The following is a 144,179-nucleotide window of genomic DNA, read 5'->3' as shown; positions in this document are numbered from 1 at the left end:
GCTCATTTTAAAAGTTTCATTTTAAAAGAAAACAAAACTGAGCAATGTTTTGTTTTTCTTGGTTGATTGTAATTATGTTACTGGTTATATCACAGACCAAGGTATCGAACTAGAAGAATAAAAGGAGAATTCTTTTTAATGTCTATCTTTTTCCACATGTTCTTGTTGTATGAAACAAGGCGAAAATGCCGTCTTATTTTTAAAGTTTGCTTTTAATTTGTTGATGCAGGGAAACTATTTGTCCAGGTTTTTTCCTTCAAGTTTGCCGTTTCTCGTACCTGGTCAATCTGGCAATATGAGTGCGAGGCAGAAAAGTGCAATGACTAGTCTCCTTCTCGAGCAGGCTAGTCTCTTTCTCCAGCCGCCCCTAATGGTATATTAATAGTACGGTGACAAACACTTGTAGCAGGCTTCTTCCTGTCTAGACCGCGTTACTTGGGTGACTCACCCTGCCATACATAAAGTACATAATGATATCACTGCTTGGCCAATGTACATGTACATAACCCACAACTTGATATATCAATTTCAATGTGGAGGGTTCAAGATGCTGATAAGCAACACCTTGAACCCCGTTTTCAGACCTTGGTTAAGATGGTTTCGTTGGTCCTAAGCCAATATTAAGCGTTTTTAAACCTAAAACGGTTGTGAGATTTTAAGATTAACCTGGGTTACTTGAAACGTGGTTTAACAAATGTCAAAAGATAGCGACATCTGAAACCAGGTTATACCAACTCCGGTCTTCGTATAAACGATGAGAAGGTATATAACCCGGGTTAAAATAAACCTGGTAAAAAATTGGTTGTTCAACTCGGTTTAATCCTTCAATTTCACGCATCAGAGGGTAACCCAAGATCATGACAGCATTAAGAGGTGGTTTCATTGTGTAATGACGAATACATACTTAACATCAAATTGGTTTAAAGGTGTGTAGCCGAGCATGTTTTCTGGATACGATTTTCGACGCGTGGAACCTGTAACTTGATGAATTAAATATCCATCGATTCGAGCGCTGTGGAATCTTGTATTGTCTTGCAAATCGTTGGAACTCTATAAACTAGAGAATTTCAATTTGTTAGGAATTATCTGATCCACCGTCGTGCAGGCCCCGAGTCTATAACCACGCAACTGCACGTTCGGTCATGTGCTCTATTGTGAAATGAAAATGAAATGCAAATACTCGACTACGCCAGTCTTTCTGCTATAAACCTGTCTGTGCATAGCGTAATTGCAGGAAGATATCCCCCTATCATTTTACACTCAAGCTTGTCACCAATTCCACCATACAGGTTCACATTTGGAGTCCAACAATGTCATTGTAAGTTCCTTAACAGCCCCCAAATTCCCCGAGGGCATTCTGCCTTAAATACCGCTGCCCCCTATCACACACACATTTCTTTGTATAGAGTTTTGTCCTTCTATGTATTAAAAACAAAATAAACCAAAAGAGAAAAAACCGACAATTTTTTGGCCATATCCATTTCCCATCTGACAATAGCCCCCATCGCCGCATCATCCTCGGCAAAACATGTTATTGTCCGTCTTGTCGCTATTTTTGAGGCCTTAGTACTCCCACTCATACGACCTTTACCATCCTCGTTTTCAATACATTTTCTCTCCATTCTATTCTCTCTCTATTTTAGTCTCTAGCTACTTTTTTTCTATCCTCACTCGATCCTCGGTGTGTCTTTTCACCGAGCCCCGACAGTGTTTTCCACCGGTGTTTACCGTGGCTTCGGCCCAGGAGACGCTTTAGGGACCTGGCATTGACATTTTGGGAGATTTGGTCGGGGATAATAAGCCAGTATCCCGGACAGATCTCAAGATCTTGCTTGGATTGTAATTGATATCGAAATTGGTGGGAGATTTGTGTTGGGATGACCTTAATTGCGGCTGAAGAACATCGAATGGGAGATATTATTTCCCACCTATAGCGCACTGTGACATTTCGAAAGAAAACATTGAATGGATAAAATACATTTTTGGTGTTTGCGCCCGTTTGTAATTTCTGAAGAGCAATTGGTACTGCTTCCGTGCTGGATGTTAAATCGATTTTAATGGTCCCGAAATATCAAGATTAAAAAAAACCCTCATTCTTTAACAAGCCTGCGTTTGAGTTAAAGGTGTTTCAAAGGTATATTGTGTACCATTTGTAAACATTCACACACGAAACTGCCAATATATTGTGAAATATATAGCCAAGTAATATCAAGCATTCTGTGAATTCGGTGTGTATACTGTCATTTTCAATAAAATGGGAATTACCATAATTTCGCAACGACAGTTCGCGAACGTCGCACTGAACCAACCATCGATGGAAAATGGCTTTTTTTTCGTTATTAACGGGCGCGACCCTGTCATTGGCTTCGTGTGTGCGCTCGGTAACGCTAGGTAACATCCCACGACATAGCCGGCGGCACGAATGGCATGCCCTGTGACCAACGAGCTGCACTTTTGACGGTTGAAAACAAAGAGTGTTTATTCGTGTTTTTGCCCCAGTACCAAACGAAACACATTGAACAGGTCAGTGGAACGATGTCCGTTATAAATTAATAGCCCTTAAATCGGATCATTTTATAAAATTACGAAAAAGCATCAATGTTACCTATAGTATACTAGTACATTGTAAAAGAAACATTTCAAATAGTCAAGGGACCGTTTTTTTTTCATTTTTAGATCTGGGTGCTTCTATAGCTGCGTTACGTATCCGATCCGGCCGCGCCGGGGCTTCATCGGATGTACGTATATCATACACGTTTGTACAGCAATTTCGCATTATCGTACAGACTATACTAACGTACATGTACGTGCATCGCACAAGTTGGAACGCAGCTCTGCGGCGGGCTTGCGTGGTGAGTACGGATACGTACATCATCAGCAGCCGTATGTTATACAGTGGCTCAGCATGGTATACGGACGGAGAACCTCTGCATTGACTGCTTATATATTTGTCTGTTAAATACCTTAACGCGTTTGGCTCCAACCTACCGGTACATCAAACTGCACAATTCATTGGAATTAAGCAGTCTCTCCGAGTCAAACATAATAGCATACTTTAATCAGCGAAGCTTTCAAGTTTACACAGCTTCAGTGCTATATGTGCTTAGCGTGCACTTATTTCAACCATTAATTTTGCGATATTTTTGTTTTGCTGAATGTTTTACAATTATTTTTTTTGTAACTTCATAGAAGTTGTGACAAATAGTGATTACACATAACCTACATAAACTGAAAACTCATCCATTATAAGCTAGATTTCTTTGAAATTGAATATCCGAAAATTCGAATTCAAGCGTTCTGTTTACAATTGAACATGCCTTCCTAATCTTGCATAATAAGTAAACCACTTGAACAAAGATCTGGTACACAGTTTCAAAAAAGCAAAAAAGTCTTTCCCTCTTTTCCTTGTCTGTATCGGTATTTTTTAACAGACAAGATTGAGTGGGTAACTCTCTTAAAGATGACAGAAGATTCGGTGAAATGCGTCAGATGATTTGAAAATTCCCACATCCCGAGAATTCTCGTGTCCGGGTAGGAAATTGGAGACTTTTTTTGGAGCTCGTCTGAGTGATGGTTTTGACGCGTTCGCGCTACGTTTAACGATTTGGGAAATGCAGGGGAAATTAAAAGGACCAAGTGACGCAAATGGTGACATCACTATACCGTAACTTGTCAGTTACTGGAAAAAAAAGCCGTTCACCCTTTGAACAATTTGTGAATGATGTTGAAATACAGGGTGAGTAAAAAGAAAGGGAAACCCAAATGGCAGGACCAATTTTTTAATGGAGTTCTGCATGTAGCACTTTCAAAGTATAGGATATGAAAGCCCAATTCATAAGCTTTCTTTTAGTACAAGAATCATTCAAATCATTCATGTACTTTTCAAGTCACGGAATTTTAAACACAAACATCGTTTTAAAGTTCTGTCCACGGATCACAAAAAAGGTAAGTGTTCTTCCAGCAAAAAGAATATAATTCACATGTGTGTGGATTGTTTTCGTTTTGCTGAAAGAACACTTGCCTTTTTAACGACAGATCGTTAAAACGGTGTTTTGTTTAAAATTCCGTAACTTGAAAAGTACATGAGTGTTTTGAATGAGTCTTTATACTAAAAGAAAGCTTATTAATTGGGCTTTGTAACCTAGATTTTGATAGTGCTACATGCAGAACTTCATTACGTAATTGGTCATGCCATTTGGTTTCCTTTTTGACTCGCCCTGTATTATTACTGCCGGAAGCACTGTTGGTTTTTCTAATTTTCGTTGAAAGCCCTCAGAATCAGACTTTGGATTGTTTTGATCTTGAAATAAGTTGCTCCGTGAAGTAATCATTAAATAGCCTCTTTATATCCTCGGCTCCAGAGAAAAGAGAAAAAAATCAATATGTGGTAGATCTTACCAAATGCGCCTTCCTTAATACACCCAATGACGTCATTACATGACGTCAGACCACCACGCACACGTTGCGGTTTATATAAAGATGACGGTTTTAGTCCATTTATCCAAGTCCATGCACGGAACGTGGGCTTATTTACGGCGCTAGGCTGGTCGCTGGAGACGGGAAGCTATTCCACTTATTTACAGATGCAGATTGTGTGTTTTGGGGGAAAACAAGACTGTAATTAAAAGCCTAAATTCTGAAATGTCAAGTTTTCGGCCACGACGACGGTTTCTGCGATATCTTTTTTTTTGCCAGTCTTACACGTACATCATGTACTTCATGTGTACCGGTATGGTTTTAATTTGCTTCCAACGATTTGAGTTTACACATTTTGTGTTGGTGGGGTAGAATTGTTTATGCCCCGATGTAATTATAGTTCAAGAAAGTGATATTACCAAGATGAACCTTTATACTGTGATAGGGAGACGTTTTTGGCACTAATTATCTCGTCTCGTGCGATCGTAGTGCCGTGTGCGCAATCGAATACGAGCTCGTACGATTTCACGTGTTCGCTCGCCCGAAATTTACCGTGCACTTTTTAATGTGGTGGCGTAGGCCTATAGATAAAAGACATCGCAAATCTTGGGCCCACGTTCAACGCATGGAGAATCCGGCAGCAGGATATGCTTTGTACACATTCTCTGACGGAGCCGTGTATTATACAGGGAGAGTTGTGACATCTGAGTCCTCAGTCTGGACACAAGATGGTTTCCCAGTGCAGTGATGCGTTATTTTAGGCCTATACATGGGTTCTTCTTTCTGTATGAGTTGAGCGCGAGGGCATCAAATTTGGTGTCCAGAATGTCGGCGTCAGTTGTTGCACTTATTTTTTTCACGGTCAGGGTCTGTGATTCAAGAACACGCCCTCTTGTGATGTTTTGCTGTCTTGTGGAGGTGCAGACAGCATTTGTGGCGAGATGATTATGCAAATATTATTTCAGATAGCAAAAGAAGCAACAGCTATTCTACATGGCTAGACTAATGTGTAATTTATGAGGTCCTATAATATAGGCGATCGTGTAGTGTAGGGCCCCTGTTTTGTTTTGAACAAATTAGAGTCAAAAATGTTTTTTTATTGTTCAAAAATCACCTTTACAATCAAAAGCAGACTTTCTCAATTCTAATGACACCCGTTTTGCAATTTTGAACAGTTTCTTGGGGTAGTAATCACGATTTTCCTGCGCGGTTTGTGCCTTGCGATTCAGCGCGCCGTGCGTGCTCACGGTACATCGCCATCTTTATTTTCGGATTGCGTGTTGTCGCCGCGCTGTCATCGTCATTTTACCCCAAATTTTCCCTTAAAAAATCGAAACCCTGCCTTCTATCTATGACATACCTGTTTATTGAGTGTCGCCAACTAGATTGGTCGGTTTAATAATTTTAAAGTGGATGTTGTTCCCTTATAGGAACCGGTCCCTACACTACACGATCGCCGTATTATACATTTCCCCTCCGACTCATCAACTCAAGTATAGTTCATCTCAAAATTCTACCCTTTCCCTAAAAAAGGCCTACATGTACACAAAACAATGACGTCTCTTTAATGTTAGAGTGCGCGAGGTATCCAAAGTCAATGTACATGTACGCACGTGATCTTTTGGCCCTGTATGAACACATTACATTGCATGCTATAACCTTTATGCACGATGACGCATCCCACCGCAAGTCGATAGCAAAGTCATGGCCATGCGGCGAGCAGTTCGCTCTATAAGCACTCAACGCAAATCTGCGATGTGATGCCTTATGATGCTTCAACATTAGTGTGGAGAGGTATGTTTGAACCTGATCTCGACCCACATTGCTGCTGCCAAAAAATAAACAGAAAGAAAGGAAATTTAGTAAATTTAGAGGCTAAGCGAAATCAGCCGAGGACCAGTTACAAGCAGTGCATATCGAATGACACTGTGGATGTTAACCAGGTTTGATAAGTAAAATGGGACGAAAATCACTCCTGCTTGACTAAAACGTGTTGCTGCTATGGGCCTTATGGTCGAGTCGGCCATATTGAATTGAAAGTGAGGTAAAATCTTAATTTTTGGAACTTGCGAAGAGAAATGAAAGCAAGTTAATTACTAATTAATTCCAGTCTGCTTCAAACGAATAATTTCAAATTTGTAATTAAACATTCCCTATAATGTTTAAAGCCAGATAAAAAAGACAGTAAAATGAGGCTGCATTTTGCCTGCATAAATAGTCTGGCCCCATCCCATTCAACAGTTAACAATTAACGAAATACATTCAGGGAACTCGACAAAAATGGCCAACTCGTGCTTAAGGCCCCATGTAGTTCTGAGGGAAAAAAACAAATGACGATTTGAAGACATAATTATAGGATCACGCATTTATCCCAAAGGTAAACCTACCGACTTATTATCAAAAAGCTTACTTGGACTAAAAATCGTATCATAAACACCCCGTAAAATTATTCCGTCTGGCTCATGGGCGTCGCGAGGGGGGGGGGGGCAAGCCAAGGGGGGCGCTTGCCCCCCCCCCCCCCCCGGCAAGGCAAAAAAAAAAAAAAAAGAGAAGAAAAAGAAAAGAAAAAGAGGCGCGAAGTCATATTGGTGTAAATTTAACGGGTTGGGGCGGGGGGGGGGGGGGCAAAATGTCCATACCCCTTTTTGGAAAAAATATGTTTTGCCCCCCTCTAGAAAAAAATCCTGGCGACGCCCATGTTCTGGCTTGCTGTCATCATTAGAAAGAATCAAGAAAATGATTTCCAACGATCAGTAAACAATAAATTGACTGATTTGTGGAAATATAGAGTGCTATGAACGAAATCGTTTTTCGTGATCAAAAGGTTGTGAATGTTTTTTTCACTGTTTTCTCGAAAAGTGTAATATCCACTGAGCTGAAACCTCAATAGGTTATAGGCTGTGAACTTTCTACTTGGTAATTTGAATAGTGTTTATACTGGAAATTGTTGGGGATTAGCTGGAAGTCGACCAGCTAATCCCCCACACGAATTAAACGCATCAATACTAGGTTTACATAATTCAGAAATTAAGATGCATACATTCCAACCCCGTTTTCCTTTAATCCAAACGAATGCTAGTGCCCGTTAGTATATAAGGTCACCCAATTTAAAATACTCCAAAACTGACGCATTTTGTTCATAAATATATGAATCGTCTCCAATCATGACTCATTCCAACGAGTACTATTCACGACAAGTCCGTAAACCCCCGATTCTAATGAATAGTATGAATTTTTAGCATTTTTAAATAATCTTCTTCCTGTGAGACATCCCCAGACTTAACTCTTATCCCGTTTGGAGAATTAGAAAAACCAAATTTTACATCTTGGGAAAACGGAAAATACGCGGTTGCAAAAAAACCCTGTGCATTTATTGAGGCTAAAGTACGTCTTTGCGGAAACGACTTTAAAAGGACAGTGATATTTTCCAGCGTCAAATAACGTCTACATTTAAGCGGGAGATAATTATCTGAAGATAATTCTTTCAGTTTTTGAAATTATACACAAAGTACAGCACAATGCTTACCTCGTCTAACTCTAATAAAATTTAACGCAGTTTTTCCTTAGCGTATACACTATTATAAAGGTCAATTACTTTGAGTATAAAATATTACAGCGATATACGTTTTAAAAAAATGTCAATTTGAACACAAGGAATTCATTGGGAAAAACGCGCGCGGGAGTCAGTTTTCACCCGTACAAAGTTTGCCCTTTGTTCAGGGATTATTTTTTTAGTTCAGTCAAGATAATTTGCAATTCACGAAAAGCCATTCCATGTGAACTCTAAACCTGTCTGCCGAAAAAAAAGTGCAGCTGCTGGTGCCGCGTATAGCGAGTGTGAATTTATTTTTAAAACGCGATAGTTGCGACTTTGTTGAGAACACGCGTGTGACGGCAAACTTTTCAGGATAAACATAATAAGTACCATTTTAAAGGCGGCCACGAAATTCGTTTTCCCAAATGGACAAGCCACAACCGCACCTGTCCTCTCCCGACATAAACCTTAAAAGGCACTGGCTTTTGACTGCAGTGTCAGAGAGAAAGAGAAGAGTTCAAGCCTGCTAACGAGAATAATGTTGGCTTTGTTGCGGATTGGGAAGAATAATACCCTAGAGGGTGCAGCCCCCAGCGGGCACAGTAGGCCTGAAGCTGCCGGCAGCTGACCCTTCCGCTCCCCCAGTCCTTTCAGAAGGAGTGCTTGGAGAAAAGCTGATTAAAATAGGATTTATTGGGAGAGAGAGAGAGAAAAGCTTCCTGAAAGGTCAACAATCTGACAGAGTTTGCAGGCGTTGGGAGCTAGTGGTGATGATCCTTCTGTAATGCGGACCGTCTTTTGTCCCGATGCATGTTCCCATTCGCGATATACAGGCTGCTGTCAGCTGGCATGCGGTGAATAGAAGTGGGCGAGGGGAGTTATTAAGCGAGCGGTGCGGAGCTAACTGGGTCGTTGGATTTAGCCGGCCCCTGCACGCAGGCTAGGCCCGGCCACGCGGTCCCAGGCCCGCCTCATCTCACTAGGCTAGCTAGCCAGATGGTTGGACCGCTTTTTTTAAACTCCCAGTTCTCGCGGTTGGATTCAAACTTGTCGTAATTATAATTATACGACGCAGTTTTCAAGCGAGAACTGCAGGCTCTGGTCATTGTGCACAAAGTTTTCAAAAGTCTAAATTCATAACTCAATAATGTTGTTGGAGGCGGATAGTTGAGCTGCCCACGCAAAAAAGTAACATCAATACGTGATGGCTCTTATGACAAAGCCTGACTGCTAATGCGAACATAGAATCCACCACATTCATTGACTTCGAATCAGTCTTTATATTGTAAATAATAATTTATAGAACACCAAATAGACCCCAAATGGAAACCGACTATAGGTTCTGACCTCCTGAATTAGTACAGTAATAACCCCCTTTTTACCCAGGATGAAACAATCGCCTGCTAGTGTGTCTCTCAGTTTTTTGTAACTTTCAGCTCCACATAAATCTTCCAGTTTCTGGAATCTCACCTCAAAAAAATGTCTCCCCAAGCATCTGGGATTCCCAAACTGTGCACAACTCTGGGAGCTGTGACGAACAAAGAACCCGCAACCTTCCTTTTTTTTTCCTTCTTATTTTCCTCTCTGCGAAACCCCGTGTAATCACCATTATGGTCGCATGCAGACGGACCAACCATACGGCTATACTTTATGTCCAGGCCACCTATCCAGACCACGCCTCACCTCTACACAGGCCTAATTGACTCTTCGGCGGGATAACATCCAACAAATTTGCATTTTGTGCGAAGGGATAATGCACGGATGTTGAAAAAAAAGTGACCAGTGTATATTATAACGCTGGAGCACACACTTAAAAGTAATTGGTTGGCACGTGCATGGCAGCGAAGCAGAGTGATAATGATCGAGACAGAAAAACAAAAAATTGACGTTCTCTTCCAACAAAGACAGGATCGACATGGAGAAAATGGTGCCCATTGCTTTGTTCGCAGAAGATGCGTGGTAACAAAGAGCAAAGACTATTAAAGATAAAGGAATGGGGCGTGGCTGAATCAATTTGGCGAAGGAGGGGAAAATGAGAGGTGGAATATTTTTTCAGCATGTGGTTTGTGTACTGGTCTTGTCAAAACGTCCATTCCTTCCAAACGATATGCATGGGCAACTCAGTAAATTCCAGTTTAGAGGATCGAATTCCTGAAAACTCTTGTGTTGAAAACCTCCCAAAATAGCAATCACTTTAACTGATCGATTTGTGGAAGAATTGCAGAGAACATTGATATAAAGGCACTTGTAACTAAGATGTACTAACCTATAGTGCACGTTAATGTCAACACTTCTCCCTCTGGTTTTTGTCAAGCATGCAAGGAGCTATAGTCTTAATTCTTTATCGGCCGAGCTTACGTGAGATGAGTTGTGTTTATTTTGTCACAAATTTTCATTAACGGCGCATTAGCCAGCGCATAGACACTTTCATTACAACACTTAAAGGTAATCCTCTGTCCCCCTGTAGCCTAACACTCATGAATCTATTTCCCATCTTCCAAACAAACAAGTCCCTTCTTGGAATTCTGCTTCCGCCGGATATAAAAAGAATCCGTCCCTGTCCGTGCCCAATAATAACGGCCCGTTGGCCTAGAAATACACCTCCGTTGAACCGTAAACCGGGCCTGCTAAATGATATTTATACCCAACAACTGGAAAGCCCATAGACCGTGATATTAATAACCCAGCAATGGCTTAGAGATATACACTCACTACAGACGCACATCTTTGGTCCTCTGACATCATCAGCGGGAGACACTGCCTCCTCATAACTCCCCGCGCTGCTTGCTCGCCTCGTATCCACACACGGCGAATACCACGCGGCTAAAAATAACCCGGCCATTGATTGGCCGTCGTGGCTCGCGCCGAGGACCGCGTCTATACGGGAACGCCGTACTGACGTCAGACCGGCCGGCAATCGTGTTACGATGCACGTCGTCCCTCGCACCGATTACGCACTTACTTGTTTTTCAAGGCAGAGCGGAATTGAAAACAACCTTGTTTTCTTCCTGCGTGCATTTCGCCGCGGGTTCTCGCCGCATCCGCTCAAGATCATAATTCGGGAAATGCCAATGATGTCAATGACTTGTCCCTGCAGAAAACGAAGCCCCATAAATACCTCCTAAAGATTTGTGTTGACACTTCGCACAGCGGGGGGAGGGGGTTGGTTTATTTTTTATCGATTTCTCTTTTTTTTTTAAACTTCCAAACCGAGTTCGGAGATGCTAGTCATAAGAGACTGAAAAACATCTTTAAAATGAATGTGTGGTCATTTTGAGCCTCAACAATTACAAATAAACACTATATGGACAAGCATCGATTCCCAGTAATTGTACATTACAAGTCTCTTGACAATCTAGATCTTAAGATGTAAAATGAACATAACAGTAGTGTTGTGGCGGTGATTGTGGTGAGAATAGTAGAAGTGATGATGGGTATGATAATGGTGACATGGTTGGTGATTGTGGTGAAATAATAACTACAGGTGGACGAGATGGTGAAAAAGATGGCAAGTATTATAATGAAAGTTATATAAGCAAACTTAAACTCACTTCATGTACACACCCGATCAATTATTTTCCAAAATTGATTTTGGAATAAATTCCACACCTCGTTTGAACAAACAATACCCATTAATACATGTACATGAATGTATACGGCTAAGCGTATAGATCAAACTGCATAGAATTATTTTTGACGGATGTTAACAGAATCCCTCAATATTGTGATAGATAGTCATCGATATCGATCTCTTGATGAAAACCTTGAAATAATTAAACAAAGGAGGTGAATATTTTAACGAGTTATCCACAGAACGGAAGTAATATCGCTGCAGTATACTGGTACGTACCAACTTCTAGGGCAAGGTTTCACCATATGGCATTCGCATGGATTGGGTTGACTTCGCCTACAGAGGTGCAGTTTTTAATAGGTATAATTATTATCTAACTTCTAAGATGGTTGTAAGATATTGTAAAAAATGGTTTCAATCATAATATAGAGCTGGTTTATTCATAAGAGCGCCGGTACGCTGTTCGGAGGTCGCATGTTCATAGGCCTACCGTTCCTGTCAATTTCTTTGTTCAACCTTATAATTAGAATAAGAAAGATTGGAAAAGCTCTCGGATACAGGCAGACGGAAAAGGATTTTGTTCAGATGGGCTGCAGATGAATTCGTGTATACCAGGCGAAGTGAGCGAATGTGTTCAAGTTCCGGAGACAGTGTTTTGGAAGTTTGACAATGCAAACAATGTCCGTTCCTTGCTCTATGGTCCATCCCAGTGCCTCCGGGCATGTACCCTAAGCGGAAGTTCCCACCTTTGTTCCCAGCATCGTCCTGTTAATCCCCCCCCCCCCCCCCAAACAATCCCCGCACTTGCACCCCGTGGCACGTGGCAAGCGCGGGCCACGAATTAGCATAGTAATCACGGTGAGAAGGATTTCAGCCGGTGTTTGCCCAGCACGTGCTGCGGTCTGCTCGGCATGCACACGGGCCGCCGACGGCCCGCGCTGACCCCCATCCTCACGGTATACACACAACAATCACACACGGCTTGAAAACACCGCATACTGACGTCAGCATAACAAGATAATTGTCAAATTATGCTTCCGCTCCCGACGACCAATCACTGACAGTGTCTCTTCCTTCCTTCGTTGCATATTCATAATTTCAAAGCAGGTCTGTATTAATCCGCTACCTCATAACTTCCCCTAAAACATCGCATTAAAAAAACTACTTAGCCCTGCTTTCTTTCACACGATTTGTCGAGCTTTTGCCGTCCGTTCTCCGAGAATCAGGGGCCTTTGTGTTCTGTTAATCTCTTTTCCGGTCTCGTGTGTTGTTGAAACAAACCTTTAAAATCGTTATCCTCGACGATAACGCACAAGTACATGTATATTGTGTCACAGTCCAGATGGTGTAGTCACTCGCGAATTATTAATAAAGTAGTCCCGTCAATGGGCCAGCGACAGTGGATAAAAACAGGCACAATTCCCATGCAGGTGACATTCAATGGCCAGACGTCAGTACGCTCACTGACAACGTAAAAAAACCGCAACACACACTTGGAATATCACACAAACACGCGCCCTGCCTTCACGACTTACATCGCAGCTGTTCCATCCATAGTGCTTTCGTGTCGGTGTGGATCTCTGCATTCGAACTGTAAACAAGTGAGTACTGTTTTTTAAAATAAAATTAATGTTTCAATATTTTTTGTTTCTTTTTTTTTGCATTCGGGTTTACAATGTTTTCGTTTCATACTTTGCTTTGTTTTTATACTTTTCTGAATGGGCCTATAAATTGTTGTTGCAATTCTTGAATATAGCCTATGTTGTTTCCAGTAATGCGGCCAATGGGCATCCTCGCTAATGTATGGTGCATTTAGATATTTTACAAAAAAGGTGACAAATATTTGGGGTAACCCCAGCCCCCTTTCAATTTACTCTGGAGTGCTATGTTTGAAACGATTTTTTTTTAAAATCAATGTCAATATCATATCACAATAAATATACGGTAAAACTTGGATAAAAATAGAAATCGATTATTATCTGCATTATAATAATACTCTCCTCTCAGTATTGAATTGGATTCTGTTTTATTAAAATATAAAAATATATATCAATGATTGCAATGAATTTGAATTATACTTCGGGATTTTCGCATCAAAGTGTTGAAGGTACTAATTGTGTGTGTGTGGGTTTGAGGGAAGGCCAATATTTTGTTGAATAGTCGACCGCACGCAGGGATTCCGGCTAGCTCGCGGCTAGCTACAGTGGATTTGCGTTACGATGGTCGGATAAAAAAAATACTCCCACGCTTTGTGCGTTCATGCGCTGTGCCATATGGAGCGCATACTGTGTGTATAGCATTTTGGAATAATATTTTGCCGTGACATAGTTTGAATATTGTCTGTAATAATGAGCGATGGATTTCAGTAACACGACAACAAAGGAACAGCTGTTTTACATTGGTGTATTTATGGTTTGTGTATTATATGGAGAAAAAAAATCAACAGGCTGATTTGATTTTATCCACGGTGGCTTAAAATTGAAGGTGCTGTTTCGCTGATAATGTCTAAGGAAATTATATTAACCTACAGGAAAAACATTATTTATTTGCTATCGGTTTTCCCTTGGCCCGCGGGGTGTTAATTTTATTGTAGTAACCTAAAGCGTTAATGTATTATGACTGAGTGATCATGCCGAATTCAAATGAAATCATTTGATATCCTTTTTTGATATCCTTTTTGGATGATTAAGATCTGTTGTTTTTCATTAGGTATCCATTACAGAATTGACGAACACTCGTGAACATTCTCTGAGATCAAAATGTTGAAAACAAAACATCATAGAAAATTTGCAAGCAACTTCGTTTAGAATATAACAGCTTTTTAAAAATAGAATCACCTTGAACGAGTCACGATCAGAGACCTCTGTCACATCATGGCTACCGTAAGCCTCGGGTAATTTTTTTTTTTAACTCTAGTGAAATTTCCAAATGTGTTGGCACCGCATGCGACCTTTAATATGAGCAAACCTGGCGCTGGAAAATCCTCGGAGACAAGCGCCGATGAATAAGGCTTCCTTGAGGGGCTGTTTTTGGACGGCCGAGTCATTTCTTAGCCTCCCACTCAAGTCTCTTTTCATTTGTGGCGTCGTGCCTTGCTCATTACCGCCGGGTAGGGAGCGTTGTAAAGGGCACGTGTCAGAGGCTAATCCAGGGAAGAGTCATTTTGTGAATGGGCTCCGGGGGAGGCGGGCCGAGGGGGGCCGGGGGGGGGGGGGTAGGTAGGGAAGCAGTGAATCACATGCATAGGTCCGTGTCCCTGGTTGTCGCGATGTGTCATGGGTCCAGGGTAGTCCTTGCACCGCGTGCGAATGAGAATCATATGAAGTAACTAGGTCAGGTTTAATGGCTTACTCACAAACTTTAAAGATATGGTAAAATAACTTTTAAAGGGTTTTAAAATGGTTAGGAAAGTAAACGAATTGGTTTGGAGTTGTGAAACTGTAATAATGAAAGGGAAAAGCTGCACTCGGTCACTGTATGAAAAGTGATACCGGTATTGATATTGTCATACATTGGTCATGATTATGTTATTGCATTGTCCCCTTGTAAACGTCTTGATAATCCTGTCATCCATGAAGGGAGCCCTTTATCAATACAGTCGTGTTGCTGGATGACAGCAGATTTTCTGAATGATGGAAATAGCTATATTTGCCAAGATTGTCAGTTATTTATTGGGAATTTTTTTTTCGTCCTTCTCACTGCAGGTTTACGCTGAAGTCTGTCATCACTGATTATACCCCACCACCCCAACCAACATGAAGGCAGAAATCCAATGCGCTATCACCTTCATCTTGGAGCAACTTTGCTCCAAGATCCCCCGCCAACAGCAGGACCTCTTCGCCGAAGAGCTGGACAAATCCCTGGTCAACAAATTCAACGGCCACTGGTACCCGGAGTCGCCTTGTAAAGGCTCGGGATATCGGTGTCTTCGCATCGGGACCAGGGAGATGGATGCGGCAGTGGCTACGGCTATCCAGCGCAGTGGGCTAGAGACCGGAGATTTGACCGAGGCACTTCCGCATGAGCTGAGCATCTGGGTGGACCCCGGAGAGGTGTCCTTCCGTATGGGAGAGAAGGGAACTGTCTCTGTCATCTACCAGGAGAAGCGCCCGAAGGCAGCCGGGCCCAGCCACGTCCAGAGCGAGCCGGATCTGACCGGCTCGGGCCAGTTCAATTTCAACCCCGAGGCTGAGGATTTCCTGCCCATGACAATGGACTCACTGAGTTCCTCCATGAGAGGGATCTCACTATCGCCAGTGTCTGCTCTGGGGTTCCAGCCGATGGTGCCACTGGGACTCCCCACTCCACACCATCATCAGCACCTCCCCCACCCTCAGGCTCTCCACCCGATGCCCCCTGTCGTCCCCACCCCCACCCCAGTCACAGGCAAGCCTCGGCTACAAGCAGCCCCTCTCTCCAGACCCTCATCTCTTACCTTCACTGCGGCATCCTTCGCCCAGACCAAGTTCGGCTCCACCAAGCTCAAGTCGGCGGGCAAGAAGGTCAATTTCCAGCAGCTCTCCCCGACCGAGTTCGCCAACTACATGAAGCAGCGTTCGGCAATGAAGGGATTCCGCAGCCAACGGTCCCCCGTGGGAGGCCGGGATTTCCCGCTCTTCCAAAGCAAAGATGACGGGTTTGGTTACTGGGGCGAGACCACCACAGCTCCCCAGTCTTACACCGCTGGTCCGGGGTTCGACTCCCAACCCAACCCCACTACACAAGCCCATGAGTCTTGGATGCTGTACGACAGCTTGAATGCCTCACTACCGTCCACAGACCAATATGGCCACCAGTCTCTGATCGCAGCTAACTGAAAACTCCCAGAGAGACGTCTGGGTCACAACCAGCTAGTTGATGATGACAAAAAACAATGAACTTCCATATAAAGATAATCATGAAATACTCACTAATTATTGTCTTTAATTTGGTCGCTGTAACCATAGCAACTCGAACTGAAGCAACAGTTCATGTACAAAAGGTTCAGTTGTTAGCCAAATCTTGTCATTTTTCTCGCGCCGAGGGAAAGTCACTTTTACATTTTTCAGAATGCAACTCAGCCAAAGCGGCTGTGCTATCTCACTGAGCCCTTTTGACTCAATTGGCTTTTTATATTAATATTGATATCAAATATATAGATGTACAAAAATCGAGTAAATAATTTTCACAATGATAATATTTTTACATTCTTTCTCAATCTAAGTATCATATTTTTTTAAGTTGAATATGTATAAGCATTCAGAATTGTTCATGTTATTGACATGACTTATAAGCAGTAGACTGGTAAATTAACGAGTGACTTATACCGAGAATCTGTGTTAAGTGCTATTTTTGTCTTGATCCTAGATCACATGCGGTATGAGGAGGGCAAATAGGGGCAAATATTTTGTGCCACTACACACAGCATGGCAGGAATGTATGAGGAAGATTGAAAGTCCAAACGTTTCCTATCTGATGGAGAAAACACATTCCACTATTGACTCTGTCAGTCCCTAAACTTGCATCAGTTTCTTACAAAGAGCCTTGCAGTATTCCTGTTTATATCGAGAGACTTCACTTGGTGATAATGAAAGGACCGTGACAGGTTTGATATGAAAAATGGTTTTGCATTATAGTACAGGCATACGAGTCTTGTTACCAATACTTTTTTTTAATGACGTCCATACGGCTGTTTTACCCCCAAAAACTTTTAAAAATCGTGTTGATTTCAACGACTTCATAGAACAGCCGTTGGAATGTGCGCCAGATTGGACTTGAATGAACGTAAAGAATGTTATGAACGACCATTTCATTCAACAATCCAACAGAGAGAGAATGCACTCATGCGATATGCGAAATTCTATTTTGGATAGCGGTGGCATGGTATATGAATTGACACACTTGTTTATGACATTCAAGAGTCAACAGTGTGGAATGTCCCCGATTCGCATTTGGCTCATAATGTCAGGGAAAATATTTTGTAGCGAAGGAACGGGTTCTGTAACGGTTGCTTTGCATTGCTTCCACATGGGAGATAAAATGATTGATATTTCAAAAAAAGATATGAGAAACCCTTCACTGAAAATCTGATAACGAAAAAAAATTTGACACCCTTATTGCACCACGATTTCTTCGCTGCAAGATGAATTTATAATGAAGAGGATACCTTTGTGAATGTAACGTTTGGAGTCTAATTTACAGAATGATATGAACGAATGTTGCCACAATTGACATTATTTAAAAAAAAAAAGTGATAGTGGGACATCAGATTTGGATGGTTTTCGTGCACCGAATGGCTTGGTAAAAAAAGCACATCGTACCGTATTAGCACTCGATATTGTAACTGTTATACATATTATAATATTGTGTATGAATACAAAGTAAACACTCCACTTATTTTGTTTACCATGTTTCTTATCGATATTGTTAATGGAACCGGCGATATATATATTCACAGAGGTTCTATATTGCGTAACCATAGTAACAATATTTTGATATTTTGGACGCATGACAAAAAAAAAATACCAAAGCGTTGTTTTAATGTTTATATCATATTTTGTCTGGTATTTTGGGGATTTTTGTCATTTGTCATTTTTCTATGTTTAATGGCCGCGACATTGGAATCGTTTGTCATGACTACTGAGAAAAGATGAAGTTAAAAAAAAATAACATAAATTGCAGATTTATCTCATCAAACAAAACAGTAGCTACTTTGTTTATATACTAACACAACATGAGATGTCACAAATCTACTGTATTTGATACCAAATTTCTATATTTTAGTACTTTCATTTGAAAAACTTAGATTTTGAGGTTTTAAATGCAATTTCTTACTATTTTGGTAATATTCTATGAAAAACATGTATTACTCGATCACGAGGTTTGTATTGTGCAATAAGAGACGATATGACGTGGTGCATGTGATCTGTACATGGCTTGATCAACTTATTTATAATTGACAGAAGTTAAAATAAATTTTGTTTTTAAAAATGAAGATTGCTTTTCCGTCTTAAAATTACTGTTACTTTCGTGGTGTTATATAGACATGCCTTCACATAACATAACATTATGCCTTTGCTATACGATCGTAGTTTTATCACTATTTTTCTTTACATCGGCCATTACATGTTACGCGAGCACTACGTTGTTTTGTATTTAAACAGTTTCTGAGTTATGAAACCCTCCAGATCCACTCCACCGGACATATAATAGTCAACCGAATTCCCTCTTTTTTAATTTAAGATTCATTTTTGGCAGTTATTCTTAAAAAAAAGGGGAAAAAATTCGTTTACTGGAATTCCACTGAATTAAGTTCAAAAGGAAAACTGAAGTTGTCAACAAATTCTTTACATTAAATTAATTGCCAACACCATAACATTATAGCGCACAGTAAAAACATATGTAATGAGATGGGAAGCAGCACCATACATACTACAGACAACATGACATATTGAACACAGTGCGCTTTCCTCGGATAACGTAATTGGAATTATTTCAAATCGTAGTTCCAGTCATGCAAGATGTGTAGACGAGGAACAAATGCACTAACATTCCACTGCAGTCGAGTCAACGACCTCCAACTGGCATAAACCGAAGTGTGGCACTTTTTTTTCTTTCCATATATGCAAACAGACGCATGCCTTACCGTAAGGTCCTTACGTACGTAGACTTCAAACGAAATGCCCAGCCACGCAAAATTTAATCAAAGATTACAACTTGAAGATGCCGTGCGTCCGACTCGCGTGACATAAGTGTTTCCATGGGAACGGACCCATCTAACAGATAATTCTGAAGGTTATCTTTACACCTGAGTTACCATGAAACGGCCTGTAATCACATGTCGTCAATTGTGAGCGATGCTGAGACGTAGACCCAGGTTTTGTTTGCTAACAGAGGGCTGGCGACAACTGAACATTTCAAATTGTGCTTTTCAGCCTCCCAATTAAGAATTTCAAACCGATTCGGAATCTGAACGCCACCAACATATGCAATTCATTGACTGTACAGTGACAAACATCTCTTAATTGGTGCAATTTGCCATAGCCTAATGTTTTCACAGCTAAACTGTCATTATGCTGCTGTCCATGCGACCTTGTTTTTCATTTTAAAATGAAAAACCAACTTCCATTAGTGCGGGAACAAATTACAACACCATAACGTACTTAACCGCCATGACAAAATTGCACTAATAATGAGTGATTACAGAAGTCAGTACCTCGCCGTTAACTGCTTCGTGTCAAGTGAGGGCGGTGTGAATGCAATGAACGAAGTTTTGAAACATTACCAAAAAATCATGAAATGGTTGGATTGCCAAAATGTGGGTATTTCTTTGAATTCCGCCCCCCCCCCCCAGAAAACCTTTAACCATTACCTTAAGCGATATTGTGTTTTTTCTTCAAACCAAAGCATTTAATTAATTGATCACCTGATTCATTTCATTACTGGCCGAATAGACGAAAACATCCGAGTTTCATACGTCGATGTAAATAATATTATGCACTTGTTCTACACTTGATGTCTTACACTGTGCATTATGGATATGTACAACTTCAATCCAGCTGCTACATATACAAAGAAAGGACGGTGAACTATCTTATTCCTCTGACGAGTTTGTATGCACTGCAAGCGCTTAGAGACAGAGCAGGGCTAGCTCCGTGCAGACCATTAATTTTTAATATAAGCTGCAATTTGGCAATTGCACTCGTCTGAACTGTATGATTATTAATTAGACACTCTCAGATTTTGTGGTGTTTGTTAAATTTTTAAAGCGATTTTTTTTGGCATTATTTACAATCCTAATACAGTTCCGAGAAAACTGAGGGCGCTGTTGCTGTTAATGTAACTTGAGGCACTAACTCATTGATAGGTCATTGATAATGTTGTGAACTCCTCCCCCCCCCCCAAAAAAAAACCCCCCACACACACAAAAACACACAAAAACACCCAACTTTGACGCTTTTACTTGTGAAAATTTAAATTTACATGACCAACACATACAATAAAAGGGACTAAATATTTCGTATATCACAAGTTGAAGTAGATAAGTCGGAAGATAATCATGAACTCATCAATGAATCTTCCAGTTTTCTTCAGCAACTTTATATTTTGGACATAGCGCAACAACTCCGAGAAAGACCTAAAGAAATACAGGCAATTTCCCCTTTTACTCTTTCGGACTTTCAGTCGTCGTCTGACCATTTGAAACCAGCATCGATCAATTTTTCAGAAGCAATTAGTTTTGAAATTCCTACAGGATGAAGACTCACCTTTAATAATTGATTCAGAACCACCGGCCCCAATTCCTTGGTCCCTGTCGTCATCACCGTCGGCTTGCCCGTCTGCAAGAATCCAGTGACCAGCTCAAATGATAAAATCCACCAGCAATATTTCTCTTCAGAGTTGGGCCTGATTTGGAATGGATGCGCGCACGGTCGACATAATTTTGATTCGTTGAACCTTTTAGTTACATTGTCGACACTTGTAGCTAGAAAGTTTCGTTCTTCAAGTTTTCGAAGTCGGAATTCCGAATTTTTATTTCAGAAAATCCCCTCCAAATGCAAGGTGCACGGTTCGAATCTTTCCGAAGGATATGAAAACCCGAGTGTCAGCCTCGCACGGCATGGCCGAGTCTCGGTCTTAAAAATGCGGCGTGTATTTCTCACTAACGAGGCAGCAAGATAACTCGCAGGCCAGTTGAATACAAGACTGATAGTCAAGAATTTTGCCAGGGAATGAGCAAGTTACAGGACCAACGATCAGAGGATTAGGGCCAAGAATTCTCATGAAAAGAAAATCCATTCAGACTTTCTACGGAATTAACTATTGCGCATTCGCACATGACATTACTCCACCACAAGGATGTTTCAATGCAGAATTTGTAAAGTATAGATATGTGTCTTGATAGGGCCAAGAATTTCATTCATTTCATTTCATTTCATTTCATTCGCGCCTAAAACTCCCCAAACAATGGGATTTATAATACCAGACTCTGTCTGGAATGTTCTCTTTTTAGAGATGTCTCCTGCTATGCAACACTGCAAGGGGTTAGCAGAATTGAATATCAGGACTATCGAAACTAAAACGGTTTGCAATACACAAACCGTAAATCCAGGGTAGCGGGAATTAGAGTGGGCGGAGCTCAAATATCAACATTGCAACACGTCTGGGAGGGGACATACACATTTCGCGAACGGCTTCAAGAGTTTGAAAATGGATTGTTCAATCCACCCCGTAGCCATGCCTTTCAGGTTTGTACGAAGTATAGACGGACATTTTTGATATGTCATGAAAGAGAAGTGTGTTGGAAAATTAAATTTGCCCGTTTCGCTCTTGGGGAACGAGAAGGGTAATGGAAATTTCTCTTTTTTTTTATGAAGAAATGTTGGCTAACTTCAACTAGCAACCCTCCTCAACTGAGCCAAAATGTCAACACGTGGGTAGCTGCTTCTTTATTAAGACACTCAAGCGCCGACGGCATTAATTATCGCTTCTTTAAAAGAAGGCAAATCTTTAAAAAAAAAAACACACATCGAGAGTGTTCCTTAAAAAAAAAATGGGGCTATCAATAATCAGAAGAAACAGCTGTTAAACGTAGGATATCTCTAGCTGGTTGGTCGCACACATTTCCTCTTTATCAAGCAAAAACAAAAAAAACCAAAAAAAACATGGGGGCGGATCGCGGGAAGAAGTGAGGGGGCGTCTGTGACATCAAACAACCCAAGACGAGTCAACAACATCTCGGTGCATCTTGTAGATGAGTTCGTGCATTTCCCCATTGTGCCAGTAATCAACTCGGTCAGTACGCATACACGGCATAATACGGTTGGGCCCCCGTACCGTCTGTCGACCGGACAAGAACACCTACGAGTTTCGAAGAATCGGCCCGGGCGCTCTTGATATTCGCTCCTCTCCATAGTCAACAACTTCTCTACTTACAGATTTAAGGCGTCTAGCTTGGTCAATTTAATTTATGGTAAAAAGGGAGATATATATCAATCATTAAATACGAAAAGTGGGACTCAAAGTTCCGATTCAGAACTGGAGATTTATTAGTATATCTTCAAGAAGGGCGATTTCTTTAACTTAGTTTTTTTCTGGCTCGACAAAGTCCCACCTAAATTTAATTTAAGATTGTTTTTATTAAAAAAAGCTTTATTTTGATTATGATCTGGATCTACTTAGCAAAAAAAGACAAATTTTCAATTTCTTCAAACCACTTATGTATGTACTTTCAACACAATATTTGTTATTAGATATCAATGCAAATTACATTGAGGACAAACAAGGAACCTTTCAAGACCTTACGCAAAAACAGCCATCTCATAGAGGCCATTGTTTTTTTGTTATACCAGTCTATTTGTAGACCCTATGTGAATTCAGTATTAAAAAATCAAAATATCAAAAAAGATATTTTTAAAAAATAAATCCAAAAGTTAAGCGTACATTTTAATTACTGCAGACTACCAACGGAAGAAACAAGATGCATTTGAAAGGATGAGCTTGCAAAAAATAGGAACAAGATCGTCATTGTTACCAAGCACTCGTATAGTAACCATGGTGATTTTCCATTTATAAGCAGCTGGATAAGGTTAAAACGCACGTTTGCCTTGCTTGTAATTATCCTGACACAAGTTCTCAATTAAGGGGTTATTCTGAGAGGGGATCTACGCAAGAAAAAAATCCGGGCGCTGCTTATCTGTTGAATGTGTCTTTTCCAGGGTGATTTCGAAAAGTTTTGTTTAGCTCAATTTTGCTAAGTTTTGCCCACCCAACACTCATCTGTCAGTAACGTACTGTCCTTGCTCTGCAGCAAATTCGTTTGTTTTTGGTTCTGCTTAATTTCTAACTTGCACGTTTTTTCACCAACCCCCATACTTTTGCTATTTTTGTGCATTTGAAACTATCTGAAAGACAGCCTTTATCTGAAGTATAGGGCCGATAAATTTGGATCAATGTCCAGTTCAAATGTGAGCAACTTTTGTATTGATAGAAAAGTATTAGTTTTTATATAAAAAAACCCCGGGTGTAACTGGAATATAACACGTACATCTTTAAGGCAGGCGGGGGCGGCCATCCAGGATTACCATTCAACCAGTGATTCCTCTAGACAAATAGAAAATAAGGCAGTCACCGTGATGAACAACCGGGTTTGTCCGACGGACCACAATATGTCGGTTGGCTGCAGCCTGTACGTCAGAGTTGTAATGAGTAACTGATTTTTGTGACTCAAGTCGAGTCATTAGGTCAAGAAGGTCGAGTCGAGTCAAATATTTAGCTCGAGTCAATTCGAGTCACTTATTTGAATTTTTGAACACTATATAACAAATGAAGACGGGAGGAAATCCTTTGTATTTATCACTAACAGTTAACAACAAGAAGATCTGAGTCGGCTTCGGGTCTAGAATTTTTTTCGCTGATCGCTGACATCAAACCAAATTGCATTATACAAAACTGTTTCTGATTAATATTTAAAAGTGGGCATGGATCTATTTAATTTTAAAAAGGAGGGCACACATTTAGCCGGCGATCGAATCTAAGAGCTTTATAAGAAATCACCCAATGATGAAATCCAATGATGAAACAACGAATTGGCAAATGTGTTTAAAATCCAGTTCCTGGATAGTATTTTGTGCGTTCCAGAATCATGAGGGACTGGGGTCCGCTCATAAGTCCGACGACTCATAGGTCCGAGTACCGTCCGACGCCTTATAAGTCCGACAAAATCGCATCCCCTAACCAAATAAAGGTCCATAAGTCCGACGGCTCATAGGTCTGACGCCTCATAAGTCCGATGCCTCATAGGTCCGACGCCTCATAGCTCCGACGCCTCGTAAGTCCGACAAATGAAACGACTCGTTTTTGCGACGTCGGACTTATGAGGCGTCAGACTTATGAGGCGTCGGACCTATGAGGCGGAATAAATAATTGTTATGCCTCATAAGTCCGACGCCTCATAAGTCCGAAATTTTGGACTTATGAGGCGTCGGACTTATGAGGCGTCGGACTTATGATACGACCCCGAGGGACTGACGAGGGACTCGAGTTGAGTCAGGTCATTTGCTCGCAGTGACTCGAGTCCAGTCGAGTAATTTACCCTTAGGGACTCGAGTCGAGTCGAGTAGAGTCGCCAAAACTCGATTCGGACTCGAGTCGAGTCATTGACTCGAGTCATTACAACTCTGCTTAACGTAAACAGGATCGACTCCGACGATAGTTCGACACTGCATTCTCGAAAATTCCCGGTAACGACAGAACCGAGCGTATACTTTCTGGGAGATGAGGTTTATGTTTTCCTTCCTCCCTGCTTTTATTGACCAAATGAACCAGAGTAATAATCATACACAGTAGATAGTAACTGGCACTCGGGGGAGGAGGGGTGATCATTATTCTGGAAGGGGCATACAATTTGTTTTTAAAATTTGAACGCTCGTTTGTTCCTTCCCCGAATTTTGAGAAGGATGTGGGTGGGGGGGGGGGGGGGGGATGTGCTCCAAAGGCCCCCCCCCCAAAAAAAAACTTTGAGAGGGAAAATTGTGCATAGGCCTCTGTGCACTTTTTAAAGAACATTGGTATTTATTATTGTTGGAGTAGTGTCCCGTCAAGTCACAATTTAATTGGTTTATTTTTAAGGCTGTTATTCATGAAATCAGTTTAAAAACAGGATAAGCAAAATATGACCTTATTTTTAAAACGCAATTAACAAGTAACAAGGCTGGGTACTGCGTCACAAAAGTTCTGAACGTCAATCGTACGTCATTTAAACAAATGAGATGGTGAGATGTCTTTAAAATGATTACATTTCTTGTACTGGAGGCATCATCACGCAAATGCTGATGCTATTTTCAAGGATTTAATGAGGGATCCTACCATATACAGGTGGTTTCCTTAGAAGCTTTCTGGAAAAGAAGTCACAAAAGAAGATCCTGTTGGCGTAGTGATGACGTTGCTGGCATCATGTGTTTGCTGCAGTCGTTAGATTTCCTCATTAGCGTGGACTCAATGCAAAGGAAATAGGGCGAGCCTGGAAATATATCTACACCGTGGGCATATTGTAAGAAAACTATGCCAGTTGGATTACAAAAAAAAAAATTGAGTACTGTGATTTTTGTTTTTACTGACTTTCTAAAAGAACCTGCTTCCAGTCATACAGGGACTAAAGCAAACCTGCTCGTCTCAACATTTATACATAAATAACCACCAAAAAGCTCTGGCTTCTTGTACCTTGTACATCAAAAACCCGAACGGTCCACCAGGAACTACCTGGAAGTTGACAAGAGTCGATGCCTAGCGGGGGCCTGTTAAGTCTTTGTTGGTCTTGGATGGAGCTTTTGAAGGCTGCAGAGGAAATTATGTTGACGGATTGCTGTGGTTGGGCATTCCAAAGTCAAATGGCTTTAGGAAAAAAAAGACTGCATAAAGGGGGTAGATGTATGATGGTGGACTTCAAACTGCTTGTTCTCCTGGATTTGATAGTTTTCTGTCTGAGGTATGAGTTGGCGTCAATGTCGATGTCCTGGTTAAGAATCTTGTGGAGTGTGGCTAGCCGTTGCGTCTTTCGCCTAGTCTCAATAGGATTCCAATTCAGGTTGATGAGCATCTTGGTCACACTGGATTTGGCTCTAAAGTCACCACACACGAACCTGGCTGGTCTTCATTGGACTTTTTGTAATACCTCCCTCTTTTTTTGGTTCCTTGGTTCCAAGCGGCTGAGGCATACTCCAAATGTGGTTGGACAATGGTTTGGTACAGGTTTTCTTGGACAGTCTTTGAGCACTGGTAAAAAGTTCTTCGCACAAAATTTAGCACCTCGGTAGCTTTGGTTGCTGCGTGATGAGACTATTTGTCCTATTTCAAGTTGTTTTGAATAATAACACCAAGGTACTTTCTCAGATTTTTCCTGCTTTGGAATTGGAAATGAAATTTAATGAGTACCACAGAATTATCTGAAATGCAGGAATATTCACATGTTTCATCAAAATATACAACAGGACAATTCAGTTTTTGCTTGAAATTGAATACTGAAAATGTGGCTTACACTATCGCATGAGTGTCCGTCTTTCACATTTGAAACACAAAATTCCTTCAATGAATCCTTAAAATTTACAATTTTTGGTTAAAAACCTTTTCAGCAACTATCAATCTTTTATTATTTGATTTCATTTTTAACCAACAGTCCCATTATAGTTTTTAAAAGGCAAATTATCATCGAGTCTTTATAATCTTTACTCGGGCTGAGTGCTTTGTAAATTCACCATCGAATGGACTGGTTGGATAATTCTTTTAATAAATCTACTTATTTACAAAAACTATAAAATATCAAAATGCATGTTGCTTGAACTCACAAAAACCCAACAACATCGACATTCGGTTAAGGGCCAGTCTCAATTTATATCCGGACGAGTTCTGGACAAGTTGCGGACGTTGTATCGGGTATAAGTTGCAGGATTCTGAACAACTTCCCAGCAATCTTCCCACAATGGAGTTGTCAGTATTTAGGAGTCAAGCAGTTGCTAATGAAACTTTCCGTGGAACATGTCCGGGACAAATGCTGAGCTTCTTCCATACAGTGAATGATTCTACCCGCAACTTGTCTGGAACTCGTACTGGATATGAATTGCAATGGGCCCTAAAGTTTCAGTGTGAGCTGACAAGCCGAAATTATCTTAGGGTTATGTTAAGATTTTTGTATCAATAAAAAAAATCTATGCATCTGGAATTAACACCCAACAGTTTTACTTAGCCAAATATTAACTGGCTAAGAAGAATTTAGAATTCGAGTGCATAATATAACCTTCATCTGAATGAATTCATTCATTACCCAATCTAATGGGAGAAATATCTGAATATGGCTTTACTTCAGTTTAAAAACATCTATTATCAACATTGTCAATATAACCGTTGACTTCAAATGGAATATTTTTTACTTGTCCATTTGTTTTTCAAAAGTTCCGTTCCCTGTGCTCAAAATCAACGTATTTTTTATTTCAACCAAAAATTTCCCTCTTTCCTTAATTGGTCGTCTGCAACCCTCTAAAAAATGTTGTTTTGTTTTGAGTGCAAACAGATCCACTTTGGGAGCAGGCTGGCGCCCGGCCTGTACATTATCGATACTGGTTGTGTGGTGGGAACCAGCCTGCCCCACGCGAATGCAATTATTGTCTGGCAGCCAGTAATTCAAAATTGTAAAGTTATAATTCAATAACTTAACATGGGACGCTTCTTTTCCGTAGATGTCTCATTTAAAATTGATTAACTTTTGTATTGCTAGAAAAATAGCAATTTAGAAAAGGAATCTATCTTTTCAGGATGAATCTCAAAAATAGCATGGAGAATGCAGCTTTAATGTTGTAGTACTCCTTCAACTGACATGGTACCCAACGATGTATCATTTTTAATCTAATAACTGACGAAGGCAAGTTTGATGGTTGAGTGGTCAGACATCTGTACTAATACGCAGGAGTCCACCCGAATAAGCTTGAAATTATTTTTCTCATACGCAATCAGAGAAGTGCTGAGCATACAGTTCTGGGCTTACAGTATTTACAATGATACGACGTCATTGAAGAACAAAAGCCTCTATTTTATTTCCAAAAGCACTGCACATGTTTTCGTTCAACCGGCCAAAAGGTCTTTAGACCAATCTGATCTGCCTAGTATTTCACTGAACACAGCGCTGCAATTTTAAGACTTGCACAAATTCACAGTCATTTGAAGAACTGTTCTATTTTGTTTTTGTGTTGTACTTTTTTTTCTGCCTAATAAAAGTCTTCACTGGCCTTTGGTTTCAGGACACCGGTCGCTTTCTGGTTCTTGATCTGATCTTGGTTGTTGTAGAGAGTCGCAACCTGATCAGGAAAAGAAAACAAAAGAAGAAGAAAGTGTAAACAAACTTCTTCTGTGAATTATATTTGAGATTTTGTTATCGTAGAACAAGTTGTTGCAAAATTACAACAAGATGATGAGAAGTGTCAAAATAATGTATTGAGACATTGTTATTTTACAGGGCTTTCAATTTCAAACAGCAAAAACCACAATGTGGAAACCATATTTCGCATTTTAAGACGCTCCTATCAAAAGCATTAGTTTATTTTCATAATCATGAGTAAAAAGTATTCCAATCTTACTAATGCAAACACCCCAACCTCGGAGAATTTTATTCTCTTTTCTAATACTTGTAAACCCTCATTTTGTCCTCTGCCGAATTCTGTCTCATTTTGCCAGCATGCCTCACATTTAACAAATCCATCATACGAAGATTTACTCCTCATTTGCCTTTGTTCTGACCCTTGACCTACTAACCTGTGAACTGTTGGTAGCTTCTTCCGCTTTCTTGTCGTCTCGGACCCGCAGGAAGCGAGGAAATCGCAGGGAGATGCCCTTCTCAGGATCAACCTAGGAGAATGGAAAAAATGGGGATGACAGGCAAACGCGATATATTAACCGGTACACCACCATGTGATGTGTACTTTTCTGGGATGAAAAAAAGTTTTACATATTGCTTAAATATGGATCTTCCCTTTTCAGTGACAATTTAATTTATGAAAACAGACTTTAATAGGCACAATTGTGCTTGTTTGAAATTTGTGATGTCACAGAGTTGAAAACAGAGAATTTGCCTGCTAAAGTTTAGGGCTGTGGATTTCTTGACAAATCATCGGAAAAAAATCCCCTTCTAAGGCAAAATTATGTTCTAAAACTTTTACAATGTATTTTCGACAATTATAAGGAAAACAAATATGCAAACTGAAAAGTTGTGCTTTGGCATCCTCGCTAGCCAGGGAAGTCACTTTGCATACGTCATAAGATGATACCCTGGCAAACCGAGTCCAAATCTTTCCTATTTGACCTCGCTAGATTAATTATTCATGAACACTTCCAAATATGGACTGACATAATTTCTGACCAATCAGATAGCTCTTCACAAAAGCTAACCCAGAATTGACCTCCTAGCACATAAATGGCTGTCATGACAAGCGCTCTCCTATTGGCTAGCAAAATTGAACCTGCGATTCCAGACTTGAATATTCAGTGCATAGGAATATGTCAAGAAGTCTACCCAGAGATTCTGATTGGCTGACGGTGAGTGTGAAAATGGTATGAGATTCAGATTCAGTTTGCCAGCACATTTTATGATGTAAGCCTTTCCTGGTGAGAGAGGATGTTCTTTAGCTGAATAAACATTCATTTCAAGATCTACAGTAAAGCATCTGGTTTTGACTGAAGTAAATAAAGTCTGTCATGAGCCAATATGGCCCATTAGGCCGGCATTTTGCTCTGGTTTCAGTGGCATGAAACGACTTAGAACATTTCTATTCCCTCTGGATGGGATGCTAGTCCATCGCAGGTTACTCCCCAGCTAATGCCGGTACCCATTTATACTCCTGGGTGGAGAGAGTCAAGTGGAGGTGGAGTGGCTTTCCGGAGGACACAACATATGGCCGGCAACTGGATTCGAACCCCTGACCCTCTGATCGTGAGTCACGAATCCTAACCACCTGGCCACACAACCCCATTTGACAGAACATGTCACATATTGCTTACGACTTTGCTTGTGTTTTTTTCTTATGTTTGATTTTATCAAGAAGTTGACTTACAATGCCGATGGCTGCGCGATGGGTCGGCGAGATGGACAGGTCGGCCGCTTTGACCTCCCACACCTGAACGGCGTCAAACCAGTGATCGGGGATGTGGCTCGTGTCGTGACGGTAATATGGGCGGGGCTTGTCAATCACGTGGGCCTTGAAGAACTTGCTGTGGGTGTCCAGCTCTTCGTCTTTCAGACCAGTGCCAATCTGGAGGGAAAAAGGCATGAGACGGTAATTAATGTTAACAAGAGGTGGCTTCAGGACAGTGTAGCATTTCTGGAAGCTGAACAATCCTGTATGCTGTAAGGTTTCAGAACTGGGGGTAAAAAAATTAAGGGTTCCATGTTTACAGGCAGAAAAGACGGATTTACAAAGAGAACAAAATTTTAATAAAGCCAAAAAAGTTAACCCGAACCCTCCAGGGCATGTTTGCTAGAAACCTGCCAAACGTAGCAACATATGACTATTAACGTGACAAGCCTGCCAAATGTAGCAAGATCCATCAGGGGAAAAGTTTTAAGGCCACACTGCCTCAGAGTCGGTGGTCACGGAATGCAGCAGGATACAACTGTAGCATTGTTCAATGGGACTTAGCTCTCATTGTTTCAGAGCTGGCCATTCATGCACTGGTGTTGGTGGCTGAATGCATCAAAGTGCACCAGTTCTTTTCCACCTGATGCACTGTGTTGCGTATGGCAGGGTTAGGGTTAATGTAAAGCATGAATAAAATCATTAAAATTAAACAGCTGTCCATTTACCTCAATATCGGGTTCTGCTCTTCCCCAACATATTTGTTATTAACATCAAATCATAAATACCTAAGACAGTTTAGGCATTCCTATTGGTCGAGAGCCCGTCACGTGGCCGGTCTTAAACGGATGATAAAGACATGGCTAGCTGGTCTTAAACACTTTTCCAGTGTCACAATAAAATGTGGACTCCTACAAATCCAGTGCCTCTTATCGTTTCATTGGTTGAACATTCACACTACCAGGGAGTCAGAATTTTATAGTTCTAAATTCAAAACGCAATGCGCCAGGTGCGTTCTGCGCGACATCGCACAGAACATGATACGCGCGCGTCAATCTCCATAAAAGGGTTGTTTACATCTTACTTGCCAGCTGAACACTCCATTATTTTGCAAGAGGGATGTTTCAAAAAGCATAAAGTGAATTTGTTGAACAAAATCGGGATGTTTTGAACGAATTATATGATTTTTTTGTACCGAAAAGGTATTTATGAATGGGAATAAATATGTGCTCCGTCGGTATTTATCACTCTGTTTAAGACCACTTAGAGTCTGGGTGCTGATAATTACCCTCGCCTCCGGCTTAGGTAATTATCAGCACCCAGACTCTAAGTGGTCTTAAACAGAGTGATAAAAACCTCCGGAGCACACATATATTCCCTTATTTAACAACACCTGAATAAATCCCCGTCATCTGATTGGTGGATCATCGATCACATGTCATTGAATTATTTGTCCCAACACACGGCGCATGCGGCGCGCAGCGCACAAGGCAATAGAAGTTCTATTGCACGGTGAATAGAACTTCCGTTGCACGGTGTCACTGCTGCCGGTGATGGTGGCGCTGTTTTAAATCGAGATAAATTGAATATGATGGTTCTCAACCTGTTGAACAGTTTGCATAAATTAAATATGATAGCTCTGAACTTGTCAAACTTTTAAACAGTTTTTAACCTGAATAAATTGGCTTTTAAAAGTCAACCAATCAGATGACAAGTATTTATTCAGGTGTTATATAAAACAAATAATTCCACTCGGCTTGGCCTCGTGGAATGGAACATTTCATCTGTCACCTCATGAAATTATTATTACCATTGCACTCACAAACATTCATTATTTGTATACTAAATGTCGACAAAAAAATTTAAAACTACAAACTGAGAAAGTGGAGGCCAGCTGAACAGAGATTTCTGGGACTAAAATATTGACTGTTGCATGTCTAGATTTACAGCCAAGTTGAAATTCTCTAGTACAGCCATTAGTAAAACAGTTTTTTTTTACACATTTGGTACCAGAAAGGTCTTCAATATACCTCAGTAGAGTGAGGATTTTCAAGATCTGACCATGGTTCCTGAAAAAAAGTAACTGAATAGTCACAAATCAAGTTCCAAATCTAGCCTGAGAATGTTTATTCAAAATCTCTGGTTTTATGTGCTGAACCTTTAACCTAGAGTTGATGCTTCAGCTTCTGTCCTAAACAGAAAAACTCAAACTTCTTAAAATTATCCATGACCCTATCCGTATTTCAAAACGAAACAAAACAAAACAGTGTTAAACCAACTGGTTCTTCTCACAACCACACAACACACAAACAGATATCATTCATATGATGTTACCATAAACCTCCCATTCATCAAGAAAGAAAACTCATTTTTTTATTTGTCCCTTTTTTCCCAGTGCCCCATCTCACCTTACAGATTGTCTGGAACTCTTCGTTTTCATCGTCATAGCAAGCCAATAAGAAGCCTCCGTATGTCCCCGCCCTCTTGCCACGCCCATGGTAACCACCAATCACCACCAGGTCTAGGGTGTCGCCAACACCTTCCAAGTAGTCCTTCTTCAACTGCAAGCAAAAACCAGATCCAACGAAATGAGCCTTTTTTCACTCTTTTTTTTTCTTCAAATGCAGTCGAAAGATCATACTTTGCTCTCATTTCAACATATCGTTCATTTGGACACCTAAACATATGCAGACATTACTTGTGAGCACTTCAATGAGAATGTCTGCACGGCTTAAAAATGGAAAATTGATAAAATCTTTAAAACTGCAAGTAGTGCAACCTCAAACGTGGTATCAAATGAAAGCGGACAAGACCTTCCATTTCAGTGATGTGGCAGAGAGATGGGGTTTGGTTGTGTATTTTTTGGTAAAAAAAAGAAGGTTTTTTGCTAAAATTACAGACTTTAGGTCTTCAATTTGGCACCTTGTTTTTACATGCAAAATGCAAGTATTATTGTGTGTTAGTTTTTTAGGCAGAGAGAAAGGTGCATCTTTTATACAAAACAGAGTTTTTTGGGTTTGATGTTTAGGCGAGGCGTCATAAATAAATTAACCGTTCGCACGCGTGCGCACACGTTCCTTCCCGTTCTGAACGGCCCCCGTTCCTTCCCGTGCCGAACGGCTTTTAGAACGCGTTCCGTAGATCGTGCTTGGGCAAGCTTCACTGAGGGGGTATTGTTATGTTAATCATCCGTTCCTTTGTGTGCGAGAACGGGAGCAGCACAACAAAGATGCGAAGAACAACTATGTGTATATACTTGTACAGAAAAAAAATCTGTTTTGGTTTGGAATTTAAGTCAGATTTGGAATTTGAAAACCCGATATCGGAGCAAGCATTAAATAAAAAAAACATTTCAGAGTTTAGACAGCACGAGCAGGTATGAGGAGTTTGATAAGATTTATGCCTTTTTATCCTTAAATATCGTTGTCTGCCGCTGGGCGGGGCGAAAAAATATGTATGGTCTAGGTTATATTAAAAATGCGGAGATTGGAAGGGTTAAAAAAATATTTGGTGGGCGGCTACATGCTCAGAATAAAAGCAATAACATCGTTGTCGGCCGCAGGGCGGGACGAAAAAAAATGATAGTTCGATCCGGCCAGTTCCTGTGACGTACCATGCATGCACCTTCTGTCATTATCATTATACGGCGGTACGGCCGGTGGGAACCATGCCATTTTGTACTGACCATGCTACACTACTGCATGGCCATGCGCGATTGCGAGTACAATGTACATTCCCGTGTATATGCATGGCGGCCTGTCAGCACGCCGGCGAACACAATCATGTACATGTACATGTATATGTAGGCCTATACACAGTGCAGTTAAATAATTGTGAGGGTCTATTACTTATTAGTATTAGATTTCAGTTTTGTTTGATATTATTTTAATTTTGTTTGACGTACAAAGGCCACGCAGCGAAACATTTCAAGAAAATGATACATGACACAGCCGTTTTGCACGACTTGGGACTTCCCCCGAGCACGCAATTCCCATGTTTTATAAACAGTCAGCCCCCGGGCTAGCATTGCATACTACATAGCATGTAAATGCAAGAGGCATGAGACGGGTTACACGACGTACAGCAGGGGGCCCGTTCGCACGCGGGAGGACGGTGCAGCGCATGAACCTCGCACCTTGCACGACGATGATCAGTTGGTGGCAGGAATTACTGAGACTTCAACAAGAGACAACCATGCCTGACCTTTTAAGATATTCCTGGGCAATTTAAAAGCCAGAAACCTGGGCGTAATTCGTTAAATTTTACCACGGAATCTACTGAAAAACGCGTTTGCAGTTCAGAAATGAAAACAGACGAAGAAGGTAAAGTCGTTTTAAAATAAAAATTGAGAAAACCAGACATACTACACTAGATCGTATCCAACCCAAAAAATAATTGAGACGTTTAACACTTATTTTATGTAAAACGAAGTGCGAGTATTCTTCTTTTTTTTGGGTACAAGCACGGAAATGTAAATTAGCAGGTACGGTACTGCATATAATGTTCACAAAAACAAGTTTAAACATTGTAATAAAATGGCTGACTGATGTTATAATCTGGCCTTGTACACACGATCAGCGAATTATAAATCGAATATTCAAGGTTTTACATACTGATAGTAAAGTTTGCAAAGGACTGCTTTCCCCGTTCAAGGTGCCCGTATTTTTATACGTCCCCCCTGTACTGTACGGGCTAGCCTGTAGCGACGAGAAAGTTTGTCGGATACTTTTTATAGTGCCGATGAGCTCTTCGTGTGTGCACAGACCGTGACTGGCCTTTTGTTGTATAAGAACGCGTTCGGAACGGGATGCCGTGAGCACGAGTGCGAACGGGAGGTAGATGTAACAAAAGGCCCCGTTCCTAGCGTGCGCACGCGTTCGAACGGTTAATTTATTTATGACGCCTCGCCTTAGTTGATAATGTTTAACTTTTACCAAAGATGGGTGGACAAACTGTAATGTGAGTTTACACAATATTTCCCTCTACAGATTCTGTGACTGAATGTTTTTTAATAATTGAAATGGTAGAGTATGACTTACACCCAAATGATGTAAGGGCATGAAAAAGATTTGTTCATCAGTATGAGGAAACATTCAAATGCAGGATATATATAAGTTTCTGCCATGTTCTTTTCTTGTAACTTGAGTTAATACGGAAAAAAAAACACGCATTGCCAAACCAACAGGACTTCATTTTGTTGGCCTTTCTTTTGTGCAGTTTAGTCACTTAATTTCAAGGGATCTTGTGTGAGAAAAATCCACCCTCAATGCTTTGACTTTATAGACTAACAGCACAGAATTAACGGAAGACCCTCTCCACATGTAACATGACTTACCATGGAATTGTCCTTGTATGAAATATATTATTGTTCTTGCTGATTTTCATTGTGCAATATTTGTGTGAAAGGTCAGGGAATCTCTGGTGACTCGTGACTAACAGTGACGTGTTTGGTCACATTTATTAAAAAAACCAAACTAATAGTACAGAAATGTAGTTGTCATTGCAAAAAAGTAAATTATCTACGGATGTCTGTTAACATAAAGCAAGTTGTTTCTCTCACTCACTTTCAGCCAATTGTGTGAGCGGCGGGCGATTTCATAGGTGGCGTCCTGGTCCAATGTCTTCACCATTAAACCTTCACAATTCCCTACAAAGAAAAAGAAACATTGTAACAAGAGCTCTAAAGCATACACTGCCTTGATTGGATAGAATTGAAACATTGAAATAATCAAGGTGAAGTGTTGGCACGCTGTCTCCAGTGAGCCCCATTTTGAGCCGCGTATCAGCTCAGCGTTCGCAGAGGAAACTTTACTACCAGGAATTGAATTAGTTTTGCATACATTGTTGTGATTTCTTTTGGAAATTTCCTTTCGAAATTACTCATTTACACGTAATGCAATTCTCATGGTATTTTTGGTCTGAACAATCCCCAAATCCTCCTAAACTAAAATAAAGTGAACATTAAAGTGGTCATGCTATAGCATCCTCAATCCCGCAAAAAAAATAACTCCAAATTTTCAGTGGATTTTAAAGGATCTTGAAGAAAACAAGGGAACTTTTAATTTGCAGTATAAAACTGAACCAGATGGTTTATAAGGTCAAAGGTCATGACACAAATGAAGGTGACATTCTAGATCATACCTTTAATGGACTCATCCAGGAATGCAGCAATGTCTTCCGTATCCGTGGAAACCATGGACTTGGCGAACATGAACTCTCCCTCCACGGCGTTGAAGTGAGAATGGAGCAACCCCCGCCTCTCACGAAGGGTCTTGGTCACTAAGGGCTAGGATCAAAGACAAGGGATGAATGCTTCCACAAAGGTCCTATTCTTCAATCTTCAGGCTTGCAATTAAGCAAAACTTTGCCAAGACTACCACCAGAAAGATATAACCGTACCTCATGTACAGGGTGAGTAAAAAAAAAGCAGAACCCAAACCTCCAAAAATATATTTCATATTTAAAAAAAAATATGTAGCACCAAAAATAATGACTGGAAAGCCAATTCATAAACTACTTTTAGATGAAAAAAATATAATGACTGGAAAGCCAATTTCATAAACTACTTTTAGATGGAAAAAATACTTAAATTGCTCAATCCGTTCAAAATATATCTCCATTTAAACACAACGACCCTAAAACGTCTTTCATCCAAAAATACGATTTCAAGAATCGTCGTCACAATTGTCCTCAAAAAAGTGGATTTTGTAAATCATATTGTTTGCCTATTAAGCAGGGTTGTTATTAAAGATACTGTGTACTACAGTTGTTGACAGTTGTTGAAACAAGTATTCTGTGTCATTTTCTTTGTTGTTCCAAACAGTCAGAACACACAATAAATTGGGTTGTTTTTTTTATGAAATAGGTTTTATGGTCATTGCGTTTGAATGGTGATATTCTTTAAACGGATTGAGCAATTTCAGTATTTTTTCATCTAAAAAGTAGCTTCTGAAATTTCTAGTCATTTTTATTTTTGGTGCTACATATTTTTTTTAAGTATGAAATATATATTTTGGGTTTTTTTTTTACTCACCCTGTATATTCATGAGCGCGGGCTGGATTCTAATTGGTCAATTTTTGAGTGGAATGGTCTTTGGATCAACAATTTCTATTTTTCCTAAAAAGCTCACAAGTTCAAGAAAAACAAGTCACTACATGAAAATATTACGACATGATATAACAGATGAAAAACTTCAGGCTTTTAATATTTCCAAAAATATCAAACACTAAAGCCAGTTCATCTCTCAAAAGAATAAGCCAGCAAGTTTTCCTTGATATGCATGTACATGTATCTCAAAAACCACTTCAAATCAAATATAGATCCGTGTCTGTAGACATAATGACTCCGGATTAAACATTTAATCCACGATTACCAACTTCTCATGCTTTTACAGTGAATCAAAGAGGCTTTTATGCAGACTGCAGAAAGATGAACATATACTTAAAATTAATGTAGTATAAAAAAAACAGACGCTTGCAATGATTTTTGTTGATAACTTTAAATAAAAGTCATAGAGGTAAAATAAATGCGTGTATGTTCGCTTACTGAAACTCATCAAAGCAATTAATGACAGATTTTATGATCTCGTCATAAAATGTAATAAAATGTGTCTTTATTATGCATGTAAACATTTGCTGGCTCTACTGTTCTGTAATTGCAATGAGTGAAGCAGAAATGTTAATACTCACAATAATGAAACAAAAACTGAGAAGACCTTGAAATTATTGACTTAAATATTAAGGGAATGCCAAAAATTGTATTAACAGTGGTAGAGAAACAGGTCAACTATTCCAAAATAAATGACTAGTTAGGAAAAAGTTGGGGGAAAGCCTGATATAGTTATGTTATATTCAGAGATGCCACAGGGTCTGCTTGAAAAACGGAACTGGGTCTCCTTGAAAAAAAAACCGGAACGGCTGCTTGAAAAAAACGGACTTTTTTGTGTGTGAAAAAGCCACTCCGTGTCCGACACAAAGTCCCCGTTGTCATCTTTATCTTGTAGCCAAGCCAAGTTCTGTTTATTTTTTAATTTTGCTTCTATGGCCTTTAAAGCTGTCGGTTCATTCAATCACTTTGACTTTTTCCATATTCCTAATATTTATTCTGCCTACCCGAATTTCCAACGTAATATTCGACACGAAACATGCACGACTCCGCAACACTGCTGTCGGTGTACATGATCCTTGCATGCACTACGCGATGCGCTCAACGAAAACATGGTTGGTACCCGCATTTTTTGTATTCACATATATCACTGCGATCGGAAACCACCGATAGCTGAAATGATAGACTTGATTTCCAGGCTGAATGCTACGTGTGCTTAGCACACAACACGCCCGCACGCGGTGAAGCACGCGCGAGGCGCCGTTGTATACTGCATGCAATTAAGTACGTTGGCCGCTTGTATCGCATGCAGGCTCGGCAACAACATACACAAAGACTGTTTTTAAGATTACTTCAACGAACAACGTTGTGCCATGCGTGCACCTAAATGTACTAAATCGAGGAAAAAATCAACGCATTTCCACAGTTTTTCTTCTCTTTTTTTGGTTAATTTGACGGCCGGAAAAACCGGAATTTTGTGAGATTTTTTAAAAAAAACGGAACTCCGGTTAAAACCGGAAAAGTGGCATCTCTGTATATGTGATGGCTTTGAGGGGATACACGAATATATTGCACGAACTGTAAAAATTAGAGCAAGTGCAATATATTTTTGCATCCTTTGAAAAAAGCCATCCAATATTATTATTTACATGAGGCTGACTTGATCCGAAATAATCTTGTAATAATCACCGACTGCTTTCCATTATTAACGTTAACTTAGAACTTCGACAAAATGCCCGCTAGCGTAACCATTTCCAGCATCTCAAAATCCGTCGGCAGATTCTTCTCGGCCAGAAACGCTCGCAGAGTATTAACTGTCATCTTGGTTGCTTACAAGGTATTTAGAGTGTTTAGTTCTCAAATTTCGTCAAATTATTACCGAATCGAATCTCGCTCCGCTCGCAGCTGTAATCTTTCAGTGCGTATACCCTGCGTGCTAGTGTGTCCATACTGCGCGCTATGCTCTGTTGACTAGTTGACAACTATGAGTTTCTACACTTTTGATTGAGCAGGAACTTGGGAAATGCATGTCGATACCATAAAATGCCTGGATGACCATTAAATCTGGGTTCTTTTCCCCAAAGTGTACAATATGTGATGCGATCAAGCTAAATGAGTCGTTTGTTGACCCCGGTCAACATTTTTTTTATTACAGATTTGAAAAGAGCACTACCTTTAGTTCAAAAATTATGGAAGTTGGAACGCCAAGAGATGTGATGAAGTGATGTGAAGAAGTGGCCCTATTTTGGCCTGTATCTCCAAAAGAAAATTCCCAACAAACGACTCATGTAGCTTGATCGCATCACATATGTTGAATTATTGCAACTACTTGGAAGCCTGATATTAATAGTAATCACCCATCCATTTAATCATTAGCTTGCCTGCCTGTTCATCAGCTTATTTGCAAGCCAGCAAACAAGCCAACCAACCAAACCAAATTAGATGACAAAGCTAATATTTTTTAGTCAATCCTCTTACCTCGTCATTTAGAAAGAGAAGGTCAAAGACAAAGAGACAGACTTGGACTTTAATCTCAGCCTCCGCTGCATCTTTGCGTTTTCTCGTACTCAAGACTTGGAATGGGAGTATCTGTTGATTTTCCCGGTCCCATGCTACTGCCTCAGCATCAAGCACGCAGGTCTTCACCTGGGTATTTAAATTCAGGGCAAACTAAGTTAAAACACATCTCATCTCACAATTCTTAACTTAAAAACCAAACTTTTATGTCTTTCTATTGCATAAAAGTATGTTAGACTACTATTGCTGGACCTGATGGGCCAGCCTATTGTACAAATGACTAATCACTGACTGACTTGCTGTTCTGTTTTGCTTGCGCATATAAAATCAAGTGGTGTGCATTTATGTGTAGTACCAGAACCAGTACACTACTGAGGTAAACACTGGTACCCAGGTACCCATAAAAGAAACCCAACCCCAAAATTCAAATCCCAGAAGTTGTCTGAAGGGCTTTATAGCTTTACGGTGTGAACTGCAACTTTTGCGAGCGCCATATGTCACACATTAAAATGCACAACTTTTGTTTTGGTTTTCCATGTAGCCTGGTTTTCATTTTGAAAATTCCCCACAAATGGCGTTGAAAACCTTTCTTTTTCGTTGTCTGAGAAGTTACTTAGTAATTTGTAAAGTTGGTTACGGGTACCCAATCCCATGATTTGGAACCAGTTCCTGACATCAGCAGTCGGGTACTCGGGTACTCGGTTCCGATGCACACCCGTAATAAAATCTTCTTGGGATATATTTTGTTGACCCACTGTCCCTCCTAATGCCTCAAACTGCCTTACCTGTAACTCCCCTCACAGAATTTTGAGGAAGAATTCCTGTTTTGTTTCTGTTTAAAACATGTTTTTTTCCTGTTTTTTAAAAGAAAACAGGAATAAAATATGTTTTTTTCCTGTTTCTTGTTTCAAAGACATTTTCAAATTGCCGTTTTGTTGCTTGTAATCCTGTTTTCATCCTGGTTTCCTGAGGACTAACTGTTTTAGTCCTGTTTTCGGTGGACTTAGAAAAATTTGATGAGCAGCAGGACTGCCTCAAGCTGCCCCAGCACTCTATGGTTTTATTGAATTATGGACGAGTAAATAAAAGGTAATACTATTTCATACAAGTGCTAAAGGGTTAGAAAATCACAATGAAAAAAACAAAAAACAAAACCAGTTTCTGGACTAGATGATAATTTCTTTTAATAACTTGTTTGGAAGACAGGAGGTCTTCAGCTTAATACAACGTCGAACTTGTGAAATTAGGTCTCTTATTGCAGATTGATTGATTTTAGAATGTTTATTTGAGTATTATAATGTATAATTACCTTTTCAGGTTTGTAGGCGTTGGGCAAGCGCTTGATAATATCCGGGTATTTGGAAGTATTGTTCTCCTGGTTCCTGCTGTAGATGTGAATCTCTCCATTTCCAAGGAGATGGATCTAAAATAAAAAAATAATAAACAACATTAATCTGACGGGGATGATTAAACACAGCAATGCAAGAATGCATAACACCGAGATCTATATAACTTATTATAGTGCTAACTGGCCTTAATGAAACTTGGTGGGTGCATCGCTGTTTGTGCATTTTCTGTCCAGCTATTTTCATATCTGCATTTGTATTCCACAAAGATTATTTACTATTTTTTATTTATTTATTATTTTAACTGGGAAGCCCGTTCAGTGGAATCCACTGCTCTGCCATAGGGCCCAGTTAAGAAAAGACAGTGTGAAAAAAGTTACAGTTTTAGATGTGGGAGGAAAACCCCAGAGTATATAATATTCTGAGGAAAACCCACGGAATCAGACAGGGACTGAAAACCCACTCCACATATTGGCCCGGGCAGGAATCGAACCTGGGTCACAACGGTGGAAGGCGAGGAAAGTACCCCTATGCCAACCTGACTCCCATTGCATTATCGAAGCATTATCGAAAAACAGCCGATATGCCACAAACACTCAACCAGTAAATGAGCATGTCACTTTGCTCTTCACAAAGAACAGGTGTGCGAACACGTTATGCGCTACAGGTTTTGTAGTAGCAGGAAACGCTCGTATGTAGTCACATTCAATGCACTGTGGGATTGCATTTTAGAGCAATATCATTCAAAATTCCTTTCTATCTAATACGTTTAATGAGCACACACATGAAATCACATTTTCGTGCTCAGATGGCTTTTAAGTATTTTGCCCAAGGGAATCAGGAGTTAACACTGAAGTCAAAACTGGGAACATATTTAAATGCTAAATTCTTCATCATGGTAGTTAAGGCATGTAGGATCATTTGCACATATCCCAAATGTAACCTATTAATGTTACTTATTATCAAAAGCTCACTTGGATTAAAGATTGTACTGGTATTACCCTGTGAGATTATTCCCTCTGGTTTGATGTCATTGAGAGGAAATCAAGAAATGTAGGCGAGTTCCAATGATCAGTCAAGTGGCTAAATTTTTGGAAAGAGTGCTGAGACGAAATTGTGTTTCGTGGTCAAGAGATTATGCATGGTTTTCACTGTTTTCTAGAAAAAGTGTAATTAATATCTACTGAGCTGGAACTTCAACAGGTTAGGTTTTGAACAATTTTCTTTAGATTACTAGTGATATTATTATTGGAAACAAAAAAAAAATGCCAAAAAAGCAAATTATCCCATATATGCCTGTAAGTCCAGCACAAGTCATTCTCAAGTGAAATCACAACTGAGGTCAAAAGTTACAGGGGATGGACAAAGCAAAAAGAACGCCACTGCTACAATTCGTTTCAATAAGTTTGGAATGACCTTTGAGGACTTGGCTTCAACTTTGACATTATTGTAAACTCACCTGTGCTCTCTCTCCATCATACTTGTATTCGCAGGTGAAGGCCATATTTTGGAAGCGGTTGAGCACCTCGGAGACCCCCTTGGTGGGGTGGGCCAGCATGGGTTTCAGGGGTATACCAGGGGTCAGCTTACAGTGCTTGGGTAAGGCTTCGTAACCATGCTCGAGCATGGCAGGTATAATCGCGCCGTAGTTCGGAAGCTCACTACAAAATGTTCAGGAAGCAAAACAAGTGGAATTATTAATTGTAGAATCAGTGTTCTCCACAATGGGTTTTGAAACGATGGGACATCCTGTAAATTTCCAAGTCCCTTTACCAAAGTTTTACTGCCCTGATTACATTTTTTACCACCCTCATATTTTGTACCCACTTCATGCTGTAGCTTACAATGAAGATAACTTATTACTACAAGCCTCAAACACATTCATGATCAAGAGCCGAATATTTACTTGTCCATTCACCATCACGTGTTTGCCGCTATTTTTGCTGTTTACCAAGCGCGCACGTGAGTATTCACGTAAAGGGTAAATACGCATGCGATGTAAACTACCATACGGGTTGCCTGTGCGACAGTCCACTACACATGCGCTTTACGAAGCAATCACGGAACTGTTGCACCGGTGAAATACGCACGCGCGACAATAATGCGGCACACATAAATGTTAATCATTTAATTTTCTAAAGCTCAATGATGCCAAACTGGAGAACAGTGACTGTGGACAATGAAGATGCCTCCTCTACTAATTGTGTGCTCTCTGAGTGCTTTCTAGTTGCTTTATTGACCAACAACACACAAAAAAAGAAATAGCACAGGAAAGTGAGTTTGTTATTTCAAATTATACGTCATTTTAAAATTTTGGCCAAAAGGTTTTGAGTTTGGAAATTTGGTCTGAAAAAAATACATGTAGGTTGGTCAAACAATTTGTTTTTCTGCCTGAATAGTGAAAATCGGACATTCTTTTAACTCAACTACCGGTAACGATTTTCTTTACATCGAAAAAAAAAAAAACCCTCTTTTCCTCAAAGAGCTGAGATCAGGAAATATAACTGCCCTCTGTGCTCTTGAAAGAGTGCCATCACATAAATGTGACATACGTACAACCATGATACAACTTCAGTAATTGTTTCTAATTTAGTTTGCCAGATAAGTTAAGACATTTTTGTTGCACAAGGCAATTATTTTAATCTTACCAATATGTTGTCTTGACGGTAAGTGCAGCATCATCCATCTTCTTCTTCATTGCATCTGATATTTTACTCTTTGATGAAACGCTATCCGAAGCTGGAACAAATTTAAACAAAGACGTTTCCAAAACTAAAATACCTTTAATACAATTTATCTTTTGTTCTATGACTGTTCCACATATGGTATATTTCCAGTTTCTTACAAATCAAAACTTTCAAATACACAAATGCTTTGAGAAAACTGTATTATTTTTATGAGAGAATTATATTTCAGAGGGAGGAAAAGTAATAATTAAAATGTCCATACCTATTCCAGGGGGAGTAATGACGGCTGCATGACCAATAGCAACAAGAACCGACTGCTCCGCAAGGCCAATTCGCAGTTTCCCACCCAATGATCTACAAGTGAAAAAAAACAGGAAGTCAGACAAATAGGATTAAATTCAAACTGGCTGATATCTGTTCCACACAAAACTTTACTTATTCAGAGCTCAAAGAAATCTAGCACAGAAATATCTTGATTATCATCACGGATAAGTAAGGAAATTAAAAAGAAAATAAATTAACCCTAAAACCTGAGAATTGAGATCATATTTGCAATAAATTTCTTGATTAAACAGTATAGAGGGTGGAAAAGTTTAAATTATAAAACATCTCAAAATGAATGATATACTTTCAATCACCTGGAACGTGTGCAGCAAATGAAAAATGTTAAAAACAAGCATGAAAAGTTAAATTTCTGTACAGACAAGAGCCACTGGCCCATACATGTATTTCTCACTCTAACAGTTATTCTGGCACTAATTTTAAAGTCGAACAAAGAAATTGACTGGAGCGGGGTTTGAACCTGTGACCTCCAGATTGCTGTACAGCTGCTCTACCAACTGAGCTCAGTTGGTAGAGAACCAACTGAGCTCAGTTGGTAGAGCACCAGAACGGCAATCTGGAGGTTGCAGGTTCAAACCCCACACCACTCAATTTCTTTGTTAGACTTAAAAAAATTCATAATGCACCTACTAAGTTTCCTCTTGTGGCTAATTTGAAAATCAAATAAAACAAAAACTTATTCTGGCAAAATATTGTTATTGTGTCAATATTCATAATGTCACAGGCCGTGAAGGAGTGTAAATTCAAAATGTTGAGTATTATCCAAAAATGAATCTGACCTGAAGATGTATTTGGATTCACAATCCCTGCAGGCAACCAGAAGGCCCTTAATCTTGTCAATCTTCCGAGACATGGACTGAAACAAAAAGTAAAAGTTGAAACTGACAGACATGCAACTGATTTCATAAAATTCACTCACGAGTCTCCTACGTCTATGCCGTGCTTACACAGTGCCTACCCAGACCTCCTCACTGCAAGCACGTTATAAGCACGTGATAAACTTGACGCCACAGCTTGGATGGGACGATGACAGGGTGGGGACGGGAGTGTGAGTGTGATCCAAGGTTGGAGCCACAATTTTTTTAATTTCCCATGTCCCAGGCATGTTGCAATAATTTTGTTTGGTCACGACCATCGTATCACACACAGGGCTACCGCCGAAGCACTCATTGATTTACGGATTCTTCATTGAATTAATACAATGTAGTACAGGTGCTCACAGGTTTAGATATAAAAAGATATAATCAGAATGATACATTGTGCATAAGCAATAGGAATGTAAATTCATGTAATCAATTTTTCATTCCCAATGAGTTGAGTGAACTTACAGCATTGCCAGACATTGTGGCGATTTCCTTCAATGTGTTGAAGACTTTCAGCACAGTCAGTCTCGCCGGGGTGAACATTGTACGCTGGTTGCTACGGCTGCTCTGTTCATTCCAAAAAAAAAATATTGTCTAAGATTCAATCTGTGTCCTCATTTGCCTGAAAATACGTCCTATTTACAAACATTACAAGTTTTTGGCATCCTTGCCCAGCTATGACCCCCCCCCCACAAATGGGTAAATTAATTAAACTAAAATTGAGAAATGAATAGCTGTAAGAAAAAACTCCAGCTTAAGTTTTTAGTTTGGACAAACCTGAGCAACAAGTCCCAAATCTCCCTGTTGTGCTGCGTCCGCTTTCACCTTCTCCATCGTACGCCCTGAAATGGTCCATAAAATTCATTAATATTTTTATGACAAACAGTACAATGGATTCAGTGTATTTTATGAAGAGCCATACATTTTCCAGTTTGTCAAACAACCTTGCCCCTTTTTTATACCCTTACAACAGTTTTTAATTCTGATAAAAAAAAACCTGAGACAGTTTACCTATTCCCATTGGTCAAGAGCTCGTCATGCGGGTAGTCTTAAACTAGCGTTTAGACACCGGTCAGTGTTAACGCTGCTGTTTAAGCATTTAAGTGGCCTCGAACATTAAGCAAAATTGTAGACGAAAATCATTGGAAGTTTATCCACTTTCTTCTTTTTTGTGGATTTTAAAAGAAAAGTTATTTAAGAATGGGGATAAATGTTAGAGCATTTATAAATGTGATGTTAAAAATCGGTTAAGGTCCTGATCGCAGATTATGGCTATCGGCAGCAAGGCACCTAACCATTTTTAAACCACACTTTTACAAGTGTTCCAACACACAATAATCCCCTTATTCAATTGTTGGTAAGAGTTCAAGCATACGTCATTGCCACTAATTCTTCACCTGATAACATCATTTTACATTTCCCGTCTTACCTGTGCCTTGAGCGATAGCTTTCATGAGTAGCGTCTCTCCTATGCCCAGCTCTATCCCCTCATACGCTGGCGCGATCTTATTCAGGCACAGATACACGCACATCTCCAGATCCTTGGGGCTCAGCACCATGACGGACGTGAGGAAGTCGGTCAGGATTTCGATGGTCTTCAGCCGGCCGGAGGTGGCCTCGATGATGTCAAAGGTCTTGGCCAGTGCTATGTATGGAACCCTGAGAAAACACACAAAGTACAGGACATGGGATCTCAAGCAAAATTTGAATCCTTGATCCTGATTTGTCGATCCATGGCAATAACAGCAGTGGCGTTGCCAAGGGGGGGCCGGGGGGGCACGTGCCCCCCCTGGAAAACCTAGTGCCCCCCCGAGTGCCCCCCCATCTGAGATTTGGGTTGGTAAAAAAATATATATATATTTTGTTATATTCAACTCCCATCATCTGAGTTGGTTAAATAGCAATTTCTGGAGATATCTTCAGATCGAATTTAGCATCAAATGTGGCACCATTTTGCATCTAGCCCATCCTCCGTATGCGAAAATTTTCCAAAGGGGAGGGGGGCACCCCCTCCCCTTAGACCCCTCCCCCAGGACGGCGATCCGTATCCACCTAAGTGCCCCCCCCCCCATCAAATGCTGGTGCCCCCCCTGTGCCCCCCCAGACTGAAAAGTCTGGTGACGCCACTGAATAACAGTGTAATGTTATCCCATACTCTATGGTTCATATCGCGCTCCGCACATAATGCGCTATTCTAAGTTGCACATGCCATTCCTGCTGCATGCACGTGTAATAGCATAACCGCTGAAAAGTTTGTGAACAGCGTGCGATTTTCCATCTTTACTGTGCCTCAAGTTTGCTACAACAAAACATCGGTATCCTGTGCTTCATTTAAGGTGCTATGCGCCCCTCCCCTTTGGTGTTAAAAAGGCCATATCCCACATCACAGCAGTCAACAATTGTTCAATATACAGTACCTCTCTCCTTGCTTCCAGCAAGCATCGTTGACTGGATGATAACGGGAGGCCCCGGGATTGTACTCCATGTTGTCTGATGTAGCTGCCTTAGAAAACATTCTGTGGATTATTATTATAAAGAAAGATTTAAATAGTTCCAAATTTTGTAAAATTGGTTTCCAACTCCACTATTCAGTTTAGATTTCAAAAACCCGATATTCAAAACCGACCTTAAATTTGTATTGGCCTTCCATTTTTTGGGACAGAGGCTAAAGAAAACAACTGGAACATCCCCCAATTTGCTCCACAGTCTCTGATTGTAACATAATTCACTTACTAGTGGTATTCTTGGTTGATGAATAGCCTACCCATTCGACTGATCAGAGAGTTCCCACCCATTTTTTTCACCACTTCAGCTTTGGAGTGTTTTTTAAAGATATAGTCCATCATTTGTAATTTGTGCATTTGTTCGTTTGAAGCAACAAAAGTGTTCAAAATCTAATGAAGCATACTGAGCAACTAACCTGATGAAGTTTCAGCTCAGCTTCAGCTGTATATTCCGAGAAAAACAGCATTCCAGGATCTCGATTTCAAATCAAAGGTTGCTGAATCATGTTTTGAATTGGGCCTGAATTCAGCGTCCGAGACGCGTTCTCACTGAGCCGATTGCAGCTACACGATGTCGCGCACGGATCCGACGAATTATAGTAACCGCGCGCGCGTGTGCGTCGTGCCAATGCTTGCGCGCGCTGCGCCGAATAACAAAACGAACTACTAATTTAAATTTTCCTACGGTGCGTCTTAAGATGCACCGTTGGAAAGGCCTTCTTTCGTTGATTACTTCAACATGATAGCTTGCCAGAAAGATTAATTTCACAGGGAGTTTAGTCCACTTACTATCTTTCAACCAAGTATGTTTTTCAACAATAATATGCCAGTTACTTTTTCGGATGGCTGCAAATGATGGACTATAGCTTTAAATGCCAAGAGGTCATTGAATCCTGCAAACTATACCCAATCATCATTGAGGACTTTGCGTGTGGCACCTCACTGATCACTTTTTGTTGGCATGAATGTGAGCTCGTCAGCGGGAGCTTCTGGTGAAATTGGATAACCGTTACTTGGTTTGAAAAAAAAAAAGGATAACCGGATTTTTAAATCTCCGGTTTCTCCCGCCACTAGTGGTGAATGCTACATTTGAGGCTCGGCACGGAGGGTTATAACTTTGGAATAGGGTTAAGTTTCGTGGACCTTCTAGTGCTTTACAAAATTATGTGGCAATTTAAAAATCAGCATTTCTTTTACCCAAACACATTCTTGGCCGGTGTTTTGCTTTCTTTCTTCACAGGAGTTTTCTCATCTTTGTCCCCTTTCGCTTCTTTCTTACTAGCTGCCTTGCTGCTTGTGGGGGATGCAAGTTCTTTCTTCACTTTGGGTGATTTTGCCGTTTCTGTCTTGTCCTCTGAGTTTTCTGGTTTGGTTTTGGTCTTCTCATCTACAAAATGAGAAAACAATAGATAGTTACGGTACATCACTTGTTAATATTATTAACAAAGAGAATAAGATAAGAGTTAATAAAAAGTAATTGGCAAAAAGAATGTGTTGTTACACAGTCCGTGGACCGCACGTGTCCCCTTTTTCTGCGTTCGATCCCTATATGTTTTGTGTTCTTAAAACAGTCCAATTTTGTGCATTTTTTTGTGTGCATTTGCAAATGACCTCAAATGACCCATATTGACCTTTCAAAGTCGTAGTCATGGCAAAGTACTGATACTCCTCATGGAAATGTACTTAACTACAAAACACTGACTCATACTGACATACTGACTCATTTTTAAATTTTTTTAAAAAAATACTGGAATGCACCAATGCCCGGTTCAAATGATGTTCTTCTATCGCATTTTGGAATGTTACCATTATTTGTTGATGGTTTCAGCACTTCACGTTTGGAGCCTTTCTTCGGTGGCGTTTTGGTCTTTTTCGTCTCAGCTTTCTTGTCTTTTGCCTCAGGAGATTTCTTGACCTTGAGAGATTTCTCTTTCTTCTTTGCTTGTTTGGCTTCAACTTTGACTGCATGAAATGATCAAAACTTAGTTCAAATATACAAAATAAAGGACAGATAGATTTGCTTATCACAGCGATGTCAATTTACGAACACGGATTGCTTCTTGATGACGAACAAGTACCAAGTGGTACAACCAATGGCGGCCGGGTAACCTGTGAAGACGGCATATGGCATCGTCCGTGCGCACACCCGGGCCGTACTGGTACGTTTTCTGTACTCGAGAGTACAGAAAACGAAAACGACTGGGGCGTGATCTAATATGCAAAAATATGCAAATTAGACGCATGCACATCAGTGTTATCAAAACCGGCCTTCGGAAGCAAAGCTGTAATACTCGAGTTGCATGAATACAATATATGGCCGAGCAAACTGTCAACCAACCAACCAATCAACATTAACAGCTCAAGCCTACGGCGTGTTTCAAATCCTCCATGGGGAAAAGCATGATAGCATGCTTTATACTTCCAGTGAGGAAGAAAAGCACGGGATCACTTCGTTTTCACTTTTTATCATTGTACAAAACAAGCAAATTTGCAGAGATTTTGAAGTTTTGATAGTAGTATCCATTAAAATGAATCTGACAACTAAACAGAAGACTATGCAGAGCTTTGAACTATCCCACTTGAGTTGAAGGACCAAAGATGACGAGAAAGAGCAATGTTTACAAGTTTGATTCACAAGTCTATCACAAGTCCATCACAAGTCCATCACAAGTCCATCACAAGTCCATCACAAGTCCATCACAAGTCCATCACAAGTCCATCACAAGCCCATCACAAGTCCATCACAAGTCCATCACAAGTCCATCACAAGTCCATCACAAGTCCGTCACAAGTCCGTCACAAGTCCATCAAAAGTCTATCACAAATCCATCACAAATCCATCGCAAATCCATCACAAATCCATCACAAGTCTTCGCAATAGAAACTGGTGATAGCAATAATGTCTAGTCAGTTCATTGGTTCCAGTCAAATGCTTGTGATTTACTTGTTGCTGGACTTGTGATAGACTTAACTTCATTGCAACACTGTTTAAACACCGCACATCAGACTCACCTTCCTCGCTAGCCTTTGCCTGTGTCACGTCATCTGCTTCCTCAACTCCATCCATCATTTCATCTTTGACCTTTGACACGGGTGAATCAATTTCTGTGCTGCTTTCAGCTGCTTTCTGGAATTTAAAAAATCCCTCAATTTAATGCTTGGAAATGACTAGGAATTACCTGGTTATTTTTGAATTTTTATTTTCAAATGGATTGTTTGTAACCTGTCAAATGTTGTGGGGCTACTCAAAATATACCGGTAATTTGACCAAAATAGACCTCATACATGTATATAAAGCAAACAGTATTTTGACAAGAGCTCTTTTCTCAATACATAACTTTTTTTCAGCATGTTTCCTTTCAAGAACTGGCAGATTGTGTTAATCAATTAATATTTAAAAAAAAATGCTACATTTTACTCCGATTAATCACTGAAAACGGCCACTTCAAATTAACAGTTGTTTTATTGTATCTTTTTAAGGAAACTTTAAGTAAAATAAATACTCTGTTCCTTACACTTGAGGCCTTTACTGGGGTCAACAACTTCTCCGTCTTGATCTTTTTAGATTCCGATTCCCCCTTGATGGGCGTGGCAATATCCTTGCCTTCCTCCTCTTTCTGTTCCTCTGCTTTCCTCTTTCGCATGTGTTTCCTCGCTGCTCACAAACAATGCAATATCGTTGTCCAAATAATGTTTGTACATGTAACCCCCATAGCTGATTTGTTCCATTGGTTCCTTGACCGCCCTAAACCGCCCTGTCTGTTACTTCCTGTACTGCCCCGACTGCCACAGCTATCTATGCTTTCATGGATTTACAAAAAGTTGTGCAAGTAGCAGAGATGAAACTGGCATATGGCAAAAAAAATCGGAAAATAGGCCAAACAAAAATATGTGTCCGAAATCTGGGCCGTGCTGCAGTTACACACATGTACAATGAATGTACAATACACTTCATGCCCAATTTCCGGACACCAAATCCTGCTTCATTTTCGCTTCAAACAAAAAAGTGGTCAGTGTTTTCATTGCATAGTCATCAACAAAGAGGTTCACTTCTTACTTGAGAAAGCCGAGGGAAAAGTCCGAAAGACAAGGGCACCGTTCATGGTGCTTCAATCATGTCCATGATTCAACCACACAACTCCACTAACTCCACTTGCATTCATACGTGGGGAAAAATCAGGCATTATCGTGTTTCTCTTCCAACAAATGCCAGTGAAATGTTTCGCTAATGCTCTCTTCGCTATCCTCAAGATAATCATCACGATTTTTAAAGCATTGCATTTTGTACAACTAAATCTGAAACCTCCGAAAATCGCACAACATAATGATTTTATCCACTGGATCGTTCACAAGGCTACCCGTTCCATCCCGACCGGCCATGTGCTAGCGGACGGTACGGTGCGGTACGCTGGTACCATTGCATATTCGCACGCACATGCGACACAGCGATTTGTCCATGTCACCTGTCAATGTTTAACCTTTTGTCCAGCCGGAGAAGGTACCGATCAGTGTTATGCCCTGTGTTTCTACCGTTGAAACACTCCAATAACGACTGGTGAACGAGATTAAAACTACGTTCACGATGATTTTAACGTGCCATTTCCATCGACTTTTCATTGACTTTTCTTAGAAATTATGATTGAGATAAAATGACATTTTGTGAAAAAATCGTTACAAAATCAAATTTTGTGGGACACACTGTAAAAAAATCGGAAATTTCCATTTAAAATCGGAAAAGTTTCATCTCTGAAGTAGACATTATATTTCTCAAAAAGTACCCAATATGAGTATTTCATTTTGATGGAGCACATTAATTATGCTCTTGTGTATAATCAGTAAAATGTCATGGAAACCCATTCATGCAAACCAGAAATGTAACAGAGTATAAAAGGATCCTGTGCTTTTCAACCATTCCAATGGGAAATACGCACTGCATTGGAAATTGCTCAACCAGCACTCTGCAATGGGTCTTTTCATTAACCCTAACATAATTCCTAGGAACTGTACCCAACCTCGCAAATTCCAACACCCACATGGGAAATCGTACACACACACTGTTGGACTTAGCTTTATGGAGGTATGCCAAACCCAGTGTGAAAGACCATCAGTTTAGGAGTACTGTACCCATTCTAACAGATTTCAACAACACCTGGCTTTGATGGGCGAGTTCGGTTAGGGTTAACTGTGTAAATCACATTGGAACGGGTGAAAAACACATTGCCATTTCTAATCGGTTGTATCTCTGGTTTGCACGAATGGATTTTCATCAAATTTTTGTGATCATAAGTACAGAATGCTGTCGTTAAAAGAGTCATGAAATTTGGCCCTGATCATTCGGATGATACAAACCAAGATTGCGTACCAGTTTTTCTGAGAGGAATGCTGCCCGGTGTGGACATCGGTGAGGCTGTCGGTATGGGTTGTGAGGGGGTCACAGGTGATGGTGGCACTGGGTCAGAGGTCATCTGCTCAGCAGTTGTGGCCTGCTGATAAAAAAGAGGATAAAACAAGGTCAGTTATTTCATGTCATAAAATTAAATGCTGAATGCTTCAACAAGAACCTTCCGCCATTCTCGTAATAATTGTCAAGCAGTTTTGCCATTTGAACACATACCGATAATTTGTGGTGATTATTCCCTTGCTTTATAACTCTTGGCACTTCACAACTACATGTATTATCCTATTCATCATGCCATGAGACCAGTTTTCTGCAGCACCTCAAGCTCAGCGCACTCTGGTCTCTACCCTCACGGTTACTCATTCATACTTCTGGATGGAGAGAGGCAACTGTAGTAAAGTGTCTTGCCCAAGAACACAAAACAATCGATATGGGGTGACTGGGTTCTCCCTTCATCACGTTTGGGTTGGACCAAGACAATTAACCTTTTGAGATATGGCAGACGTAATAGGAGGGAACAATTTAGAGTTAATAAATGTGGGTAAATACAAAAGAATTTACTCATTCATACTTCTGGATGGAGTGAGGCAATTGTAGTAAAGTGTCTAGCCCAAGAACACAAAATAGTTGGGAACGGGGAGACTGGGTTCTCTCTTAATCAACTTTGGGTTGAACGGAGACAATTACACTTTTGGGATATATGACAGACATATTTGGAAGGGAAAATTTGGAGCTAATGAGTGTGGGTAACGCCCAAAAAAAATACTTCTGCTTCCGATTAACATGGCATTCGAAAATAGGGTAGGTAGGTAGGGATTTTTTTCCCCAATTCTTTTGTGTACGATCATATGGAGGCGTCCGCTTGTAGTCAAGGGCAAAAGGTAGAAATTGATGGCTTTTGGTGTTTTTTCCTCATTTTTCCCATATAAAAAAATAGGGTAGGGGCTCTCAGAATAGGGTAGGTAGGAAAACCGGAAGCAGAACTATTTCTTTTTTTGACCTAAATACAAAAGATTTTCACTCATTCCAAAAAGCAACCTAATGTGTCCACCATATCTCAGAAATGCTGATCTGCTGATTGACCAGGTGGGATTTGGAAGTCCAACTTTCAGATAAATTGTGATGCTTGTAATGAGTATGCACAGATGCTGTACTAATGAAGTTTCCATATTTTGATGACCTTTCTTTTGGGCGTGTCTTCCACGAGCGCGTCCTCCATTGGTGTGGACTTAGCGGGTGTGGTCTTTGCGGGTGTGGTCTTTCTGGGTGGGGTCTTGGTGGGCGAGGTCCCGCCCACGTTCTCACTGCTGTCTTCTTCATCGCTGTCAAGGATGCGGCGCGACTTCTTGTGCGTTTGCTGAACTGGCGATTCAAGGCTTGTGCCATTCTTTACTTTCAGAGGAGATCTGTCATCCCTTTGATTGATGAAAGAAAATCAATGCTGTTATGATGTTAAAACTCCCTTTCTTTTGACCACAATGAAACTGAAATTCATGTTCTATTCCTAGCTCAAAAAGTACCTGCAAACAGACATCCCACAAGTTCTTATAATGTCATATGTAGTTCTCAGACCTATTTTCTTAAAATGAATGGTCCTAATAACAGCCATGCAACTGGGAATTTAGAAGAAAAAAAACCGAGGAAATTCAAAAGCACACAAGACTTCGTACAGTGTTTTTCATCAATTTGTAATGGCATTCATGAGAAGTAAAAAACCCTGGAAATCAGCAGATCCGAGGAAAAGTTGCATGCCTGTTATATGTTTTAGGGTACCGTATGGTAGGCCTTACACCACACATGGAGCTACTAATGACAACTTGGTGGCATACTTTTTCACTGATTGATGAACCCAACCAAAAATGGTGCATAGGTTATTAACAGTTTTCAAAGTAACCAAACATTTGTATTAAAAAGTTTATTATTCAGGCAGTGTAAAATCTATATAGATCTAGGTACACTAAAAAAAGAGAAGTGAAATCGTCTGCAAGTGCAGGCATCGAGACAGGTGTGTTCTTACTTCAGTGACGTAAACACGTACTAACTTCAATGACGTAACGCGCGTAACGCGTGCGCGCGCTTGATTCGAAATAAGGTAAGATGCTACTTGTATTCTATTTTTCGTCATTCTGCTGATGAGTGCCTTATGGTATGAAACAGTCTGTCCAGAAGAGAGATATGCCAAAGTTTGTTTAACTCATATTCTGAATTTATTGCATGGTTATAGCTCTACAGAGATGTATCGAGTACTGTGAATTGTGATAGAAGATGATTTCATTGGATATATATATATATACATATCATATAACTGTACATATTTTTACGCTCACTTCGTGTTTCCAGTGGAGGCTGCCTTGTCAGTTGTTCCAATCTGCCGCTTCGGACTAAAAAACGACCTGAGAAAAATGAAATAGAACAAACAAAAATTTGGAGATATTGATTGTGTACTCTAGGATAGCTGAAGTATTACTGATGAAGACCCAGACAGCCACACCAATTTTCTGTTTGTAAATGTTATTTATACTGAGCCTTTTTTTAATCGGCCATAGAGCCACTCTTGTGTTGGCACTTATGTAGAGCTGCACGTGCGCACATTTACATGTAGGCATATACAGGGTGTATCATAAAAAGGAAACCCAGACGTACTAAATGTCTGGTACAAAATGTATAAAACATCTAATAATTATTTCTACATTTATAAGTTAAAGATCATGTGCAATGCCAATGTGTCCTCTTTCCAATGATATCTTGATTGTGTGTCTGTGGCCACAGATGACTGAGCATTCATTGTTATTCTGTCATTGTCAAGGGTCAAAACCTGCACTGGGCCAAGTTTGTGCAAAAAAGTAACTGGTATTCTGGGCATGTGGAACGGCTTAATTTAAAGAAAGAAGGGTAATCCTTACTTTTAGGACCCCGTTCCTATATAGGAAGGGAAAGACTCACCAAAACAGTTGACTAAATGACACTCAAAATTGACATTCTGATACTTCTTGGCACATCTGAATAATTGGCAATGACACCTTCTTCAATATCAGCAGGTTTAATTTTGTGGAAAGAGGGCAGGGCTTTGATTGATGAGGGAAATTCAGGGGTAAAAGACGACGATGACAACCAGAAAACAGACTCAAAAACCAAGATGGCAAACGTGAAAGCTCGATGCAATGAAAGCTCGTTGCTGATTGGCTGATAAAAAATAAACATCTTATTTTTTTTTTTAGCAGCCAATCAGCATTGGGCTTTCATTATGTAGGGCTTTCACTGTGTTGTGAGAACTACAACATGCACGTCTGACTGAGAAAAAAGGTAGGAAAGTCACATTTTCTTTGAAAGTGCTTGCAAAATTACAACTAACATGAGTTTATATGAAGAAAAAAACTGCTTTAGCCTGCAAAAGTCCTTGGTACTGGACAGACATCTGCAAAAGTCAGTTTTAAACAGAACTCGTAAAAAATAGAGGTGTCCTAAAAGTAAGGATTACCGAAAGAAGACATCCTTTGTTTTTTAACAATTTATTCAATAATTGAATTATGACACAATGATTTAAGAATAAAGTAGGCCTAAGTGCTTTTATTGTTGACATAATAACCCCTCATCATGCTCATATTCCAATGACTGCCTTCAACGTGGCCACCATCTCTTTCCACACAAAGCTCTTTACAAAGTCTAGTCCATTTCAACCTTTGCATACAACAGTACAACCACTGCCAGCAATCTTACACCGTCACTCTTACTCCTTATCTAAGCCAGGTAAAACTTGGCCCTGTCATGCCAATACAGGCATGATAGCAGTACAGGCATGAATGTCAGACAAGTCGACCGTTGAGACAACTCGACTCGGGACAAGTCGACCGTTGAGACTACTCGACCGTTGAGACAACTCGACCGTTGAGACAGGTCGACCGTTGAGACAACTCGACTCGGGACAACTCGACCGTTGAGACTGCTCGACTTAATGGAAATGAATACACGTGGAGCAGAAAAAGTTGCACAAATCTGTGGCAAGACCGATCACGGGTGCGGCGCGGGCATACTCGATGTACAGAGGGCGTCGCGTCGGGCCGGTGCGCCCCGCCCGCCCGCGAGGACCGGGCCGGGCCCGGCACGCGGGCACGTCGACCGGCGCGGCAAATGGGCGCACAGGGCTGGCAAAAACGATGTCACCGTGCACGGTACGGACAAGTTGACCGGGGATGCGCGCACGTGGCCTTGAAAAAAACGAACGATGTGCACGGACAATCACGCTGCGCTATATCGGCTCTGTTATATGCAAAAATAAAAACTCATGTGTCATCACTCCCAAACGGCGATCAGCCGCCGTCAAAATCCCCGGTACTATCCCCGAAACTACGCCCAAAACATGCGAGGCGACTTGTCTCAACGGTCGACTTGTCTTTCCATTTATCGCACATACGGTCGAGTTGTCTCAACGGTCGACTTGTCTCAACGGTCGACTTGTCCCGAGTCGAGTTGTCTCAACGGTCGACTTGTCTGACCCCCACAGGCATGATATAGGTTACGTAAAACAGGATTAAAATCATGTAGGCCCTAAATTAAATTGTTTATTAAAATGAATTGTATCAAGTGTGGCAATGTGAAAACAGTTATCATATTACTATTAGGCCTAATTCATATGCCATTTCTTACATTATCGATCGCTGAGCCATGTTAAACGTGAGGATAGGAGCGTTCCGGAAAACAAACGAACTCGCTTCAATTTCAGTTAGACTTCGTCGTCTGCAGCTGCAAGTGCAAGGCCACTGCGATTGTAACGCGAAACGTGTACTTCTGTACTGCGATAGATGCGACTGAAGCCGGACGAATATATCACAAACCCTCCGCTTGAAAACAAATCCCCTGCTGCCGATGATAAGTGCACCATTCATTCAGATACAAACAGGCCTACCAATAAAGGACGTGTACGGTGTACTTGTGTTGTTGACAATCACTCGCTAACTTTCGCGGGAAATTATATTTTCCGCGCGTAACGATTGTAAGTGTGTTGGATTCCCTGTAGACATACGCAATAAACCGCAGTGATCAATTCCCAAGAAGGGGATCTGACTACTTTTATTATTAGAGGGCGCTGTGCATCAGGATTTGACCCGCTATTTTTGTTTTTACATGCACACCATGTAGCCTACGGCACCAATGATAAAATCCCCCAATTAAATTTTAAACTCAGAAGTCTCGCAGATGATCAATGCATACATCGATTTAAACCTTAAAATACCCTCTTTTACTTTCTGTTAATTTGTCTTGTGTCATTAACATTATTCTGTAACATTTTTCAATATCAAAACTTCTGCCAGAAATTGAAATTTTTTCCCAAACAATGCAGAGGCCTGTATAAATGTAATGGTCATCAGACACCTTTTTTTTCAAAAATAATCTATTTACTTCGAAAAAAAATATAACTTCCCCCACATTTTCAACGCAATTTTGGTTTTAAATAGCAAATCTGGCCTGGAAAAGATTCCCATATACATGTATATGGCCATCACCAGTTTTTCCCCCCGAGACCCAAGACAGCCATCAGAAAGTGATATGTCCTAAAAAGTCAAATTTAGCAGAGAAAATATTGAAGTATTTACTTGGAAAACTTTTTTTTTCAGACCAGTCTCGTAGGGTTTGTGCACAGGGTGCAAACTGATGGCCAGATATGGGAATCTTTCCCTGGCGAGATAGACTTGTGTCTTTAGGGCCTTTAAGCACTTGCCCTGCTTTTTTCAAGCAAATTTAATTTTTCTTCTGAAAATTAGTTTTAAAAAAAGTAAAAGTTCAGTTTTGGTAAATGTGGGAAAAAAATGTTATTTTCCCAAACAATGTAGAGAAAGGGTAGTTGATGCAAAAGGAACTTTGACACATATTATTTGGACGATTTGGGGCAAAAAATAATGGATTTTTTGACAAAAATGGGTTAATAAAACCTATTTTTACACTTCCACAATTTTAACCGTGTTGAGAACTGCAGGGATAGACAGATAAGCAAGACATTACACAAAAAATACACAAAATAACTGAGTTCATCAAGTGAATTTGTATCTTGCAATTTCAGTATTTATTTTGTACCCCAACACCAGTAATTTTTAACATTCACAAACACAATGATCTTCGCCAAAAAAAACAATAACTCATTATCTACTAAGAGGATCAAACTTCATTCCACCATTTTACCAACCATTCCCATATTTTTTTAGCATCCAAATTTTGTACAGCCAGTACCTACAACTGCTCAAATTGATTGTTCTTTACTACTTGCTAAAAAGTATTGTACATTGAGAAAAGGATATATACATTTGTAGGCTTGGGTAACTCCAAATTGTAGGGGAGTGCGGGAGGGCATTAATTTATATTCTGCCCCGCGAGTCAGAACTCTGTTCCAAAACCACACCACATATCCACAGCAAAAACAATTTCGGGAAAATAGGGGGAGGGGGAAGTTCAATCAAATCCACTAATATATACTGGTTATTGCCTCAATAAAACATGATCATTACAAGGATGGATTAACTCCCTAAATTACTTCCAAAGAGTAGTACAAGTAGTCTGTTGTTTTTATTCAGAGTCACCAAAGCCTATCGAGAAGCATTTCCCCGTGAGAAAAATTCACGGGGAGTCTGCTATCAGAAATACACATGTACAACAAAGTTCCATCTTGAAGACTTGTTCTGTCTTCAAGGGAATCTATTAATTCCATAGCAGGCTGCCTAACAAAATTACAACACGAAGGAGAACAGCTTGCAAGAAACTGACGCTACCATCAAATAGACCCCTGTAGCTGTTTCCCTTCTACATGATCCAAGACATCACATCTGATCTTGTCATCATACATTGTAACTAGCAAGACAATCCCTTCATATATTGTCATCATAACTTGCAAGACATACCCTTCAATTTGTAATTGAGCCGACAAAACCTGACTCAATCGTACCACTTAATCCCATCGCAGGACCTACTGGTAGTGGTCAAGTAAAAAGGTTGCGACTGGATGCCACAAAACGAGGTTTCAAAGAAGTGTGTTTTTTCCACCAGTTAAATTTCATTGTGAAGAAATAGAGATTAATTTTCTGCACTGCTGTTTTTCTAGCAAAACAAAACCTTTTTGGCGGACATCCAAAAAAAGGGGAAAACAAGAGGTTAATTGGTTGAAATAAAACATAATAAGATGAAAATTTATTAATAGAAAAAAAAATTGTTGAAGAGCACAGGGAACGCAACTTTTAAGATTTGAATGAATGTAAAATTGTTGGCAGTTCCTGTTGATTCCCATCATTCATTTGTTGAGTGGGTCACCATACTCGTCAACAACATTAAAAAAAACAAGATTTAAAAATTAATTAAAAAAAAAAATCAGCGTAAGGGCCCTGAGATGGGATTAAACAATATTGGGCAACCTTTTTTCTACTAGGTTGTCCTATTTGCATAAACTTTATTTACATATTTCAAGTAGGGCTGTCCATTTTCGAATAATTAAGATTAGATTACTCGAAACTGTGTTTGACTGAATATTCAAATATTCGAAACTGCCAGCTGCCACTGCGTCGCTCAATGTGCACACCAGCATGCATTTGCACACAAATACTGCGCCATGGAACAAGGATGATCTAGTAAATCCCATTCCCCATGGGCGAATGGGACTTTTTGAGCCCTGGCGTGAATGGCAGTGAATAATGAATGTCACGTGATGTGAGTTCCACCAATCAAATGATACGGATCTGTATGTCAGTTTATAGAGTGCGTTCGATTACTTCCCCCGCTTACTCGTGCCTGGCTCCTCGCGTGATGACAGACATGCGCAGTGGAGCTAAATAAACAAACAGTTTCAGGTAAAGTTTCGTGCAAGGGCTGGAAAGTTGAACTTTGACATGACAATGAGGCTGCATCCCAATCATGTTGTCTAGAGCTAGGTATAGGTCCGCGCCCATTGAAAATACGCGGGGACGCGCTGACAATAGACGTAGCCGTAGCTCTGGAAGCCCGTTTCGGACACGGCCTGAGGCGCACGCCACGTTGGCAGCCATATTTAATTGCATGGCCTTATGGGATACTTAACCAAGTAACTGGCTCAGCGAGTCGGTTACTTGGGCCAGGCTTGAGTAAGCGCGAGAAGTCATGTGAGAGGTAAATCGAACGCTGTTTGATTATTAGGAGAAGTTATCGAACACACTCAATAAGTACTATAAATTGTCCGTGGCTTTACCTGCTAAAAGAATAGAACCAACGAACAGCCGTCAGCAAAAAAGTTACCGTCAGCCAAAAAAGTAGCACGTGACAATGAAACGCTGCAACTTTATGATAGAGTAACATCACAGTAGTGTGTGTATATGCATAGTATTTTTTTTTCCAAATATTCATAAATAAGTGGCAAAAAGCTATTCGAATATTCAGTCGATGATCGAATATTCGAAATATTCAGGACAACCCTAATTTCAAGCATTATTCCTTTTTACCTTCAGGTAGGCATATATCGCTGCACTGTGCTTTTTAAGCACAATGCTGTGATAGTGGCTAGGTGTTATTAGAGCCTACTACACTTGTAACAGAAACATGAACATTGCGCAATCTATATCTACTGCGCATGAATTCTAGACCTACATGTACATGCTTCAGTAAGACAGGCATTTACCAAGAACCAAAAACTGTTAACATCATAAAGAATTATGTCAACTTCCAGGTATGCATAAACTGTGTAAAATCCAAGCAAGCTTTTTATTTTGGTATTTTGTTTCTAATGATTTACTGAGTTGTTTGGCGCACAGCTGCACAATGAATTGAAGGAACATTAACTTTTCTTATTTTATTCACAATATTTTGTCCACCATAATCCCTTTGTTAAAACTGTCAACTTATTTTTACAGTACGTAATTTGGCAGAAAGTTGGGTGGTATCCCACGCTGTCTTCCTCATCTTAGTACAGTTGAGACAGATTTGATCAAACCTAGACAGATGATTCCTGAGGGCGGCCTGTCATCGGATGAGTCTCCTCTGGGGGCTGTGTTTCTTGTGTACCCCCGGGTGCTAGTAAATAACGTAAAAGAAAATAAAAGCACACACACACATGTTGAATTCAGCCTACTCTCACTTCTTTTGCACTTATTAGATGGTTATGCGCATGTTGTTTTCACAACTTTCTATCTAGAAAAAAAAAAAGCCAAGGGCAGTTCGGTACATTTGGACGTACATGTCAGACACTTTAATGAGCTGCTGTTGAAAAAGTGAATGTGATACATCACCTAATATGTGACATCCAATGGGTAAAAAAAACTATTACAAACCAAACTAAGGTACCACCACCTCAACGACCTTGTACATGTACATCATGTGGTTGGACGTATGTTAGATTTCCCACAAAACAAAGCAAAAAAAGCACATGACTCAAGCACTATTTTGCATCTTCCCTCAAGGGGCAAGTGAAAGACAATCTGCAGCATGCCACAAGTTCCCAGGGTTGAACTTTCATTGGATGCAACACACATATCTCAGAACAACAACAAAACAATGGTGTCAATTAAGATATTGGAAATTACTCAGTCATCAATATCACCTTTTTTACAGCGACAACATTTCAACACTGCATACAGGACTGCAATCCCAAGAATGGTACCTCCAACGCTCACTCCTGTTTGAAAAAAAGGAGGCAAATGTCAAAGACAAGTTGACTTGGTGAGATTGTGAAACCATCAGTCAACAAAAGTTCAATTCAAATATGTGTTGAATCAATGCTGTTACTTTCACTTTGCATGTTAGATCTTACTATAATTCCGGAAATCTCTGTGTGTCTGTACTCCGATTATCTCCAGAACCGGGCACTGTATGAAGTTGAAAATTGTGAATGTGCAGTGCCAAGTTTGAAGTTGTTTGGATGATGGGTTTTCAAAAAAGCTGCAAAATAAGCAGCATTTTCGGAGGCCTAGATCATACAAACATGTATACAGACCTGCCACACACTGCTGCACATTTTGAACGGGAGCTGCACTATACCGTGCACCTATGTCAGGTTAACACAAGTGGAAAAAGTGGTTGGCTGAATGGGCTTGACAATTTCTTGAAGGAGGAAGATGGTGAGGTGGGCCTCAGCCATTTTTTGAAGGGGAGCATCGCGGAACGGTGAGGTGTAGATTCGGCGCACTGTTTTAGGGGGAACTGCACTCTATACCGCCACGTTGTGGGTCTACCGCAGTCCAAGCAATTTGCCCGATCAGAACAAGCACATTTAGAACAGGAACTTCACTAGTATATACATGTACAATGTCAGATGCCACAGGTTAGATTCTTGTGTTATAAACGACCTCTGATTCCACTTTCATCCTAAATAAGTAAATTTGGCATTTCGTTCCCGCTCATTGATGTAGTTGAGGTCAAAGGTCATTCGAGATAGAGATGATGCACGCGTAGTACACGTTAAATATGGCACTAACAGATGACAATGGCAGAAAGAACCTTCAAAAACAAATGCAGGGTTTGGTTTATTTATGATTATCCCAAATGACCTTTGACCTCCTACATTAAGTTGCAATACCGAATCTTTGGTCGCCTGTCAACAGGGTGCTTGGAAGGGCTAATCTTCACAAAATTTTGTGAAAAAACCCAGGCGCGCAAAGCATTGTGAGAAACTAACTGCCACATCCATTACACGTACCTTCTGTGCGTACATATCATGCACAGGTCGAAGGGTTGACCCTAGCCCAACTGCCTCTGGCCGTACACTATCCCAAGCTCTTGTAATACGATCAGAGTGGCATTGCTCCCCTACACACTGAAAAGTGATGTAGCGATTTTGCTACCAGGACAAAAATGTCCAAAGTTAGGGTACCTAGTCATAGAGGAACTCATACCTGTTCGAAAACACGGTCCTTTATCTAGAAATCCTCATCCATCAGTTCATGACCTTGTGTTTGTATGGTCAGCCGCGCCGTGCGCCCGACGTAACACGAGGTCATGAACTATACAATGCACATATTCATAACTTTGCCCAAGGGTGCCTGCATAATGCATACATTACAACGTGTCCGACATTTGGAAATCCCATGTAGATTGTAGACACATTTTTTGGACAATATTCGTGGGAGCTGAAGACTGATCATCATTTTTGTGGCCAGATGGATGAAGATTTCTAGGTATTAGGAACGTGCTTTCAAATACATCTTCCTCTATGACTAGGAACGCTAACTTTGGAAATTTCTGTCCTGGATGAGAAGATAATCTCGATCAAAATCGGTAGCTAAATCGCTACATCACTTTTCAGTGTTTAGGGGAGCAATGTACTTCAAGCCCTTGTGATAGTGTACAGCCAGAGGCAGTTGGGCTAGGTTGACCAGTGTTATTGTTTAAACAAATTCTATCCAATGAAGGCTTCAAGGAATTACATAATGCATAGATCTAGAAAAAAATAGCCTGTCCAGCGGCCTGTTGGGGCATTGAGTACGAGCGAATACTGAATCAGCTTAGGCTAAACAACTGAAATTGCAATATATTCCTACCTACTACAATCTCCCAGGTTGAGTTGCCCTCGTTGGTCTCGGCAGTGGTTGTTGGCAGTGTTGTTGCCATGACAGTGGTCGACCCTGTCGATGTTGGCTCAATCGTTGTCTCCATAGATGTCTGTGGGGATTGACTGGTTTCCTTTCTTTCCTGCTGTGGAGTACTAGTGACCAGAGCAGTGGTCTGGCAGTTCAGAATTCCAAAATCTAAACAAAATTAGAAGGTTACACTCTTTGATAAGATGTTTGCAATCATACACAAGTTATTCAGGAATGCAAGAAATTGTAAAATTTTAGCATGAAACAGGGCTTGTGCTGGAAAACTATATAGTTTGTGGAATAATAAATGTAACCTGCAATTTTAACAGTTGGTTAATTTTACTGCAATCATAAGTTAACTGTAACTTTTTTAAACAATATTTGGGGTACATGTATATTTAGAGAGTAATTATAAAAATTGGGTGGGGGGCTAACCACCCTACAGATTGCCAAATGCATTGGCATTTTGTGCGTCAAATTTTCGTGACGCGCATCAGCTGCATTATATTTCGAAGAAACTTTGAGAAACACGCGCATAGGTTTAGAACATTTTACACAATGGCGCATGCACTCTTGTTTTACTATACTCCTGAGGCTTTGTGTTTCCCTTTGTCCCTGCTATATAACACTCTCCAATAGATTAAGCACACAAACCTTCTTCAGGGGACCGTTTTCAACAACAGACCCAACACTCGAGGACTGAAAGGATCTATTGTTCTCCCTTTGTGTGTCAGTCATCGGAGGCTATGTAGAACACGTACGTATATGCACCTGATGGTGTTGAATACGCAGACTTAACTTTGTAATTTTCTACAAAGATGGCATCCTTTGAGAGGGGCCTATTGTGAAGAATGCAGCTACAATGTGGTCTAGCCGAAGGCACATAAAGGTACCTTTGGCAGCCGCCATACATGCACGACCCATGTTTGACCACGGAACACAGCCAGACATCGAAAGTGTTGATTTTTGCAGGAGGATAACCGGAAAGCCCGTAGAAAAACCCTCGTGGCACAGGCGAGAATCAACAAATGTGGTCCGAGCCGGGAATCGAACCCGGGCCACAGTGGTGATCGACAGGCAACACTTTACGCACAAGCCACCCATGCCACCCTATAAACATGCACGTTGTTTACGGTGTGATATAATAAAAGTAAAGTTCTGTAATTTTGGCATGAAATTCTCCAATAGTAGGTCTTGCAACCCAGTACATGTCTTTCAAATGATGAACTGCAACTTACAATCTGGAGTGGTTCTTGCCTGGATAAGTGTTTGCTTTGTTTAACCATTGCGAAAGGCGAGACCTACCTACGCACTTCACGCAGTGTGGATTCGTTGCAATGTAACCACACTCGCAGGTGCGGCATGGGACACACACCCCCTGTACCTCCTCATATACGTATTTGGAGCCAAATGTGGAAAAACATCTTTTGTCTTCATCACCTACAGTTCCATTCAGGGGAAAAAACAAGGGAAAAACTAATACGACAACAATTTGGTGAGTGAAGTTTACATACGTACTAATGTACATAAACAGAATAACATTTAAAAAACCATCCACTTCTTAAATTGTACAACTTGCAATGTGTTAAACGCCTCAAAATACTAAAAAAAAAATATCACTAGCACTATCAAATGAACAGAGATAAACAATGGGACCCACACAACAATATGAGCATGATAAGTCTGATGTTTTTTATAGAATTGATATTAAACTTTTATATCTGGATTCTGCAGAACAACAACATTCTGATGGCAGGCCTACAGGCTACATGTAACTGAGTTCAGAAAAGGAAATACATTGTATACATGTACAAATGTAGACTGCAGGTAATTTTTGAGAAAATGACAATGTCAAAAAATTCCGCTGTTGTAGTCCATGCTAGTTGATGAAAAGTCCTTTTTTAAATCAGGTGGTACAAAAAGTACCGCACTTCAAATGTTGGCTTTGCCTCTCTGTACTGCAAAATGGCTGCTTCTGATTTTTTGCTCATTTAGTGGTGACAGGTCAAGTCACGTCACATACATGTATAATACTGTGCATTTAACAAGTTTTTGAAGTAAACAAAAATAATTTTTAAAACTCTGGAATGAAATATATAGGCCCTATGTACTTCTGAGGATACTTTTTTCCAAGTTCATTACGGGCCTTCTTTACACTGGTTACTTACTTGGTTCATTTTGATTTGAAACAGGCAGTGACGTAGACTGTAGAAAACAGGCACAGAATACCAGCCACCACAGCCATGAGGGGGGACGGCTGTGGCAAATCCGAACTGAATGAAAACAAGAGGGAAGAAACATTTCTCTCAATTCACTAAGATCTTACACAAGCAAAGTACACCATGTACTCAGTGATGTAGGCCTACAAAAACATGTCGAACTTTGTCAAAATTTGATTTTCACATTTAGGCTTAATTTGTAGGGTTTTTTTTTGCTTAAGAAGCGTACTCGCCCTCTTTATAGGCCAATCAGAAAGTGCTGCCTTTTTCAGATGTCTATTTTTCGTGAAATTTCCAGATTCGTTTGCACACGTTTGCGTATTAAAATTGGCAGTGGATATTTTGCCGGAGATGGCAAACCTTTAGTAAACGTTAGTTTGCCGGATATGCACTGAACATGCGCAGTTACTGTTTTTTTTGTACTTAAAAACATTTTCCGGTGACAAATTTTAGTCTGACTCCATGCCAATATTATCGTTGTAACCTCGTATTCACAAGATGGGATTCAGACCATTTTATGCATTTTATAATTTCGGACTTTACTTCCCTTTTAAAAAAAATCCTCCAGAGCCACAAATCTGAAAAAGAAAATGTAATACTCTGCAATAAAATGTTTGAGACATGTTAAAATAATAAAAGAAGAATATTCTTATTTATTTGAGGATGGGAAAAAAACCCTTAAAAATGTGGCGGGGATCGGGATCGAACCCGAGTCATCCCGCTCTGATACTATACTACAGGTTTTGCTTTTTTAAAACCATTACACCAAAAGAGCTACACAACTTTTGGTGGGAATTTAATACATCTTATAATTCAGCCCTATCTTAAAAAGTACAGCGCCCTCTGTTGATATGGATTGCCGCCGGCAAACCTTTAGTAAACGTTAGTTTGCCGTCATTACCTCGGGCAAAATATCCACTATCATTAAAATTTCAACATGAGATTTCATGAAAATTGGACATCCGGAAAAGGCAGCACTTTCTGATAGCTGATTAGCCTATAACATGTATAAAGAGGGTGAGTATGCTTCTCAAGCAAAAAAAACAACAACTAGTACAAACTAAGCCTAAGCCTAAATGTGAAAATCAAAATTTGACAAAGTTCGACATGTTTTTGTACATGGTGGATGTATGGCCTATGTTTACGGAGGTAGTCCAGTAAATTGGCCACATTTATGGGGCTATAGGCCTACATGTACATACCTTTAACGCGAACATCCATCATCTATCTTAATTTTAAGTCTCAATATACACTACCAGTACTACTAGTGACAGACTCAGATCAGAGCAATTACTCAGAAAATCCCTCGCCACAGACAGAGGAAAACATCATCGTCACAATACTAACCGGAAGTTAAGACAGGAAGTTAATACTATAATAGATCCGGTGGTGACGAAAAGGCTTCCAGAACATTCTCGGAATCCAGTTCCAGATTGGGCAATAACAAATCATGACAGTGTCTTGAAGGGTTTTCCCCGATTCGAATCGGCCGCGTTCGAATTACACATGTACTTGGCTACAGCTAGAAAGCAACACACATAATGTCTATGGGATGGAAGTGATTGCAGCAGGCGCGTGTACAAATGGACGACCCAGTAAGCCCCGCCCACATGACTGCGCACGTGGGCAAATTACCACGTGCTCCTCTCCAATGTACGAAAGCCCTGTAGTGCCATTAAGTATATATTTTGTCCAAGTTCGTTTTTATGAGTTATATATTTCGCCAAGTTCGTTTTACTTATATATTTCGCCAAGTTCGTTTTTATGAGTTATATATTTGTCCAAGTTCGTTTTTATGAGTTATATATTTCACCAAGTTCGTTTTTATAAGTTATATATTTTGCCAAGTTCGTTTTTATGAGTTATATATTTCGCCAAGTTCGTTTTTATGAGTTATATATTTCGCCAAGTTCGTTTTTATGAGTTATATATTTCCCAAAGTTCGTTTTTATGAGATACATTTTCTCGAAGTTCGTTTTTATGAGATACATTTTCACGAAGTTCGTTTTTATGAGATATATTTTACGGAATTACGGAGTTTTATGAAGTTACGGAGCCCCTAAAGGGACATCCAAAATTATTTTTTTATCTCGTGCGCACGACATAATATCTCGTGCGCACGAGATAATTATCACTGGCGCACGACATATATCACGTGCGCACGACATAATATCTCGTGCGCACGAGATAATTATCACGTGCACACGACATATATCTCGTGCGCACGACATATATCTCGTGCGCACGACATAATATCTCGTGCGCACGAGATAATTATCACGTGCGCACGACATATATCTCGTGCGCACGAGATAATTATAAGCATTAACGGAGCTTGTGCATGTCGTGCGCACGAGATATATGTCGTGCGCACGAGATAGTATGTCGTGCGCAAGAGATAAAAAAATAATTTTGGATGTTCCTTTAGGGGCTCCGTACCTGACACGCTGCTTTCGTTACACACAAACTCGTCCGCTGCACGTGCAGCAAGCTCCGTTAATACTTATAATTATCTCGTATGCACGTGATAATTATCTCGTGCGCACGAGATATTATGTCGTGCGCACGAGATAAGAAAATAATTTTGGATGTCCCTTTAGGGGCTCCGTAACTTCATAAAACTCCGTAACTCTGTAAAATATATCTCATAAAAACGAACTTGGCGAAATATATAACGGCGAAATATATAACTCATAAAAACGAACTTGGCGAAATATATAAGTCATAAAAACAAACTTGGGGAAATATATAACTCATAAAAACGAACTTGGCGAAATATATAACTCATAAAAACGAACTTGGCGAAATATATAACTCATAAAAACGAACTTGGCGAAATATATAACTCATAAACTCATAAAAACGAACTTGGCGAAATATATACTTGATGGCACTACAGGGCTTTCGTACCAATGCATATGCCACGCTGCATTTTCCTGCCGCGCGCATCATATGCGCGTGCACGCATGTCGGACTTCTGTGCACGCACGTCGGACATAAATCACGGTGTAGTGTGAATTTACGTTTCTATGAAATTCGGACTCATTGGTAATACCGCGCATGCGTATGTATGGTAATTAGGAAAGTGACCGGTCACGTGAGAGGGATTAACCAATAATAGGGAAAAGGGGTCCGATTTTCATAGGAGACGGATTTTCATGTGACAACGGCTGTGATTGGTCAGAACATGCCATGGGGCGGTGCTTACTGGACTATTCCTTCCTCCATGGTCCAACCAGGGGCCAATTTCATAGAGCTGCTTAAGCACAAAATTTGCTTAAGCACAAAAAAGTCTTGCTTAATAAAATCAGGTTACCGGCCAAAACTCCATGAGATTGTTATGCTAAGTAAACAACAGCTAAATACCAGTAACAAGCAATGTACATCACATGGAGTTTTGGCCGGTAACCTAATTTTACTAAGCAATGTTTTTTCGTGCTTTATGAAATTGGGCCCAGCTGTGGCTGTTCGCTCGTACCGTACCCCCCCCCCCCCCCCCCCCGCAAACAGCGCTGGGATACTCTGATGAGCTTCACCAACCTCGTCCCCAGGGTGTCGAGCAATACGCGCCCACCACTAGCTGCTCTCTCACCGGTCACCCTGGTATTGGAGTTTTGGGTTTTGGTTGATGGAATAATGGAATACACACGATGTTGGTCGTACAGCAACTTTATTCTAACAATCGAACAACTAGACTACCGTATTTACAAGAGAGGATTTGGAGACATGTGTCTCGTTTGATGGTTGAAAGAAGAGTGAGCGAAGAAAGTAATAAAGGAGAGTGAGTGAAGAATCTAATAAGTAAGGTGGGGCTGACTATCCAATTTAAAAGCAATAAAAACTAGAGACTGAAGGAATGTACTAATGGACTTTGTGGTTAGGTGATAAAATGTGGTAAGAGGGACAAAGTAATAAAAGTGGGGCCTGGCTCAGAAATAGTAATCAATCAATTAGGGAGATTGATACCATAGGGTCATAACTTTTATCCACCACTGGACTGTTGCTGGGGGCAATGTACGAGGGGTAAAAAGTTCACAGATTAAGCTATAATTATATGGAAAAAAACGCTACAGGATCATTTGCATGTGCAAGATTTTTAAACACGTATGCAAATGAGGAACAGTATAGTGCCTGGATATGCGTTACACATTAGCGTTTGTTTTTGTATGCGGTGTCTGGGTAAAAACAGAGTCAATTCGTAGCAGCGCGAGCACAGCGTGAGTTACGAAAACACGATTTTTGAAATCAAACTGTTACGATCGTATCGAGACAACATGCAGTATCACATTTCATATTAATATGAGCAAATTGGAAAGGAAATTAGTATTTTCGAGAAGACGTGGACGAATGATCGCGAAAACACGTACTGCACGTTGTGAATAATAGCACCAAGAACACGATAAAAATCCATTACTAGCCAATTGCGGTATCCAATCAGGATACAGGAAGAAAGTTTCCTATCCAGGGTTTACTATTGGAAACGCGGTTGGAAATAAAGTAAGCACTGGGGACGAGGTTGGCCTGACCTACAATTTAAGACGTGAGCGTCGGGAATAATTGTCAGGTCTGGGAACCAGACTATGCAGAGTCAAGACCTTGGTGGCGCGCAGGTCACTGGTCACGCAAAATCCAACCAATCAAACGTTGTGGAAAGGATTGATTCTTCAAAATCACAACTTTTAACATTTTAAAGATTGCGTCGGCACGTAAAACGGATAAACTTCAGCCCTAATTCAGCCTCGACTCCAGGGGCGCGTGCTCGTTCCTTACACTAACCCCTGGCTGTTATGATGACGTAAATGACACTGAATGGCTATTCACAGCGTACTGCGCGGGCATTTCGAAGATTGCACGCCGGGCGCGCCCATAATGCGCTCGCGCTCGCCGTGCTTAGCTTTGTGATTCAAAAGTCGCGAAGCCTGTACGATATGGATTATGTCAGCCGCGTTTTTCGCTGAAAAAACCTATATCTGTGGTTTTAAGGGCACGAAATGGATACGTACATTAAATACAAATCTTTGCTAATTAACACAACCGTCCAAACGTTGTGTTTGAAAGGATGGATTCTTCAAAATCACAACTTTTCGCCGGCACGTAAAACGGATCAACTGCAGCCCTAATGATAATGTACCGTATTTCGGTATATTTAAAGGGAATATACATCATTTGCTTTTGCTGTAATTTTCAGAAATGGATGGAATTGGGGGGTTGGAAATATATAGCAAATATAGTTACACTGACTTTTTTGAGGTTTTGGGTTCGAAAATGCTATAAAAACCAAGAAAAACAATCATTTTCCTGTAGTCTGGTTCCCTGACTCCATTTAAGAAGAAACAGAGCAGTTTACATATATTGGGGAATTGTAAGGTCAGGAAACCAGTCTAGCTGGCTTGTACCCGTTCATAGGTGTGTAATCGATTGCAAACAAGTGCGATGGTCAACTAGGGCCAGTATTTGAAAAAGGCCAGTTTTTTCCAACGCTGATCGGCCGATCAGCGTTGGAAATTGATACAAAAATACCACGTTTCTTGAGAATGACAGTATACCAGGTGCCATGATTTTACAGGATGCTTTACACTGTCATTCACTAACAGTCCGGCAAGGTATTTCAAAACGATTTGGTAGTTTTATTTGTTGACGTTTGCAAATGTTGTATTTTCCCTTTAAATTACACAATTTCAGGGGTTACGATCGCGCAAGGCATGATGTGAAACAACATGGCGCTGCAAGATCGTACCCACGGGGCACGAGGTTGGCCCTAATTATAATGTGCCATATTTTGGCACGGGGGGGGGGGGGGGGGGGGGGGGCTTGGCTCGGCTTTGCACACCACATGGTGTCATGTGCACATGACACTAGGGGCCGTTGATCTTATATATACTTACGCCTCTTAACCTTTACATCAACACGGCGAAATTAAAGTACATTTTGGTTGTTTGGAAGTTCGAAAAATACCTCAAAATCCGCCTTTTTTGTTTCTTACCACGATAGGGGTGGGGGATAATTCAACGTTCAGCCCATCCACGGCCCCCGGTCAAAAAGTGCCCCCCAGACTGATTTACGCCCCTGAGGTCAAGACGCGCACTCCCCGGTTCATACTTAATGCCCGAGTTGTTATGTTTAAAACATTTACCGTCGCAGTGCGGCCCTGACGTCAAAAAATTCGCGTTCACTTTCGCGCTGAGAATGAACCGGGGCTTTATGCATAAACAATCGTCCATACCAGTCTCTGTTTCAACTTTTTATTTGCTTCCGTATTTCCAACTTTTATTTTCCGACGGAGGTTATAATGCATAACATCGACAATTCAGCAAAAATCGATTATTCAACAACGCGTGTGCGAGGATTTTCCAATTTTGTAATCCAATGATTGCGAAATATTCAATAACTCGTTTCAGCGGAGCTATAGGAAAAGCGTTCAGTTATGCTTTTGTCTGTTACAGTTTCGAGGATTTGTAATCTGATAATGATATAATTGTGAAATATCATCTTATCAGCGGGCTTTTCTAGGAAGAGCGTTCAGTTACGGTTTTGCCTATTACAGACTCAAGGACTTTTTGGTATACTTTCATTGTTTAAGTTGAACTTGAGTCAGCACGCACTATCCATTTTCTGTGTTTGTTTTAGTGAAGATATTTTGTTCTATTTTTGGTCTCTCCCCTCCGCAATCGGATGTTAAGTGCATTGTGATGAGAACGACTGACCAACCAAAAAAAGTAGGTTGTCAGTATACGGGTTTAAAACCAGAAACGATTGGAAACTTTTTACAACCACCACAATTTACCGACTGCAAATTCAAAAAGTGCATGGCTGCTACACTATATTTTATTATAGAATATTCGCAGAAACTTATAATGTGACTCTATCAGTGAGCAAACTATGCTTAGTTGGGAATTAGATGGAAGTAGTACAAATGAGGATTAAAAAAATGAGTTCAGGAAGGTTTTGTAGGTACGGGAGTTAATTCCGCCCTCATGATACCTATACAAGTTTGAAGGTTTATTTAACTGGGCAAGCGATTCCATGTTTTGGAACTATATAGATTATCTGAGCACAAAACTTGTATATTCGTGCAACTTCAAACTGTCTGCATGAATACAAATATTCATGCCTTTCAGTTTTCAAACATCATTGCTAATTAGAAAAGTGGGTCTTTGGGTCCAAAAGTGTGACATTGTTTGTGTCCCTGTTACATCTGACCTTCGTAATAACCATTCAAGTATCATTAAAAAGCTGTCGCCCCCCACGCCCCCCCCCCCCCCGTGGCTACGCCACTGGGCATGAATATCTATCCGTATCAGTTTCCCCATAAAAAAAGTGGTTTCATTTTCCTTTTTTTTTTCTATTCGACATTGTTATTCAAAGCCAGCGGCTGTTTCCTGATGTATTTTTTTCCCAAACTATATGGATTATCTGAGCACAAAACTTTTATATTCGTGCAACTTCAAACTGTCTGCATGAATACAAAATATTCATGTCTTTCAGTTTTCAAACATCATTGCTAATTAGAAAAGTGGGTCTTTGGGTCCAAAAGTGTGACATTGTTTGTGTCCCTGTTACATCTGACCTGCGTAATAACCATTGAAGTATCATTACAATTGACTTCAAACTATTTTGTATTGTTTGGCACTTTGCTTTACATAAAATCACCCTCAGAGATAGAAGGCATTAAAGAATGTGTCTCAAATTTAAATAATCTTATATCAGATGTAACAGGGACACGAAAAGTTGGACCCCACATTAAGGCCAAAAAAAAGTCTCCGGTTTCTGGTATGGAGCTTGCCCAAAAAGTGGTGCGGCGACGCGGCTTTTTTTTTTACCTGTGTTTTTTTGCTTCAAATGTCGGCTGATGACTGCAATTGGTGCCCGACTAAACTTAGTGAAAATAGCCTATATGGGAGTCCAGAAAGGACACATATAGCTTATTGTCGATCATAACCCCATCTAAAAACACGTTAAAATTGTGCAGCAGCAGGATTCCAGTCAAACCAGTGAGTTTGGCAGTTTTGAGACATCATCTTTTATTGAAAAAAAAACAACCTTTTTCATTTTGCTGACGCGCATGGCTACGGCGACGCGCGCGCATACCAGAAACCGGAGACGTATTTGTTTTGGCCTAATTTCTGGAAAGATCCAAGTATCATAATGCTAATGCATATTTCATTGCTTTTAAGAAAATGGAATAAAAAGTGCATTATTAAAATACCACCATACATAATATAAATCTGTACACGCTCAACAATGTTTGCATAGTTCCCTCGGCTTAACAGCCGAGGGATTTCACTGAACAGTAAGTTTCGTAAAATACTAACTTTAGAAATGAAGCAGTATTTGACTCAGAAGGGAATTTTTTGTTATCCTCCACATTCTTCATGGCCGCCGTCCATTAAAAGGGCATTAAAATTACTTCTGCTTCCGGTTACCCGACCGACCCTATTTATTTTTAGGCCGCGACCCTCAAAAGTTTATTGGCAATTCCAAAAAAAAAAAAAAAAAAAAAAATGAAATTTTGAATAAATAAAAAAAAATGTTGTCTTTTCTGTCTACATAAAATACCTCTCAACAACCCTTTCGCGTCAAAAATGCTTATATTTATTTGTTTTCTTACAATACATTCCCTATTTTATTCAAAAGAAACCTCAGTTGTTTACAAATTCGCTTGTCGCGGTAACTACTTCGCAATGCGATTGCATTGTAGCTCAATGCGGCGACAACTGGTTCCCGCGGCCGATTTAGAAGGCATGATGAAAATGCGGTAACCAGTCTGTGCATAGCTATACGCTATAGCGCAGAGCGCTAACATGGCAGCAGGCCGACGCGGTAAATTTTTTTCCTAGGAGGGTTAGGGGCAATGTCATGAATAATTCAGTTTTTCCTTTGAATCATTGCAACACTTAGGTTCTCGTTTATTTTTCCCTTAATTTAAAATTATCTCAGTGATAAATTTGGAGAAGAAAAATAGCTGATGAAAATGAGCATCAACGACGTGGATTCGAACCAGGGATCTTTGTATCCATAGCTCATCTCGCTATCCACTAGGCTACTGTGTGGTAGCTCGACGACAACCGTTCTTTAAAATGCTTTAATGTATTGTAACTAGTTGAGTAACTAACAACAATGCTGTTAATGTCATTGTCTGTTCTCATGGATATTCATGAATTATTCATGACATTGCCCCTAACCCTCCTAGGAATAAAAATTACGCACACGGCGCACCGTCAAGTGGTCAGTCGGCGGATTCGACATCGTAAAAATGCCAAGAAAACACCGATGGAAAAGCAAAATTTTGCAAGCTTATTCACAGAACTTGATCTCTCTTGTCAGTGTAGGTATTTTCCGTGTTCAAGAGTTCATTTTGAGATGGCACTACTCGTATTTGGAGTGATACGATGCAATTTCTCCAAAATGGTCCACCGTAAAAACGAGGTCTTTCGCGGCCCGCTGACGGAAGTTTGGCCAGTTTCCCGTCTTGACTAGCGTTGTGCATAAGGTGCACACGACCTGAATTTTCCATTATTTTTAAAGAATTATCGAACGTAACTATATTGACTATAATTAAGGTCACTGTTTTGTTGGCATTTTTTTTGTATACCTTTCGTAGTGCAATGGAAATAGTTCAGGCTTAAACTTCGCATAATTATGATTGAATGCCCCATTCGATCAGCATAAAAATATTGGCCAAACAAACCACAAAATCCGACCGACCGACCCTATTTTTGAAAGGCATGTAATCGGAGACAGAAGCATTTTTTTGGCCTAAGGTTCCCATAAATATAGCTATATAGCGCGGTATAGCGCACCATACCACGTGACTATAACATTACTGCACATTTGTTTTGCCTCCATTTACCCAATTTTCATAAACAATTTAACGAATTATTACCAAAAAATTGTTTTATAGCGCAAAATGGCGCGCATCATTCGCATTGATCGAGACAAAGCCCGTGTTCCGAAACTTTCGTCAAGTCAGAGTGCAGTTACTGACGACGGCAAGGCATTTAGTCAATTACTGAATTATTTTTTGTCAAATATTTTTCATCAGACAGACCGACCACCAAGTGACATGTGTAGAAGCTCCTGCCAGAGCTAATTTTTTTTTTGGCAAATACATTGATTCATTCTCGGATGAAGCCTTGCGGATGAAGCCTTGAACTGTTTCGGAACTGTGTGCAGTAGCGAAAACATGATGCGAATTGAGCGGAGACTATAGTCTGGTTCCCAGACCAAAAGATTCCGACTATTCCTGATGAATCTTAGGTCAGGTAGCCTCCGGTAATACAATGTATTACAATTTACATCACGTGACTAAAACGGGAGGAATTCCTCCTTTTTCCGAAACTTTCCGAAGTTTGCCGAATTCATTTCGTCGACAATCGGATAGTGTCCGAGTATTTCCGAGTATAATATAGGTTTTATTAACTGCTAATTGCTTATTAAAAACTTTAAAAACTAGTTGATAATTAATATCAATTGCTTTTATTTAGAAAACTTGAAATTCAACGACGATTTTGCACTCGGATCGTATACGAGGGGCGAACTTTTTGCTGCGTCATGCACTAGTTTGAATTTGACGACCGTTACCGGCATTTTCCAAAACGCGGCGTGGTCTCAATGATCGGCTCCGCCTGCTAACAGTGCTGTGTGGGTGTCCAACTTTGAAGATTCCAGGTTAAAATTAGTCGATGTTTTTTTACAGAAGTATTAAACTGTATATCATAACTGTATGATATATGAAGCAAGTGATTTATTTTTAAAAAAATTATCGGAACATTAAAAGCTTTATGTGATAAAGCGAATTCGGAAACGAAGTCGAGCTTTGAAAAAGGGCCGTCAATGTCGTCGTGTTTATTTTTAGCCACGGAGGCTGCCTGACCTACAATTTAGACGTGTAGACGTCGGGGGAAATTGTCAGGTCGGGGAACCAGACTACGGAGACTATAGAGTGTATATAGAGTGAGTAGTCTCTCCCAATTCGTGTCGTGCTTTCACAACTCAGTCAGTTGCTTTTAAAAGTTTTAAATATATATACATACATGTTGTATTGCATTAATTGGCCTTACCTAGGCTCATGATCTTGGAGGAAGTGAGCTGCGCCAGGTTTCAGCAAGTATCAGACGATAGTGAGGTTTTGGTAGCTTGGTGAACAGCTGGATAGAAAGACTAGTCGGGATTCCACGATTTTTGTGGTTCACATGGTTCGTGCCTTGGCACCATGCCCACAAGTCTAGATAGCAGAATACAAACTACACTAGCTTTCATGTACGGGTATATTTTTGTACAGCGATGCATGTTTGCCGAGCGCAGTATAGTCAATGCCAATAATTGCTGAATTGCAATTTCATTTATACCCGACACTTAGGTACGCACGTCATAATCGTGACTCACACCTGACGACACTATTGTATACGGACCTTTCATGAGTTGGGATAGCGCATTGTCAAATCCCGCGCGCCAGCCCATCGGTTCGGATCGAAAAGTTGTGAAATCATGCCGAAGACCCAATAGAAGGCGCTCGCTGAAATACATATGCGAAAGTAACAAAAAAGGCACCCGCAATGGCCGATGGCACCAAAAAGGCCACCACATACTTTTAAAAGGGCGCTTGTTCACAAAAAAGGGCACTTGTTCACAAAAAAGGGCTCCCTTTACAAAATATTGGGGGGGGGGGGTCGGGGAGGTAAACGCTGGTGAAAAAAAGGGCATTTGAATAGAACAGGGCAGTCTTTACAAAATATTGGGGGGGAATACTCCCTTAAACCCCCCCCCCCCCCCCCCCCCGCTGGCTACGCCTATGGTTAATCACTTGGTGTGGATGGAAAAAAAATTAGGTTCTCCTCTTTTTCCTCCAATTTAACCTATCCCATCAACCAACAAAACTAATTTCATAAAAATGGGCGTGGGCTCGAACCACAGAGTGATCAGGTTGGCATAGCGGTGCTTTTCCTCCACTGTGGCCCATGTTCGAATCCCGCTCGGGCCAATATCATGGATAGGGTTTTCAGTCCCTATACCTGTTTCCGTGGGTTTTCCTCAGAATATTCCTCTGGGCTTTTCCCCTGGGCTTTTCCCCCACCTCTAAAACTGTAAATTCTTCTCATTGTCTCTCCACAGGTTTCTTCAGGCTACAGCGCCAAGTGTACTTTTGAGGAATCCTAGTGGTTTCATTTCCAGAAAGAAATAAAATAAACAAATCTTGCCATCCATAGTTCACTCCACTATCACTAGGCCATGCAATTGTGACAGCTCTACCAAAGCTGTTCTTTAAAATGCTGTAATATTATGTGCATGCATGACATAATAGCATTGGTTGACGTCATTGTTATTTTTTATGATTAAACATCGACTAGCTGAATAATCATGGTCCATTGACGATGTGCGCTGCAGATAAAAACATCGAGTCCCCTCCCCGTTTTATTTTTTTTAACTTCCGCAGTCCAACTTTTATTTCCGACGGACGTCATTATGCATTACTTCCGATGACCCAGCAACGCATGTACGAAAATCCCCTAGTTTGCATTCTGATATTGCGAAATATTCTAGGAAAATAGTTCAGTTATGGCTTTGTATTTCAATTGTTGAACTTGAGGTCAGCGCACTTTTTTGTGTGTGTTGAATGTTTTAAAGAGGTTTTGTTCTATTTTGACCTCTCCGCAATCGGATCTTCAGTCTCATGCCATATTTTCAATGGGGAGCGCCAATAAAATCCTAAAATCATTCACAATTTATTAACTAATGCACCCTTGTCACGGCTATTTCTTCTTAAGGGGGAGACCGTTCGCATGTAGATCACAATCCTCCTTTTTGATAATGCAATTTTTTTTTTACGGAATTTATTTTTTGGGGGGGCTAGACAAATTTTTTTTTTTTTGGGGGGGCTACAGCCCCCCCCCCTAGCCCCCCTGTAGAACCGCGCCTGAAGCAATGTACAAGCGCTATTCTCTCTTTTTTTTTTCCACGATGAATAAAACTAAATGACATGAAGATCTGCCCATATACCTGTCTCCCCTTTAAAAAGTGTGTCTTTTTACTTCCTCATTCCAACTTTAATTTTTCATTTTTTAATTCAACATTGTTATTTAAAGCCATCGGCTGTTTTCTGATGTGTTTTTTTTGTTCCGAACAATATAGATTATCTGAGCGCAAAAGTGTGTCTTTTTACTTCCTCATTCCAACTTTAATTTTTCATTTTTTTATTCGACATGTTATTTAAAGCCATCGGCTGTTTTCTGATGTATTTTTTGGTTCCGAACAATATAGATTATCTGAGCGCAAATTTCCTTTTTTATGAGACAGTTTGAAGTTGCACGAATAATATTCGTGCAACTTCAAACTGTCTGCATGAAGACGAATATTCATTGTCTTTTTTTCAAATATCATTGCTTATTAGAAAAGAGGGTCATTCCATAAAACTGGGGTCCAAAAGTGTGTCTCTGTTACATCTGACCTGCTTAAATTACCACGCAAGTATCATTACAATTGACTTCAAACTTTTACTACTCGTTCGGCAGGTACTTTGCTTTACATAAAATCACTCTCAGAGATAGAAGGCATTGAAGAATGTGTCCTGAATTTAAAACATCTTATATCAGATGTAACAGGGACACACAGGATTTGGTCCTCGCATTAATTTATGGAATGATCCAAGTACATAATGCATATTTCATTGCTTTTAAGAAAATGAAATTCTAGGTCTACACTACAGTAATTTCGAATAATAGATCAAATGGAATTCATTGGAAGAGTTGTTGCTGTTAGTTTGTTTGATATTTTCAAAATTACAAATATTTGTTTTTGACAAATTGATAATTGACTTTCAATTTTAATGTTCATCTTTTTATTATTCTGTTGTGAAATAGTGTGAAGTGAATCCATGTCGAATATTTATCAATGAAACTTTTAAAAAGATCGGGAAATGTACTCCAAAGTCTCGCAGGTGATCAAGACATACATCGATTTAAACCTTAAAATACCTTCTTTCCCTTTCTGATAATTTGTCTTGAACCGATAACATTTTTAGTATCAAAACTTTGTTCAAAAATTTAAATTTTCCCAAACAACGCAAAGCTAGCTAGAGAGGCCCGTCTGTGCTATAGGTAAACATGATGTCATAGTCGTACACCGTACCTATTTTTTTTTTTTTTAAATAATCCATTTACTGCAAAAAAAAAAAAAAAAAAATTCCCCCACATTTTCAACACAATTTTTGTTTTGAATGGCAAATCTGGACAGATATTGACTTGTGTCTTATGGCCTATTAAGCACTTGCCCTGCTTTTTTCAAGGAAATTGAATTTTTCGGCTGAAAAGTTAAAAAAGTATAAGTTCTGTTTTGATAAAATGTGGGCAAAAATTGTAATTTTCCCAAACAATGTAGAAAGGCAAGTTGATGCCAGAAGAATTTCACTTAATACTCTGACACGTATTATTTGGACGATTTGGGGCAAAAATAATGGATTTATTGACAAAAATGGGTTAATAAAATTGATGTTTACACTTCCACATTTTTAACTAGAGAACTGCAGGGATAGACAGATAAGCACGACATTACACAATATCCACAAAATTACTGAGTACATAAAGTGAATTTTTATAATTTCAGTATTTATTTTGTACACCAACACCAATAATTCTTAACATTCACAAACATGATGATATTCGTCGATAAAAATAATAACTCGTTATCTACTAAAGAGGATACAAATTCATTTACATTTCATTTACATTTCACCATTTTACCAACTGTTTCCTGCATTTTACTACTTTACAAAATATTTCATTAAGAAAAGATATAGGCTTGGGTAACTCCAATTTGGGGGCGGGGAAGAGGGGGCATTGATTTAAATTCTGCCCCAAGTAAGAACTCTGTTCCGAAACCGCACCTCATATCCATGCAGGCCCATCGCTAATATCCATACAGGGCCGGGACCCCCTTGGCGAGCAGTCCCCCCCCCCCCCCCAAGCAAGAGACATATGCATTTTTGTATTTTTTTTATGGTAGTGAGCCCCCCTAGTTGGTACTATGGCTCCCCCCTGACGCTCAGGGCTGGCGATGGGCCTGTATCCATAGCAAAAACACTACAATGTATTTGGAAAATAGGGAGAAGTTCAATAAAACCTATCACTAAAACATGGTCATTAAGAGGAAGGATTTACAGCCGACAATCTATTTCCAAAGTCATGAAAGTAATTGCTTTGTTTTTGAGGGGGATTTGGATGTTTTTTGGGGGTGGGGGGGGGGGGGGGGGTGGGGTGGGGGTTGGAATTACCCAAGCCTATCCAAAAGCAAGTATTTCCCTGTGAGATAAATTCACGGGGAGTCTGGCATCAGAAATATAATAAGGTTCCTCATTGAAGACTGCTGTCTTCAAGGAAATCTATTAACATTTTGCAGGATGTCAAACAAAATTACAACATGGAAGGAAGGAGAATGGCTTGCAAGAAACAGACACTACCACTCAATAAGGCCCCTGTAACTGTTGCCCATCTACGTCCAAGACATCACATCTGTTCTTAAACCAGCAAGACATTCCCTTCAATTTGTAATTAAGTGAACAAAGCCTGCCTCATTTATACCACTTAATCCCATCGCAGGACCTACTGGAAAAGGGGCAAAGTCCTAATATTTTGACTGGATCTTCAAAAAACGGAGTTTAAAGGAACTTTTTCCACCTTCTGGTTATTTTTCAATTTAGAGAAATAGGGCATATTCAAATATCACTCAATTTAACATTTGAGTAATGTTAGTAGTTCCTCTTGATTTCCATTGTGCAAAAATTTGCAGCTTCGGTGACCTGTCACTCATATATTGGGTGGATCATAAAATAATTCCCAAAAAAAGAGATAAATTCTAAAATCAAAATTAAGGAAAATATTGAACTGGCATATACTTATATGGGCCCAGAGATGGGATTAAGCAATATTGGTTGCATTTAAGACAATCTTTTTTCTGCTCGTGCTTCCTGCTGGCTGCATTGAAGTAAAGTCAACTTCATGGATTATCATGTAAGATATTGAGCATCAGAGCACTGAGCATTGTTTCAAAATATAGAAAACTCCGATGCAGCTGGGTGACTTTCATGACGGAATATAGGTTGTGACAATGAGAGTGTTGACTTCAAATATATAAACTGGCTTTCCAGAATCACACCAACTCAGAAATTATTAGAAGCAACTGTCATGTGCATCGCCAGGATTTTTTCTAGGGATGGGGGCAAAGCACATTTTTTCCCCTTAAGATCCCTGTACATTTCCAGAATATTCTCAATTTACCATAGTTTTCGAGGGTGAGCAGGGGGACATTTTCCCACACCCCTGCCACCTCCCCTCGCGATGCCCATGACAACTGTAGTCAACCAAAATAGATTTTTATTTTCTGACGGGCAAATTTTATGTCACATTTACCAAGACTAGACTGAGGAGTCAATCCAACACTCAATCTTTCAAAGACTTGCACATGAAGTAACTCATGTGTTGGAAACCTTCAAAATAGTTCAGTTTCATGTGACTCGGAACACCAGTCTAAAAGGGTATAAAGTACACAGACTAGTGTTCGATGCTGTCACTTTCAACAGTCATTTTCTTGGGTATGGTTTGTTCGTTTGTTGGGTTCTTTGTTTGTTTGTTTCTAAATGAAAGGTAATCACACCCTATTCATTTAAGCAGCTAGGCTGGCAGTACACCATCATGGCAGAAAAAGATTGTCCTATCAGCATTCAGTTCATTCAAAAATGTCAAGTATTATTCCTTTGTACTTATAGGTAGGCATATATCATCGCTTCATTGTGCCTTATAGAACAAAGAACAATGATGCGATAGTGGCTAGGTGTTATTAGCGCCTATTACACTCATTATTAACAACATGAACATTATGCAATTTATCTATTGTGCATGCATTCTAGGTCTATGCTTTAATACACCAGGACGAGCAAGCAAAAACAAACTTTTAAGAATTAAAATGCAAGTGAGACCTGCGCAATCTCCCTGGCATGATGGCAGTTTTTATAAAGTCAGTGTCCCTAACCAAAATGGAACATTTCTATTGTTTTAGCAAAAGTGACCTTGACCTTCGACCCAAAATCAATAGGCTTGATAAGATTGGATAAGAGCAACCCACAAACCAAATTTGAAGTTCCTAAATAAAGTATTTCTCAAGCATTCGTGCTGACAACATATTCTGTTGTTTAAGTATAGAATGACCTTGACCTTTGACCTGTCGGCCCCAAAAGCAACAGGCTCCTTAAGACTATCAAGAACAACCTACAAACCAAATTTCAACTTCCCTAAGTAAAGTATTTCTCAAGTCATTGTGCTGACAAGAGTCAACCTAACCTAAACATAGCACACACAGACACACGTATTATGTACTTTTTGATTGTATGGAGGCCAGGTGTCCGGGGAAAATAATCTGGCTACAATTCAGCACTGATTTCCGAGTGCGCTTTTAACGAAAGTTTAATCTACCCCACCCCAACCCCACCCCAAACTAAAAATGATTTTGTTACGCCACTGAGACGTGAAATAAAATATGACAGGCCTGAACAAATTCAAAATTCCTGGATCCGCCCCTGTTATAGTTTTAGTTCCGTGAATATCATGATCAGGGTTTGTTTTTACACAAAAGACAAACGGCGACTCTGTCTACGAGATATGGAATCGGAAGCCTCAGGGATTTGCCTGTCCTAAACACAGGACTCGTTCTCAGAAAACTCATGATTAGGAGGTATAACACCCGTCAGGTCGGTGCTAGGGTGAGGTTCCCGTTTGCCGGTCTCCTGTGTAGGCACCTGCTGGCGGGCTGCACCTGAAAGTACGACAAAAATATACATGTTAACAGTACATACATGTACATTGTAGGTCATTTGCTCTTTGTTGATTTTAATCATGCGCATCAATCTTTTTTTTTTCCAAAATGTTTCGCGGTAGCTCCAACAGCACACTCTATTGCTGCACATCCTCAAATTTGTTTACCAAAGAGCACCAAGGAATGGGAAATTGCACCAAGGCAAATGATCGAGGGCACCAAGGCAAATTATGGAGGACACCAATGTACATGAGGACACCAAAAAAGCAAAATAGTACCCCACCTTGTCTGTACAATCCAAGCTTGAAAAAAAAAGCAAAAAAATAAAAAAATAAAAAAAAATAAAAAAAGCCGCGTCGCCGCATCACTTCCGGAACCTTGGTCTGGTCTAATACAACTACTGACAAATAATAATTATAATCAGATATCTGGGTGTTAGATTAGAGAAAAAAAATAACTGGTGCTGGAAATTTGGTTGCGCCATCAAAATCAAAATTTAGAAATAATGTTGGATACATACCACTAGTACTAGGCCTCCTTTTCCACATGAAAACCCCAAACACAAGACTAGGAACACCGACGACTGTTACCATTACAGCTATCAATGGGAAGCCTATATGGGATCAAAGCACAATAGGTTTCAAATAAAATCTGTTTCAAGGTTTGCTAGAGATGTTGCGATATGACTCCCTCAAACTTGAATGAAATACTGCTATACTTACCTCATTTATATTCATCTTTAAAGGTAGAGTAGATCATTTGCAGCTATCCAAAAAGTCACTAATGAAATTATTCATGAATAGCTTATTTGGTTTACAGATATTAATGGCACTAATTTTCTTGTGAAATTAATCTTTTTTGGCATGCTGAAATTTTGAAGAAAACAATAAAAGGCCATTTCTAGACGCATTTTTTTAAATTTCCATTATTACGGTTTGTTTGTAATTTGGCAAATCCTTGAATATGGGTGTATGCTTGTGTGTGTTGCCATGAGGCCCACTGGCGTTTGATTGCTACAGGTGTCAGTTCAGTGCTTGACATCGCGTAGCTGCAATCGGGCCCGCCAGGGATCGTTACCCGGCTGCTGAATTTGAGTGCAATTCAAAACAAACAATAACATGTCTCGGCAACTTTTAAATTGAAACCAATATCCTAGAATATAGTTTTCTCAGAATACTACAGCATTTATTGAGCACTTTTGTTGCTTCAAACGAATGATCTGCATGTACCCTACCTTTAAGCACTTTATACATAGTGTTCATTGTGGCTTTAACAGGTATTACCAGACAGAGCAGCGAACTTTAAGGACCCATATCTTGAGTTTGAAATTGATTTGGAAGCCCAGTTTTGACCTTAAAGTCAATGCAATTTCAATATTTTCTACACTATCAGTCAATTTGTGTGACATTATCGGTTGGTGATACATTATCTGTTGGTTACTACATTGTCAGTTGTAACACAGCATCAGGCGATTGAAGGAGTTGTACAAGGAATGATGTATTTGTATTTTTTCCCACTGGATACGGTAAAATATTTCAAGCACAGGCGATTTTCATGACAACAATCGACCAGTGTAGTTTGGATCTGTATATTGTTTATTTGGGAAAATAGCTTTGAGACTATTTTTCCAGCTTATGCTCAAGTAATTGTCCTTTCATTTGTTTGTTTTATTTATAAAAGTATTTCAAGAGATTATGAGGGTATGAAATAATTGCTTTTCTGAACTTATTTCCGCTTAATACATTTGCACTGCTTACATTCCTTTCACAACTGGATGCAACTAGGAGAAGTCCGCGTTGTGATTGGTTAACCTTTCAGCACTCTACTTATTTGCATAAAAAATATGAATAATGCAACAAAAAATGTATAATAGAGTTAGAAAAGGCCTCACAGCTTTGCCACTCATGCATGCTGAATTGGTCTTCGCTCCATTCACCCGCAGCTCCACAGCTTCGCCGCTGTAGAACCACAATTGGCATGGCAAAAGGCTACTTAAAAGGGGCAAGGTGCGTCCTGAAAATCCCTGAAAATTTCATGTTTACTTATCCTATTTCAAACATCTGGTTGAAAAGAAACCAACCTAATGTCTTACTGTTCCCGAAAAGGAAAGACGAAAAAAAACCCAAAAAACAATTGTTTACATCGGACACAACTGAGTATGATACACGCTCCCTGTCGTTTTCAAACAACGTGTATGTATACACGTTGTGTGTATCTAGTATTACACAGCACAGTGCACACAAACAGCAGTGACCAATCACTAAAGCACAAAATGTGATTTCTAACACGTCCGCAAAAGGCGAACTCTTACGGCTAGATTCACCACTAACACAAACATCCCAACTTTTTGGGGTCGAAAAAGTGGACCTCGAGCATCGTTCTCGCACGAATAACACAATAATACTACAACAGCGCCCAATCTATAGAAGGATTATTGTGTGGATGTTTGTATCCTACATTTATCGTTTGCCAGCATATTTTACTTGCTTCTTTGTGTTAGCAGCGTCAGCATCACAAACAAGTTTTTTCATCTTCTGTATTGCGAACAAACGGAGATTCTCACATATTGTATTCGTGTGCCACCACAGGCAGAAACATGTAATGCAATACCACGGAATAGAACTTTTATTTTTGTGGGGCGACCGTGACGTGTGTTGGGACAAATTACAACGTTCCTACCTACTACAGTACTCCAGGTTGCCTTTTCCACGTTGTTCGCATTGGTCTCGGCAGTATCGTTTTGCTGCATAGTTGTCATAAAGGCCATCAATGGTGTCTCTTCTGTGGTCTGCATGGACGTCTGCAGGGATGGGGTGGATTCCTGCAGCGGAGTACCAGTGACTGGAGCAGTGATCTGAGCAGTCACCTGAGCAGTAGTAGTTTGGCAGTGTAGAATGCCATAGTCTACACAGAATAAAAAAGGGACATATCGGCTGTAACAATTTCCCAGCAACAACTGAGTATTGTTTGTTTGTCCGAGCAGTGAGTCAAGAAAATGAAAACCAAAATGGCGCCCCCTGTTTTGTAAAAAAAGTTCTGCATGTAGGGCTTTCCAGATCTAGGATGTGAAAGCCCACAAACTAAGCTTTCTTTTAGTACAAGAATCATTCAAATCACCCATGTATTTTTTGAGTAATGGAATTTTTGGACACAAACACAAATTTTAAATTTTGTCTTCTGGAGTTGTCCTCAGTCACGCATCGACACTTGTGAAAATGTGCGCTTAAATTGTGTTATTATTTTTTAAATTATTTTCACAGTTAAGGTACTGTACTTGACATAACAGTAAAATAAAAGCATGTCACATTATGATATCGGAATAATCCTGTATGTCTCCACTGACATTATAAAGCATGTTGTTTGAACATTGGAAGCAGATATTAAAAGGTTTATGATAGATGCCAATTTGTGTGATGGTGAGAGTGTTTTGTTTTATATGTGAATGGTTTTCGTTTTGCTGAAATATCACTTACCTTTATTGTGATCCATGGACAAAATTATAAAACCATGTTATGTTTACATGTAAAAGTCCATAACTTGAAAAGTACATGAGTGATATGATCAATATTTTTAATAAAAGAAGCTTACTTATTTGGCTTTTGTATCCCATTTGTATACACAACTTCTTAAAAAAAATAGGGGTGCCATTTGGGTTTCCTTGTTTTTTTTTACTCGCCCTGTTTTAAGCACCGTCAACATCAGAATTGTCAATAATCTATATATCGGAAATCCAATATCGAGAATATTCGATATATCTATTAACCCATGCAAAAGTTAAAGACAATAAAGATGGCACTTTGATTAAAAAACAAACAAACAATAAAAAACCCAAATCTGAAGTCCCAATTTTCCAGGGCTTTCTCTGGAGCATAGTGCTCAAACTTTTTAAAGCGAACATCAGCACTGACAGTTTGTCCAGAACAGGCAGTTTTACATTGGGGAGACCACGAATTCCAGCGAATGCAGAGCACAAAGCGACACCGCTTGGCATTTCGCTATGTTTTTATTTTGAGTCACACGCATGAGTTGCCGCCAAATTTTATTTCATTACACAGCAAACGATAAACACAAAGTAAAAGCACAAACGGGAGATTTATTTTGACGATAATCTGATGCATTTTTTGATATTTTTGATATGATTCCTCAATATCGAAAATCTTGATATTTCGATATGATTAAAAAATTGCTATCGGCGATATCGATATCAAAATAATATCGAATAATATCGATATATCAACGATGCTTACAAGTTACATAATCGTCATATGTACTTGTGGACTTACTTGTGGTATCACGTTTGATCAACTTGACAACAACTGGGATCTCAATGCAGTGAACAGTGAGACCTACCTACGCACTTCACACAGTGCGGATTCGTTGCAATGTAACCACACTCGCAGGTGCGGCATGGGATACACGCCCCCTGTACCTCCTCATATACGAAGTTCTCACCCACTTTGGATTGACATATTAAGTCAGCTTCAGTTCCTGGGAGGAAAACAAGTAAAGTAAATATCCTTATAACACATCTACATGCAGATAAATGTAAAAATATGAATGATATTAACTTTCTCAATTCCTCTGTGAATTAAGTTTCATAGCAATAACAATGAACTCATATGTAAGATAATGTGACCTGCCACAACAAAATGGAAATTGTGATTTTCTTAGTACAGTTGGGCAAAGCTAAAATTTTAAGGGGCGGTCCGTTTTTCGTTTTCAGGTGAACCTTCATTTAATCTCTACAATTAAGTCCTGTATTACGTTTCTCCAACGTTTTTGTTCTGTCAAACATCTATAAAAAATTGTTCTCAAAAATCGGTTGTACATGTACATGTACAACCGATTTTTGAGAACATGTACAACCTCAAGTAACTTGGTGGTCTTTATTTCCATTACTGAACTCCGTTACTGAACTCCTCTTAACTTTGTATACCATTTGAAAGCTCTTCTTCTTCAGAAATACAAATGCAGGTATCTCAGTTCTTAAATAGTCTGACTTTAAGCTCATGTTGTGATGAAAGGTCACATTTAACATAGAGTCACTGGTGGATGGCACATCTCACATGTTGAAAGAATCAAGTGATATTAGTTGATATGTTATGAATAAAATTACATTTCCGTGACTTACTAGAGGTCAAGAAAAGATGATGTAAAAAACTTTCCAATGACCTATCCATGCTTCTGGATGGATACTTGCAGTATGTAACAAGCTTGATCGGAAATATCTCAAGAGCTGCGGGCCAACAAATTTGTGTTCATGCATGAGTCACGTGATTGAGCCATGTAAATTCTGGAATGAGTAGTGTTTTGGGTAAAAAAATCAGCTTTTTGGACCCAGTGACCCAATAATGACGTTTGACCCCCGTTTGGTCATGTGACATGTTGAGGCTGGGCTACTGATATTTTTGGTTGAAATCGGTCAAAATGTGTAGGAGCAATAGACAATGTCAATATTTGTTACTAACTAACGGGCTAAGGGACTAACGGAGAGACATGAAGATATCCAGCAGCTACAAACACTTTATAAACAAGTCAGGTGTGTTTACAAACACAAATGCCCCGCAACCGTGACTGTTTCCATGACATAACACCACTCTAACATCAACTTACATGTACCTTGGTCAAATGGAACGTTCATTGACAGCATCAGTGTCTTCTGTAGGTTTTATATGAATTAATCCCTAATCCCTATGATCTCAGAATAAATACAAGATTTCTATTGTTTTAGCCACTGTGACCTTGACCCTTGACCTTTCGACCCCCAATGCGATAGGCTTCTTAGGATTGCCAAGGACAATCCACAAACCAAATTTGAAATTCATATGTAAAGTATATCTCAAGTTATCACGATGACAAAATTTCTATTGTTTTTGCCACTGTGACCTTGACCCTTGACCTTTTGGCCCCAAGTGCAAAAGGCTTCTTAGAATTGCCAAGGACAATCCACAAACCAAATTTGAAGTTCATATGTAGAGTATTTCTCAAGTTATCGCGCTGACAAAATTTCTATTGTTTCAGCCACTGTGACCTTGACTCTTGACCTTTTGGCCCCAAATGCAAAAGGCTTCTTAGAATTGCCAAGGACAATCCACAAACCAAATTTGAAGTTCATATGTAAAGTATTTCTCAAGTTATCGCGCTGACAACATTTCTATTGTTTCAGCCACTGTGACCTTGACCCTTGACCCTTGACCTTTCGGCCCCAAATGCAAAAGGCTTCTTAGGATTACCAAGGACAATCCACAAACCAAATTTGAAGTTCATATGTAAAGTATTTCTCAAGTTATCGAGCTGACAAAATTTCTATTGTTTCAGCCACTGTGACCTTGACCCTTGACCTTTTGGCCCCAAATGCAAAAGGCTTCTTAGAATTGCCAAGGACAATCCACAAACCAAATTTGAAGTTCATATGTAAAGTATTTCTCAAGTTATTGCGCTGACAACATTTCTATTGTTTCAGCCACTGTGACCTTGACCCTTGACCTTTTGGCCCCAAATGCAAAAGGCTTCTTAGAATTGCCAAGGACAATCCACAAACCAAATTTGAAGTTCATATGTAAAGTATTTCTCAAGTTATCGCGCTGACAAAATTTCTATTGTTTCAGCCACTGTGACCTTGAACCTAGACCTTTCGGCCCCAAATGCAAAAGCCTTCTTAGGATTACCAAGGACAATCCACAAACCAAAGTTCATATGTAAAGTATTTCTCAAGTTATCGCGCTGACAAGATTTGTCCGGACACACACACCCACCCACCCACCCACCCACCCACCCACCCACCCACACACCCACCCACCCACCCACGGAAGGACAAGGCGGAAACAGTATGCCCCTTCAGCTTCGCCGCGGGGCATAAAAATCACCAGGTAAACAGATATAAACTACATGACATTATGTACACGTGTATACAAGTTTTTGAAGTAAAAAAAAAAAATCTTTGGGCATTGAAATGTACATGCTGGTCACAGGGGCATCAAAGTGAAAATTCTAGCTGGTCCCCATTCCCAAATGGCCAGCCTATCATATAGTCCTATTTATAGCCTACCTGACTGACCGACTGACTGACTCCCCCACTCCCTGTCACTTGTAAGCCGGGCAGTGCTATTGTATAAGATTATGCTACATGTAGTCCGAAAATTTGGGACTCTCAATACAGTGTATGAGAGTCCCAAGACCTAAAGTACTGAAAGCATGCAATACAAGAAAATAGACTGGCACCAGTGATGTAGTGCCTTGATGCTGGGCCTTGGCCTTAAGGCTGCCTTAAGGCTGGATTTTAGGGCCTTGGCCTTGGCCTCGAGGCTTGAGGGCAAAAGCCTTGGCCTTGGCCTTGGCCTTGAGGGTTCAGGGCCTTGCAATTTTGAGTCAAGGCTCTTCAAGGCCCATAGATTTTTGCATTTACCAGATAAATCTGTTCGAAATTTTGCTGTTATCATTTTAATCATTACCATGGAGGAGGGAAGCACCCTATAGATTTGTGTGTTGGGCACACTTCCACTTTTATAGCATCACATTTTGTTACCATTGGAATATATTTGCTGCAAAACATTTTCCGTACACTTGTGGGGCTAATGAGATGATCACTTTAATTGCATATAACTATGGAATAGATCTGATTGGTTGTATATGTCTCCCTGATAAGTGCTAAAGATTTGCATGTATCTGTTTTAGATAATGCTGATATTTCTGACCATGTTGGGCCAGCAAATAAAAATTTCCTAAATCAGTTTCTTGGATCCCCCTTTTGTTACACTTGGGAGAATTGTGTGTCAATATAGAAGTAAATCGTTATTTTGTTTAGTTAAACCATATTGAAGACCTGAACTTATACTTTAATAGATACAGTGCAGTCATAAAACGGTGTAGGCCTATGCGAACAAGTTGATTGCAATTAAAGAAATGTTGTTCTTCGTAACAAGCAATTCGTGATGATAAGGGCGGATCAAGGTTGGCCCAAAAGGGGCCATGCCCCCCCCCCCCAAAAAAAACGAAACCATTTTTTTATGTGACGTCGTAATAAAGGCAGGCAATGAGTACACCACCATCTTTTCCTCAAAAAACATTGGTTAAAATGGTCAGAAATTGCCTCAAATCGCACCACAGAACATCTCGAATCCAAAAATTTTTCGGGGCCCTTAAGCGGGCCCTGAAGCCCAAGCCGTAATTTTTTGACCCACTTTTTTTGGGGGGGAGCAAAATTTCTTTACCCCCCCCCCCAAAAAAAATTGTGTTCTGGGTCCGCCCTTACGTGCTGATGTGTCACTCATGTGACTATAATAAGTTATATATCAGTGGTCATTTCATGAATCAGGGCCTTGGCCTTGGCCTTGGCCTTGAGGGTTAAGCCTTGGCCTTGGCCTCGAGGCTTGAGGGTCAAAGCCTTGGCCTTGGCCTTGGCCTTGAGGGTTAAAGCCTTGGCCTTGGCCTTGGCCTTGAGGGTCAAAGCCTTTGCTCCAACACTGACTGGCACATGAAACAATCAGTCCAACACCACTTCAGTACTGCATCAATCAACTGTGCAAAAGAAACATGCTAGTCTCTTTACTAAACATTTCTCCATAGTCAGCCACCAGACACTGATTGACACTATATACATACTAAAACTACATGACAAATAGTTGGACCATGATTGGACTTGCACCAGTTTACTCTTAAGCCTCATGTTGAAATCACTTGACTTCCCTCACGTGCAAAATATTGAAGAAATGTCTCCTTTAAAAATTGAGTTGAGTCTGCAAACTTGGTTGGTGAAATACTGAGGACCTTTTCTTTGCCCAATGGAATTGCCCAATTGGCAGTGTTTTGTAATACAACAACAGCCGGGCGCGTATTGCATAAAATAATACAGAGTGCGTGACCGCAGCCTTTGTTGCTGTGTCTAGGGTATTTTTTTTTTATCCATGTGTCTATGACGCGACAGCGGTGAATGACCAAAGACCCGATATAAAAAGCGCCTGCTGATTGGTCAAAATCTACAGGTCAAGATGCGGTTGTCTTGCATAATTATAATCAGCGAATATGCTCAAATGTTATAGATTTTGCCATGGTCTATTACATAGACTAGTCCCAGTCTGGAGTTATGCCATGAATGGGCTGAATCTGGCCAATTGTGTGACTGACACATGAAAAAATCTGCCACTGAATATGCCAAATAGCTATTATGAATCAATGGAATAGAAATGTGTGTGCTGTGAGACCAGCTTTACTAGGCTTGCCATGCCTTGTTTCAAGTTCAGCACACACAGGCCTCTTTGAAACTTTGGTTACTTACTTGGGGGTGTAGTTACAGGCAGCGTCGCGGATTGCAGTATGAAATGAAACACCAGTAACAGCCATAGCCATGAGGAGGGATGGCTGATGCAAATTCGAACTGAATGAAAACAAGAGGGAAGAAACATTTCACTTTAACTCCCTAGGGGGTGTGCAAAATTGTATTGAATTTGGAGGATTCAGGACTGTTAGGGTTCACTAAGATCTTACACAAGCAAAATAGTACATGTAGTATGATGACCAGTTCATAAGGCCAGAAATAGAACTTGGCAGTGGATGAAATCAGTGCACTACATGTATAACCACTAATCAGTAGGTTTGCACTTGAATATCATGTTTTGCTTTTTTGAGGCAGTGGATATTTGACCGGTTCTGTTTTTCTTTTGGTAAACGTTATCTTCATGGAGCCTGTCTCATACTCACAGTCATATTGGCTGTGCCAGCTTTCTTTTAATAAATGGGCAGTTCCACAGTGTCAGATGTGGACAATTCAACAGTGTGCGTAATAACAGAAATTATTCACCAATTATTTACCCATGTTTGTCATTTTAGATGTGTCAGTATTAATTTTCTATGTGTGTAAAAAGGTGGAAAAATCCTCTAGGCCTTAGAACAACATCGTCGTAATGGATTGTCGAGCATGCTACACGTTTGTTCGACTGAGTTGCAAATTTAATTTTTTAGGCCGAATAAAAAAAAAAAAACCACGTTTAGTGTTCCCGCCCACTTCCTTTTTGGAGGCTGTCTTTTTCTAAAAGGCAGGATGCTATTTTTTTTTATTTGGCCTTATTTTGTAGACCTTCATGTTAAGTACTTTAACTAGTGGGGGTACTATAGTAAGCATCAACACAGCATCAACACATAATAGAAGCGTCAACACACCGTCAACACTTCCAAAACGCATTCTAAATTGACAAAAAAGATATGGAACTGTAAAGTTTAGACTTAAAAGACATTTTCGGTGGGTCAGAGGTTACATTTTGTTTACGAAAAAATAGTTTTTTTCATGCGACAAAAGTTTCGCAAGGAGCCTGGACTACACCATACGGGTGTGCAGGTATTGTAAAATTATCATAATGTACATGTATGCTGCTTTACTCGCAACGACCGCCCTCTGTTGATTTATTGTATAATGCTTTCACCACTTTAGCATAATGGTATGGTCCTCACTGCCCCTGAGGAAACATGACCGTGCTCTATCTGCCAATCTCGGAGCTGCACAGAGAGCCAATTTTTCTTGAACTGAAAATTGCAATTTTCAGACATTTATATTAACCAATTGGTTTTAGTCCAAAATATACAGTTTTGAACACTGCTTTTGTTAATTTGAATGCGGTTTTGGAGGCGTTGACGCTGCGTTGACGCTTCGGTAATCCTTATCTTTAGGACACCTCTATTTTTTGCCACTTCTGTTGAAAACTAACTTTTACGGATAACTGTCAGTACCAAAGTGACTTTTGCAGGCTGAAGCATTGCTTGAGTAACTTCCAGCTCTAATGCTTAATGCGATATTAAACATTACAGCTAGAGTTTCTCAAGCTAGCTGAAGCAGTCTTTTTTCTTCAGATAAACTCATGATAGTTGTAAAATTGAAAGCACTTTCAAAGAAAATGCGTCTTTCCTAACTTTTTTGCAGTTCGCCATCTTGCTTTTTTAGTCTATTTTCTGTTTGTCATCGTCGTCTTTAACCCCTTAATAAGTCAAAGCCCTGCCCTCTTTAGCCTGCTGATGTTCAAGAAGGTGTTATTGCCAACCGTTCTGACTTTTCTCAATTCTAATGATGCTGTTTTGCTAGTCCCACTAACTGGGTTGCTAGAACTCCTTTTCTGACATTTGGGATGAGTACGACAGACCAACATCCCAAAGGAGTTCTAGCGACCCACTTATTAAGGGGTTTAATTGCAAAACAGTAGTCCCTACTGTTTTGCAATTTTTAACAGATTCTTGGGGTAGAAATCACAATTTTCCTGCGCGGTTTGTGCCTTGCGATTCAGCACGCCGTGGGTGCTCACGGTACATCGTGCGGTGATCGCCATCTTTATTTTCGGGTCGCGTGTTGTCATCGTCATTGTACCCTCAAATTTCCCTCAAAAAAATCAAAACCCTGCCCTCTATCTATGACATACCTGTTTATTGAGAATGTCGCCAACTAGTTTGGCAGGTCCAATAATTTTAAAGTGGATTTTGTTCCCTTATATAGGAACCTGGCCCTACATGTACACTACACGAAATATCACAATGTCACTTTTGAGTGTCACTTTAAGTCAGCTGTTTTGGTGAATCTTTTAGGAACGGGGTCCTAAAAGTAAGAATTACCGACGCTTCTGTCATGCAGAAAAGAGCCTTCTATTACTGTATCCTAGGAGTACGATCAAGCCATTTCATTTTCTGGGAAAACACACAAAGTCAAGTGATCGTCCAAAATTCCTTAAAATTTCGTGGAATTACATAGCCCTACATATTTTACGCCACATGACATAGGCTAGCCGACTGCATCTGGCCGTACATAGACCCGTGAACGTGGCGAAAGCATTCTATCTTTTGATCCGCTACATATAACCATGTATAATTTTGCCCATAGGTAAATCACTTACTTGTCAATGCTTGTTGGGCTTCCTGTGAATTTATGCGAGTGTTGGATCCGTCATTGCCAAGAAACTTGATGTAAAGTACGGCACAACTTTGTCACAACGAATGTTTTCAAAATGATCAGAAAATCAAAGACAGGCATGACACTCTGGTACCCCGAGTTCTGCATACGCAAAACAGTAGGAGTATCACCAGGATGACCGAAATTCGGCTAGAACGGTCACTTCATCTTAGTAACCGCGGATCACATTAGAATGTTTTTACTATACTAACTATAGACTGAAGCGTGGCTATGTATATAGCCACGCTCACGGGTCTAGCCGTACAGTACTATCGCAAGCTCGAGCTTGCGATAGTACTGTACGGCCAGATGCAGTCGGGCTAGACATAGGCCTACCTTTAACGCGAAGATCCACCATCATGTCAACTTCGTGCAAGAATAGCCGATCAGGTAATTTGGTAATGATACTGACACTACACAAAAGTCTGGGCCCACCTTTTGCAATGTAATTGTGTAAACTTAAGTTAAGTACTATTAAGTATTCTACCTCCATGCATGAAGTAGGCCTAGGCATACCTCGCCGTAGCCCCATAAATGTGGCCTATTTACTGGACTGCCTCCGTAAATATAGGCCACACATCCACATGTACAAAAACGTGTCGCACTTTGCCAAATTTTGATTTTCACATTTAGGCTTAGTTTGTAGGTTTTTTTTGCTTTAGATGCATACTCACCCTCTTTATAGGCTAATCAGAAAGTGCTGCCTTTTTCAGATGTCTATTTTTCGTGAAATTTCCAGATTCATTTGCACACGTTTGCGTATCAAAATTTCAACATGAAATTTCACAAAAATTAGCCATCTGAAAAAGGCAGCACTTTCTGATTAGCCTATAAAGAGGATGAGTATGCTTCTAGACTAAAGCAAAAAAACCCTACAAACTAAGCCTAAATGTGAAAATCACAATTTGGCAAAGTGCGACACGTTTTTGTACATATGTGGATGTGTGGCCTATGTTTACGGACATGACGGAGGCAGTCCAGTAAATAGGCCACATTTATGGGGCTAACCTCGCCGCAAATGAAAAACACAAATCATCAGTTTTCACTCACACAAACTCGTCAGGATATCCGGTGTGACGAAACCGATGTTAGGCCCTATGTCATTCTAGATAGATTGAGCAATCACAACGACATGGACGAGGGTCTTTCCCGATTCGATCATCGCGCCATTGCGCCATGAATTCATTTTTCGTTCTAGTCTGGTTCAAAGATCCTGTAGCGCCGGGCCGGTTGCGGCGCTTTTCTTTTGTTTGTAAACAATGGCGCCATTTTGTATGGGCTGCCGTAAGCGCATAAATTGAAGCCGTGGTTGGCAACATAGTTTTCCAAAAAAGTCCTCATAACGCCATCAACACATAGTAAAAAAGCATGTGTAAGGAATTATTTTGTAGCTTTGTTGAAAATGTTGTATTTTTAAGTATCAAATTATATTTTGGTGATCTGTAATAACTCTTCTTCATTTTTGCAGTGTTGGACCTTCCATAGTTTTGCAGGCCGTGGTTAAAAAATGCAGTTTGCTAGTCTGGTTCCCAGACCAACTACTCCTGATGGTAGCAGACCAGTAAATAAACTTCCATAGACCCCAATGGTAAATGCTCCCACTTCAAAAATTCGGGAAAAATACTCACAACTGTCCAAGGTGTTCGAGACACACATCAAATTAAAGCTTATTTCATCATCTTTCATTTTCTTTTCAATTTTTGGGGTGTCAATTAAAGACTTTTAGGAGAAATTTCCATCTGAAGATGATCACCCCTGAAAATAGTCCTCAAGCCCATCGCCATTTTGAAAAACGATGCCTACACTCCATTGCAAAATAGAGCGCTTTTAGGGTCAAAATTACATCCAAATTACACAGAACTGCAAACTCCCAGTCCTGTGCACGGCTTGTACCCATATTTTTTTACAAACCCTCAAGTTCATGGCCCACAGCATGCTCAAATACTGAAGATTTGGGGGCATGCAAATCGTGATTTGGCCGGCGTATGCAATTTCGGACCGATTTACTGGTCTGCACCCTGATGAATCTTTATCAGGAATAGTCAGAATCTTTTGGTCTGAGAACCCGACTACACAGCCTGGAGCTCCAGGATACCATGCAAGATATGGGGTGAAACATTTTGCCACATGTGTTGAGTAGCGCTACAAGCACTACTCGTACATTTCCAACGATACGCTCTCTGTATCTGACACCATGGACCATGAGTATATCACTACTCCATAGACTGTGTACAAACTAAAAAAGCTTCTTTGGAGGGGAGATGAAATCACTACTCACTACTCCATAGACACGTGTACAAAAAGTCACTACACAAGTCCTACACGCAAGGAAAATCACTACTCCATAGAACTGTGTACAAACTAAAAAAAGCTTCTTTGGAGGGGAGATGAAATCACTATACTCACTACTCCATAGACACGTGTACAAAAAGTCACTACACAAGTCCTACACGGACACGTGTCAATGGAGTAGTGAGTAGTGATTTCAACTACCCTTCAAAAAGCAGCTTTTTTATATTTTGTACACAGTTGTATGTAGTAGTGATTTTTTTTTATTGTACAAAGTTCTATGGAGACTGATTTACACAGTGGGCTAGTGGTTCACAGATTATTCAGTGGTGTGCGTATTTTAGGTTGTGACAGGATACCAGTTGTGTAGGGTTCAGTAGCTCTACTGAAAACACCTACCGACTGAGAAACCCCCATTTCGTGCACCATAAAGCTAGTGCCGTTTGTTAATTCCATCATGTTATTTTTATTCCGAATAAAACAAGATTTTGACTTGTATTCTCTAATTTACCAGTGTTCTAATGAACATTGTTCAAAAACAGAGGGGAAAAAGTGTGCATCGACCACCAAGTGAAAGATATCCCCATTACGGGTGGGCCATCATTGACCATCTGCATGGAAACGTAGTGCGTATGCAGAAAACCGTCCGAAGTCGTTTATAGAAACGATACACAGCGAGCACCGTACTATCGGGGGCCACAATAGAGATCAGTGGCCCAGAAAGACTTGTCCTCAATATTCTAACAATGGATGTCATTTTGCACGAGGTATACACCCACGTACGATGACATACGAGGATTCCCCTAAATATATTTCGCAATCAGATGATTGCGCAACTAAAGTCGTCTTTGCAAGTTTTTTTTTTTAATTGTCTGTTTTGTCTATTGTGGTTTCAAGGACTTTGCATTTTCTTTATTGAACTTGAAAAAAAAACCGGTTACATTTTTTTTCAGGGATGCAGATTTCTGGGAATTGGGGAGACATGTTAAAAAAATTCAAGATATTCCTAAACTACAGCATCTTCCTGCATGCATGGTATATGGTGAAAACGGCGCTGAAAATATGGACTAAATTAAGAAATGTCGATGGTCAAGAAAGATGGTCAAAAACAAGCCCGGCCACACTCAAGTCTATGTAGGCCCTATGAGATCTGGTCAACACCAATAGCACTGCAAAGAACTGCAATTATTGTAATTAGGTCTACATGACTGCCATAGACATGGACAATGACCATTTTTCTGTAAATGCCGGGCTGCTATTTTTTGAACGAGCTTTATTTTCAACGCCGTTTTCACCATATACCACCAAGATATTGTAGGAATATCTTAAAACAATTTCAACATGTGTCTTCAATTTTAAGAAACCTCGGCCCTGCTCAATCCGTTTTGTGTTGATTTTTTTGGGTTAAATTGAGGTTGAAGTTTTGTGTTAAATTAAGCCCCCGGACTTCTCGTCATTCGGATGTTAATCAGTGAAGTTGTGATGAGAACAACAAGTGTGACAACTGAAACTAAAAGAGAGATTGTCGGTATTGATTTAAAAACCAAAGGGATTGCAAAGTAACACAGGCGCGGATCCAGGGTTTGGGGTTGGGGTCAACCCCCCCCCCACGTTGAAAAAAATATACTGGTAAAAATGTCCGCCTGTGCACAAAATACGGACACAGCCAGCTTGGTTATGTGCTATTTGTACACTATTCTGTAATATAGTGTTAATAATCGTTGGATTTGAACAGCGCACCCATTGAAAGTATGGTACAAGCCCCCCCCCCCCCCCCGTACCCCCATACTCCCCCTCCCCCAACCACCACCACCACCACCTATATGATTTTCGGAGGCCAGGTGTCCGAAGAAAAAAAACCCTGTCTACGTTTCAGAATTTTTGCTGATAACCCCCCCCCCCCCTGCGAAATCCTAGAGTCGCCCCTGTAACAAGAACCACAAATTACCAACAGCAATTTCAAAAACTGGGCTGCTACACTATTATTTTATTAGAATTGCACTATATTGCACAACGAATGTGACACTACATCGACAAGCAAGCTATAAAACTATGCACAAAAGAGGATAAAAAGAATTGAGTTCGGTGAGGTTTTTTGACAACAGAGAGATCCCCCTAACCAAAAAAATTCTTTATTAGCGCCGCCCCTCAGATTTTATAGCTTTGAGCAAAGATTTCCATGATTTGGTTTGAAATTTTAACTTTCTCAACTTGAATCCCGATAGGGCCTTTATTCAGACATTTCCTTCCATCCAAAAAGACATGAGTTGACCAATTATTTCCATGCATGGTGGTTGGTGCAAAGGACAAAGTTAGGCTTCGTTTTACATTAAATTTCGAATCGTGTACCTCTCACTTTTTAGAGTTAAACAAAAAAACCTTCTAGACAGTTTTCATGATTATTTTGCTTGGTGTTTCCCTCTGTATCTACTCTACTCTTGGGTCAGATCTAACTAAAAGAGCATTATACATGTATAAGTCATACTTAAACCTTTTTAGTTTAAGCATTATTCTACCTTTTTTTTTTAAATGAAGGCGATGTAAAACAATTAAGACTGCATGAAATTATTTTTTTTCCCTTATAAGGGGAAGGGCGAAATTTATCGACATTGCTTGATATTGATTTTTTTTTAAATTGACCCAAAAGAGCTAATATCAAGAAATAGCTTTAAAAATTAACGTGGTTGATTCAAAAACTGCAGGGCAAAAAGACATTTCATGCAATTTCCTTCCTTGAACTTGGATTAATCTTTCAAAAATAGTAAAAAAAAAAAACACTTGTGATGAAATACAATGAATTTATGCAATAATTAAGTAGCAGAAAAACTGTACATGCATGAACAAATACATACAGGGTGGTGCAAAAAGAAAGAACCCCACTTTAGGCAGCAATTTTCAACTGTTGAGCATATTTCAAAAATTCAATTTAATAGTATTAAAATATTGATCTTTAAACATAAGTGCCGAAAAAATGATTGCAAATGGATATTTTGTCTCTGAGATAATAAATTTCATGCGCCAAACATGTTTGTCCCCGGACAGCTTTATTCCATCCGCTTGACTGAGCTCCAGAGATTGATTTGAAGACAAAAAAACACGTGGATAACAGTGATTATGGTGACTTGTATTCAAATTAGCATAACAACACTATTGTTGCGATTTTTGAAAAGATGTTTACACCATGTGTGGTTGAAGAGCTATACTTCACTACATTATTAAAAAAATAAGCAGTTGAAATAAGTTAAGTAATTAAGTTAACATTCCTGTCAAAAGTGGTTTCCTTCTTTTTGCACGAACCTGTAGAAACACCAAGTCATTTTGTCTACTACAAGCAATGTACAAGCGCTTTTGTCTTGTTTTTTTTCACAATGAAAAGAAAAAAAATGACATGAGATTTTATCCGTATTTTCCTTACGAAACTTCTTTTTTTACCTCCGTATTTCAACTTTTATTTTCTTTTTTATTCGACACTTTTATTTAAAGCTTTCAGTGGTTGTTTCCTGGGATTTTTTTTTTTTTAAATTTCGAACCATTATAGGCTAGACTGTCTAGAAGAGTACAAAACATTTCTATTCGCCATTGTAATTTCAAACTTGCTGCATGGAGACAAATATTTTTGTCTTTTTCAAAGCTCAATGTTCATTTTAAGTATTAAAATGCATAATTCATCGCTTTTAAGAAATTTAATATACAGGTCTACACCACAGTAGTTTCGAATAACTGATCCAACGCAATTAAGGGAAGAGTTGTTACCGGTGCTGTAAGTTTGTTGGTGTTGTTGTTTTTAAAATGATAACACCTCTGTTTGTTTTTTGAGCGATTGAAAATTCATTTTGCTTTCCGCTGCTTTTGTTTCTTCATTTGCAGCTTTTTATTGTTCTGTTTTGAAACAAGGTAACCAGAAATCCATGTCAAAACTTCATCAATTACAAAAATTGTATCAGGAAACTTCAAGACCAAAATAAGTACGTACCCTCGTACAAACAACAACAGCATGCAACTAAAACCATTTCCATATTTTGCCAATTGCAATAATATAGAATTCCTATCATACTCATATAAGCAAACAAAAATAGCAAAGTTTTTCGACAAAATCAAAATTTATCTTCCAGATTTCATCAAAAAGTGCAGTTTAAAATACCGCCTATATAAGACTGTACACTCTCAACAATGTTTGAACCTTCCCTCAGCTTGCACAGCCGAGGGAAATTCAACAGTAAGTCTTGTATAATACTGTTTATTCAACAGCATTAAAGTTGCGTATAATATCACTTTAGAAAATGAAGCAATATGGCTTATTTGCCTATTTGAAGGACAACAAGTTATCCTCCATGGTCCACTGCTTCAAATTCTCTTAGTATCGTCTTGGGCCAGTGGGGGTCGGATAGGAGACGTGTCATGTCTACCTTTTCTTCCAATCCCCCAGACCTCCCGTTTGACGATTTGTTTTCTTCTCAGAGGCATGCAGCTGTACATAACATGCAACATTGGCCTCCGTTTCGACCAGTTGTCTGTAGTCGTCATCTTGACAATTTCCACAGTGTCGGTATAAGTCTCTCAATAAGTAATGCTTATAATTATGTACCGACCGTGCATCAACATAATATGCATCGCAATTAGCAAATACTATGCCTCGTACTAAGAAGGGTAGGGTTGTTCGAGGTTTCTTACAGGAGCCATCCCCACCCTCTCGAAAGAACACTGAAGTCTTTGTTTTTAAAAATTTTCTTTTGATTTTCAGTTTTGTTTCATTTTGCCTGTCTCATTGATCCGCCCTTCCGCATCCTTTTTTTTTTTTACACATCTATATCTAGGGATTCTGTTTACTTTGCCATAAGAGTTGCAGGACAGGTTTCCGGACTTGTATTCCCTAAAAAAAATTAAAAATCCAAACCAACAATAGTCAAATTGACTAAAAGCAATTTTTAAAAAAAGTTTAGAAAAAAAATTCTTTAAAAGTTCAATAGGCCTACGTGTGGTGAAATCGAGATCATTACGTTCAGAGTAGTTGCGTCTAAAATTCTTAGTCCTGTGAGGATGGAAGTGACGTCATTTCCCATGGTGTCTTTTATTATAATTCTCTATTGTGGTCCCTATAGTTGTGTAAAAAAAAAAAGACTACCCTTTGATGGTATTAGACTTCCGATTCGTTAAGAATGCCAACTGGGCGTGGGTCGGCAGTGACGCCATTGAGGTCTGAATACCACGGGTGGTTGGAGGATGCAGGGTGGCTGTCTTCGACTGACAATGGCAGCTCCTCTGGGTTGGGCTCATCACGACTCTCTGGCTCTCCAGCGCCTTCATGATAACATGGAATGCAATGGAATAAATAGAAAAGGTGTAACTGGGGTGTATGCGTGGGCTTGCCTCTCTCCCCAGTGTAGCGCAGTATGCGACAGACGGAACGACGGTCCCCCTCCTTTGTGCGTTGATCATTGTGTTCACTAGAATCTCAGAAATTCTTTTGAGAATGGGGGATGTGTTAGGTAACATTAGTCTAGGATGTGTATAGGGAGATTGTGTTGTACCCCTCTGTCATATATCGTGCTGAGTATATCCAAGGGCTGATCCAGGGGGCCATGCCCCCCCCCCCCCCAAAAAAAACCCATTTTTTTTTTTTTTAAGTGACATCGCAATTAAGTCAGCCAATAAGTACACCACCATCTTTTCCTAAAAAAAAATGGTTAAAGTGGTCAGAAATTGCCTCAGATCGCACCACTGAGCATCTAGAATCAAAAAAATGTTCGGGGCCCTTAAACGGGCCCCGAATCCCACGCCGTACTTTTTTTTGGACCCACTTTTTGGGGATCACGTTTTTTTTGGCCCCCCCAAAAAAAAACCCAAATTATGTTCTTGATCTGCCTTTGAGTATATCTCTCCGGCTCGAAGGCCTTTAATGATACACTAAATACTCTTTTCAAGTAGTGGACCCATTTGCCCACGAAAAAAAATTGGACCAATAGTATCTTAAGAACTGGTATTGGATTTGTGCTGCTCCTCGGCTGAAATATTAGTGAAAAGGGGTGAAGATAGTTAAGTTGCAAGTGCGAACATCATACCTCGTTTGTTTCTCAGCCAATTATGTGCACATACGATCAGGAACACAATCAAGATGCACACAATTACTAGCAGAATGACAATGCCCACCACCATGCCGACGTTCACTGTAAAGAATAAAAAGCACAACGAAAATGGAATATAAAACAAAATCGCCAAAGCGAACCTTCAGGGTTCCAAGAGCACTTCGATGCAAAACAAGGGCGAGTGCACAATAAGCTCTGATCATCTTGCATGAAATTCTTGCATTAAATTTATCAAAATGATGGGCCCTGCAAGAGCTGAAAAATGTGATGCCAAAAAATGCGACGCCAAAAAAAGCGACGCCAAAAAATGCGAGGCCGATGGCACATATGGGCACCACACTTTTGATATATAACTAGATATATAGCGATTTGTAATAAATACCACGTGACTATAATATTACTGCACATAATTATTTTGCCTCCATTTTACATACTGTTCATAAACATCTTTCCCAATTGTTACAAACAATTTTTGTTTAGCATTTAATTTATTTTGTTTGCTTTTATTTGAAATGTTTGTTAAGTATTCAATTTATTTTGTTTGCTTTTTTGAAAATTAAAATTTGGTAGTTATATTTTGTGGGAAACTTATGCGACCGACCGACGTTTGGTTGCCAACACAGCATACATGTATTTTGCTCGGAATTTCAAACACAGACATCTGTATGGATATTGCCACTTAAACCTTCTATGTGCACTGTTCGGGCTATATTAGGCCTACATAGAACACATTAAAGACAAAATTTGGATTAAATCAAGTAAACTTCAATATTAAGTTGTCTAAAAGGCATTTATAAGGAATACGATTTTTAAGGAACAAACATTTTCTTGATGGCAAATCATTCCCATCAGTTCTTGCTTCGGTTGTGGTTGCATCAGCCACAGATCCCCCGGTTACAACTTGATCAGATGCGGTTGGTAGAATCGGGTCTTCCATGATGGTCTGGACCGTCGTAGCAGCCTGGGTAGGCGGGGCCGTGGAGGTCGTCTCCGCAGGTGCCTGTGTAGTGGTGGCTCCTTCATTTATCAAGGAAATTACCCCCCAAAATAAATAAATACATAAATAAAATCAAAATAACATGAATTACGACAGTCTAAAACGGTTTCTAAAGCGTTATTTCCTGCAGCTTAGTACAGTAAAGTCAACACTTTTAAGCTGCAATATTGAAAGAGACAAGCATTATAATAGTGTAACAATTAAAGTCTGTATCACACCAAAAATTTGGCTGTGTTTAGAGGAAAAAAATGGGGCGGATATTGACCAAGCTTTTTCAACTGACCACCCCACCCCCCTCGTCCCTAATTGTCCATTCATAATGCAATTCTCTGGTCACTGTATAACGCCTTTGAATTCTATGAATTTCCCCCTCTGATTTTTAGGTTAGCATCCTCGCCACCTCCCTCTAAAAAAATCCTAGACTTCAAGACCTCACCCGCCATTCCATCCCTTTAAAAATATCCCCAATTCACCCCTGAAATACTTGGAAACTGCTCGATTACACGTTAACCATCCCTCATTTATTAAAATAAAGTTCAGGCTCTGTGTTATTTGAAAAGCTATTAAAAACGATTATCAGATTTGTATTTTAGGTGAAGTACGGCGTATAGCGAACAGTGGAATCCCAGAGGATGTTGCCTCTCATCATAGGTGTCATACCTTTACTAGTATGTCACGGTTGTCACTACATTTGTGTACAGCCAAAACATTACACGTTAGTGAGCTACTTGGTGCAGTTATAATGTAAGCAGTCGCGGATCCGGGGGGGGGGGGGTCACCCCAGCTCTGACTGTGTACATTATAATGCGACCCCCCCCCCCCCCCCCCCGCTCTGACACCCAAACAAATTATACTGGTAATGATGTCCGCGTGACTGTGCACAAAATACGGACAGAGCCAGCTTAGTTGGGGGTATTCGTACACTATTCTGTAATACATGTATAGTGTAAATAATCGTCGTATTTGAACAGCGCCGGTGAAATTATGGTACGAGCCCCCCCCCCCCCCCCCCCACACACACACACCCACGCACACACCTATTGATTTTCGGAGGGAAAGTGTCCGGAGAAAAAAACAACCTGTACATTTCAGAATTTGTGGTTGATGACCCCCCCCCCCCTGCGAAAATTCCTGGATCCGCCCATGGTAAGTCAACAATATCTTGCCAAATATGACTATTTCATTCAGTGATATCAACTCATGATAAAGTCATTGCAATAAATAAAACTGGAGACAATACCCACTGTGCATCATTTCGTTTTACTATGTACGGGTGCAACTGCAAAAAAAAATAAATATAATAATAATTCTTTTATGTTTCATCCGACCAACCCTACTTCAGTGGCAAACAAAAATGCGAACCATAGAAATACAAAGGACGTCCTAATACGGTAATAGGGATTCTCCCTGCAACATTTCGCAATCAGGAAACCACCTGTTTCATTTGGACCATGGACATGACCTTGCCCCATTGTGGGACAGTGCGTATTGGATACTCTTTTGTTCCTCGTTATCCATGGAGTACCGCCTGGCACAGACATACTCATGAACAAACATGCCAACGATCCATTCCTTTCTAAAACAGCTATACAAAAAACATATTCACACACAATGTTTCCTTCCCAAAACTAAATATGTCCAAACCAAAGTGGTTTCAGAAAACAAATCAGGATACGGGTGTTTCAGCATTCCAATACTCATAAAAGAACTGTATTAAATGTGTCAATCATTTTACTTGAGGCTTGGAGGAATATAAAAGTATCATGTTCATTCCCGAGGCTGTGAGAGAATGGATGTGCGTTAGCTGTTGTCATTCTATAAGTCTGTTGGTATGATATCAGGGGCGGATCCAGGAATTTTCGCGGGGGGGGGGGGGGGGGGGGGTTCATCAGGAAAAAATTCTGAAATGTAGACAGGTTTTTTCCTCCGGACACTTGGCCTCCGAAAATCAGTAGGGGGGGGGGGGGGGGGGGGAGGGCTCGTACCATACTTTCAATGGGCGCTGTTCAAATCCAACGATTATTAAGACTATATTACAGAATAGTGTACAAATAACCCCTAACCAAGCTGGCTCTTTTCGTATTTTGTGCACAGGCGGACATTATTACCAGTGTAATTTGTTTGGGTGTCAGAGCGGGAGGGGGGGGGGGAGGAGGGGGCTTCGCATTCTTTGTAAGGAATTTCTATGAATTTAGATTCCGCGCCTGAATTTTGCTGTTGCTTTTACCTCTTTTGTGTCATTCTTTTCACTTCACAGATGTCGTATACGTTCTAGTTGATATAGTAATGGTAAACGGTCTCTCCGATTCAAACATTCATAGCGACACTTACCTGGGCATGCTTCGCAATAGGCCTCTGTCGATCTGGAACATGCAAAGCTGCATGGCTCACACTTATTTAACGGCTCGGGAACCCATATGTACTCTTGAGAACCATAATGGTCTCTACAGATTTGGTTTTTCTCCTCTGGAACAAAAAGTTCAAGAGAAACATTCCATGTTCAAACCATTAATATTTGACTTAACAGAATAAGATAGAATTGCTGTGAGATTATAAATGTGCATGACATCAGAAGAATTTAAACAATTGGACGACAATTTCATTTAACTAAATTTGCAAGTATACTGCTATTGTGCGGTGAAGGATTGGGAAAAATATTAACGGATTTTAAGTTTAAACACACGTTAATTATATACGGTAATTGTTTCCAATAATTCGATTATATATATTTTGTTCAAGGAAGCTAAATCTCGAACGGAAATCAGAAAAGACCAAAGTCCAAATTTCTCCCCTAATTGTGTCATCCACACTGATATCTCAAGCCCACGAGTGTCTGGATCTGGTTTTCAATTGAGGACCGTAGTACTGGGAAATGCTTGTGCAAAACATGCAGAATGCGGACCCCGGCCCTTTACGCGGAACGGCATGCCCTTCCCTTGAACTTTATAGGGATGAACAAAAATACACACACTAATGTACACAATCAAACGGAAATATTGCACAATCGTTTGAAATATTTGCTTCATAGCCTGTCTGCAAGCAGGGGCGGATCTAGCTTTCAGGAAAGGGAGGTTTGATATTTGGGAGCGAAGGCGTGGTCCTCATCTCTATTGATTTTTTTTCTGAACACAAAATTTTACTGCTTACAAGATCTATGGAGCCACAGTTGTGACGATAGCTCTGTAAATGTATCCACTTATTTCTAACTGACACTATATTGTTGACATGGGCGTCGCCAGGATTTTTTCTAGAGGGGGGCAAACATTTTTTTTGCCAAAAAATGCTTGTATTTCTCAACACATTCTCGATTTATCAGTTTTAGAGGGGGCAGGGACATTTTGCCCCCCCCCCCACTCATTAAATTTACACCACTTTGTCTTCGCGCCTCTTTTTCTTTTTTTTTCCTTTTTTTCTTCTTCCATTTGTTTTTTGTTTTTTGTTTTTCCAGGGGGGGGGGCAAGTGCCCCCCTTGCCCCCCCCCCCTCGCGACGCCCATGATTGTTGATCAATAATAATGTATGTGTTTACCGTCACCGATGTTCTCTCCGACTGTATTTCTGAGTTTGCGCCTTGGCAAATCCCCTGGTACAGGTGAACAAATCCCGATAACCAAACAACAAAGAAGAGGAATCACCACTTGCGGTGATTTGAGACAAAAGATTGAATCTACAGATAAAAGACAAAATACTACACATGATAAAAGGACTTGCTTATTGATCAGGTCCTACATATCTGCTGGCAATTTAATGGCAACTTTACCGTTCTATTCTTATCGTGGTCTTGTAAGAAATATACTTTATATAGAGGTGATAAGCTAGGTAAAATAAGTAAGAATAGGGCCTACACTAAATATCCAGTAGCAAAACAATATCTTGACTTGGCAATAAAAACATGGAGGGCTCCACCATCTCTAACCACAACAAGCTATGCTGATGATTTATTTTTAACTCTTTCTAAAAAACCAAAACTCAAAAATCAAAAAGATGTTCTAGAAATCCTGCTACATTAAGCTACATTTAAACCACACTCTGCTGGATCTGCACATAAAGTAACCTGGAATATCTTTCCAACCGGGTAAAAATATATAAACCAGCATAAGGTTGGAGGAGAGAGAGCTTCAGATTATATACGCAGTTCCAAGTGTGGAAATTTCAAATTGTAAATGGCACTCTACATAAAGGTAATCAGTCAGTTGCCGTGTCACGCGTAGCTCCTCTATTTTCTCGTCCACACAACTGATAGCAACGCCAGGCCAGCGAACGATGGCCGTAAAATGGCTTCAGAAAATTCGCAATTTTCATGGCAAACCATAACCGATCCAAACAAACAAAGTTGTTTTAGGTAGTTAAAGACCTACTTCATACATCTATCAAGGTATTTTTTTCCTCAAAAAAGGATTTCGATGCATTTTGACGATATTATTTCAATTAGGTCATGAAATTTCCGGGTTTTTTCGAGAACGACGAAAGTCTCCCAAATGTTCAGGTAATCAAAGAGTGAACCTTCATCTACAAAAAAACTCGTGAACGTGATGTCGTTAATATTTTAAGAATTCGATGTACACCTAATGTTTCCAACAACTTCCATTTTTCACAACGCGAAAAGATGGTCGCCATTGTAAAGCATAGAGCGAGGAACCCAAACACGGTGTGACCTTGTGACCCATACGCCTACTGATTGGTCGAGCTCGAGTATGGGCCTGCTTAATATTCATAAGTCATTTATTGCGCGTTCGAACGTGCTATTCACAATGTTTTCAGGCCAACGTACATGTACATTTTGTACGTCGACGTACTTACATTCGTTTACACGCGTACATGTGATTGCAAATCATGAAATCTCGTAAATGTCTTCATTTTTCAACCGACGATTTGGACCAAACATTAGAAGTCTCCTGCACGTGTGTCACATGAAAATGAAGCGTATGCTTTCCTCTATCTACTAAGCCTTGCCATTTGTTTCGGCCTTTTTTAAAGAATCGAATGTACACCTAAAAACTATCGGCCCTCGATTTTGTTGATGATTTTGACAGGCCATAACAACACTTTATATTTGTCAAAAGCAGTTATTTTTGTTATCAAAATAAGCACACGATTTCAACTTTTCACTTATTTAGCCATCTTGGCCAAACAGTGCATGTATCGAGGCACTTTTTGTGTTTTTCTGTAGTCTCAAATTAATCTCGTAAAATCTGGCGTACGCTTTTGGACCATGCGTGCTTGACCTCGGGACGAGAAACTGAGGTCAAACAGGGCTGTGCTGGTAATGAGATCCCGCGATGCATGTGACAATGGCCACGATGACCCATAAATTACTATTTTGTTAATTCCATTACTGACACATTGCCGTCACGGTAGAAGTTGGTACCGGATATACCATGATTCTACACAAAATGCAGACCTTATCAGACGGCCACGCTCAATTGACTTCGGTAAAAACCACAAGCCTCATCAAAAATAATAATACGAGAATGTGTTCGTGGACGGGCGGCGGTCATCTCGCTCGTGGGCTTTCAAATTGAGCTTTTCCAAACGGGAAAGACACATTGGAAATATTCAATCAGTTTGGATATTTTACTTCATGGGTTTCTTAATAAACGAGCACCCTTTTTAACAATGATTTTATTACTATTATTTTTCAGTGTGGCGGGGGGGGGGGGGGGGGAGGGGGAGGGGAGGGGCTAGATAGACGTTATATCAGAATTGCGCAATTAGACCGACAGCGGGCGCAATGAATTCGCGATTGATGAGAGTTCATTTGCTCACAAGTCCGAAATTTCGGACTTATGAGGCGTCGGACCTATGAGGCGTCGGACTTATGATACAGCCCCCGACATTTGGGTCTCGTGTTTTCTTACTCACCCTGTATATAGGCTGACACAACTGGAAACAAGACAAGCCGGCGAAGTACTGCATGGTTTCAGAGCACAAGTAATTATATTCAATAGATTCAGAATGGCTATTCACTGGAAGACTTTTCATACATGGTCATTATGGTCTACGGCACTACGCCACTATACGGAGGAATCTACCTGGCACTCTCAACCAGCATACAACCAGTCAACCACTGAGAGTCCAACCAATCAGTCAGGCACACATTCAAAAACACCCCCGGAGCCAGTATAAATAATAAACAGCCTCATAACCCCAAAACCACCATTAAACCACAAAAGGAAAACACAACTTACGCGTCATCTCTTAATATACGTGTTGTTCCATTGAAAGTACGCTGTTTTGTTCGGCCGTCATACGACACTCATTCGGTTTTTAATACGTTTGCATAAATTGCGTTTGCTTGTGGGACTTCCCCTGCCGGTAATTGCGCAATAATGAACTTGACATACCGTCGACGTCACACTGTAAACACGCGCCGCCCTTTGCCGGGGACCGGGGGGGGGGGGGGGGGGGGGGGGGGGTACTTGTGAACCGATGGAGCCTCTTCCACTCGTACCAAAGGGGTGTGTAAATTGTGACAAAGGGAATATCCCTTTGTTTTTGTTCTATACCAAGCGTGAATATTCTAGTGTGGATATACCAAAACTAAAAAAAGAATGTGCATTCGCTTCGTTCTATCATGCATTGAATAATGCACGATCTAATACATTCACCCGGGGAAGTGGGGTGGAGAGGTCGGGGTAACGGATGGGTATCGCCATGGGCGTCAAAAGGATGGGGCAAGGGGGAGGGCGCTTCCCTCCCCCCCCGGAATAGCAACCGAAAAAACGGGGAAAAAAACAAGAGGTGTGAACTTGAAGTCATAGTTGCTATTAGTTTAATACAAATTACACAAAAAATGGGCGTCTGCAGGGGTGTCAATTGGGGTGGGGTGGCTAGATTAATGTCCCCCCCCCCAAAAAAAGGATCAATTGAGAATAATATGCTACAGAAAGTAGGCCTACAGGATTTTTGGGAAAAATGTGCTCCCCCAGAAAAAAAATTCTGGCGGCGCCCATATGGGTAGCGCCACCAACGTTGGGACGTATCTCATTCCTGTCGTGGACAGTCAACTTTCTTGGAACAAAAGCAACACATTCGTTTTTGCTCGTACCCCCGCCCTGCAGACAGGGTTAATTCGCGTCACAGACTCATGTGAAAGAAGTACAGCTATAATTATGTGTAATGCATTGTACGTCACAGGTCACGCAAAATCTATCCAATGAGAGCTCAAAGAGATTAGCCCTTTCCAGCGGCCTATTTGTAGGGCGGGGGGACGAGCGAACACATTCGTTTAGCAGAGGAAGAAATAAAGACTGTTTCATTAAATGTAAATTTCCGGTTTGTCGGACTACTTTGCAAGGGCATTTACCCAAACATGTTGGTCAACTTAAAAGATTTTCTAGAAAAAGGGCCCGCTAAGGCCAAAAAAAAAAAATTCTCCGGTTTCTGGTATGCGCGCGCGTCGCCGTAGCCATGCGTGTCGGCAAAATGAAATAGTTTTTTTTTCAATACAAGATGATGTTTCAAAACCGCCAAACTCACTGGTTTGACTGGAATTCTGCTGCTGCACAATTTTAACGTGTTTTTAGATGGGGTTATGATCGAGAATAAGATTTATGTGGCCTCTCTGGACTCCCATACATTTGCACTAAGTTTAGTCGGGCACCATTTGCAGTCATCAGCCGACATTTGAAGCCCCCCCCCAAAAAGAAAAAAACACGTAAAAAAAAAAAAAAAGCCGCGTCGCCGCACCACTTTTGCGGCAAGCTCCATACCAGAAACTGGAGACTTTTTTTTTGGCCTAAAGTGGTCTTGCATGGAAAAAAAAATCGGTCGAACGGTCTACTTGAATTTTCTTTCAATAGAGGGCACGTCACACAAATAGTGGTCACCCATCACAAAGCATCGAACATAGCCTTGACCAAGGCTCACACTTGTTCCCATACGAGCTTGTTCCCGCTACAATACCGCATACGCCGCGACACACTATTGTACTATGCCGTTAGCCTCAACGACCCTTGCGTGTGCTTTGTGTGCATGTACGTATGCCAACACACTTCCGCAAACAGCCATACAGTAAGTCGAGGCGGAGGATACCTCGACTTACTGTACGGGTGTTTGCGGAAGTGTGTGTGGTGTGTACGCACATGCACACAGAGCACACGCAAGGGTCGTTGAGGCTAACGGCATCATTCAACTAGTGTGTCGCGGCAACAAGCTGATAGCCTTGGTGAAGGCTACATCGAACACAGATTAAAAAAACCTCTGCCTGACTGAAGTCAACGTCTACTGAAAATCTGCGTCTGAACAAAATTAACACACAGTGGGCTGATGAGTGATACGATTGTGCACTTTGAGACTAAAGCATGAAACTTCGCATGTTGATTCTTCATGTCATAAAGAAAATTTTCAGATGTGGAGACATTTCATATTTTACCTCTGGTGACCTTTGAGAGGTCAATGACCTTAACATACATTATTTATAACAATTGTTCTTGTAAACACCTCTTCCCATGACCCAAGTCTATGTCATAGGTCTTCAGGCCATGAAAATAAAGATCAGAGTGAAAACAAAAAAATATTTGACCTTTATTGACCTTCCAGAGGTCAATGACCTTTGTATACATATTTTGTCATTATGATTTACTCTTTAAACCTCAACGTTTTAAATCTAAGTCTAAATGTTAGGTGTTCATGCTATGATTTTTTGTTTCACATGTAGGGCATTTCATATCTGACCTCTGGTGACCTTCAAGAGGTCAATAAACTTTGTATACCCTATTTATAGATTTTTATAAGATTTATTATTCAAAACCCAACTATTTTAGGACCCAAGTCTAAAAGTTTGCCCTTTGTGACATGAAAAGAATTTTCAGATATGGGGTCATAATAATCCGACCTTTGGTACCCTTGAATAGGTCAATGAACTTTAAATACCTTATTTTTCGCTATTTTTTATATTTATTCGTCAAAACGCCTTGTTTTCGTGACCCAAGCCTCAATATTGCAAAAGAAAGGTATTGCACCTATTATTATACAGTCATGTAATGAATTCAAAGCCCATAAAAAAAATTGGTGTGATATCTGACCTCCATTTCCCCTTTTCAATTGGCAGACGCAACATGTTGCGACTGGGATAGAAGACTGTTGGACTTTCTTTACAATGTAATATGTACAAATGTCTAACAAAAGTTACTCTTAAGTACTAATTACACTCTGTGGTATCTAGATGGACTTTGGTCACCACATTTTTCACCTGTTTACCAAGCCCACTGGTCATTGTTAGAGTGTGATTATTGTCCAATATACCTCTTGTATTCTGTTTCGCCCCTGTCTACCCTTCAAAAAGGTCTACCCTTCAAAAAGGGAAATGGAGATCAGAGGTCATTACAAAGTTGTCCTTGGGGTCTGAATTCATGACATGCTGTAGAATAATACTTAAGATACACTTGTTTTGATCTATTTAGACTTGGGTCATGAAAAAGTGGAATTTGGAACATTAAATATGATAAGTAGCGGCACAATAGCCCACAACGGTATTAGCGCAACCGTCAAACCAAACATCTCCGCACCCGGCCGTAGATCAGCCAAGCCACAGGTTAGTCGGCGTTGAGCCCGGGAAGTCAGCCACATCAGGCGGGCCACGACAGTCCAGGTCTCCAGTACCGTCAGCCTCGGCCACGATCCAGCGATGAGGGGTACATAGCTCGGTAGGAACGGCGGGAGATGCTGGCTCAACGACGCGCTAATGGAAATTGCACATAACGGTTATGCATGGGCACCAACTGAGAGCGAATAAAAGCCAGTCAGTGCTGGGTATTTACCCGCGCGTAGCCACCATAACAAACATTCATTAAAGGGAAGATACAACATCTGCAAACATCAAAAAACGAAATGACCAAATTATCACGAAATACCTTACTGGATTGTAAGGGAATGACGTCTAAAATACCCTGTAAAATCGTGGCTCCTGGTGTGCTAACATTTTCAAGAAAAAATGTATTTTTCCAACACTGGTCAGCCGACCAGCATTGGAGAAAACTGTTTTTTTTTTTATCAAAAACTGCTTGCAAACTCTTTGCTGCACAAACTTCAAAAACTTTTTTTAATTGATTATGGGTACACACCTGTGAAGGGATACAAACCTGCTAGACTGATTCTCTGACCTTACAATTCCCGATAGTCTATAAATTGCTCTGTTTCATCTTAAGTGGGGTCAGGGAACAAAACTACAAGAACATTATTTTCCTTGGTTTTTGAAGCATCTACATAGACAAGCCCAAAACATGAAACAATCTTTTTAACAATATTTGCTATAACATACTAATCCTCCAACTCCATTTATTTCTGAAAGTTGAAGCAAAAACAAATGTTGTACATTCTCTTTAAATACCAAAAATTCAAGTGTGGGAGCAAACCGTACTAACCGATTACAGCATAAATGGGTTTGTAACAAGCACCTTGCTGATTTTCTTGATGCGTTTAGTGGTTAACTCATCTTCATCATCTGTTGAAAACAAGTAAAAAAAAATAAATAAATAAAAAGGAAATGTAAAAAGAAAGATCTGGTAAAATATTATTTTCTTGTGCTGGAAAAGCTTAGTACATATTTATTGGTGACATAGTATCAGTCTGATTTGAGCAGGGTTTGAACCCATGACATGAGAACAATTGCAGCAAGTCTTTCAAGAGAGTTGTGACTAAGGATGACTTGCTGTACGTCGGCCTAATATATACTGTTCAACAATAGCGATGTCAGTCTTAAATGAATAGCATATTTAAGCCGGTTCCCATTTCTTGCATTTTAAAGCCTTTGACAGTACCTTTCTTGCTGGTCAACCACTTTGATCGTCTTTCTGCTTCTTCCACTCCTCTCAACTTCAGTGTCACATTGTCATATATCAGGGGCAATCTGAGAACAGCAGATTTGACAGATTTTTCCTTGTCTTGGACATGTGTTGTGTAATGCACGTTAAAGAACCCAGTGACACTTATCGCTAAGAGAAGGGGTTTGCCCCGGTGTTTCTGGCAGTGGCTGCTTAATGCGCCACAGCACCTTGTAAACCATTATTCATAAATACCTCAGACAGTTTAGCTATTCCTATTGGTCGAGAGCCCGTCACGTGGCCGGTCTTAAACGGATGATAAAGACATGGCTAGCTGGTCTTAAACACTTTTCCAGTGTCACAATAATATGTGGACTCCTAAAAATCCAGTGCCTCTTACCGTTTCATTGGTTGAACGTTCACAATCCTCACGTAGGCATGCGCAACACTACAAGCGAGTCAGAATTTTATAGTTCTAAATTCAAAACGCAACGCCCCAGGTGCGTTCTGCGTGACATCGCGCAGAACATGTTACGCGCGCGTCAATCTCCATAAAAGGGTTGTTTACATCTTACTCGCCAGCTGAACACTCCATTATTTTGCTAGAGGGATGTTTCAAAAAGCATGAAGTGAACTTGTTGAACAAAATCGGGACTTTTTGAACGAATTATTTGAAAAAAATTTACGGATAAGGTATTTATGAATGGGAATAAATATGTGCTCGGTCGGTATTTATCACTCGTTTAATACCGCTTAGAGTCTGGGTGCTGATAATTACCCTCGCCTCCGGCTCGGGTAATTATCAGCACCCAGACTCTAAGCGGTATTAAACGAGTGATAAAAACCTCCGGAGCACACATTTATTCCCTTATAAAGGTGCTACATAATGGTTCTCATATTTCCCATGTACTTCATTTACCTGTCTCTAGTAATAGACATAATTTCCAGCGCCTTGAGTACCTAATTGTTGGTAGATACGTGCGCTATATAAGACTTCGGTATTATTATTATTATCATTCTTGTCTGAAAAACAAAACAATGCAATAAAAAAAAACAAAGAGTTCTTCACTGGCTGATTTTTTTTTTCACAAATCACTGTTTTTGCTTTTCAGTGACTGAAATATCTCATTGTCTGCACTAGCAAGGTACAATTTCACAGGAATAGAACAGAAAGTATCACTAAACAATTTCACCTTAAGGTGATACTCAAAAGATTTAACAAACTTTCAGACACAATTTTTTTGCTGAAGCAATTTTTTTTTTATCTATTTGAGTATTGATGTGTCTCAATTTCATTTCCATGCAATTGTCACTTAACACAAAAATACACTTATGAACTACAAAATCTACATACTTAGCACTTCAATGACACTAGCCTGGGTATAATTTTTTTTTCTTGGAAAGATTTAGGCCTATCCTATCAGGGATAATGGAAAGAGAGATGCTAGGACAGTACAGGGAGATATGAAAAACAGAAATTTAACATAAATTTACAAAGGGCATTACTGAAAGTATAACTGTAGTTATTACCTCGATGTGGCTGACTGGCACTCAGCTTGAATTGAAAAGCTTGGTAGCGCTCAAGAAACTTCCAAAAATCATGGTAATCTTCTGATTTCCTGTGGTAAAATACAGTGAAAATTGACAACCAAAAACCCTGGCATTTCACACAATATTACACAGATATTGACAAATTCCATGACACGAAATCACCAAAGCTCAATTACCTTTTGATAATACTGTCATCCCTAAAAAATATTGCATCCAGCTCCCGTCTGTGCCTCTTCCAGTCAAACATGCCATCGTTGTCCCTGGACAATTTTTCTACCTCAGAACAATTTCCAGACTCATCTCTACAATCTTGTGGTCTCAAAGTCCTATCTTCATCCCATTGGTGAGTTCTAGACAATCGTTCATCTGCATTTGGATCAGTTTGTCTGCTGGAATGTTCAACATCCCCGCTTGATTTCTCAGGCGCAGGGATGTCATCAGCAGTGTACCCATAGAGATTCCAAGCTTTGGAAACCTTTCTTTTCCTTGCGCGTTTTTTCCCACGTTTCTTCCCACGGGACGTCTCACTTCTTTTCGAAGGGCCCTTTCTTGTGGATGAAGCTCTGGTTCCGTCTCTGCTCCTGTGTCTCGACCTTGAGGAGGAGGAATGATCTCTTCTCTTATCCTTTTGGCAATCGGGCATTCTACCCCAGCTGAGATGCTTCTCGGTTCTGGACCTAGAATCATCATTTTTGTCTGCCCTGCGTCTACGTTACTGCCTGCTGTCCCTGCCATCATATGAAGTGTCCTTCATGTTACACCTGCCAGATTTGTCTGATGATTTTAGCCTGGGCTCCATGACACTTGAAGACGCTGTCCCTGTACGACTCATGTCCATTGTCATGACTGCAAGTTTGCTTTAAGGAGACAGCCACCAGTATGGAAAACTGGCCAACATACTTAATTTATCCACCACTTTTTTTTGTTCAATTAATTTTCAAGAGCCAAAAAATTGCATCCTTTCTTACGGTTATTTCCTCCACTTTCCCTCCTGTACCCTTACCCTCTCCTTTGCTTTAGTCCTCTTTGTTAATTAGTCACCTACTTCACGGAGATCCATCAAGATTCAAAACTTGGACTCTTCTTTGAAACACAACACTTTTTTGTAGGCCGTGCATTTTGCTTATTGCAATAATTAATCTTTGGACCAATTTAAAGTATCCATTAAAATAAGGCAGTGGATATTTTGCCGGACACGGCAAACCTTAAGTAAACCTTAGTTTGCCGGATATGCACTGAACATGCGCAGTTACTGTTTTTTTGTACTTAAAAACATTTTCCGGTGACAAATTTTAGTCTGGCTCCATGCCAATATTATCGTTGTAACCTCGTATTCACAAGATGGGATTCAGACCATTTTATAATTTCAGACTTTACTTCCCTTTTAAAAAAAATCCTCCAGAGCCACAAATCTGAAAAAGAAAATGTAATACTCTGCAATAAAATGTTTGAGACATGTTAAAATAACAAAAGAAGAATATTCTTATTTATTTGGGGATGGGAAAAAAAACCTTAAAAATGTGGCGGGGATCGGGATCGAACCCGAGTCATCCCGCTCACTGTACTAGAGCTTTTGCTTAACCATTACACCAAACTTGCTACACAACTTTTGGTGGGAATTTAATACATCTTATAATTCAGCCCTATCTTAAAGAGTACAGCGCCCTCTGTTGATATTTAGTAAACATTAGTTTGCCGTCATTACCTCCGGCAAAATATCCACTATCTTATAATAAGACTAATGAATATTAAACTTAAAGTAAAACAAATCATCATTAAATATTCATACTGACCTATTGCAGTGTCATTGGCTGGCTCTTGTGTTGTCAATGTCATGCATACCACCGTACCGCTAGACTTCAATCAATAGGCCTATTGCAACTGCTTAGTTCTGCGGAAAAAAAATGTTGGGAAATTTCCAAGTGTTTTCTCAGTAAATGCTTCTGCTAATATTGACTTTTTTAGGACATATCACTTTTGGATGCGGTTGTGTACAAAGTCTATGGAGCGTCAAAAACATTTTTTTAACAACAAAATTGGAAATGTTTTTCAGTCCCAGGTTCATGCATTATCACCATCCATCATGACTGACCTTCATTGAGATGATATAATAAAAAGCCTAGCAGTAGCACTGCCTAGCGCAGTAGCACTGCAATAGCGCAACTAGCCATGCTAGCACTAGCAGCGTCCTGTACTCGATTTAAGATTCTTTTGTTTACAATCAAGTTTTTACTTGGGGCCTACAACCTGTTTTTATTCCTCCATGCTACTACATAGTTACCTTTCAAAGCGATATCATATCACCGGTCCCGGCCTGCGCCGACGTTGATTGTGTTTACAAAAAACTCTTGAGTGCCGGTAGACTCTTGGGGGCGCTCTATCTGCGGGAGGCGCCCCAATTTAATTAAGTTTTCAAAGGCGCTTTTGACAGGACCAGCGGGCCGCGGTTCATACGTTTTGTTATGTGTATCCACTTTTATCATTACAATGTGGACCATATTCCTATCTTTGTGTGTGTGGAGTGTACAAATATCCAATTCATGTCAATTTACAATGGCAATGTGATTATTTTATGCCAATAACAACAAATTGTGGTGGAGCCAGATCGCACGTGGCATGCGCTGTCAAATTTCTTACCCGCCGCTTTGGTGTAAATACAACACCTTTGGCTGTATCTGCGTCAGAAGGAAATCATGAAGATGTCAGAAATGTTGAGAGACAAGCTGGAGACGCTGGCTTCCGATCTTCAGTTTCATCAAGCTTCACTTCACAACTCATGAAATTTAATCATGGTCTTCATGCAATTGGGTAAATATCAACGTTTTTTTATGTCAATGTTCTCTGACGACCAGGAAAAAAGTACTAGTAGTAATAAGCCTATAGGTGCAACAATTCACTGCGCGCCTTTCCAATGGGCTCTAGTGCGGCGGACTATGCATTTTTGGGTACACTCTCTCGCAACACATATAGGCCTACTTCAACAAGTTCAAAACCATTTAATGCCATTTTGTCTGACCCTTTTAGGGGCGGGCCATGACGTTAAAAAGTGGGGGGGGGGGGCTGCGCCGGCAAAAGAACGATTCCGATAATTTTACCTTTTCTTTTCTTTTCTGCACTTGGCCAGCTCACCCATGGAGCTGCTTACCCAAGTGAAAATAAAATAATTCAAGAATTTTGCCATTGCTGGGAGTTGGCCATATTTTTAAACAGTAGGGGCTAAATGGCGTAAACAAACAAAAAATCGGCTGCAACAGGCAATAGTTTTTTTTTCTCAATCCAATATCAGTTGGGCAATTTCCAAAGGTTGGCATAATATACCTCAGTCATTGTTCTGCATCCCACTTTTACGGAGATTGTACATTATGAGGCCGTTGAAAGAAACAGCGTTGATGCGAAATCAAATCCCATTTGCTATCAGGCCTGGAATTACAACATTCAAAGCATTTCGCGTCTGTTAGGGGATTTGAAATTCCTGCTCTTAATGGTGGCCGTTTCTGTGTTATCCTCTTGGTCTGAAATCCTCTCAAATATTTTCCTTGTTCGTATATTACCCATATAATCCGAGAGCCCATTGAGGTCTCTCACAAAAGGTTTAATGATGGCAGCGAGTAGGTGGGGTGTCCAACCTTCGAAACCGTAAGTGTCATACCCCCGTGCGTCTGGGAGGGGACATCGCCTAAATTTATTTTTTTATGTCTTTCATTAGTACGATTATTCGAACACCAGTCATGAATGAGTCAGCTTTTGCAGAATTTCACCTTACGAATAAAAAATCCCGTGCAAAATTCACTTAAGAACGGCAAGTTAATTGCCGATTTCTGCACGGCTTAAAAAGTAAAAACATACTGTCATAGCGAAATATTACGTAACGCACACATGCTGATAGTAAACGAACCACGCCAAAGCATCGCTACCCACGTACTGCATTGCAAAATACTGTAATGTAACATAGTGCAAAATACGATATTATGCATTAATATTATGCCAGCCTAAATATTCGAGATAGTCATTATTTTGCGAATTACGCAATAATGCAACCTATCACGTTATTAAGAAATAAATGTCCGCGTTAATATGGCCCAGTTAGTCAATTCTCATGGTGTTTACAGATTTTTTGACGATGTATCAAAGCCTACCTGATACATGAATGGACTGTAAAGCAGACTCACTCATGGCGGAGCCTTAATTATTAAAGAGAGATACATTACGAAGAAGGCCTGAAAGCAAGCAAAAGATTTAGGATGTATGATATGGCGAACACTTTAGTATGCCGGGGATCCTAACGGCCATTTGGATTTTCTCCCCAGTTTGATTGGAGTCCTTTTCGGCATAAAAAAGGATGATACAAAATGGCCGGGATCGATGATTTTTCCCTTTAAAAACTGCTATTGAATTGGACACAACAAAGAAGCGCTGTTCTAAACGGGCATGTTTTTCCATTTATCCGGAAAACATAGATCCCAGCTATCGGAAGTCATACACATGTTGAATTAAAGTAACACATTTTCACAGCTGTCCATTGAGTGTTAAACTTTTCCAACCAAAGGCGCACAGTTTCTTAAAAAAGAAAGTAAAAAAAAAAAACCCCGCAATATTTCATATATTATCAGATCAATACATTCATGTGTATAATGGTTCATATAGGGCCTAGAGTGAGTCTTGATTCAAGACATTCTTTGTATTTGATCGAAATAGACCATGGGACTGTTATGAATGTGTACTTTTAAGTGGAGGAAGGGGGAAACCTATATGTATAATTATTTGTTTATGAATTAAATGATTGATGCAAAAAAATACTAAAGAGGCCTATACATTATGCATAAATCAGAACCTCTACAATACCGTGAGATCAGGAAGTAGGAGTGTTTCTGGGGGTGTAGAAGTTTTTGAAAAAGAATGAATAATTCACAAATAATGCATTGTTATTCAAAAACTGTGTAACACTCTGTTATTTTAGCTTATAGTGAAGGTTTCGCTCTTGTGCTCAAAAATTTAATTAACAGTAAATAATTAGTGCTAATTAGGCCATTCTTAAACATGGATGCACACGGGATTTCTCATCCTTAAGTTATTGGTCATTGATAAATTATTCGAAAACTATATTTTCGCTTTGGAACCGTGCTTGTGCGCGATATTCTAATTAAAAGTCAATTTTGGGGGGTCTTTAGGTGGTGCCCCCTCCGAAACGCACGGGGTGTGTCACTTAAGAGTGACGGTTTTGAAGATTGGACACCCCCACGTACTCGCTGCCACCATAAAACCGTTTGTGCGCGATATTCTAATTAAACCTCAATGGACTCTCGGACTTCTGCCACATCAGGAGTTCCGCAAGGAGCTGTGCTCGGACCACTACTGCTGACTTTACCTGCCGAGCAAGTTGACTTCACAAGTGAGACTATTCGCTGACGATTGCCTTGTTTACCAACAAATATCACCTGACAAGGACACCTCAACTCTACAAAACAATTTCAAGTTGCTCGAATCGTGGCAGAATGAATGGCTCATGAACTTTAATCCATCGAAGTGCTGTACTATCACATTTGCTTACCGGAATCCTCCAAAAAGATCCTACACCTTTTGTGGGGAGCAACTCACATCGAACACAGCTTGCTGCAGCCAAAACCCAGAAATTTTTGGAGTATGCAGTGACTGTGTGGGACACACACTGAGTGTAATATACCGTAACACTGGACAGAGTCCAAAAATATGCAACAAGATTCTGCACAAAAAAATTACAGTATAGTAAGAGGGAACAGTCACTGGAATCCTGGAGCACATCAAGTGGGGAGACATGGAAGAGCAAAGGAAGATACAAAGGCTATCAGTGCTCTACAAAATCAATCATGAGCTGGTTTACATCTCACGAGCAGATCACCTCAACTGAAACACAAGAAATACCAGGGGGCACCAACAAAAATTCTACAAATGACATGCAACCAAGGAAGCCTACTGGAACTCTTTCTTCCCGAGAATAATTACAGGATGGAAGAAGTTGCCAGCAAACGTCGTCAACTCTAGGACACTACTTGCATTCAAGGATAGGGCATCCAAGCACTACATGGACAACTACATGTAAGGTTATTTACTAAAAAAGTTAGTGTGATATTCCTGAGTGAATTTTACGGACTCAACCAGAACCAGAAACATGCACATTTCGTGGTTTTCAGGACGCAGTGCCCCTTTAGTTTCGCTTTACGAACTATTTTGTCAACTTCCAAAACCTGTTGGAGCTAATATCGACTGTCCATCCTCAAATTAAACATGTTCCTACTGGCGTCTTTCGACTTTCCGATGTTTTTTTTTAAGACATGATAATGCTCACTTTCTTCCTTGTAAACAACATGCTAATTGTAAAAAGAAATGGCCTCAAGGTGTTAACCTTCTGTATGGCCCTTTATTGGAGAAGTGATATAGGATAGTGGCCTTGAATAAGGAAGCAATGAACATTGTTAAAAATTGTTTAAACAACACCTTTTAAAAAGACCGTTTGATCGTTTTGCCTTTGCTAGCTATAGGGTTTTCACGGGCATCCGTTCATCAATTTTCCTGTAACCCTCGGACGCTATCATGCATGGCAGGCTGATAAAGCTGATGTGGTTCAACGTCGCAGCTACTCAAGGAATTCTTCAACACTGCTGAGTCTGGTAAGTGTTTGCACTTCTTATGTAACTGAATTATTGTTTTAATAATGTTACAGGGTGAGTAAAAAAAATGCGGAACCAAACCCCAAAACATTATATTTCATATATGCAGCACCCAAAATAATATGACTGGAAAGCCAATTTTACAAGGTATCGTTTGATGAAAAAAAATAACTGAAATTAGTCAATTCGTTTAGAAAATATCATCATTTACACACAATACCCTAAAACCTGTCTCGTCCCCCCCAAATGAGATTGAAAGAATCGTCGTCGCATCTTTCTTCAAACATCACCGGCGATTAAATCTCAGTATAAACGATAAAACATATTCAACAGAATCCCTTCGAAGGCCCGTCCTTTAAAAAAAGTATATTTTATTCATTAAATTGTTTGCCAGGTTTGTTAATAAAGATATGCTACAGTTGGTAGTAGTTGTTGATATATGTATTCTGTGTCATTTTCTTTGTTGTTCCAAACAGTCAAAACACACAATGAATGGCTTTTTTTGGACGAGACGGGTTTTAGGGTCATTGTGTTTAAATGGTGATGTTCTTTGAACGGATTGAGCAATTTGTATATATTTTTAAAATAAAAAAGTAGCTTATGAAATTTGCTTTTCAGTCATTATTGTTGTCGGTGCTAAATATTCTTTTAAATATGAAATATATTTTATGGGATTTGGGTTCCGCTTTTTCTGACTCACCCTGTATAACGGCTCTTACCTCAATGTATATTCCAAGCCATACGACAATAAAGGCAATAGGATGATTTGCTTTTGTTGAGATAATTTGACATATCCATATGCGGTTAGTTTGAGACTAATTCTGTGCACTATTTGACTGCCTGTCAGCGAACCCTGGGCCAGCTATGATATGACTTATGCTAAATCTCGAGTATGAGTCCCTTTTTAGAAAGAAATTCTCGGATTTTTGACATGGATAGGGGGCTGGATATTGTGGCTACAGTTCCCAACAAATTTAAAGTCCGCAGATCAAATACAAAGTTGCAGATAATTTGACATGCGCATCCATGTTTTGGCCAAGGTTATATATGTACAATATATGTACAATCTATTTGACTGCCTATCAGTTGATGCTCTTCCAGCTAAGATGTGACTAGCAATATCTCATTTTTTAGTGCCCTTGCCATCAGTAATTCTGGAATATTTTGACATGGATAGGGACCTTGCTAGTGTGACTACATTATACAACACGTTTGAATTCGGCAGATACCTGTAGACAATTAGAGATACGTATCGATGTTTCGGCCGACTATATTTCTGTGCAGTATTCTCCATTTGCCTTCCGTCAGTCTGTTGGCCCTCTGCCAGCTATGACATGAATATGGCAGTGGCGTTGTCATCAGAAATCTCGAAATATTTTGACATGGATGTGGAGCTAGGAAATGTGGCTACATTCTCCCACAAGTATGGAGTTGGCTGACTAAATATAACTGGAGAAAATTAGGGATATGCAACTATGTTTTGGCTGAGGTTATTTCTGTGCGGTTTTGCATTTTGACTGCCTATTATTTGGCGCTCCATCAGCTATGACATGACTTGCTATATCTCGACATGTAGTGCCCTTCTTCAGAAATCTCAGAATATTTTGAAATCTGAATATAGAGCTAGTAAGAGTGGCTACATTCTCCCACAAGTTTGGAGTCGTCAGCCCAAATATGAATGGGAAACTTATTGACGCAACTATGTTTTTGACCAAGTTTATTTCTTTGCGGTTTTTTATTCGACTGCCTAACTTTGGCCTTCAATCAGCTATGACGTGACTTACTATATCTCGACTTTAAGTGCCCTCTTCATCAAAAACTTCATCATCCAACTATTTTGACACGGATGTGGAGCTAGTTAGCGTGGCTACATTCTCTTATAAGTTTGGAGTCAGCAGTGGTCAGTTTCGTTTTTGTGCAGTAAGTCCCATAGCAAGGGCTGTCAGCGCCAGCCGACATGGCTCTCATGTGTCGCGGTCTAAAGGTTCCTTAACATGGATGGATTTTGACAAAGTATAGCTTGTTGGATAGCGGATGAATAGGCCAACAAGCTGACAAATCGGCAAGGCTTCAGATTTGAAACTTTTGGAGTGAGCCCCAGACGTATGTACACGATGCCCCCAGTTTCGTTTTTGTGCAGTAAGTCCCATAGCAAGGGCTGTCAGCGCCAGCCGACATGGCTCTCGTATCTCGGTCTAAATGTTCCTTAACATGAATGGATTTTGACAAACTATAGCTTGTTGGATAGCGGATGAATGGGCCAACAAGCCGACAAATCGTCAAGGCTTCAGACTTGAAACTTTTGGAGTGAGCCCCAGACGTAGGAACATGATGCCCCCAGTTTCGTTTTTGTGCAGTAAGTCCCATAGCAAGGGCTGTCAGCGCCAGCCGACATGGCTCTCATGTGTCTCGGTCTAAATGTACCTTAACATAGATGGATTTTGACAAACTATAGCTTGTTGGATAGCGGAGGAATGGGCCAACAAGCCGACAAATCGTCAAGGCTTCAGATCTGAAACTTTTGGAGTGAGCCCCAGACGTAAGTACATGATGCCCCCAGTTTCGTTTTTGTGCAGTAAGTCCCATAGCAAGGGCTATCAGCGCCAGCCGACATGGCTCTCATGTGTCTCGGTCTAAATATACCGTAACATGGATGGATTTTGACAAACTATAGCTTGTTGGATAGCGGATGAATGGGCTAACAAGCCGACAAATCGTCAAGGCTTCAGACTTGAAACTTTTGGAATGAGCCCCAGACGTAGGTACATGATGCCCCCAGTTTCGTTTTTGTGCAGTAAGTCCCATAGCAAAGGCTGTCAGCGCCAGCCGACATGGCTCTCATGTGTCTCGGTCTAAATGTACCTTAGCATTGATGGATTTTTGACAAACTATAGCTTGTTGGATAGCGGTTGAATGGGCCAACAAGCCGACAAATCGTCAAGGCTTCAGACTTGAAACTTTTGGAGTGAGCCCCACACGTAGGTACATGATGCCCCCAGTTTCGTTTTGTGCAGTAAGTCCCATAGCACGGGCTGTCAGCGCCAGCCGATATGGCTCTCATGTGTCTCGGTTTAAATGTACCTTAACATGGATGGATTTTGACAAACTATAGCTTTTTGGACAGCGGTTGAATGGGTTAACAAGCCAAGAAATCGTCAAGGCTTCAGACTTGAAACTTTTGGAGTGAGCCTCAGACGTAGGTACATGATGCCCCCAGTTTCGTTTTTGTGCAGTAAGTTCCATAGCAAGGGCTGTCAGCGTCAGCCGACATGGCTCTCATGTGTCTCGGTGTAAATGTACCTTACCATGGATGGATTTTGACAAACTATAGCTTGTTGGATAGCGGATGAATGGGCCAACAAGCCCACAAATCGTCAAGGCTTCAGATTTGTCACTTTTGGAGTGAGTTCCAGATGTAGGCACATGATGCCCCCAGTTTCGTTTTTGTGCAGTAAGTCCCATAGCAAGGGCTGTCAGCGCCAGACGACATGGCTCTCATGTGTCTCGGTCTAAATGTACCTTAACATGGATGGATTTTGACAAACTATAGCTTGTTGGATAGCGGATGAATGGGCCAACAAGCCGACAAATCGTCAAGGCTTCAGACCAGAAACTTTTGGAGTGAGCCCCAGATGTAGGCACATGATGCCCCCAGTTTCGTTTTTGTGCAGTAAGTCCCATAGCAAGGGCTGTCAGCGCCAGCCGACATGGCTCTCTTGTGTCTCGGTCTAAATGTACCTTAACATGGATGGATTTTGACAAACTATAGCTTGTTGGATAGCGGATGAATGGGCCAACAAGCCTACAGATCGTCAAGGCTTCAGACCTGAAACTTTTAGAGTGAGCCCCAGATGTATGCACATGATGCCCCCAGTTTCGTTTGTGTGCAGTAAGTCCCATCGCAAGGGCTGTCAGCGCCAGCCGACAAGGCTCTCATGTGTCTCGGTCTCAATGTACCTTAACATGGATGGATTTTGACAAACTACGGCTTGTTGGATAGCGGATAAATGGGCCAACAAGCCGACAAATCGTCAAGGCTTCAGACCTGAAACTTTTGGAGTGAGTTCCAGATGTAGGCACATGATGCCCCCAGTTTCGTTTTTGTGCAGTAAGTCCCATAGCAAGGGCTGTCAGCGCCAGCCGACATGGCTCTCATGTGTCTCGGTCTAAATGTACCTTAACATGGATGGATTTTGACAAACTATAGCTTGTTGGATAGCGGATGAATGGGCCAACAAGCCCACAAATCGTCAAGGCTTCAGATTTGTCACTTTTGGAGTGAGCCCCAGATGTAGGCACATGATGCCCCCAGTTTCGTTTTTGTGCAGTAAGTCCCATAGCAAGGGCTGTCAGCGCCAGACGACATGGCTCTCATGTGTCTCGGTCTAAATGTACCTTAACATGGAAGGATTTTGACAAACTATAGCTTGTTGGATAGCGGATGAATGGGCCAACAAGCCGACAAATCGTCAAGGCTTCAGACCTGAAACTTTTGGAGTGAGCCCCAGATGTAGGCACATGATGCCCCCAGTTTCGTTTTTGTGCAGTAAGTCCCATAGCAAGGGCTGTCAGCGCCAGCCGACATGGCTCTCATGTGTCTCGGTCTAAATGTACCTTAACATAGATGGATTTTGACAAACTATAGCTTGTTGATAGCGGAGGAATGGGCCAACAAGCCGACAAATCGTCAAGGCTTCAGATCTGAAACTTTTGGAGTGAGCCCCAGACGTAGGTACATAATGCCCCCAGTTTCGTTTTTGTGCAGTAAGTCCCATAGCAAGGGCTATCAGCGCCAGCCGACATGGCTCTCATGTGTCTCGGTCTAAATATACCGTAACATGGATGGATTTTGACAAACTATAGCTTGTTGGATAGCGGATGAATGGGCTAACAAGCCGACAAATCGTCAAGGCTTCAGACTTGAAACTTTTGGAATGAGCCCCAGACGTAGGTACATGATGCCCCCAGTTTCGTTTTTGTGCAGTAAGTCCCATAGCAAAGGCTGTCAGCGCCAGCCGACATGGCTCTCATGTGTCTCGGTCTAAATGTACCTTAACATGGATGGATTTTGACAAACTATAGCTTGTTGGATAGCGGATGAATGGGCCAACAAGCCGACAAATCGTCAAGGCTTCAGACCTGAAACTTTTGGAGTGAGCTCCAGATGTAGGCACATGATGCCCCAGTTTCGTTTTTGTGCAGTAAGTCCCATAGCAAGGGCTGTCAGCGCCAGCCGACATGGCTCTCATGTGTCTCGGTCTAAATGTACCTTAACATGGATGGATTTTGACAAACTATAGCTTGTTGGATAGCGGATGAATGGGCTAAGAAGCCGACAAATCGTCAAGGCTTCAGACCTGAAACTTTTGGAGTGAGCTCCAGATGTAGGCACATGATGCCCCCAGTTTCGTTTGTGTGCAGTAAGTCCCATAGCAAGGGCTGTCAGCACCAGCCGACATGGCTCTCATGTGTCTCGGTCTCAATGTACCTTAACATGGATGGATTTTGACAAACTACGGTTTGTTGGATAGCGGATAAATGGGCCAACAAGCCGACAAATCGTCAAGGCTTCAGACCTGAAACTTTTGGAGTGAGTTCCAGATGTAGGCACATGATGCCCCCAGTTTCGTTTTTGTGCAGTAAGTCCCATAGCAAGGGCTGTCAGCGCCAGCCGACATGGCTCTCATGTGTCTCGGTCTAAATGTACCTTAACATGGATGGAATTTGACAAACTATAGCTTGTTGGATAGCGGATGAATGGGCCAACAAGCCGACAGATCGTCAAGGCTTCAGACCTGAAACTTTTAGAGTGAGCTCCAGATGTAGGCACATGATGCCCCCAGTTTCGTTTGTGTGCAGTAAGTCCCATAGCAAGGGCTGTCAGCGCCAGCCGACATGGCTCTCATGTGTCTCGGTCTAAATGTACCTTAACATGGATAAATTTTGACAAACTATAGCTTGTTGGATAGCTAATGAATGGGCCAACAAGCCGACAAATCGTCAAAGCTTCAGACCTGAAACTTTTGGAGTGAGCCCCAGATGTAGGCACATGATGCCCCCAGTTTCGTTTTTGTGCAGTAAGTCCCATAGCAAGGGCTGTCAGCGCCAGCCGACATGGCTCTCATGTGTCTCGGTCTCAATGTACCTTAACATGGATGGATTTTGACAAACTACGGCTTGTTGGATAGCGGATAAATGGGCCAACAAGCCGACAAATCGTCAAGGCTTCAGACCTGAAACTTTTGGAGTGAGTTCCAGATGTAGGCACATGATGCCCCCAGTTTCGTTTTTGTGCAGTAAGTCCCATAGCAAGGGCTGTCAGCACCAGCCGACATGGCTCTCATGTGTCTCGGTCTAAATGTACCTTAACATGGATGGATTTTGACAAACTATAGCTTGTTGGATAGCGGATGAATGGGCCAACAAGCCCACAAATCGTCAAGGCTTCAGATTTGTCACTTTTGGAGTGAGCCCCAGATGTAGGCACATGATGCCCCCAGTTTCGTTTTTGTGCAGTAAGTTCCATAGCAAGGGCTGTCAGCGCCAGCCGACATGGCTCTCATGTGTCTCGGTCTAAATGTACCTTAACATGGAAGGATTTTGACAAACTATAGCTTGTTGGATAGCGGATGAATGGGCCAACAAGCCGACAAATCGTCAAGGCTTCAGACCTGAAACTTTTGGAGTGAGCTTCAGATGTAGGCACATGATGCCCCCAGTTTCGTTTTTGTGCAGTAAGTCCCATAGCAAGGGCTGTCAGAGCCAGCCGACATGGCTCTCATGTGTCTCGGTCTAAATGTACCTTAACATGAATGGATTTTGACAAACTACAACTTGTTGGATAGCGGATGAATGGACCAACAAAGCGGCAAATCGTCAAGGCTTCAGACCTGAAACTTTTGGAGTGAGCTCCATATGTAGGCACATGATGCTCCCAGTTTCGTTTTTGTGCAGTAAGTCCAATAACAAGGGCTGTTAGCGCCAGCCGACATGGCTCTCATGTGTCTCGGTCTAAATGTACCTTAACATAGATGGATTTTGACAAACTATAGCTTGTTGGATAGCGGATGAATGGGCCAACAAGCCGACAGATCGTCAAGGCTTCAGACCTGAAACCTTTGGAGTGAGCCCCAGATGTAGGCACATGATGCCCCCAGTTTCGTTTTTGTGCAGAAAGTCCCATAGCAAGGGCTGTCAGCGCCAGCCGACATGGCTCTCATGTGTCTCGGTCTAAATGTACCTTAACATGGATGGATTTTGACAAACTATAGCTTGTTGGATAGCGGATGAATGGGCCAACAAGCCGACAAATCGTCAAGGCTTCAGACCTGAAACTTTTGGAGTGAGCTCCAGATGTATGCACATGATGCCCCAGTTTCGTTTTTGTGCAGTAAGTCCCATAGCAAGGGCTGTCAGCGCCAGCCGACATGGCTCTCATGTGTCTCGGTCTAAATGTACCTTAACATGGATGGATTTTGACAAACTATAGCTTGTTGGATAGCGGATGAATGGGCCAACAAGCCGACAAATCGTCAAGGCTTCAGACCTGAAACTTTTGGAGTGAGCTCCAGATGTAGGCACATGATGCCCCCAGTTTCGTTTGTGTGCAGTAAGTCCCATAGCAAGGGCTGTCAGCGCCAGCCGACATGGCTCTCATGTGTCTCGGTCTAAATGTACCTTAACATGGATGGATTTTGACAAACTACGGTTTGTTGGATAGCGGATGAATGGGCCAACAAGCCGACAAATCGTCAAGGCTTCAGACCTGAAACTTTTGGAGTGAGTTCCAGATGTAGGCACATGATGCCCCCAGTTTCGTTTTTGTGCAGTAAGTCCCATAGCAAGGGCTGTCAGCGCCAGCCGACATGGCTCTCATGTGTCTCGGTCTAAATGTACCTTAACATGGATGGATTTTGACAAACTATAGCTTGTTGGATAGCGGATGAATGGGCCAACAAGCCGACAAATCGTCAAGGCTTCAGACCTGAAACTTTTAGAGTGAGCTCCAGATGTAGGCACATGATGCCCCCAGTTTCGTTTTTGTGCAGTAAGTCCCATAGCAAGGGCTGTCAGCGCCAGCCGACATGGCTCTCATGTGTCTCGGTCTAAATGTACCTTAACATGGATGGATTTTGACAAACTATAGCTTGTTGGATAGCGGATGAATGGGCCAACAAGCCGACAAATCGTCAAGGCTTCAGACCTGAAACTTTTGGAGTGAGCCCCAGATGTAGGCACATGATGCCCCCAGTTTCGTTTTTGTGCAGTAAGTCCCATAGCAAGGGCTGTCAGCGCCAGCCGACATGGCTCTCATGTGTCTCGGTCTAAATGTACCTTAACATGGATGGATTTTGACAAACTACGGTTTGTTGGATAGCGGATGAATGGGCCAACAAGCCGACAAATCGTCAAGGCTTCAGACCTGAAACTTTTGGAGTGAGTTCCAGATGTAGGCACATGATGCCCCCAGTTTCGTTTTTGTGCAGTAAGTCCCATAGCAAGGGCTGTCAGCGCCAGCCGACATGGCTCTCATGTGTCTCGGTCTAAATGTACCTTAACATGGATGGATTTTGACAAACTATAGCTTGTTGGATAGCGGATGAATGGGCCAACAAGCCGACAAATCGTCAAGGCTTCAGACCTGAAACTTTTGGAGTGAGCCCCAGATGTAGGCACATGATGCCCCCAGTTTCGTTTTTGTGCAGTAAGTCCCATAGCAAGGGCTGTCAGCGCCAGCCGACATGGCTCTCATGTGTCTCGGTCTAAATGTACCTTAACATGGATGGATTTTGACAAACTATAGCTTGTTGGATAGCGGATGAATGGGCCAACAAGCCCACAAATCGTCAAGGCTTCAGACCTGAAACTTTTGGAGTGAGCCCCAGATGTAGGCACATGATGCCCCCAGTTTCGTTTTTGTGCAGTAAGTCCCATAGCAAGGGCTGTCAGCGCCAGCCGACATGGCTCTCATGTGTCTCGGTCTAAATGTACCTTAACATGGATGGATTTTGACAAACTATAGCTTGTTGGATAGCGGATGAATGGGCCAACAAGCCGACAAATCGTCAAGGCTTCAGACCTGAAACTTTTGGAGTGAGCCCCAGATGTAGGCACATGATGCCCCCAGTTTCGTTTTTGTGCAGTAAGTCCCATAGCAAGGGCTGTCAGCGCCAGCCGACATGGCTCTCATGTGTCTCGGTCTAAATGTACCTTAACATGGATGGATTTTGACAAACTATAGCTTGTTGGATAGCGGATGAATGGGCCAACAAGCGACAAATCGTCAAGGCTTCAGACCTGAAACTTTTGGAGTGAGCTCCAGATGTAGGCACATGATGCCCCAGTTTCGTTTTTGTGCAGTAAGTCCCATAGCAAGGGCTGTCAGCGCCAGCCGACATGGCTCTCATGTGTCTCGGTCTAAATGTACCTTAACATGGATGGATTTTGACAAACTATAGCTTGTTGGATAGCGGATGAATGGGCCAACAAGCCGACAAATCGTCAAGGCTTCAGACCTGAAACTTTTGGAGTGAGCCCCAGATGTAGGCACATGATGCCCCCAGTTTCGTTTTTGTGCAGTAAGTCCCATAGCAAGGGCTGTCAGCGCCAGCCGACATGGCTCTCATGTGTCTCGGTCTAAATGTACCTTAACATGGATGGATTTTGACAAACTATAGCTTGTTGGATAGCGGATGAATGGGCCAACAAGCCGACAAATCGTCAAGGCTTCAGACCTGAAACTTTTGGAGTGAGCTCCAGATGTAGGCACATGATGCCCCAGTTTCGTTTTTGTGCAGTAAGTCCCATAGCAAGGGCTGTCAGCGCCAGCCGACATGGCTCTCATGTGTCTCGGTCTAAATGTACCTTAACATGGATGGATTTTGACAAACTATAGCTTGTTGGATAGCGGATGAATGGGCCAACAAGCCGACAAATCGTCAAGGCTTCAGACCTGAAACTTTTGGAGTGAGCTCCAGATGTAGGCACATGATGCCCCCAGTTTCGTTTTTGTGCAGTAAGTCCCATAGCAAGGGCTGTCAGCGCCAGCCGACATGGCTCTCATGTGTCTCGGTCTAAATGTACCTTAACATGGATGGATTTTGACAAACTATAGCTTGTTGGATAGCGGATGAATGGGCCAACAAGCCGACAAATCGTCAAGGCTTCAGACCTGAAACTTTTGGAGTGAGCTCCAGATGTAGGCACATGATGCCCCCAGTTTCGTTTTTGTGCAGTAAGTCCCATAGCAAGGGCTGTCAGCGCCAGCCGACATGGCTCTCATGTGTCTCGGTCTAAATGTACCTTAACATGGATGGATTTTGACAAACTATAGCTTGTTGGATAGCGGATGAATGGGCCAACAAGCCGACAAATCGTCAAGGCTTCAGACCTGAAACTTTTGGAGTGAGCTCCAGATGTAGGCACATGATGCCCCCAGTTTCGTTTTTGTGCAGTAAGTCCCATAGCAAGGGCTGTCAGCGCCAGCCGACATGGCTCTCATGTGTCTCGGTCTAAATGTACCTTAACATGGATGGATTTTGACAAACTATAGCTTGTTGGATAGCGGATGAATGGGCCAACAAGCCGACAAATCGTCAAGGCTTCAGACCTGAAACTTTTGGAGTGAGCCCCAGATGTAGGCACATGATGCCCCCAGTTTCGTTTTTGTGCAGTAAGTCCCATAGCAAGGGCTGTCAGCGCCAGCCGACATGGCTCTCATGTGTCTCGGTCTAAATGTACCTTAACATGGATGGATTTTGACAAACTATAGCTTGTTGGATAGCGGATGAATGGGCCAACAAGCCGACAAATCGTCAAGGCTTCAGACCTGAAACTTTTGGAGTGAGCCCCAGATGTAGGCACATGATGCCCCCAGTTTCGTTTTTGTGCAGTAAGTCCCATAGCAAGGGCTGTCAGCGCCAGCCGACATGGCTCTCATGTGTCTCGGTCTAAATGTACCTTAACATGGATGGATTTTGACAAACTATAGCTTGTTGGATAGCGGATGAATGGGCCAACAAGCCGACAAATCGTCAAGGCTTCAGACCTGAAACTTTTGGAGTGAGCCCCAGATGTAGGCACATGATGCCCCCAGTTTCGTTTTTGTGCAGTAAGTCCCATAGCAAGGGCTGTCAGCGCCAGCCGACATGGCTCTCATGTGTCTCGGTCTAAATGTACCTTAACATGGATGGATTTTGACAAACTATAGCTTGTTGGATAGCGGATGAATGGGCCAACAAGCCGACAAATCGTCAAGGCTTCAGACCTGAAACTTTTGGAGTGAGCCCCAGATGTAGGCACATGATGCCCCCAGTTTCGTTTTTGTGCAGTAAGTCCCATAGCAAGGGCTGTCAGCGCCAGCCGACATGGCTCTCATGTGTCTCGGTCTAAATGTACCTTAACATGGATGGATTTTGACAAACTATAGCTTGTTGGATAGCGGATGAATGGGCCAACAAGCCGACAAATCGTCAAGGCTTCAGACCTGAAACTTTTGGAGTGAGCCCCAGATGTAGGCACATGATGCCCCCAGTTTCGTTTTTGTGCAGTAAGTCCCATAGCAAGGGCTGTCAGCGCCAGCCGACATGGCTCTCATGTGTCTCGGTCTAAATGTACCTTAACATGGATGGATTTTGACAAACTATAGCTTGTTGGATAGCGGATGAATGGGCCAACAAGCCGACAAATCGTCAAGGCTTCAGACCTGAAACTTTTGGAGTGAGCCCCAGATGTAGGCACATGATGCCCCCAGTTTCGTTTTTGTGCAGTAAGTCCCATAGCAAGGGCTGTCAGCGCCAGCCGACATGGCTCTCATGTGTCTCGGTCTAAATGTACCTTAACATGGATGGATTTTGACAAACTATAGCTTGTTGGATAGCGGATGAATGGGCCAACAAGCCGACAAATCGTCAAGGCTTCAGACCTGAAACTTTTGGAGTGAGCCCCAGATGTAGGCACATGATGCCCCCAGTTTCGTTTTTGTGCAGTAAGTCCCATAGCAAGGGCTGTCAGCGCCAGCCGACATGGCTCTCATGTGTCTCGGTCTAAATGTACCTTAACATGGATGGATTTTGACAAACTATAGCTTGTTGGATAGCGGATGAATGGGCCAACAAGCCGACAAATCGTCAAGGCTTCAGACCTGAAACTTTTGGAGTGAGCCCCAGATGTAGGCACATGATGCCCCCAGTTTCGTTTTTGTGCAGTAAGTCCCATAGCAAGGGCTGTCAGCGCCAGCCGACATGGCTCTCATGTGTCTCGGTCTAAATGTACCTTAACATGGATGGATTTTGACAAACTATAGCTTGTTGGATAGCGGATGAATGGGCCAACAAGCCGACAAATCGTCAAGGCTTCAGACCTGAAACTTTTGGAGTGAGCCCCAGATGTAGGCACATGATGCCCCCAGTTTCGTTTTTGTGCAGTAAGTCCCATAGCAAGGGCTGTCAGCGCCAGCCGACATGGCTCTCATGTGTCTCGGTCTAAATGTACCTTAACATGGATGGATTTTGACAAACTATAGCTTGTTGGATAGCGGATGAATGGGCCAACAAGCCGACAAATCGTCAAGGCTTCAGACCTGAAACTTTTGGAGTGAGCCCCAGATGTAGGCACATGATGCCCCCAGTTTCGTTTTTGTGCAGTAAGTCCCATAGCAAGGGCTGTCAGCGCCAGCCGACATGGCTCTCATGTGTCTCGGTCTAAATGTACCTTAACATGGATGGATTTTGACAAACTATAGCTTGTTGGATAGCGGATGAATGGGCCAACAAGCCGACAAATCGTCAAGGCTTCAGACCTGAAACTTTTGGAGTGAGCCCCAGATGTAGGCACATGATGCCCCCAGTTTCGTTTTTGTGCAGTAAGTCCCATAGCAAGGGCTGTCAGCGCCAGCCGACATGGCTCTCATGTGTCTCGGTCTAAATGTACCTTAACATGGATGGATTTTGACAAACTATAGCTTGTTGGATAGCGGATGAATGGGCCAACAAGCCGACAAATCGTCAAGGCTTCAGACCTGAAACTTTTGGAGTGAGCCCCAGATGTAGGCACATGATGCCCCCAGTTTCGTTTTTGTGCAGTAAGTCCCATAGCAAGGGCTGTCAGCGCCAGCCGACATGGCTCTCATGTGTCTCGGTCTAAATGTACCTTAACATGGATGGATTTTGACAAACTATAGCTTGTTGGATAGCGGATGAATGGGCCAACAAGCCGACAAATCGTCAAGGCTTCAGACCTGAAACTTTTGGAGTGAGCCCCAGATGTAGGCACATGATGCCCCCAGTTTCGTTTTTGTGCAGTAAGTCCCATAGCAAGGGCTGTCAGCGCCAGCCGACATGGCTCTCATGTGTCTCGGTCTAAATGTACCTTAACATGGATGGATTTTGACAAACTATAGCTTGTTGGATAGCGGATGAATGGGCCAACAAGCCGACAAATCGTCAAGGCTTCAGACCTGAAACTTTTGGAGTGAGCCCCAGATGTAGGCACATGATGCCCCCAGTTTCGTTTTTGTGCAGTAAGTCCCATAGCAAGGGCTGTCAGCGCCAGCCGACATGGCTCTCATGTGTCTCGGTCTAAATGTACCTTAACATGGATGGATTTTGACAAACTATAGCTTGTTGGATAGCGGATGAATGGGCCAACAAGCCGACAAATCGTCAAGGCTTCAGACCTGAAACTTTTGGAGTGAGCCCCAGATGTAGGCACATGATGCCCCCAGTTTCGTTTTTGTGCAGTAAGTCCCATAGCAAGGGCTGTCAGCGCCAGCCGACATGGCTCTCATGTGTCTCGGTCTAAATGTACCTTAACATGGATGGATTTTGACAAACTATAGCTTGTTGGATAGCGGATGAATGGGCCAACAAGCCGACAAATCGTCAAGGCTTCAGACCTGAAACTTTTGGAGTGAGCCCCAGATGTAGGCACATGATGCCCCCAGTTTCGTTTTTGTGCAGTAAGTCCCATAGCAAGGGCTGTCAGCGCCAGCCGACATGGCTCTCATGTGTCTCGGTCTAAATGTACCTTAACATGGATGGATTTTGACAAACTATAGCTTGTTGGATAGCGGATGAATGGGCCAACAAGCCGACAAATCGTCAAGGCTTCAGACCTGAAACTTTTGGAGTGAGCCCCAGATGTAGGCACATGATGCCCCCAGTTTCGTTTTTGTGCAGTAAGTCCCATAGCAAGGGCTGTCAGCGCCAGCCGACATGGCTCTCATGTGTCTCGGTCTAAATGTACCTTAACATGGATGGATTTTGACAAACTATAGCTTGTTGGATAGCGGATGAATGGGCCAACAAGCCGACAAATCGTCAAGGCTTCAGACCTGAAACTTTTGGAGTGAGCCCCAGATGTAGGCACATGATGCCCCCAGTTTCGTTTTTGTGCAGTAAGTCCCATAGCAAGGGCTGTCAGCGCCAGCCGACATGGCTCTCATGTGTCTCGGTCTAAATGTACCTTAACATGGATGGATTTTGACAAACTATAGCTTGTTGGATAGCGGATGAATGGGCCAACAAGCCGACAAATCGTCAAGGCTTCAGACCTGAAACTTTTGGAGTGAGCCCCAGATGTAGGCACATGATGCCCCCAGTTTCGTTTTTGTGCAGTAAGTCCCATAGCAAGGGCTGTCAGCGCCAGCCGACATGGCTCTCATGTGTCTCGGTCTAAATGTACCTTAACATGGATGGATTTTGACAAACTATAGCTTGTTGGATAGCGGATGAATGGGCCAACAAGCCGACAAATCGTCAAGGCTTCAGACCTGAAACTTTTGGAGTGAGCCCCAGATGTAGGCACATGATGCCCCCAGTTTCGTTTTTGTGCAGTAAGTCCCATAGCAAGGGCTGTCAGCGCCAGCCGACATGGCTCTCATGTGTCTCGGTCTAAATGTACCTTAACATGGATGGATTTTGACAAACTATAGCTTGTTGGATAGCGGATGAATGGGCCAACAAGCCGACAAATCGTCAAGGCTTCAGACCTGAAACTTTTGGAGTGAGCCCCAGATGTAGGCACATGATGCCCCCAGTTTCGTTTTTGTGCAGTAAGTCCCATAGCAAGGGCTGTCAGCGCCAGCCGACATGGCTCTCATGTGTCTCGGTCTAAATGTACCTTAACATGGATGGATTTTGACAAACTATAGCTTGTTGGATAGCGGATGAATGGGCCAACAAGCCGACAAATCGTCAAGGCTTCAGACCTGAAACTTTTGGAGTGAGCCCCAGATGTAGGCACATGATGCCCCCAGTTTCGTTTTTGTGCAGTAAGTCCCATAGCAAGGGCTGTCAGCGCCAGCCGACATGGCTCTCATGTGTCTCGGTCTAAATGTACCTTAACATGGATGGATTTTGACAAACTATAGCTTGTTGGATAGCGGATGAATGGGCCAACAAGCCGACAAATCGTCAAGGCTTCAGACCTGAAACTTTTGGAGTGAGCCCCAGATGTAGGCACATGATGCCCCCAGTTTCGTTTTTGTGCAGTAAGTCCCATAGCAAGGGCTGTCAGCGCCAGCCGACATGGCTCTCATGTGTCTCGGTCTAAATGTACCTTAACATGGATGGATTTTGACAAACTATAGCTTGTTGGATAGCGGATGAATGGGCCAACAAGCCGACAAATCGTCAAGGCTTCAGACCTGAAACTTTTGGAGTGAGCCCCAGATGTAGGCACATGATGCCCCCAGTTTCGTTTTTGTGCAGTAAGTCCCATAGCAAGGGCTGTCAGCGCCAGCCGACATGGCTCTCATGTGTCTCGGTCTAAATGTACCTTAACATGGATGGATTTTGACAAACTATAGCTTGTTGGATAGCGGATGAATGGGCCAACAAGCCGACAAATCGTCAAGGCTTCAGACCTGAAACTTTTGGAGTGAGCCCCAGATGTAGGCACATGATGCCCCCAGTTTCGTTTTTGTGCAGTAAGTCCCATAGCAAGGGCTGTCAGCGCCAGCCGACATGGCTCTCATGTGTCTCGGTCTAAATGTACCTTAACATGGATGGATTTTGACAAACTATAGCTTGTTGGATAGCGGATGAATGGGCCAACAAGCCGACAAATCGTCAAGGCTTCAGACCTGAAACTTTTGGAGTGAGCCCCAGATGTAGGCACATGATGCCCCCAGTTTCGTTTTTGTGCAGTAAGTCCCATAGCAAGGGCTGTCAGCGCCAGCCGACATGGCTCTCATGTGTCTCGGTCTAAATGTACCTTAACATGGATGGATTTTGACAAACTATAGCTTGTTGGATAGCGGATGAATGGGCCAACAAGCCGACAAATCGTCAAGGCTTCAGACCTGAAACTTTTGGAGTGAGCCCCAGATGTAGGCACATGATGCCCCCAGTTTCGTTTTTGTGCAGTAAGTCCCATAGCAAGGGCTGTCAGCGCCAGCCGACATGGCTCTCATGTGTCTCGGTCTAAATGTACCTTAACATGGATGGATTTTGACAAACTATAGCTTGTTGGATAGCGGATGAATGGGCCAACAAGCCGACAAATCGTCAAGGCTTCAGACCTGAAACTTTTGGAGTGAGCCCCAGATGTAGGCACATGATGCCCCCAGTTTCGTTTTTGTGCAGTAAGTCCCATAGCAAGGGCTGTCAGCGCCAGCCGACATGGCTCTCATGTGTCTCGGTCTAAATGTACCTTAACATGGATGGATTTTGACAAACTATAGCTTGTTGGATAGCGGATGAATGGGCCAACAAGCCGACAAATCGTCAAGGCTTCAGACCTGAAACTTTTGGAGTGAGCCCCAGATGTAGGCACATGATGCCCCCAGTTTCGTTTTTGTGCAGTAAGTCCCATAGCAAGGGCTGTCAGCGCCAGCCGACATGGCTCTCATGTGTCTCGGTCTAAATGTACCTTAACATGGATGGATTTTGACAAACTATAGCTTGTTGGATAGCGGATGAATGGGCCAACAAGCCGACAAATCGTCAAGGCTTCAGACCTGAAACTTTTGGAGTGAGCCCCAGATGTAGGCACATGATGCCCCCAGTTTCGTTTTTGTGCAGTAAGTCCCATAGCAAGGGCTGTCAGCGCCAGCCGACATGGCTCTCATGTGTCTCGGTCTAAATGTACCTTAACATGGATGGATTTTGACAAACTATAGCTTGTTGGATAGCGGATGAATGGGCCAACAAGCCGACAAATCGTCAAGGCTTCAGACCTGAAACTTTTGGAGTGAGCCCCAGATGTAGGCACATGATGCCCCCAGTTTCGTTTTTGTGCAGTAAGTCCCATAGCAAGGGCTGTCAGCGCCAGCCGACATGGCTCTCATGTGTCTCGGTCTAAATGTACCTTAACATGGATGGATTTTGACAAACTATAGCTTGTTGGATAGCGGATGAATGGGCCAACAAGCCGACAAATCGTCAAGGCTTCAGACCTGAAACTTTTGGAGTGAGCCCCAGATGTAGGCACATGATGCCCCCAGTTTCGTTTTTGTGCAGTAAGTCCCATAGCAAGGGCTGTCAGCGCCAGCCGACATGGCTCTCATGTGTCTCGGTCTAAATGTACCTTAACATGGATGGATTTTGACAAACTATAGCTTGTTGGATAGCGGATGAATGGGCCAACAAGCCGACAAATCGTCAAGGCTTCAGACCTGAAACTTTTGGAGTGAGCCCCAGATGTAGGCACATGATGCCCCCAGTTTCGTTTTTGTGCAGTAAGTCCCATAGCAAGGGCTGTCAGCGCCAGCCGACATGGCTCTCATGTGTCTCGGTCTAAATGTACCTTAACATGGATGGATTTTGACAAACTATAGCTTGTTGGATAGCGGATGAATGGGCCAACAAGCCGACAAATCGTCAAGGCTTCAGACCTGAAACTTTTGGAGTGAGCCCCAGATGTAGGCACATGATGCCCCCAGTTTCGTTTTTGTGCAGTAAGTCCCATAGCAAGGGCTGTCAGCGCCAGCCGACATGGCTCTCATGTGTCTCGGTCTAAATGTACCTTAACATGGATGGATTTTGACAAACTATAGCTTGTTGGATAGCGGATGAATGGGCCAACAAGCCGACAAATCGTCAAGGCTTCAGACCTGAAACTTTTGGAGTGAGCCCCAGATGTAGGCACATGATGCCCCCAGTTTCGTTTTTGTGCAGTAAGTCCCATAGCAAGGGCTGTCAGCGCCAGCCGACATGGCTCTCATGTGTCTCGGTCTAAATGTACCTTAACATGGATGGATTTTGACAAACTATAGCTTGTTGGATAGCGGATGAATGGGCCAACAAGCCGACAAATCGTCAAGGCTTCAGACCTGAAACTTTTGGAGTGAGCCCCAGATGTAGGCACATGATGCCCCCAGTTTCGTTTTTGTGCAGTAAGTCCCATAGCAAGGGCTGTCAGCGCCAGCCGACATGGCTCTCATGTGTCTCGGTCTAAATGTACCTTAACATGGATGGATTTTGACAAACTATAGCTTGTTGGATAGCGGATGAATGGGCCAACAAGCCGACAAATCGTCAAGGCTTCAGACCTGAAACTTTTGGAGTGAGCCCCAGATGTAGGCACATGATGCCCCCAGTTTCGTTTTTGTGCAGTAAGTCCCATAGCAAGGGCTGTCAGCGCCAGCCGACATGGCTCTCATGTGTCTCGGTCTAAATGTACCTTAACATGGATGGATTTTGACAAACTATAGCTTGTTGGATAGCGGATGAATGGGCCAACAAGCCGACAAATCGTCAAGGCTTCAGACCTGAAACTTTTGGAGTGAGCCCCAGATGTAGGCACATGATGCCCCCAGTTTCGTTTTTGTGCAGTAAGTCCCATAGCAAGGGCTGTCAGCGCCAGCCGACATGGCTCTCATGTGTCTCGGTCTAAATGTACCTTAACATGGATGGATTTTGACAAACTATAGCTTGTTGGATAGCGGATGAATGGGCCAACAAGCCGACAAATCGTCAAGGCTTCAGACCTGAAACTTTTGGAGTGAGCCCCAGATGTAGGCACATGATGCCCCCAGTTTCGTTTTTGTGCAGTAAGTCCCATAGCAAGGGCTGTCAGCGCCAGCCGACATGGCTCTCATGTGTCTCGGTCTAAATGTACCTTAACATGGATGGATTTTGACAAACTATAGCTTGTTGGATAGCGGATGAATGGGCCAACAAGCCGACAAATCGTCAAGGCTTCAGACCTGAAACTTTTGGAGTGAGCCCCAGATGTAGGCACATGATGCCCCCAGTTTCGTTTTTGTGCAGTAAGTCCCATAGCAAGGGCTGTCAGCGCCAGCCGACATGGCTCTCATGTGTCTCGGTCTAAATGTACCTTAACATGGATGGATTTTGACAAACTATAGCTTGTTGGATAGCGGATGAATGGGCCAACAAGCCGACAAATCGTCAAGGCTTCAGACCTGAAACTTTTGGAGTGAGCCCCAGATGTAGGCACATGATGCCCCCAGTTTCGTTTTTGTGCAGTAAGTCCCATAGCAAGGGCTGTCAGCGCCAGCCGACATGGCTCTCATGTGTCTCGGTCTAAATGTACCTTAACATGGATGGAT

General features: G+C 41.1%; 6 protein-coding genes across 8 annotated transcripts; 1 reads left to right on the top strand and 5 right to left on the bottom strand.

The window, feature by feature from the left end:
• Positions 1-12,660: 12,660 nt before the first annotated feature.
• LOC119734438 (protein Tob2-like) lies at positions 12,661-16,945 on the top strand. The gene is made up of 2 exons (XM_038207941.1): positions 12,661-13,123; positions 15,227-16,945. Exon 2 carries the CDS (start codon positions 15,278-15,280, stop codon positions 16,337-16,339), a length of 1,062 nt encoding a protein of 353 aa, XP_038063869.1. The 5' UTR covers positions 12,661-13,123; positions 15,227-15,277; the 3' UTR covers positions 16,340-16,945.
• Positions 16,946-26,389: 9,444 nt separating this feature from the next.
• LOC119734253 (DNA ligase 1-like) lies at positions 26,390-57,890 on the bottom strand. 2 transcript variants are annotated; one of them, XM_038207629.1, is made up of 24 exons: positions 57,522-57,890; positions 55,205-55,270; positions 54,058-54,292; positions 52,842-52,965; positions 50,995-51,134; positions 50,492-50,606; positions 49,286-49,441; positions 48,677-48,866; positions 47,393-47,491; positions 46,405-46,634; positions 45,753-45,817; positions 45,441-45,542; positions 44,892-44,968; positions 44,033-44,124; positions 43,732-43,822; positions 42,543-42,744; positions 41,047-41,160; positions 39,699-39,866; positions 36,257-36,401; positions 35,680-35,762; positions 32,524-32,676; positions 30,095-30,292; positions 28,800-28,892; positions 26,390-28,345 (listed from the first exon to the last, which is right to left on the bottom strand). In XM_038207629.1, exons 1-24 carry the CDS (start codon positions 57,758-57,760, stop codon positions 28,256-28,258), a joined length of 3,267 nt encoding a protein of 1,088 aa, XP_038063557.1. In that variant the 5' UTR covers positions 57,761-57,890; the 3' UTR covers positions 26,390-28,255. The 2 variants fall into 2 exon arrangements, with proteins under 2 accessions (XP_038063557.1, XP_038063558.1); XM_038207630.1 differs by having other exon boundaries at positions 52,842-52,962.
• A 3,331-nt stretch (positions 57,891-61,221) lies between these two features.
• On the bottom strand, positions 61,222-77,932 carry LOC119734252. 2 transcript variants are annotated; one of them, XM_038207628.1, is made up of 6 exons: positions 77,676-77,932; positions 66,565-66,669; positions 65,702-65,836; positions 64,358-64,564; positions 62,422-62,496; positions 61,222-61,895 (listed from the first exon to the last, which is right to left on the bottom strand). In XM_038207628.1, the coding sequence occupies exons 1-6, from the start codon at positions 77,683-77,685 to the stop codon at positions 61,816-61,818; spliced, it is 612 nt and encodes a 203-aa protein (XP_038063556.1). In that variant the 5' UTR covers positions 77,686-77,932; the 3' UTR covers positions 61,222-61,815. The 2 variants fall into 2 exon arrangements, with proteins under 2 accessions (XP_038063556.1, XP_038063555.1); XM_038207627.1 differs by lacking the exon at positions 77,676-77,932 and adding an exon at positions 67,818-67,956.
• Positions 77,933-81,844: 3,912 nt separating this feature from the next.
• On the bottom strand, positions 81,845-99,043 carry LOC119734619. The gene is made up of 7 exons (XM_038208155.1): positions 99,026-99,043; positions 97,388-97,442; positions 93,689-93,787; positions 88,765-88,902; positions 87,094-87,318; positions 84,935-85,027; positions 81,845-84,414 (listed from the first exon to the last, which is right to left on the bottom strand). Exons 1-7 carry the CDS (start codon positions 99,041-99,043, stop codon positions 84,293-84,295), a joined length of 750 nt encoding a protein of 249 aa, XP_038064083.1. The 3' UTR covers positions 81,845-84,292.
• Positions 99,044-103,713: 4,670 nt separating this feature from the next.
• Positions 103,714-111,953, bottom strand: LOC119734155. The gene is made up of 6 exons (XM_038207501.1): positions 111,894-111,953; positions 109,235-109,372; positions 108,038-108,172; positions 105,532-105,726; positions 104,686-104,790; positions 103,714-103,924 (listed from the first exon to the last, which is right to left on the bottom strand). Exons 1-6 carry the CDS (start codon positions 111,898-111,900, stop codon positions 103,761-103,763), a joined length of 744 nt encoding a protein of 247 aa, XP_038063429.1. The 5' UTR covers positions 111,901-111,953; the 3' UTR covers positions 103,714-103,760.
• Positions 111,954-115,799: 3,846 nt separating this feature from the next.
• LOC119734179 lies at positions 115,800-119,284 on the bottom strand. Its single transcript, XM_038207529.1, has 5 exons — positions 118,196-119,284; positions 117,999-118,087; positions 117,483-117,491; positions 116,466-116,597; positions 115,800-116,149 (listed from the first exon to the last, which is right to left on the bottom strand). The coding sequence occupies exons 1-5, from the start codon at positions 118,660-118,662 to the stop codon at positions 116,073-116,075; spliced, it is 774 nt and encodes a 257-aa protein (XP_038063457.1). The 5' UTR covers positions 118,663-119,284; the 3' UTR covers positions 115,800-116,072.
• Between the last annotated feature and the right edge of the window lie 24,895 nt (positions 119,285-144,179).

Source organism: Patiria miniata, unplaced genomic scaffold, assembly GCF_015706575.1.
Source record: "Patiria miniata isolate m_02_andy unplaced genomic scaffold, ASM1570657v1 HiC_scaffold_27, whole genome shotgun sequence".
Lineage (NCBI taxonomy): Eukaryota > Metazoa > Echinodermata > Asteroidea > Valvatida > Asterinidae > Patiria > Patiria miniata.
Note: the sequence above shows the minus strand (reverse complement) of the source record. Positions and strands in the feature narration are given on the sequence as shown.

Excerpts from the sequence above, each read along its gene's own strand:
- LOC119734438 (XM_038207941.1), top strand. The coding sequence starts at position 15,278 with ATGAAGGCAGAAATCCAATGCGCTATCACCTTCATCTTGGAGCAACTT.
- LOC119734253 (XM_038207629.1), bottom strand. The coding sequence starts at position 57,760 with ATGAATGGTGCACTTATCATCGGCAGCAGGGGATTTGTTTTCAAGCGG. Across the intron at positions 42,745-43,731 it reads ACCGTCAAGACAACATATTG|TGAGCTTCCGAACTACGGCG; the intron begins GTAAGATTAAAA and ends AACATTTTGTAG. Across the intron at positions 30,293-32,523 it reads AGTTCCAGACAATCTGTAAG|ATTGGCACTGGTCTGAAAGA; the intron begins GTGAGATGGGGC and ends TTTTCCCTCCAG.
- LOC119734252 (XM_038207627.1), bottom strand. The coding sequence starts at position 67,839 with ATGATGGATGTTCGCGTTAAAG. Across the intron at positions 66,670-67,817 it reads GATGGATGTTCGCGTTAAAG|TTCGGATTTGCCACAGCCGT; the intron begins GTATGTACATGT and ends GTTTTCATTCAG. Across the intron at positions 64,565-65,701 it reads ACACTGCGTGAAGTGCGTAG|ATTTTGGAATTCTGAACTGC; the intron begins GTAGGTCTCGCC and ends AATTTTGTTTAG.
- LOC119734619 (XM_038208155.1), bottom strand. Across the intron at positions 88,903-93,688 it reads GCCTGTAACTACACCCCCAA|GAACTGAAGCTGACTTAATA; the intron begins GTAAGTAACCAA and ends TTTTCCTCCCAG. Across the intron at positions 84,415-84,934 it reads AAGGAGGCCTAGTACTAGTG|GTGCAGCCCGCCAGCAGGTG; the intron begins GTATGTATCCAA and ends TCGTACTTTCAG.
- LOC119734155 (XM_038207501.1), bottom strand. Across the intron at positions 104,791-105,531 it reads TGATTTGCCATCAAGAAAAT|TGAACGTCGGCATGGTGGTG; the intron begins GTTTGTTCCTTA and ends TATTCTTTACAG. Across the intron at positions 103,925-104,685 it reads TTGGCTGAGAAACAAACGAG|GCGCTGGAGAGCCAGAGAGT; the intron begins GTATGATGTTCG and ends GTTATCATGAAG.
- LOC119734179 (XM_038207529.1), bottom strand. The coding sequence starts at position 118,662 with ATGCCCGATTGCCAAAAGGATAAGAGAAGAGATCATTCCTCCTCCTCA. Across the intron at positions 118,088-118,195 it reads GATGACAGTATTATCAAAAG|GAAATCAGAAGATTACCATG; the intron begins GTAATTGAGCTT and ends ATTTTACCACAG. Across the intron at positions 116,150-116,465 it reads GTGGTTGACCAGCAAGAAAG|ATGATGAAGATGAGTTAACC; the intron begins GTACTGTCAAAG and ends TGTTTTCAACAG.